The 142,632-nt window shown below is 43.9% G+C and overlaps 3 protein-coding genes across 5 annotated transcripts; 2 read left to right on the top strand and 1 right to left on the bottom strand.

Moving 5' to 3' along the window:
- Positions 1-28,731: 28,731 nt before the first annotated feature.
- OSTN (osteocrin) lies at positions 28,732-43,574 on the top strand. Its single transcript, XM_051782179.1, has 5 exons — positions 28,732-28,781; positions 35,821-35,919; positions 38,605-38,822; positions 42,345-42,441; positions 42,722-43,574. Exons 2-4 carry the CDS (start codon positions 35,821-35,823, stop codon positions 42,427-42,429), a joined length of 402 nt encoding a protein of 133 aa, XP_051638139.1. The 5' UTR covers positions 28,732-28,781; the 3' UTR covers positions 42,430-42,441; positions 42,722-43,574.
- Positions 43,575-45,841: 2,267 nt separating this feature from the next.
- Positions 45,842-63,385, bottom strand: UTS2B (urotensin 2B). 2 transcript variants are annotated; one of them, XM_051782181.1, is made up of 6 exons: positions 63,343-63,385; positions 54,821-55,038; positions 52,502-52,603; positions 49,457-49,494; positions 48,175-48,268; positions 45,842-46,437 (listed from the first exon to the last, which is right to left on the bottom strand). In XM_051782181.1, exons 2-6 carry the CDS (start codon positions 54,942-54,944, stop codon positions 46,412-46,414), a joined length of 384 nt encoding a protein of 127 aa, XP_051638141.1. In that variant the 5' UTR covers positions 54,945-55,038; positions 63,343-63,385; the 3' UTR covers positions 45,842-46,411. The 2 variants fall into 2 exon arrangements, with proteins under 2 accessions (XP_051638141.1, XP_051638140.1); XM_051782180.1 differs by lacking the exon at positions 63,343-63,385 and adding an exon at positions 56,718-56,823.
- Positions 63,386-66,852: 3,467 nt separating this feature from the next.
- On the top strand, positions 66,853-109,374 carry CCDC50 (coiled-coil domain containing 50). Of its 2 annotated transcripts, XM_051782163.1 has the most exons (12): positions 66,853-67,054; positions 85,025-85,087; positions 86,400-86,523; positions 90,891-90,981; positions 93,605-93,704; positions 96,920-97,624; positions 99,137-99,243; positions 99,816-99,860; positions 100,391-100,495; positions 101,369-101,448; positions 102,473-102,570; positions 103,637-109,374. In XM_051782163.1, exons 1-12 carry the CDS (start codon positions 67,006-67,008, stop codon positions 103,654-103,656), a joined length of 1,587 nt encoding a protein of 528 aa, XP_051638123.1. In that variant the 5' UTR covers positions 66,853-67,005; the 3' UTR covers positions 103,657-109,374. The 2 variants fall into 2 exon arrangements, with proteins under 2 accessions (XP_051638123.1, XP_051638124.1); XM_051782164.1 differs by lacking the exon at positions 96,920-97,624 and having other exon boundaries at positions 66,873-67,054.
- Positions 109,375-142,632: the final 33,258 nt, after the last annotated feature.

The raw sequence follows: 142,632 nt of genomic DNA on the forward strand, positions 1-142,632 counted from the left end.
GCATTTTCATGCCCCTGAGTGAGGAGATTATTATGCTTGTCAACATCTCTCAGCTTTTGTGTGACAAACATGAACCAAGGCCAGCCCTCTCCAGTGAGTGCTGTTAGTGCATGGGGAAAGTCCTGAGAGACTCATGACTTGCTCCCAGAGATCTGTTTTCATCTTGTGACATGAGATGAAAGGATGTCACAAGGAGAGGAGATGAGAGGAGAAAGAACAGCCATGTCTGAGGGGCCTGACCTGTGCTGCTGTGTAGCTTGAGACACAGTGTGGAGGTGAAGCAGTAGAGAATTCCAGCAGAATATCAGTGCCTTCAGGAGATATGGTGGTTTTTGGGGGATGAGAAGTCAGCCTTGTTATCTTTTTCCTTAGATTAAGACCTGGCATTGATATCTAAGATGATGTCTGCTCATTATGGGAAAGTTTTGTTCTTGTCAAAAAGCAGACCCTTTACTGCTCATCCCTAGGAGATTTATTTCTCGCTGCACTTGTACCAGTGGTGGTATGAGCTAAATCAGGATGCAGAGAACTGTCAAGGACTTCATGCCAAGTCTGTCAGGAGAAGATTAGAATCAGGCTCATTCCTTTTCTTTGTGCTGTGTTGGCTCTTTGTATTGTGTAGGTGTCTGGATCCTGGGTCCCAATGGCAATGGAATTGCCTTTACAGAATCATTTAGGTTGAAGAAGGCTCCTGAGATCATTAAGTCCAACCTTTGACCAAGCACCAGCATGTCAACTAGACCATGGCACTAAGTGCCACATCCAGTTGTTTCTTGAACACCTCCAGGAATGGTGACCTCCCTGGGCAGTCCATTCCAATGTTCAACAACTCTTTCCATGAAGAAATTCCACCTGCTTATACAACCATGGACACCAGATTTATCACAGCTGACCAGGGGCAGCTCTTCACTTCACAAGTGCCCATAAGTGAGATGGATCCAGGATCACATGTCTGTGATCTCATGTCCTTCACAGATGCTCAGATTAACTGGTATCACAAGCAGGAGGCCAGACCTGGAGCTGTTGAACTCATTGGAAAGAAATCCATATGTCTTCAGAAGCTTTGGATCCTCACCAGAGATAAAAGCAAATCTTCCAATGTACTTGTTCTGTGTAGAGACTGAGTGGGGCCTCTGGCCAACAGCTGAAAAACCAGGGCCTAAAATTAGACCCCTAAAATACCAAGAGCAGTGAGTGGTTCCAACTGATACCAAGTTAGGAAAAAGGGCCTGAAATAAACAGATTCCTCAGTAACCAAGATCCTGTTTTTGAGACAAGTGTTCATTCTCACAAATCAAAATAACAAGAACCCAAAAAGAAAAAAGAATGAAAACATCAAATCAAATCCCAGCAAACCAATGATATTATCAGCTAAAGCATGTCTTACTAGAATGTTTTCCAAAATTCCTCAGAGAGTACCAGTGAGCCATGAAGAGGATATTGCTCTTTTCTAAGTATTAAACTGGTATTTTTTTGGAACACACCACATTTATTCATGTGACAAATCTCTTCTTCTATTAGGTCCTGTATCTGCTGTATGATTCTTTTGTCCATTGTGAAGTTTCTTCCTTTTCCAGGCTTATGCTATAAGATAGATAGATAGATAGATAGATAGATTAGATAGATAGATAGGATTTAAAGCTTTTTTTCTTGTCATCTTTTTGACTTTGTGACGGACAGTATATTATTTGTCTTCCTTGGCAGGTGAAGTGAGGAAGCACTTAGCTGCAATAAATGCTTTGTCAAGACGATAACGTTGATGTCCAGGGACTATCTTGCTTTGATAGGTGTGTGTACACATTGTTCAGTGCAACCCTGTTCCCTGATTAAAACTGTTTGGAGTACTGATATATGAATGTCAGAAAATATTAATAGGAATGACATCGATCCTGAGATTACCTCCAATTTCTTTAGAAATAGTACTCAGATCTGGCTTTCAGCCCTCTTCTAAGCTTGTGGGTTTGTTCCTTTCTGCATATGATGAAAGTGGCCATGCATTTTATATTATTTTTATGTCTCAGTTAGGAATATCTACTTTATCACTTCAGGATGAATGGCTAAGCAGTAAGGTATAGGAAGCCTTACGAGATCATAAGCTTTTTTTGTTTGTTTGTTTAATTTTATACATAATTGTTCCAGCAGCTTAAGCATCTAGTATTTATTTATTGTTGTACTCAATTGCTGTATTGTCCCAGAATCCTACTGGTCGGTCAAGATCTCAAGTTGCACAACCCAAAGGCAGTTTCTGATGCAGGAGATGATGTACCTGTTTGACTCTACACAAAGTGAGGGAGGACTCTTACCAGCCTGAACTGTGCAGTTTCGCCAAAGTGAGGGCATGGAACAGTGCAGGCTGCTTTGGGCATCAACCAATTTTTTTGTATGTATCTGGAGAGAACTTAAGAGAGTGAATGTGATTTTTGGCTTAGTTGTCATGTTTTCAATGCAGTATAAATAAGTGAGATCTCTAAGAAGATGCACCTTGAAATCCACATGTGAGGAAGCAGGTTAAGGGCACCCTGAAATAAGCAGCAAAGAAAAAAGATGTGTCTCTGTGGCTGTTCAGTACCAGAAATACAAAGTCTTCTCAGTTCTGCACAATCTGATTCCTAACATTTTTTTTTCCCATTCTTTCTTCCAATTCTGACCATGTGAAGCTCCCATTGGGTACCACACCACCAGACTGCCCTGTCAGCTGCAGGTGGGGCAGATGAGACAGAGCAAAGGAAACAGGATTGAAGTACTCCCAGGGCAGGAGAACTTCTATACAAGGCCAAGAGAGAGTCTGATCGTCCTTATGAAATGCGGTAGGAGCTTCTGTTTCTGACAAGGCATCTGAACAAGGGCTGGGTTTTTCCTGACACTGCAGTCCCCTGATGTTGTGTATCCTTTCTCTGTAACTAGAGAATTCACTAGTTCCTGTAACTGGGGAAAGGAAAGAGGCTGAAGCTTCCAGGAGCCCCACTGGTAACTTGCTTTGTAGTCTAATTAAGAGGGAGGTGGTCAGAAACTAGAGACATTGGCACTGCTGCAAACCCTTGGATAGACCCTGACATAGAAAAAGGGCTTTTTGCAACACTCCACATAGTATTTTCCATTTGTAGTTCAAGTGCAGTCACAGAGGCAATAATGACTTGTTTTGTCCAGTGTCAGTTTATGACAGAACATAAATGTAGTTTTAAAAATATATATTAGGTTTAAATGCAGCTCAAAATGTCAGCGTATTACTCTGTGGTTTTGCAACAGCAATGTTCTAATAACATCACAGCCCTTCAGCTTCTGGAAGACAACACAGAGAATGATACTTCTCTGGTACTGAAAGTTATATTTTCCCTTCATAGCTCTGGCAGATTTCTTGAAAGTTCAGTGATATCCAGACAAAAAGAATTATTTTAAGCAAACCTGAACTCTGCCTAGAAATCCTGATGTTACCTATCTTTGGAGCTTCTTACCTCTAGTTCTAATGATGTTTTAGTGATTGAAGGTGTTTTTCTCTATGTGTGTGTGAGTAGCAGGAGGTGTTACATTCCTCTCCTCCATCTCCACTGAAGAAGCATTCTGTGGCTGTTTGACTAAGGAAATATTCCTGCTTCAAAGATCTGTATTAACCTGGGTACCTCTGCCCAGCCTTGAGACTCAGAAGTCTCCTCTTTCTCTGCTTCCTAATATCTTTGCAATTTCTACCATCTGCATCTTCTTCTCTCTCAGCTGGCAGCAGATCTTTCTCCAAACAAGATAGCAGCTGATCAAGTCTAGGGCAGTTTACACTCCCCCTCTGACTATATTAACTCTCTCCCTAAATGCTATGTGCTGTCTCCTGCACTTTTCCTCCCATCTGCTTAAAAACAGAGGGAGAATTTTTCACGGTGTGAATTTTTTACCTTCCTCTCTCCCATTCTCTGTTCATTCCCCTCTCCCTGAAAATGTTGCCCATCATCAGTGATGCATAATATGCACTCTTGTGTCCATCTGGATGAGCTGCCCTCAGAACCTGGACAAGCTTAGACTAGACAGCTTATGCTAATCAAGATGAAGGCTTTTCCATCCATGGGCCATCTGAAGTCATGGAGTCCATGACAAATCTTCTCTTGGGTGAGGCTCCTCATGGGGAAGGAAGGAAGGAACACTGAAAACCAGGAACTAAAACTTTGGTCTTCTGCTGCACGTTGATGGAAAATGAGCTCTTTCTTGCCATCTGGTTACAAAAAGGCAAATCTGCAAGTCACCTAAGTCACACACTTACTGACTGATGGGAGATTGGTATTGTAGCTGCACAAAGTAGATTTCTTATAATTTATTTGGTTCTTTAGCAAGAACAGTGCTGGATTACCTCTATTTATGTTTATGTATTCAAATGGATGCCTCTGCTTTAAGCTTAATGTAAGTTAACCGATGATGGCTCAGCAAAATATAAACATTTCTGATCAGCTTGAGGTCTTATGCTCTAGGAGTCTATTAAGTCTTCAGAAGTTTCTTTCCACCTTAAGTAACGTATGAACAGTTTTTTACTGACATCCAAGCAGACACAGTTGTGAGGTTTCTGTAGGCATAATTTGATGGGTTTATGTGTGTCCTTTCTTTGGGTGGTGTATGAAAATTAAATACACTAAGAACTGGGTTAAATTTCTGAAGTCTTAAAGCTGGTTAATGTGAAAATAAGTTTGTTTTCCCTGAGAAAGGTAGTGAATATTTTAAATCATTGTAGAAAACTTTTGAGAAAGTTATCAGAATTATTAAACTACAAAAAAATCCTGTGAGCTTTTTCAATGATAGGAATATTTGCCTGACACAGAAGATTCCAACTCTAAGCTCCAATTTACTTTTTCGCTTTAGTTGCTTTAAGCATTCCTTCATTCTTGAACTAATTCTCTCAGGCTTTACTTTTATATCAATCCTATTGTATACAAAGAGTGCAGCGTTTCTTCCTATAACATCAGTTAAACATTTTGGAGCTCATCACCAGGGGAGCACCATACTTGAAGGATTTGTGCCAACTAAGACATATAGTAACTCTCTTTAAAATAGTTTATTTAACTGTGTTCTAAACATAAAAAGATGTCTTTTTCTGCTGTTGGCATCATTATGTACTAAGTATCAGCTTTCTTCTCTGAAGGTAAGAGATCCTGTGTTGATGAATCAGGCTTCAGTAGCCCTATGCTGATTCCCACTGGCTGATGATCTGAGCAAACTCAAAGTTGCATGGCGTTCAGCAGGAACCTTAAATCACGTCTTTTCCATCTGTATTATAGCAAGAGAGTTGTCCATTGGAAGGCACATACGTTATTGTAAAAAGGTAAGTGCAGCTCAATTCTTCTGTCGAGTAGGTGCTGTAGTTCACAGAACGCTTTACTCAAATGCCATGCTGTGTCTTCTGGATCCAGATGAGTCATGCAGACTGACTGCTTCCATCCCTAAAAAAAGGGAATTCAGCATCTTCTTCCTTTCTTCAGAGGCCTTGTCTCCTTCAAAGACATGCTGTCTCTTTGCCAGGCAGAAAAGGCAAGTCATCACAGCAGCTTTTCAGCCTGGAACCAGTCCTGGAACGGGTGAGGCTCAGACTCTGGTAATCAAGGAGCCTAAGTCATGTCTTTGCTGCTCCTGAACAAGGTGGCAGTTAGCACACCACTTCCTGACACTTCTCTGGCTTTCTGCTTGCTTTCTGCCACATGGGCAATGTCTAATGTAGCACTCACATCCTGTATGTATTAGTGTCTGTCTGCATGCATAGGTACCCAGATGTGCATTTTCCTTCCAGAATTTCACATGTTCCTACATGCTGTCTGCCCAGAGCACTCCAAACCTGGGGCTGTGGGAATGTGACACAGCTCAGTTTAGTCTGTGACTGAGGAAGGTTAAACTGAATCAGGTTTTCCTGTTGTAAACTAAGAGCGCACAAACAATAAATGATGCAGTCAGCTTAATGTACAGTTAAGTTAACTTGACTATGCCCAAGTCCTTCAACTGTAAAGCTGTGGGACAGGGCAGGGTCTTTCTGCTCTGTTTATGCAGCTTCTTGACATGGTAGGGCTGGGACCTGTTTTGAGACCACAGTGAGTGAGCTTAGCTTCTCGTTGCTCTTCTACATCTATCGTGTAAGTAGTATTGGCTTGTCATCTCCAGCTTTCTGCACAAGAAGTAATACTTATGCTGCCCATTCAAGTCCTTGTCCTTTAGTAGAGGCAGAGGAACCTATTCTGCTCTGCAAGTAATATTCCTGTGAGGTACAGGAGCATGGGTGTGAAGTACTAGGGCATAAAGACCAGATTTGGATACTGACCCCACATGGTGGCCATGAGCTCGGGCTGAATACATGGCAAAGAGAGGACACAGTCAGAGCAATTCATTTCTTGCCTCGGGGTGGAATAGCAGACTTTCCCTGCTCACAGGTCTGCAGAGCCAACCCCATTTTGAAAAGCCAGTGTGCTCACGTTACACAGCGTTCAAAAGTCCTCAGTGTTCCCAGAATATTTCCTTAGCTTGTTTGTCCAGTGAGGGGCACAAGGGAAAGCAATTACTGCAGCGAAGGTGGAAAATAGAGGTAACGGTTCAGTATAATCACCTCCCCACCGTGGAGAAAGCTACATCCCTCCTAACCACAGAGTAGGTGTTTAGTGCTCCAGCTCAAGGCAAATATTTCCTCATCACTCAGCAGCATTTAGACAGGATGTGCCAAAGCCAGCCAGGTCTTGTGGCGTGAGGAAAATGAGCTGCATGGAACTGTCATCAACAGCAAGAGTCCTAGAGCTTAGACTCAACTCTTCTCATGGTGCTAAAACAGATGATATGCCACGTTACACAGATGCAGAATTAAACAGACCTGAGTGCAGAGCTAGTGGCTGGTCTTACATTTAACTCTTTGAAGATCACAAATGACACTTGCACCCTTCTTGCTAGAGTGTAGATGACACCAACCAGGAATCCCTTCCAGGGGCAAGTGTGGCTGGTGAAGACAATCCCTTTGCAGCACTGATGGATAAGGTTCCTCTACAGCTGTAGCTGCACTGAGCCGCTAAGTCAGTGCAAAGAGGGGTAGCCTCCCAATACCCATTTTCTCTTGGGATGAGTCCCTCTTCTGGTGGAATCAGGGACCAAGCTGGATTTTACACCTACCAAAGTCTTTGAGTCTATTTGACAGAAGGGAGATAAACCAGGCCAGTCTGATCTCATTCAGATCAGATTTACCTCAGTCAAAGTTCCTGTATTGATTCTCACAGTATTGTTCCCTGTTTGCACGTGTTTGCATGCTGGATTTATGTTATGAACAGGCACAGCAATTGTTTTCCTCCAAGTGCTTGCCTCTGTAAAGCATTACCAAATGGTAAGAGGAGTTTCTTAGGAGACATGCTGTAGCCTGAAAGTATTTTATCAAGATGAATATGTGGATGACTCCAATATGCCACAGTTTAACTATGATCAAATTCTTACCCAGATCCAATGGTGGGGATCTTGTGTATCATCAGAATTACATTGCTTCAACTAATGTAATTGAGCTGGTTTTGGCTAAGGTAGAGTTAATTTTCTTCTCTGTAGCTGGTATGGGGTTATGTTTTGGATCTGTGCTGGAAAATGTTGAAAATTCAGGGTTGTTTCAGTTATTGCTGAACAGCACTTACATGGAACCAAGGCCTTTTCTGCGTTTCATCCCATCCCAGCAGTGAGAAGGCTGGGAGTGCACAAAAAAGTGTGAGGGGACACAGCCAGGACAGCTGACCTGAGGGTGACCTGAGGGATATTCCACACCATACGACATCATGCTCAGCAATAAACAGTGGAGAAAGTGGGTTGGGGGCAGCTGCTCGAGGACTGGCTGGGCATCAGCCAGTTGATGGTAAGCAGTTGTTTTTCATCTGCATCACTTTTCTTTCCTGGGACTTATTTATCTCATTTTGTTATTTTCTTTTACATTAAAATTTAGTATTATTTAATTTCAATTATTAAACTGATCTTAGCTCACCAATTTTTTCACTTTTACACTTCCAACTCTCTTTCCCATCTCACTGGGGGCAGAGAGTAAGAGAGTGACTGTGTGGTATTTAGTTGCTGACTGGGTTAAACCGTAACAGGAACGAGAAAAGTGAAGGCACAGTGACAGCCTGGGTTCAGGCCTTGCAATAAAAATACAGACCTCCAGATGCTTTAAGCATTGTATAGATTTTGCCTTCGGAAATGTGGTCTAAAGGTTATGAAATCTTGCTTGCACTATTGTAGACTATTGAATCATTTCAGACTGGTGTCCTGAATGTTGAACTGCTTCTGCTGGCCAGCAGTAGTTAGGTTCTTTACTTTCTCTCTGGATCAAGTCCAAGAGGTGGTATTTTATTAATGAATAAATCGCAACTTAAGTCCAATTTATGACAGAATACTTGATGTAGAGAGTGCTGAAAGAAAAACATCCAAGTGAGCCTTCAAGAAACTTCAGTATAAAATATTGCTTCTCTGCAGATTGGTTTATAGATTTATGTACACTGATGCCAAACTACACTCACATACACTGACTTTTCATTGGGGATAGAGGCTATATACCAGATGTTGGTACCCCATATGCAATTTCCCAGAGATGTTTTAATTTTTAAGTCCCTAACAAGTTATTAAAAAGACCTCAATAATTACAAAGGAACTGTACAAAGACCAATTAAAAATGTCAGTTAGATATTTGCTGTATCAAATGTCAAGCCACATACTTGTGTTTAATGAAATCAGTTTCCAGTAGAGGTCATAACATCATTGATAACCTAAGCAGTGCACCTGACAGCTTGCCTGCCATCTCGAGCTGTAAATCTGGGTAACTAATGGTATATCGAAGAAGTAAAGGTCAATAAATGCAGAAATGTGGGGAGAATCGAATTTTCTCCTGGCACTTGTTATTCCTCCCTTTTCACTCTCCTTTCATTCTATAATCTGTCACATTAAACTAGTCATGCTTGGCATGACCTGATCAGGACAAGTTTCTGATAAAGCTGCATCTGTTCTTGGCACACAGCATTGGATGGACAAAGGCAATGAGTGTCTGCAGCCCTGGGAACACAACAGGGGAAAAGTCTCTTCTGGAAATGCAGCTTAAGAAGGAGTCATAAATACATGTAAATAAATTAAATTTGAGAAAGAGAAGGGAGAGACTACAGAAGTCACTTACCTCTTCATGAACAATTAAAAAATTTTTGTGGGTTTGTTTTTTTTTTTCAATAAAACTGCTACTGTAGAGAACAGAAATGTCTTAGGCTTCTGAGAAGTAGTCCAGGTACTGCCAGTACATTTTTTCCCTGTGCTGTGCTTAATACTTTGCCCAGTCCAGAAAGAAATGACTCAGACAAAAGGACTTCCTTCATGTCCCTTGGGTGATTATTCCACAGCCTGTTAGGTTTTCCCTGTTAGGAAATATTTCCAGCATCATTTTCCCTGCACTTACTTTTAAAGCATTGTTCTGTGACTATAAATTATCCTAAAACAGTGCTCTCCCATCATTAGTGTTTCCATTTCTTCTATACTAGTCTATGGTTATCATATACCCTCTAGCATTTCACTGGTGTTTAGTTGGGCTGCAGATGTTTAATGTATTTAACCTTTCTCTGTATGCCAAGCATAGGACTGGCACCAGGATATTTATACACCATTAGACAAGGGTGGTGCCTGCTAATGTAACACTGTCTTCTGATGTTTTCATGGTAGAGGTTGTGCTAGAGAACAAGGGCAGCTTCTATTCTAAACTACATGGAAAAGGTACAACTGCTAAAGAAGAATGATTTATAAACAGACTATATATAGTAATATATTAATTTAGTATCCAGCCTTGATTTAAGTCCACAGAGGAAGCAGTTGAATTTAATTGATGTCAGCCTCTCAAACAAAGATATTTCATGTATATGTGCACACAAGCAATTCCAACCAAACTGATGAATATAATCAGGTTTACTAGATTCTTTATTTTAACTGTAAAGAATATCTCTAAAACCACTAGAGTCTTTTAGACTCTGGGAAACATTGCAAATGTTACCACATTATGTCTGGATGCATAATATGTATGTATTTTCATATCTCAGCATATTTGAGTTTCTTTAAACTTTAAGATTAGCTCTGAATTTCTTGAGTACACAAAGCTCACTTCACGGGTAGTTACATAATCACCGTATTGTATATTACCCTAAATTACTGATATGTACTTTCTACTTCAACTTCAAATAATTTTTTTGAATTAAAGGCAGGGATGATAGTTCTGCTTCTTATTTAAGTTGTAAACATTTAGCACTTCCCTATTTTAGTTGCTTATGAATTTACTAAGCTTAAAGTCTTTGAGCTGAAATATTCTATGTCAACTCTATTGAAAAAAATATGGGGGGGGGTGGATGTAAATGATCATTTCAGTGATTTTTTTTTTTTGTTTTGTTTTGGTTTTTTTTTGTTTTGTTTTTCTGAGAACGAAGAAACAGGAAAATGAGATATAAAAGTGCAAGAACAGTCATACCAGGTCAGACCAAACGTCTGTCTAGCTCAGGATGCTCTCTCTGACAGTGGCCAGTACTGCAAACATATTTGACACTTCCTTCAAATATTCTCCCAGTCTCCAACAATTTGTGGCTAAGGGATTTTAGAAGCAGACACAATATTTTGTGCTTAATAGTCCTTGAGGGATTTTCCTTTGGTGACTTTGTTTTTGAATCTGTGTAAGCTTTTGGCATCTAGAATATAATTTGATGAGGAGTTCCACTGTTAAAATACACAGTGGCTGAAAAGAGGTCCTTTCTGTTTTTTGAGCCTATTTCCTGTCATTTTCAATTGAAAATCCCAAGCTGTTACATTGGAAGCAATCATTTTGAAAGCCAGCCTCTGCCAAACCCCCTCTTGGTCCTCATTTTGGAACAGAAACCGTCAACTTAAAGCCCTTTGCTATGCAGGCAAAGTAGCATTTAAGATTGTTTCTTTCTGTGTGGATCACTTCCCTTTTATTGACATTCAATGTCATCTACCCATTTTTTGGCAATCTTGTCACCTTCATCTGAAATTTTCCATAATCCTTTCTTCATACCTTGCAATACCTAATTATTGATAGCAAACTGTCTTCTAACTGCTGTCTGTCTTTTCTAGATCATTGCATAAATCTTACTTTTCTCAGCTTACAAATGTTAAGAGTTTTCTTTGAGCAGCTCTACCCACTTCATATGATAGGAAAGAGGAAGGTGCAAGTCAGGACTGTCAGGAACATGCATATTGCTGTGCCCATGAGCATTGTGAAAGGGAATGCTGCAGATTCTCGACAGCAATGATTAAAGAAACTGCAGATGTTCTGTTTCATTGAAAGATAAGTTTATTTAGGTAACTTCAAAGGGCTGGCTTGAGATACCAAGGATCAACAGATTTTGGCTAAAGAATTAAATAGCAGACCCAAAGCTGACTGACACTGAGAGTGAAACCTGCTTAGAAATCAGTAGCGTGTTGTATAAAATGTAAACATAATGTTCTTGAGTTAAGAATTAATAGGAACTAGCCCAGGAAAGCAATTAAATGAACCTGTAACTGTACATGCTTGAGTAAATATTTTCAGTGGGAATACATATTCTGAAATTGAAAACCATACCTAAAACCTTTGCTGGACCCTTTGAGGAGTTCTCAAGCTGTCTGTAAATATTGAATATACGTGAATTGTTTGAGATGTATGACCAAATTGAAAATAACCTCTTTATCAGTGGGCTTCTGACTATCAACCTTGACTGATCATCAGTTGTTTGCTTCTTTTTCATGCATCTCTCCCAGATTCTCTGTGAGCTGAAAACTTTGAGAGCCTTCTCGGGGGTCTGGTTTAGTCCCCCCCACTGACATTATTATGTGGCAAAGTTCACCAAAACAGTATCAATAGGACTTTTTTTTCTTTTTTTTTCCTTTCAAAATAAAGCTTCCTAATCTTATCCATTCTTTCCCCCTGTTCCTCTCCAGGAGATCCATTCCACACAGACCATGGAATTTTGGCTTCTCATTTGTATGTGGAAGAAAAACAAATTTCAGAATGTTGGAACTTCCCACAGATCAGAAATTCTTTTTTCCGGATAGTTCTTCATTAAAGTGTCGTAGTGGCTTCTGTGGCACTTGGCTTGTCTGTGTAGGGCTGTCAGGCAGATACAGAAATACCTGAATGGAGGAGAAGGGGCTGTATGGCCACACACCCAGCACCTTGCCATGAGGTGAAGCACCCTCTGCCCCAGTGATGAAACTGGGGACTCCCAAACCTCCGATCCATTGTTAAATCTGTTCCAGAATGATGACTCCTTTGCTGAGTCAGATTAACCTTTCCAGCTGTAAAGGTAGTGGATGACTTTGTTAAACATAGGATGCTCAGAAGTTCTGAAGAGGGCATCTGTCAGCTCTTAGCAGCTTTCACGGGTACTTTTTAATCCTATCTTGCCAGTAAGAGAGAATTTTGAAGGCATTGTTCCTTCACATGATAGTTTTTACCCGGCATAAAAGAAAATAAATAATGACAGAAGTAGAAGATTTCAGTTAGTAGAAAAGGGATGGAATTAGTCCTAATATCTCCCTTTACATGGTCCCTGATGCAATTCCAGTTTGATGCCTTCCAGTGTGTTAATTTTGCTGCCTGCTCTCCCAATTCCTCTGCTAAATTTCTTGGGGGAATAGAAGAAAGCCAAATTTCACTGAAGTGCAGTAGAAATAGGGATAAGGGAACAGGAAGCTCATTCCATGTGGGACAAAAAAGGTAAAATTTAAATTATCCAAGAAGAAATGTGTCTGGTGGCAAGGCACGAGCAGGAAGTGTGAGGGAGATCCTGAAGGAGTTCTGCTCCTCTGCTGCTGTGTCCTTTCCATAACAATTGTGACTCTGTACGTGTAGCATTTGAGTGTGAGTAGGACACAGATCTTCATTCTCCTGTAGTCATTTCAATAAGAATATGTAACAAGGTATGATTTCACTGTTTCTGGTTATTTTTTGTTTTCCACAGTAGAAGGCAGTTATGGCTTACACTTACACAGATGAGAAAGGCATCAGAACAAATTTTGAAGCACTTTCTTCCGTAAATGACAATGATTTGCCTTTTCTGTGCTGGAAAACAATATTTAAAGGAGGCCTAGCTGATTGGATTTGTTTACAACACCCTTAGTCCTATGACAAAGACCATCACAAAATGTTCTTACAGAAGTTGAGTAGTTAGGAAGGAATGATGAAATACTGAGTAATGGTCAAAAAAAGAAATAAAATTATGTCCAACATGTCTTGAGGGACAACAATAGATATCTCAAGGTTCCTTGGATTTTCTACCTTGTAGTTAGGGAACATAAAGGTCAGAAGACATTCATGAGCATCTCTGTCAAAGACTTATTAGCAATGGGTGAAGGATCTTGCATAGTTCTAGTAGGGAAAAGGAAATCAATCCTCCCCGGTAGCAATTTCCATGAGCATTAAGTCTAACTTTAAAAATGTTCAGGGAACAGAGATAAAGGCAAAAACTGAGGAAATGAGTCAGATTCCCGGAGAGAGGATGTCAGGGATGGTGGAATGAAAGTATGTGCCTTTCAGAGCCTCAGAGTAAAGACCAGAAGAGATTCTTTGGGCATGCCTTTCAGATCACTGCCTGGAAGTATAAACACTATCCATGACACCCCCAAACCCGGCTGGCTGCACTTGTAATGAAACTGCCTCAACACTCTCTCTGAGGAGATTTCACAGATAGAAAATGGTTGTTTCCCTCTAGTTTCCCTGAATTCTAATGTGGATTATCTGTGGAAAATACCACTGCTGTAAGGCCAAAGCTGCTTGATATGGCTCAGTTCAGGCTTCGGTCTGCTTTCAACCAGGACTAACTCCTCGAATTTCAGGTTTGGGTTTTTTTTTTTAAATTTTCTTTTCTAATTGACACCACTACAAAGACAAAAAATCAAGTGATAACAATCTCTTCCAGTAAGTGATCCTGGAGCTGTCTTTCCCATTAAAGTATCTCTTCACAGCAGGGTCTTAAGAAAGTTCAAGGAATGCACGTCTGTCAATTCAGGAACAGGCACAAAAAGTCTAAGCGCCTTCCTGAGCCACTGCCTTAAAATAACTCCACCAGTGGCCACTTGTGCAGTGACATTTTGGAAATGTGCACTGCTTTATTAGAAAACTGGACTGTGAATACCAGGCAATCTACTGCGGTTCCTGGGATGTCAGCCCAGAATCTCAGCAGCCTTCCCATCTCAGCATAGCTCAGAAAGGCAGTTTTTAAATTTATATCTTCATGTAAAATAATAGACATTGCGAGATGGGAAGCCTCATAAATTGAAAAAATCAGTTGATTTTGCAGAAGTTGCTTGCTAATTTTCACCTCATAAAGATTTCAGAAGGGATTCTAGCACTTTGTTACACTGCTGCAGTATTGGAGTCTCCCATGTTTATTTATCCACACCTAGTAAACTCCCTGAAGTAGCCAAAGGGCCTGGTTTCACCAGCACACAGCTGGGCTTTTCTGGTTTTCGTTGTGCTGGATTAATGTTCTCATAGATAAATGTGAGCAAAGCGTGTACATTAAGTGCAGGTGTTTGTTCCCTGAGGAAATGTGAGAGCCCACCACTAACCTCTCTAGTCCAGGTGCACTTGTCCAAAGAGGGATGATGGTTAAATACCCTACTTCATGTATCCTTTCCTTTGCAGCTGCAGCTAAACCTCTGTTTTGCGTTTGGAGCTATTTGCTTGATTTCAGCCTCTGTCCCCTCAGCAGCTCACCTGTCACATTCAGCACAGGTGGGTCTAGCACTGTGTTCAGGAATTTGTTGTAGGAGAGGATCCCAGCCTAACGTAAGTCTGCTCAGCTCTAGCCAGGCTTATTGTCCAAATTCTCAGCTGTTGGAAAGTTTAGTTGACTTAAACCCATTGTGAAAATCTGTGCAGCTCTGTACAGACATTTGTTTCCACTTTCAGGATATTTGTGCTGACTTGCTCCACTGGAAAAGCTGCTTAAGCTGGTGGAATAAAGTAGTGTTTTCCTGATTTCAGCTGATCTCAGAGTCCTCCAGTTCTCCTGAACCATATTTTCATTTCAGTTACACCAAAGCAAATGCTACTGAGGATGGAGAGGCCGTAACACCAAAATAGTACGGTGAGATACAAGAAACCTTTTGCCTATTTTGCTTGTTTATGCTTCACCCTGTGCTTATGTTCCTCGTGTGTCCTTCACCTTGTCCAGTGGGATCAGCCCCAGTGTTCCTGCCCCAAGCCTCCCCCTGGCAGTCAGCCCTCTGAGCCAGCAAGGGGGTTTGCTCTGGAGTCACTCGCAGGGGTACTCAGGGTACCCCTCTTGAACTTCCCCCCCACAAGTTTCTCAGGTAATATCAGTGATCAAACCTTCCCCCACTGAAAGTCAGCATGAGCCAACAAAGTCAGTGGTTTTGGGCCAGTGACAGCGAGATAAGTGTCCTGGGCTAAAGCTGCAGCACAAAAGGTTTTTGCATGGGTGTTAAGGGATGTGCTCCTGGCAGACACCAGGCTTGCTTAACCCATCTGGACAACATCTCCTGCATCTGTTGAGGTTTTCTGCTTCATTATTTCTGTTGAGCCATATACCTCCCTCATCTGGAATATCTCAGCTGATTTTAGTGAATTTCTCAGGATTTTCATCTGCACTAAAGAATGTTTAGTTCATTGCTGATAATAGTGACACTACCTCAGCCCTGCAATGACTGTGGCAGATGGGCCAAATGCGAAGTTGGGGTAGACAAGAATATCCTCTGTTGGAAATTTTGGGGACAGATTTTGCAATACTGTTTGTCTGTGCAATTTAGACCCAACCAGTGTGTAAGCTGGCCAGAAAAAGTGTCTAAACAAAGCTGGCATAAAGTGCATGTGCAAAATGAACAGCAATTCTATTTCACTGGGGCCAAGGAGAGGTATTTGAACAGAATGAAAGGAGAAGTATTATGCAGAGTCTGTGTGTGGAGACTTAGTTGCATGAAGAACAAGGAAAAATAAACCCTGCACAGAACTACGTTATCAGTGGATCTAGCTGCTGGTATTTTGGTGAATTGTTGTTGCTATCCCAGCCATCCGGAGCATGAAAAAGGGGTGAAGATTTTGATTTTTAAAAATAGCATTTAGGACAATTTTTTTAGTTCCCAGCTCTTTGGAGGGCAGTACCCAAAGCAGTGCTTGTCGTTCACTGTGGGAGGGGAAGAAGCAAATGACCTGCACCTGGTTTGCTGGGAACTCCACCCTACGTGTAAGGTTTGTTCTCCTCACATGCTCTCTACAAAGCTCCTGGGTGCCCTCACATGCTCTCCTGTGCCTACCTGGGTGCCAACACTCTGAGTGTTACAGTGGCTTTTCCCAGCAACGTGCATCCATCCTGCCAATCCTGAAATCCATCTTTACCACTCAGATTTAACATTTGTCCTTTTGCTGTGCTGAGGACCAACTGTATATTGCAGGTAAGAGCATTCTCCCTTCCCTCTGTAGGTGTGACTTCTTCTGCCCTGGTGGAGGGGAAGGGAATGTGTTAATGACTCTGTAACGAGAAGGGTGATTTTTCCTGACAGCACTTTCAGGTTTGCTTCCAAATTGTGTACAATTATCATTTATGCTCCTTTAAATTCTTTCTTTTTCTCAGAAGAGGTCAGTGCATAAAAAGAGAATTTGGATTGTTAGGTTGCTGGCACTGACTTACATTTTCCACTGCGTGTGCTTGGAATACAGTATAGTCTTATGCTTCTTCTCGTTTATTTTTTCCTGTCCACTCTTCCTTCTCCCCCCTCAATAAGCTGTTGGATTCCTCTTTTAGTGATAAATACTGTAAAATTGTTAAGTGAGCCATTAAGTCACTTCTTCAGTTTCTCTGGAAACATTAATCTTGCACATTTGATCTCCTGATGTTTGAAGAGCCCAGTGAAATGACTGAGGCATATTAGTGCTTGGGTCCTCAGTGCACTCAGAAGACACCAAATTTTGGTCCTTGCTACTGGAACAAGAGCTTTGAAAACATGGGATCTAATCCTTTATCGAGACATCTCATGGTTGTCAATCTAAGGAGGTCAGTTTGCAGATGGGGAAGTGCCCAGCATTTAGTGCTGTGTCGGTACAGGATGGGTAGCATCTCCCTCCTTTCTCTGTTACTGCCACCTCTAGTGTGCTACAAAATCCAGCCCTGAGTGTAGGAGTTGATGAGCAGTGAAAAGGTAAAAGGTGGAGCAAAGGGACCATGATAGTGGCTGAGCTGACCTTCCTTTGGATGTTTTTGTTCAGGATTCCTGCACCCTTCCAAACAGAATGTGGCTGAAGAGAACTGGGCAGGGACAGGACAGCTCTGGATCTATCTGTGTTCTGGTGCTTCACATAAAGATGCTTCTCAGCCCCTGTGAGCTTGAATATCAGTGCTCCTGACCTGGGTATATTAGTCAAGTATTGCAATTTGAAACTCTGCATTGTGGGTCCAAATCAAGCCCTAAGCTGTGGGGAAGAGCGGTGTTCACCGTTTCATGGTCAGCTGATGGGTTCTTGGAATATGAGAACTCCTGGTCCTATCATTTTGAACCATCATTAATGTTGTGATAAAGGTCACTTTGGTCTATGTGATTGATTGGAATCAATGTTTTTAGGGAGGTAATTTTATTTTAGAAAGGATAATTATTTTTCATTATGAAGATAATTGTAACTAGGAAGTCTCTGTGGTGCAATCCACTGCATGTTTGGCTGATAACTGAAAAGTTGAGATTTGAGCCCACCCATCATGGGTTCTCCCTTCTCTCTGCCCATGTCAGGAATGTTAGAGTTACGTGATCTTTAAGGTCCATTTTAACCCAAACCACTCCATGATATTAGGCTTTAGGGTTTTGGTCATGCAAGGCTGTCTGTTTTGAAGTGTGATATATATTCCTGATGGCAGTTCCTAGCACAAAGGAGAAAAGGAGTTGCTCCCTGTACCCCCACAGTGAGCCCAGTGCTTGGGACTGGGGAGGCTGTGGATGTACTTCCCTGTAAAATGAACAGGGATGCCTATGATCAAATGGTAATAAGTTTTGGTTCCCAGGAACCAGTCCTATTTCAGAGTATGCAGTGGAAATAATACTGCTTCTACTGCTGTTTTACTCTAAAGAAAATATTACTGTAAAAATAGAGCAATTTAGCAATAATTGTCAGCTAGCTGACAAAAGCAAAAGCCCCATAACAGAGCCAGTCCCTGAGCCAAGGTTATTTCTAACCCACTTCTAATTCGTGGAAAACAATTTGCAAAATTTTGGGTGGTTTGGGAATAAGAAAAGTCACTTTACAAATCATTGTCTGCTGCAGGAAAAGAAATTGTCATGGATCCAGAATGTAAAAACACAATATGAGATTTTTTTTTTAGTGTATCAAGTCATGTGACAAATGAGAAGGCTACCAAGGAACACAATTTCAACATAGTCAAACAGCTTCTGCTCTGCCTGTATGGTGAATATGTTCTCAGTTCACACAGATGTTTGCGCTCCTGTGGTGCTTTAATAACATCACTTTAAAACCCCGAAATCTGGGATATGTGAGGAGCAGCAAATGCAGCACCTGCAGTCAGTCGCTGTCAGCTCCAGGATGAGGTTTCTCCTTTCTAACCATGTGGCTTGTATGACTCAAATGGCTCTTTCTGACATGGGGTGTTTGCTACAGTGCCCAGAAAACAACCTGGGGAGTCTCTGATTGGTGTGCCCAGCTGCCTGAAGGCTCCAGAGCCTGGGCAGAGGGCCGGTGAAGGGGGAGGTTTTTGTTCATTAACCGTGGCTGCTCCCAGGGGTGATGCTTGCTGGTTACGTCGTGTGGCAGGAGGATGAGGGACCTGCTTGAGATGGAGGTGAGGGTGGGAAATCACTGGATAATAAAAGACAGCCTTTGCTTCAAGGAACTTGCAGGATCAGGTGGAAAAAAGGGATGGATTGAGGTACTTTGTGTAATGGCTGTGTGTGATAAATGCCTTGAAGAAAAAGGGTCTGACATTTCTCTCTGTTCAGTCTATGCAGCCAGGCTTTGTTCTTGTTTGTACTGATGTCAATCACAGATAGCTCTGCTGACCTCAGTGCGATTACAGCACTCTCTGCTATCAAAGTATTGACTTGACATTAGTTATTCCACTTATAACCTGGCTGAATAGCAGCCAGATGGGAAGAAACAGGAATGGCTGGTAGCTGGCTGTTTCTTTCTGGCTGTTGACTCTTTATTTGATCTAGTGAGAACCAAGTTAGTACCCATTTCATGGAGAGATTATCTGCTCCTGACAGCATTGGAGCCCTCTGAGCATTTTGAAGGAGCAGGACTTACACCAGTGGCATTGCTGTGTGCCCAGTAATGTCTGTGGGCAGACAGACAAGGCATGGCACCACCCAGGGCATGATTTCTGCCCCACTGGACGAGCAGAGATGAGTTATATATGGCAGTGTACTGGGTCTGTTCCTTTTTCAGCAGTAGCCTTAGTAACCCACCTCTTTTTTTTTTTGTGTGTTTAAAATGCTGATCATGTTATTTATCATACACTTCTATTAGTTGTATTTTTATTGTAGCATTTGTAAAAAAAGTCAGCCACTCCTTCTATGTTTACCTTAAGGACATCTGATGTGCAAGGCACCATAACCCTCACAATGCCATTTTTTCCCAAAGACAATCAGGCTTGCTGTGGCACAAGCAAGAGAGTGTAGGTGCGTCAGACCCCAGAAGGATCCTCTTATGATGCAACATCGCAGCTTCTGTGACCTGATACAGTTCAGTAGCCCAGTTCCACATCCTCTCTAACTGCTCACTGGAGTTGTGTGCTTGGTGGCAATGTGCTTGATTTGGGGCTGCGAGATAGGGCTTGGAGTGCTTAGTCAGTGTAATCTGTTCCGTTTCATTCCTCTGGCTGGTTGGTTTCAAATGTATTTTGGATGCCTAATAATTCCAATAAGAAATTTCTAGGAGAACATTAGAAAAGCCGTCCACAGTATTTAAATCACAGTGTTAATGTGACTGAGCTCATGCGGCTCAGAGATTGCAAATCACTTTCAGATGCCGTCAGCATCTTTTTTTTTTTCACTTGTCTATGTCCTTCCGTGACCATTGCTTGGAGAGCCATGTGCACGCTCGAAGGATTTGCTTTGAGGGGAGGGCTCAAATATCAAAGTGGAAGAAAAGCATTCAAACCTAAAAGCTGACCATAAAGCCCAGCACATCATTTTCAGAAGCAGAACATTATTGTTACTCTGCTGACAAACTCCTTTTGAGGGCAGCAGCACGGTCCAGCACCATTTTAGATTTGTCTCGAAGCCGCACGTAACCAAAATAAATATATGGTTACATAAGAAACTATATTATGTTCTTGCTCCATGGTTCCAAGTTTAATTGTAAAGTAAGCACAAATGCAGTATGTCTGCACTTATGGAGGTAGAGGGCCAGCCTCTTTCCACATGCGACCCCATTGATTCACACCTGGGGTAAATGGGCCGAGCAAGTGCAAAGAAGGTGGTTTTGTCCTTTCTTCTAAGGTCCTTATGTAAGATGTAGAGGCCCACAGTGGAGGTGAAGACAAGGGGACAGGTAGGGAGAGGTACTGAACAGGCTCCAGAGAGCAGCCACATTGCAGGGAGGGCAGTATGTGGCTTTTGGACATAGCCCAGCTTGTTGTGAGTAAATGCAGCCCAGAGGATTATATTGCTCACATGAATCAATGATGATTTATGCAGCTCATTATTGTGCCAACAGCAATGTCTATAGTTATAGTGACTTACTGCTGCATGGCACAAGCCTGCTTTCTGCTGCATGTGACCAGGGAAAAGAGTTATGGTGAGAAGTTGTGACAAACCTGCACTTCCAGAGCTAGACTTTGAAATTTGGCAGGGGATCATTGTGCTTCTTTGCCCCTGAAGGTGTTGTGAAAATATATGAATCACTGTTTATTTCCAAAGGGCTTGGACACTATAACTTCAAATGGGATAGAAAAACCCACGAAGAAATCCATTTTGCTTCAGAGCAGAGATCCTCATAAAAGACAGACCTCAGCCTGCAGAGGGGAAGGGTCTGGCCATGTGGCTGGCACGATGCGGAGACAGACAAGGAAACTCGCAGCAAGAACAAGCCGGCAGTGTTGGGACCTCGAGTTTTCTAAGTTGTCAGTTTCTCAGTTCTTATCAAGGACAAATTGTTCAGTTCCACGCAGAAGGGACTGGATAATGTTCACTGCCCTGTGTTCCCTGTGGGATCAAAACTGATTTTTGGCTAGGTTAGAATACAGCAGCCACTGAGGGGGAAAAAAAAAAACTAGTAAGATGAAAGGGCATTTTTCATGTCACAGAACTTTATAGCCCCTGGCCATAGGATATTATACAGTGCTCAGTATTCTGTCTCAGTCTCTAGACCTGTAGTGTAGTAGAATAATGTGTGTGTAAGCTCTTAAAGAAAGGATAAATTAAACCAAATCTGAGACACCTGGGCAGCATAAAAGCCCACACGGAAGTGAATATTGTAATATAAGCAGCCACATGGTGACAGGATAATATTTACCTATGAAGGACAAATGAAATGACACCTACCTCAAATAACCAAAGTTTGAAAGTGTTTTATAAGAGAGGTCAGTAGCATATAAACACCCGATGGGGGAGTGAAAGACAGAGCCAGAGTCTTTTCAGTGGTGTGCAGTGGAAGTATGAGAGGCAATGAGCACAAACTGAATACAGGGAATTACATTTAAACATCAGATTTTTTTTGATTTTTTTTTTTTTTTTTTTTAGCCATGGTAGTGACTGAAGAGTGAACAGGCTGCCTAGAGAGGTTGTGGAGTCTCCAACCTTGGAGGTATTCAAAGCCCTGACAAAGTTGCTTTAGTTGACCCTGCTTTGAGGAGGGGTGTTACACTAGTTAGTCTTCAGAGCTCCACCATGCTGTGATTCCGTAACAGAACACAGCTCTCCTGAATCCTAGAGTAATGTCTGAAACGAAATGGTTACCAGGATCCTGGGCATCTCCTCTATTTTGATTAAATTTTGCCAACAGAAGTATATGTTCAGGTATGGGGCTGCTCACGCACAGATGGTCTGTATGCATATGTATGGATACCTGGAGAATCCCTCCATATGCAGGCAAGCCACCACATCTAGCCAGCCTGCCAGAAGAAAATGTGAAAAATTGCTAAATTCAACCTAGACAGAATTTCCAGCTGGAAAAAAGAGGAAGGACGTGTCTGGGGAAACCTGGCCATGTGCTGTTCCTGCCTCCAGGATCTTGTGCTAAGTCTCTGTACAGAACAGTTTCTCCTTAAATAAATACCTGTTCAAACAAGGTCTTTGCACACCAGAAACAGTATATTCATCACTTGATTATGTGGCAGGTTACCTACTATTCATCACTCTTCATATTCTTCCCTTTAAAACTTCTTATCTGTTCCCATCAAGGGAAAGAAAAGAGAGTGTGTAGTTGCACATAAGGCTTGATGCTTTTCTCATACCAGCACATCCAGTTTGTGTGGTGACAATCAATTCATGCAGTTGTGCAACTGGTTTAGTTTATGCACATTGCTTGTGAAAAAAACAAGTTGTAACAAAAACAGTTTAGTCTGGGGGTTTTTCTACTGCTTTCTATTATAGCTGTGTCATACCATTATCTGTCACTCTGCATGTTCCACTCCTCTCTGCAGTATCACGGCTACAGACTGCATGAACCCAAAATGCTGCAAGATAGGTGACCTCCCAGGTAAGAGAGGAAAGGAACAGTGGTGGAGCTGGAAATCAGCTGTCAGTCCTTTGAACCTGTAACAGTACATGGATCCACTCGAACCAGCAAACACCTTCCTCCTGCTGCAAACAGAAGCACTCAGGCCGTCATGGCTCACTTGCAGCAAACCCAAATCAGCTCCACGCACAGTGTGGCCACCTCTAGAGGGCGATGATTGACTGATTAATGTTCGTGCTGTAATTCAGGATGATTACTGGATTATCTTGGATGAATCCAGCTGCGATGCTGCAGCTGTTTAGCAAATTGCAGCGTCACTGCAGAAAGGTGCAGAGTCTTGCAGAGACAGGTGTGTGTCCAGTTGAAGTGATAGAGGAGTTGAAGTGGACAAGTAATGTACCAGGATTTGGCTCAAGCATTAGGATGAATTTACAAACTGTTATGAGATCTTTAACTCTCAGAAAAAACAGAGACCTTCATTTCCATAACAGCTTTGGCTTCTGCTGTCCCTTGAAGGAACCGATCCAAAAGTACATTTAAACCAGAGCAAAACAGGGAAGCAAATCAAATCAGCCAGCACAAATTTCTCTGAAGTCCCAGGTTTACACTAACAGCTTGTTCTGTTTGGCTTCCAGCACAGAACGGTGCTGCTGTGCAAGCCACCATCCCAGGGATGACCTTACCAGGAATGAAGGAACAGAACCTTCCTGATTAACATAATTTGGTGCTGGATTTTTTTTCCAGGGAGAAACAGTTTCCCAGCCCCTCCTTTCTTGTGACTTCATCTTCCTTTACCTGCATGCCAGGTAAGAAACTGGCAGAGAGATTTCCTGCAGCATCCTGTGATGTTGTGAGTGGTGTGGCACTGCCCAGCTTCCATACCTCTTGATCTGACTGAAGAATATCACTCATTTCCCCCAGACTGTTATCATTTTGCTTACTACCTGCTTTCTTTAATTCTTCTGTATATTTTCTCCTGATGCAAATAAACCAAATTCTGCTGTACTTCTCAGCCCTGCACAGAAAATAGTGGACAGTTGTGTGGAAAAAAAGTGTGAGGTGAGGACAGAGTTTCAGGGCAGATGTGTTGTTTTCTTCTTGAGAGCATGTCTGGATTTGAGCTGCTGCTACACATTCAGTGCTGTGCTACATGGCCACATCTGTACTTGGCTCTGGAGCTGAATTGTGTGCTCTGCAGCCAAGGTGCCCACTCTGCTGCTCTGTGCTTTGTGTACTGTGCCACGAGGGTTCATGGGCCACAGAGAGTTTACTTCAGTGACAGGTGACATCGGCACGCACATCTTTGACAAGGGAGACAGCGTGAAAACATCAGCACCGCTCCCACTCTTCTTCCCTCTTAGCACAGAAATGTGGGGCTGGTTCCCAGTTTATCTTTGTATTTAACACTGATTCCAAGGAGCATAGCTAGAGGGGATGGAAACATAGTCTACTCATTTTCATTTCTGTGTTGCCAGTTGAGTTAGTGTCAGGCTGATATTGGCTCAGAATTATTACCATTTGCTTGGTACTTTGAGACATCTGTATATGTTTTTGTTACCTCTTGTCCATTAGCTCGTGGGCCATTGTGTCTGTAGCACAAAAGGTCCTGTAGCCTTTCTTCATTCTTCACGTCCATCTTGGGCTGGGAGCCAGTGGCATGGGCACCAGAGATAAACTGTCTTTTATTTCCAAACACATCCTTCTGCATCATAGCACGCCTGCTATGGGAAAAGCTTGCATTTCAACAGACTGTCCTTTTTGGGACTTTTGCTTCGTTTTGTGAGAGCTTTTCATGGATTCATATGTCATGACACAGCACCTATCACAAGCACATAATTCCAGCACAAAGGACTTTTAAAAAGTACATATATAGAAACTGTGATTTGGAAGCTTAACATTCCTGAAGAATGTTACTGTCTTCAGTGTTATATGCTACCTTCACTTTGTGGGTTTTGTTTCTCTGAATCTACCTAGCTGCAAGGAGTCATCTTAAATGGAAGTGACATAGCAAAACCTACTTTGATAGCTTGCAGATTTAAAAATAACTGTCTTAACATAGTTTTTCCTTCCAAGGTAGAATGTACCTTCTACTGACAAACATGCATGCAAATTGTTAATACAGGGTCTCTTTTCCATAGTTTGTCTTACAGTGAGTCATCTGCTGTCTCACTCTGTATATCTACATGCAAATAGGTGGGAATCATGGTTTCTGAATTTCTCTCTTCTGTGTTGACAGAAAATCTGCAGTGGTTATTTTAAAATGTTTCCCCTTCTCTAGACAAGGTATGCACGTAAATGGAACAAAAGTAATGTTGGCTGTTCTTCCTGTACCAGTGATGTGGCTATAAAATGCTGGATGTTGATTAATATGGTGGAATGATAGTCTCCTTTTACACTGGTGTCAGAATTGGGCAAATTTTATCTGAAGAGTTCATTGTCTCAAGAAACAAAAATAAATTGAAACCACCATAATTTGGAATATCTCAGTTGTTTATCTCAGAGCCATTTGAATCAGTATCAGCTGAGCACCTGACTTGTGGAGATCAGCTCTTTATTTTAAAAAGTATAGTTTTTTATTTGAAAATAAAAAAAAGCTCTTAGATTATTTCTTAGAATTTTGGGGAAAACCTTTCAAAACTGGAAGAAATGTCTACTTTTTCTAACTTCAATGTGGTGTTTATTTCCCATGCTAAAGCCAGAAATGGACTATTTCTGATGACACACTCACTGTTTAGTGCTCATATCCCAGCAATCAGAATGTCTCAAGTCATAAGTCTTTACTCCATGCCCGTTCAATCAAAAATTCCTAAGGACAGGTCTAGTGCTTTGGCCATAGCACCTGCTGGACCCTGCACAGTTCATGTTGATTTATAAGTGACAAATGAGTGATGTTGTGTGAAGAATCAGTGGTCAATGGAAAGGGTTACACAATTTGAAGAGGCTGGAAGGTCGAGTTCCCATGGCAAAAATTAGTGACACATCGAGGAAACTTCTGTGATTTAGACCACAGGGATGTAATGGAACTGCTACATGTTTCAGTGGGAGAAGGAAAAGATTGAAAGTGCAAAACTAGCAAGCATGTGTATTCATGTGCAATTCCTAAGACTTTAAAGGCAAGGTCTGACAACCTCAAATATAGTTTCCACAGACAAGGGGGATGAAGAACAAAATTGCTCAACACTTACACGAGTGAACCCTTCCTACCTCCTGCTCTCTGAATCAGAACTTGTCTTCTTAAGAAAAACACTGAGCCAGCTCAACTGATGTACAAACTAGTGTTGAAAGATTTACAGAAATTACCTGTGAGACCAGGAGGGTAGTAGGGAGGCAAGTTTATCCTTCTCCTGGATGGTAACAAATAGAGCTTCATGTCTTGTGTCCTTACCTTCTCCAATTTTCTTTCTTTTTTTTTTCATTGTTGAGAAAAATCAAATTATGTTTGTTTATTCATTCATGGTTAAGACAATAATTGTTTCTTCCAAATGTTTGGCTGCCCTAACTTAATTATTCTGTAACTATAATTAAACCACAGTAGTGTTGAGGATATCTGTTCCTTGGATGCTCTGCCAGCATAGTAACCACCATATACCTTTTTCATTGTCTGGGAGGCTTCCTTGGCAGTCTTCACTAGAAGCTGTCAAAAAGGTATCTGTAAGTTGTTGCTAACTCTAAGTCAATTTAGAGCAGGAAATTAAATGTTAATATTCTAACACACTATTCTTTTTTATTAGTAGTATTTCTTCTTTTGTTTTGTTTGCTGGTAACATATGTCCCAGTAGCAGCCCATGAAGATGACTAATTACCCAGATCAGAGTTTTCGTACCTGCAGTCAAAGCTGATGATAGTTGTGTGTATCAGCAACCACTTCTGAAATCTCTTAGATTTTGTAGGAATAATACAGTGACAAATTTTTGAAATAATGGTAGTAGTGGGTAATGCTTATCTAAAAGGAAGAACCTCAGCCTCACAGTAGGTCCAAAAGGTGGAACAAAGGTGGCTGGAGCTTTGCTATAGCATTGCTGATCAGAAGACAGCATAAAAGAAAATTTTAATGTCAGGTCTTAGACGTCCGCTTGGAGCCATGGGAGATGACAATATGGCTACATTTCTTCTCCTGCTTTTTCTGCAGCCCACTCTCCCACTCAGTCTTGTGAGGTGCTAAGTTCTAGATGGCTGAGACTCCAGACTTCACCTTGTATTGTGAAATACTGAAATGCCTCAGCTACCAGCACTCAGTTGTCTGTTGTCAGCTTACTCACAGTGGCACAGCCCGTGTCTCCTACCAGCCCCAAACATGGTGACAGAATGGAGTCCTACAGAGATCCTGCTTAAAGAGCTGAAGTTAGGACCTGTAAAAACTCCCAAGAGGAGTAAGTGCTGGTGAGTGCCACCATGTGTCTTTACAGCATTAAAAAACAAGAAGAAACAGTGCCTAGAACTGCAGTAACTGGTCATCAGCACCTCATGGGTATATGTAACTAAGGTACCCCATAAATCTAATAATACCTGGTGGTTAGATCCTGGTTCCCTTTTTCTTTTTTTTTCTTTTCTTTTGCCCTGAGATCCTGCTCACTTGTTTTATACACATCAGTCGAGTACTGTTGTGTCCTTGGACTTCCAGCCATAAGCACCATCTAAATGCAGGTACCACTATAAAACAGACCATGGTCCAGTTCTCTTCCTGCAGCACCGTTTTTAGCTGTGTTTCAGCAGCCTGGTGTTGTTTGGCTCTCTTCTTTTGATCCTGCTGCTGCTCTGGCATCCACAGAGCCAGTTTGGACTTCTGCAGCTGCCACTGGAAGTAACCACTGCTCTGTTACTCCCTGCAGTGGAAAAGTCTCAACCTGCTGGAGCTGCTTGCTCCAGCCTGACACTGGTGTGGGTGCTCATGTGGCAAAAACATTTCTGCAGCTCTACTCTAGGCCATATTCCCATATCTGCCTGTAATGAAACACAGAAGGCTTTGGGTTGGAAGGGACATTAAAGATCATCTCCTTCCAGCCCCCCTGCCATGGGTAGGGACACCTTCCATTAGACCAGGTTACCCAGAACCCCATCCAGCCTGGCCTTGGACACTTCCAGGGATGGAATGGAAGTACTTGCTTTGCCTCAATATGACTAAACTCTCATTTTTCTCTAATCACTGTGATCAAGACAGATGATGAAATCAAAGCTTTTGCTCCCTCGTTGGCATTTTTTTTCCCGCATATTCCAAAGCTGCATTTGAAATTTCCCTTTACTGTCCATTGCTTGTAGGAAGAGCTTTTGGCAAGTCAGAGTAAAAGCTATTTTGAAAGTACTATCTATTTGGGGAATAAAGGTACTATGAATTAACTCTTAATGAGTCTGCATATGTTAGAATTTTAAACCCCAAAACAGATCTCCAGGTGCTGCGTGAATCAATTAAAAACTCAGATTTTAAAAAGGGGAAAAAAAGAATACAGACTTACTCTAGTGAGGCAAACAGAGAAAAAAATATGTCCTCTTGTACTGCCTAGGAAAGATAGGCATCTTCATAGCTCACGCTTTACATTTCAATAACTGAAATGAAGCATCTGAAAGACTTAAGTCCTTGTAATTGTGTTTCCAAAACACACTCCTTTTCTAATGCTTACTTTACAATAGTATTGCTCTACTAAAAACACACTAATTTCTTCCTGAAGTTAATGCAGGCCCTCTGATGTCCTCAAGAAATAAAATTAAAAAGAAAAAGGCAAAAGAAAAAGTAATAGTCAGGACATCAGGCTTCTGTGCTGCAGTTTACAAAAGTGAGAGTTCAGAGGAATGGTGATGCTGCTAAAAATCTTTCTACTCCCGTGGCTATCTGAATCTTGAAATAAAAAAAAAAAAAAAGGAAAAAAATTCCAAAACAAAACACTAGACCTTTAATTATAATCTAATCATCTTGGTCACAGCAAAAAATATAACGAATGTGAGGCAAGTATGTGTGTGAGAGTACAGGACAGGGAAAGGTTTAGGGCAAGGATCAGTGGAAAATCTTTAGAAGTGATGTAAGAGAAAGCAAAGGCAGGGATTGGAGTTTGTAGACTACAGCAGAGACTATAAAAACTCTGAAAGAAAGCTGAACATTAGGGATAAGAGGGAAGAACATCGCAGGACCATTAAGGTTGGAATTGCTTGCATCCAATGCAAGGTAAGAGGAGTAAGGACAGAGATGTGTTTGGGATGTTTTTTGTCTTCTACTCTGTTTACAGAAGCTTTCTTCCCTTCTGTGCTTTCTTCCTCTTAATTTTTTTTTCACATTTTTTGTCTTAACAGACATGCACAAGGTACAAAGATGCCCATGCCTGGTGGGAAAAGCACAGCTACTTTTTCCAGTTTGGGATTAAGATAATAAGGTGCCTATCACCTAGTATTTCTTGTAATAAAACAGAACTAATAATATTCAGTGGGAACTTAGTTAATCAGCCAGTACTCAAACAGAATGTGTCAGTGCATCTTACAGCAGTGACTAGTTACTTTCATGCTCTTGCTTGCTTTACAGTAAACTGCTGTCTGTTTATTGTTATGGATTTTCCTTTGTATATGTTACTGTCAAATAAGATGAAGAGCTATGACAGAACAATCCTTTCACATTACTAAATATTGTATGTGGTTGACAAGTTTGCTGCATGTAATATATTGTAAAACAGGAGATAAATTATTCAGGAAAAGTCCTTAATTTATGAATCTGCTAAAGAGTTTTATTATATCCCATACTAGATAAACGTTGATCCAGATTCTGCTGCATTCCAACAAAAATAGTGTAACTGCAAAAACATTCCTACACTAACAGAGTAATTATCATTATCCAGTGATCTGACTATTTCAGCTTTCTACCACTGTAAATGAAGGCAGACTCTGCTTCTGTGATAGTCATTGTGATTTCTCCATTCTGAGTTCAAAACTATTACAGTGGGGTTTTTTTCCTCCCACGCTGAAGTTGCACAAGTAAATACATGCAAATACCAGTTGGTTTAGATGTCCAGAGGCTACAGTAAAGTTCAGAATACACTACTTTTTGAAGCACAAGCCTTTAGCTTTCCTTACTTGCTTTTTCAGTTTGAAATTATTGCCCTCTCACAGGGATTGCACTGAAAGCTGAGGAGCTGAGAGGACGTTTTGTGCCCCTGCCCACTGATTCACTCAGGAAGCCCACTATTGCATTTATCTGTCTCTGCTCACCTCTACTCAAAATGCAACTGAACTTACTTGCCTTGCAAAATACTTTGAACATCATGAGGAAAAACAGGCAAAAATTCTTAGCTCAAACCAAGCAGATCTATGGTGTAAATTATGGGAAAACTGCAAAATACATCTGGTTGGACCAAGTGTTCTTCAGCATTTATAAATACCTGCCACACTGATTTCAGCAGATGAGGGCTTTGTTTTCACTCGTTGAATGAATGAGAAATGTGTGTCTTCTGGCTTCTTACACAGCAAATTAAAAAAATTGAACAATACAACAGTTGTGAGAGCTCTATTGATATACCCTGGCAAAGTTTGCAAGTGATTGCAGCTATTCTTCTTAGTCAACTCAGAGAAACAGGTTACTCTCTAATTTTCATTTGTAATGCATATTCCCTGAGACTTTTTTCTTCAGATAGCACCCTTGATCAGAATTTGTTTGTCTAGTAAATCAGCGTGAGTGTTTTAATCTCATTAAGTGTTCCAGTGCCATACTTTTCTTTTAAGAGCTTATCTTGAAGGATATTTTTTTACCAGACATTAAATAGTCTGTTATTATATTGATAACATATTTTGCTAATACACTCTTTATATTAGGTGTGATGAACTTCTTCTTATCATTTCAATACTGTTAGGAAAGAAGATAATTTTTCTAATATAGGAAAACACTTTCTATTTCTTGATTTTTATTGATAGAAAGCTTTCTTATTTTTGCTTTAAATGCTGAAGATGGCACTCTAACAATGAATAGTTGTGGGTTCTTGTGCTAAAGATGAAGGAAGAAAGCTGAATGTCAAGTTAGAAATGTTAAGAAAAGCTGGCATGTATAAATAGCATAGGGTTGAAACTTTGTTGGCAATGAAGAATAGCCTAATTTGGTTTCCATTGTACATACCAGGAATACTGCAGCTCACTCAATTATCTTACTGAGGAAAGGTGCAAATAGGTTTTTCCCACTAAGAGGTATTTTCTTACTCTGCATAGCATCCTTCTTATTTAATAGTCCCTCAGCTTCTAGATGGGCTTTACCACTTCTGTTTGTGTCCTGTGTCATGGTCTCCTACTTTTATGGTATTTATGTGAATTTTGGGTTTTTAATTTCTAAAATCTGTTGCTAGAAATTGATTTACTGCACAGTGTACTCAGCTTAGAAAGATGTCCAGCTTGTGTCCTTTCTGCCCATTCTAAAGAGAAGTGTCCTCCTCCCTTCTTTATGGCCATTTGGTTTCATGCCCTTTATCCACAGGGAGACATGAGTACCATGACTGACGGGTCTTCCACAAGTGTTTGCCCACCTTTGTCAATTAAATTTTCCTGAATCCTGCCTGTGTCTGTTAAGCAAAGGTACCCTTACATGGCTCTATTCATTTAGACACTTCTTGAACTCCACATGGAAATTAGAGGGGCACCTCTCCATCCTTTCTCCACATGAGCCGTGTGATGCGTGTGCTGCTCCCACAAACATTGCATCTTGTGTGGGCAGGGTCAGTGCAGAGTCCAGTCAAGCCCTGCAGGGACTAAGCCATGACTGAATCTGTTTTATCAGAATACAAATGGTAGGAACAGCTGTGTGCTTGAGCATCCTCCGAGCAAAAGCACAGCTATCAAACAGGCAAAGGTGACTATAGTGGTGATATAAAAACATGTCAGAACCCAACACTAGAAATCATGTTACAGGGAATGCAGTTATTAAAATGAAGGCTATGAAAATCAATGAGTAATTTTGAGTGCCTTCTTGAGAAACCTTTAAGGAACTTCATTTTCAGAAAATGGAACATCCTTGGCCTTGAAATACTGTGTGACCAGAATTTTCATTTGGGACACAAAAATACCTAGGCCTTATCTCAAAATAACTAGTCATGCACCTCTTGCATAAGTTAATGAATTTTAAATTCTCTCTGGTTCCATCAGATGAAACCTACCTGCATCTATTTATCTACACAGTCAGGAAACTGAAATTGAAGGGAAATTACATTGTAACAGTGTCTTTGCCATATAGCTAATAAAATATATGGCATTGTTTAAAAATCTACACCTACCCCAGGAAACACATTATTAATAACATAAGGGCCTGACACTGGCAGCTTACATTTCATTTTGCCATGCAAGTCCCATGCTTCAATGTCTTGCTTCAGTATCTTTTAGAAAGAGGTATGTGAGGAGTGTTCCATATCTCATCTGTGGAATGACAACAAAACCACCACTCTAACCTAGTTTTGGGCTCCGCTTTTTTTTTTTTCCTGAGGATGGGATTTGTTTTGATTTTTCTGCCTTTTCCTTGACATTTACATGACTATGAAATTGCACCTGAGATACACAGGGGCCCTTAGCAGTTTCTGAAATCACTAGAACTGCTGATGTGGGCACATTTTTGGCTTTGTGATAATATATACGATCAGAGGATTTGCCCTACAACTTCCAAAAGTAATGCAAATTTGTTCCAGCACTAGTAGACTTATTCTTAGAGCTTCACACAAACCACATTTAAGTTGTTCTTTTGGTAAGATAATCATCCATCTTAATTTTTTTGGACAAGGCGTATTGCTGTCAGTATGCACGCTGAGGCTAATGAGGCTAATGTTAGTATTCAGTGGTACATTTGATTAAGATAGGTAGCAGCAGTCAATATTCTATTTTGTGGCACTAGAGCAGCAACAAAATACCCCAGTAACTGGCTTGGAGACACAGCTGTGATTCCCCCAGCTGGATGGAATCTACATTCACGACTAACAGCTGATAGAGGTTTACCAGTACTAGTCCAGTGTTCATATAACAGAAGGACTGGAGGCCTAAAAGGCATTGCCAGGAGCTTCCCAGTGCCTATGGGACAGTCATGCCTTGGCTTTGCATCAGATCAGTTTGGGAGCATCCAGGACCAAACCTCAAGGGATTCTCTGCTCAGCCACAAGGTGCTCATTGGAGGAGCAAAGTCCTGGTTTGTAGGTGAGCTCGGACACATCCTGTGTTGGTGCTGCAGCAACAAGCAGAGCACTGTCATCAATATAGTGGCAGCTGAAGTGAAAGATTACAGTGCAAGGCATGATGTCTTGCCTCGGTTCTCTTGCTAACAGGCCAGTAAGAAAAATAAGGCCCTTGTAATTTATGCTTGCAGAGTAATCTCCACAGTAATGTGAAATATGATAGTTCAAATGGGTAAGAACAATGATAGCTGTTTCCATTTTTGACAGGCAATGGGCTTGGAGCTTGGTGATGAATTGCATTCTGTCTGCAGTTTGTTCAGCCCACTTATCTTCAGGATGTCATTTTGGTTTTTGTTTTTTTCTTTAAAAGAAAAACATCTTTAAGTCCTTTGGTTGGATGTTGGAGACTTAATATAAGTTTCTGTTTGGTAAAGTGTTTTGCTTTCTTGTGATCTTTTCTTGGAAAATGGCTCTCTACAGATTCCTAAGTAAAAGTTTTGTATGTTTATCCTGCTTTGATAAGGTAGAATAATGTTCTCTCTTTTATCTTTAATTTTATTTTAATTGGACCTGCAACAAAGATACCTAATTATATGAGGAATTTTAGTTTTGACACATTTTAAGCTGAAGTATCACTAAGACACATAAATATGTCTGAATTTCAGACTTGCAATTACATTTAGAGAAGGGTAAACCATATTTTCAGTCAGATAACAACAGACCCTGAGATAATAAAGACATGGCATTATACCCCAATCCCCTGACCTAGCTCTGTGAAATTAGTGGTGAAGAATTTTCTGGAAGGATGGAAATTCAGTACATATAGTAAGGGGCATGTCTTGCAAAGGCTTGTCAGAGCTTTGCTTATTCTCAATCAGTAAGAAATACTGTAAATCCTCACTTAAGGTCTCTCTTGGAATGTATCAAGGTAAAATTGGAGGGGGTGAAGCAGTAGCCAGTGCAGGGCTGGGAAAGCCCCATTTCAGCAGGAGGGCTCTGCTTACCCCATTACAACAAATGAGCTCAAGGAGAAAAACTAACAACTGCTTTTAACAACTAAGGCCCTATGACATGGCTGAAGGTGGAAAGCTGAGTCCCAAACTGGCAGAAGAAAGTATGATTTTAATTATATTTACATAATCCTCATTGCACCATTAGTTTTGCAAATATTTTTCTGGAACTAAACTGCTCCCCTACAACAACCCTGCTTCCTTCTCCTGCCTTGGTCCCATTGCTGCATGAAAATCAGTAAAACAGGGTGTTGCTGGACTGAACTTTTGCTCCCTTTTCAGTCAGTGACACTGACTCTTATCTGCTCCTTCCCATGGGAACTAGAGCCAAGCTTTAAGTCCTTACAATTTCCCCTGCTTCTAATTTCACTGGCGGCAAGTTCTGACCAGTTAATCAAATGTCTTTTGTGTTGCAGGTGCCTTAGTGTTTATTTTGATTAGTGTAACAGTTGCTATTTTTAGCTCTTTGGTCTTTGGGTTGAATGAATACCAGCATAGATCTTAAATCATAATAAACATGTGTTTTTAACCTTGCCATTTATTTTTACGTCTCTGTATCCAAATAATCAGGATGTGGTTACCTGTGAAGGTAGTAGACTGCTACTTCAAATTTCAATGCACACCCACATACAAAAATATACATTGTAGAGGGTCACAGCTTTAGAAACACTCAGTCAGACCCTTGTGTTTATGTCAAGCAGTGGCTGTTGCTATCAGACTGAGAAACAGTGGTACTGCCTGATTTACTACTCCAACTTTATCCTTTGATTCCAGTGAACTAAGTCTGCCTCACCCCTACACAGTAATCATCAGCTTTCTTCCTAACTGCTGATCCCTCATGTACCACATTAAAAAAAATAAGTATATATATATATAGAAAATAGGGTAACCAAATAACAGAAGCACGTGTAAAATGTTTTGAAGAAGCTAAGTGAGAAACAGAGTTTTGAGTTTGCTGCAAGTGTTATATCTTTTTAAAAATGGACTCCAAATGCTTTTGAGGTTTTATTCTTTTGTAGTGTGGGGAAAAAGTAAAAACCAGTGTTTTACCATGTGTTTGCTGCCTGATCTAATGAGAAATTTTCTACACAAAGGATAAAACAACCATTATGTATTATATAAATGTATTTATACACCCTTTCCATTTCTGCTTTTGCCAAGTGGAGATTCAGCAAAGAATGGCAGAATCAGATTTGAGTTATACTCTGGGGCAGGACCTGGAGACAGAGAAATCAGGAAATTAACAGATGCTTTTGGCACTAGAGGCTCCAGCCTAGTTCTTATTAGCATCAGCTAAAATATTCCCACCTGAGTCAGCTGGAGGCACTTCAGGTTTTAAGAGCTAGATCCAAACAAGGGCTTAAACAACATAGGCTAAACCCATGGCCCAAGACAATCCTGGAGCAAGGAGCTTCACAATCCTGACCCTCACAAAACTCGTCCCTCCTTGGTAGGCATCTGCAGTTCTGCAGCTGTAGCACATGGTCAGAACACCACCAGTCTGAGCAATGTATTTGCATGCAAGCTTTTCCCAGGTGTGTCAACTGGACAGTTTTATTCCAGGATCCCCCTGGAAGTTGTGGCTACCCTTACGTCATGTTAGAGGACTAGTGAAATGTAGCCTTGCTTTCAAAATGCTGCTGGAGAGGTATGTGATTGCTGTCACAGCTTTAAGCACCTCTCCAGCATGTGGGGAGGTCAGGGTCAACCTGGTCAACCTACCAGCCAAAGTCTCCCTGCTTACAAATGAGCATCTAGTTCACCTGGTTCTAACACAAGTTTGCATTCATCACAGCTGCTGCTGCAAGGACTGCCCTACTGTGCAGAAAGGAATCAAAAGATTTGCAGGGCTGTAAAGGAGCAGAAGAGGGAGCTGATTCTTCATGGGAAGGTGAAGAGCATTCAGCTGACACTATCTGGTTGCTGGGGTTTATGCAGTGACTGTTGGTTAAAAAAAAAATTAACAGCCACAGGAAGAGAGTCTCCCTTTGTTTTTACTGCTTTAAGGCCTTTAGAGCAAGATTCCTGAGGGAACATAGCTGTGGAGTCATTAGCAGACTGTTCTCCTTTGCAGATGCTGCAGTTCCAGCTTGTGGTGGTGCATTTGGCCCTTGTGATTGCCCTGCTGTGGTGGCACTCTAGCTCGGTGCTCCTTGCCGAGGCAGCCCCAGAGGTAGGTGAATATTTCTGGTGGTTGTCATGTAACTGCTCTCCCTTGGGTGTTTTTGGCCACAGAGTGTGGAAGACACCAAAGTATCTAAATAGTGTTGGAGAATATTGACTCTGCAAGGGCAGAGGAGGAGCCCAGTGAAGAAAGATGCAAATTGCATGGCTCTGGAAGGACAGACAGAATGAAGTTCCATCCAAATTCTCACAGCCTCTCCTGAAACACCATGGGATCTCCTGTGTATTAAAACATTGTCCAGTGGATAGAGAACTTCCTGAAGAGGGGAAGGAGGTGATGGCAGGGGGGAATGTAAACTCCTCTAACACTGAAGGGGAAGTGTAATTCTTCTTAAAGACAAATAATAGCATGAGAAGGCTGCAGCTTCCAGAAGCCATAAGGAGATCCCTGAGAGGAGATCACCTGCACAAAAGTTACAAATTAAAGGAGACAGAATAGACCAGGAGGGGGAAGGAGCCAAGTCACTTGCCTGAACTTGAGAAGGAAAGCAGTAGATGAAATGGGAGAGTTGTCTCATGTTTCATCCAAGATGACATGCAGGGGTTGCACCTGAAAATACTTCTCCTGCATTCTCTATTTTTAGTCAACTTGACATATGCCAGATTTGGCAGGAAACATATTTATGTAATGCCATAAAAAAAAAAATCAAGTATCTAAAAGTTTAGTCAAAGTAGCACTGTTTGGCTGTAGGGTCTTTATATAGGTTTAAAATTAGATGCATACTGAAGAATACTGCTGGATCCTTCTACCTTGCTCTCTGTCTTCACATAAGCATGTCCTGACTACTGACTATACAAAAGCACTGCAGCAGCTGCTGTTCTGGTGCCACAGAGACCTGGTATTGTGTCTATATCAGTGGTAGATTTTTGTGAAAAGAATATAAGAACAGAACGTCTTTGGACGCTTCTTGATCTAGAGCCTTGCACTGGACCAGGGCATGTTTTAGCTGCTGATGGGCCAGAATTTGTCTTTGAAAGAGTTTAAAATCTCAGTATCTATGACGTCCTTTGGCAAAGCATTCCCCTTCATCTACAGGCTGTGTTTAAAAAGTAACTCCTTATATTTATTTTAAATCCACCATCTGGTGACTTCACTGGGTGGACTGAGGAGCTCTTCTTCTTGAGGAAAAAATTACCAGTCTTTATTCACCTCATTGATGTTCATAACTTTATAAATCCATTGTATCTCTGCACCCCACTCTCATCTCTGCTTATCTCTGAAGTTGTATTTGGTTCAGTGGTTCACCATAGGAAAACTCTTTTCTACTTCTGATGACTGCTTTAGCTATCTCCTTACTTCTTACAATTCTATTATATCTTTTTAAGACAAAGTAAGTGGGACTGCAAAGTAGTCAAGAGCAGAGGCTATTTTTGACCTTCTAGTTTCAAGTGTTATTCTAGATAGGTATCCCCACTAACCGAAAGGGAGAGTTGAGTCTTTTTTAAAGACATTATATTGTTGCAAGCTTATATAAAAGTTTTATAACCCTGAAAGAAAACAGAAAGTTTTGCTCTGTGTACTTGAGGCTCATAAAAAGTAGAGTCAGAGGACAATGTGAGATCCTTTACAAAAGTATCAACAGTGCTACATCAATTGTGTGATCATTGTGGACATGTACTCCTTCTCATATAAAGGTCACAGTTTTATACACTCCATCACTGCTTATGCCACCCATCAAGTGGTGGGAAACATCCCCACTCAACTATGGTGTGGACCACAGTAGACAGGCACATTGCATCACCCATGTGACATCTTCTTTACATTTGCACTAAAACCACTGTGTATGAATAAGAAAGATAGTGGTGTGCTTCTAATAGAATAAAACCTGTTTCAAGGCATAAGTTATAATTTTTTTTTTATCTAATTCTGTGAAGATCAAGTGGAGCAAGAAGGCAAACATTTCATCTGAAGAGAGAATGATTTGAGCTTGCTTTTGCAGACTAGCTGCTGCACTGTATTTTTCTGTTATATGTAAAGCAAATATTTAACTTTGGTTTGTTTAATTTCTCTCTTGATAGACCCCAATATTCTCAGCTATTCTGATAACAAAGTAGAGTTTGGTTTTGAAATGGTGTTAAGCCTAATGTTGTAACTAAGGTTCAAACTGTTGCGTCCACTCAACATACTGTTCTTTCCTTTCCTCCTCCCCATGTACTGTTACTGCATAAATTCTTAAAATGTCAGTGCTGAGCAAGTTTATTTTGGGATATGTTTTGCATAACTATTAATTAATTTGTCATATTTGGATGGAAAATTCTGTATAAGTTTTCATTACTACTTATTAGCATTCATTTAAAAAACAAAAATCAGGGTAGATGTTGGAGTTGGGTAATGGTGATTGCATTTTTTAGAAGTATTAAACCACTCAGCTCATGCTATAAGGATACTAATCACAGTGCTGAGATAAGGATAGTGGGATGACCTGCAAAAATAGGCTTTGTGAAGCAATAAATTTTGATATTTCTTGCAATAATGAAAGCAAGTCCAATTCTATAAAAAGAATTAATTTCCAGACTTTGAGGGTAAAATCCTTTCAGTGGAAAATGGCAACATTTCACAGAAGGTCCGAATTTCAGTGTCCCAGTGTATCTGCAGGACTGCTGCTGTGACACTGGTTGAGATGTTTTTTCTGGAACCTGAGCAGCCAGCACACTTTATTGCTTTCTTTTGCAGCCTTTGGAGCCTTCGGCTGCTCTGGGCATGGGAGCACCTCCCATTGCCAGTGAAGAGAAGTCAGCCACCAACCTGGCAGACAAACTGTTCCTTCTTGATGACTTGGTGTCTCTGGAGAATGAGGTGACTGAGACCAAGAAGAAAAGAAGCTTCCCAGGATTTGGCTCTCCAATTGACAGAATTTCTTCAACCTCTGTGGATGCTAAAAGCAAACAGAGGTAAATTCTTAGATGCTCTTACCAGTGATAAAGTTGGTAGAAGGCTCTATTAATAGGTGCTCTGGGTACTGATGGGTTGGCTTTAGCCACCAACAGGTTTGCTGGTCAGTTGTGAGGTGCCTCTGATCAGAAACCATTCTGGTTGCACTGTCCATAATCCTTCAGCTGTGCTGTATAACATGTGAACTAGTTCATTTATCCCTACAATACTGTACAGCTACGAGAGAACATTCACGAATGATTTTTCAGTACACTTCTTTCCACTGATATGAACTAAACTTCAGTTTAAAACTATGTTTTTGATTGTGAGATTATTTAAAACAAAAATATGCCTGAGGGGCAGGGCTAGGTGCTCCTGAGGCTGGGGTGGAAAGAAGGTATAGTGATGTGCATGTTTTAAATAGCAGCATGAAGAACACATCATGAAAATGGGCACAGATAGTAGAATAAGCTTCAAGACCACGATCAGCTTTGGATAAGTAAGGGTTTAATCAATACATCAACACCTTCATGGCATGTGTGTGAAGATAAGCATGTTTATAACAGGGCTAAGCAATGATGCTCAATACAGCTGGGGAGAGACAGTGACTTTGGGCCAAAGCTCAAAGGGCTCTTTGCTGTATCTGAAAGAGCTTAGCTGTCTTGTTCTGTTCTTCTGGTAACTATCTTCTTTTGGATGGAATCCCTAATGCCACAAAGTATTTAATAACATGCTTAAAGCTTAATCTGGAAGTGGAAAGTATTCATGAGAGCCAGTCAATATTATAAGTATTTTTTTCAAGTGAAGTTTTGCAATATTTTCTTGCTGTTTTTCCATTTATCCACCCTGTCTGCCACTAGGACTGTTTGACTGCAGCCAAAAGCGATGAAATACGAAATTTTTAAAACCTTGAGTAGAACTATTCTGTTCCGTATGTCTCTTCAAGAGGTCAAAATCAGCTCACTCTTTGTTTGCTTTTTAGCATATTTTCCCTTTTCAGGGGAAGAAATAGAAGGTCATTTTTGAAGCTGCTGTACTTTTTTGCAAAGTTACACGGTATTCCCAGTTTGTCTCATGCTTTTTGGATGGAAACCTTCTTTCATTCTACGTGCAATACAAGAGGAAAAAACCCAAACCAAACACACACAAAAAAGAGAAATTGTGGTGAAAATTGTCCGTGCTTTCTAGCAGCTTGTCTCTGAATAATGAGCTCATGCTCACTGCACAAAATTCCACCTTTTCCAGCATCAGTTTGCAGTTTTGCATTGGGATTATCACCTTGGGGAGCTGATTAGCTTTTAGGTTTGGGATTGAGTTACTTATTAGAACCATCTGAGCTGCCTTGATCACTGTACTGGTACTGCCATCAGCATGGAACAGAGATCAGGTGGGTGCTATGAAACAGTAGTAAGGCTCTGCCTTTTGATGGAAACAGGCAGAGGCTGCTGCACTTGGAGGAGTAAAACAGAGGACTGAGCACTCCGTCACCCAGAAGAGAACAGCTCATTTTTATATGAGCTGAGACAGTTACCTTTAGAGACCAGGAAATTAGTGAAAGCTGATAAATAGATTGAGCCCCCTGAATCAATAGAGTCAGTGCGTTTAGTGCCTGGCATACAAGAGAAACTTTTGGAAAAGAGCAGATCAAATATAAGTCCACTTAACAGATTGTTCTGGCACCCCCTGGTTACACCAGAGCCCAGATCCTGGTCTTGCACATCAACATCAACGTAATGCTTTAAAAGCATAGGAAAAGCATGCAGGAAGGTGGAAATCTTCAGGAGAGGTAAAAAGATCCAAAGGCAGAGGGAGAGAAAGAGGCTCTGGGAATCTTAGACAAGGCTGTTTTAAGGAGGAAACGTCACTTTGTCTCTAGTAAGTGATGAAAGAGGGCCAGCGTGGTTTGGAGGGTGGAGCGGTGGCTGTGCTGCTCTGACGCAGGGTGGCCACAAGAGGGGACGCTCCGCTGCGCTGCCTTTCTCGTAGGCATCACTTCACAATTTCCTTATCTAAGTACAGAGCATGACAATGTTACAGCTAATGGTGCAGAAACACCACCCTCTCCTCACCCCCGCAATCCAATTCCAATGTGGGGAGTTAATTCCCCTTTTATCCAGGCAGGCTCAGTATGGCTCTGGCAGCCCAAATCTCCCTCCTGCCCCCCCATAAGTTTGTGCCTACACCTGGGGGGAAAACAGTGTTATCCTTGAGGCAAGAGGCTGAGGATCAGCCCTTGGCTTCCCTTCCCTTTGCTTTTCATAGGGCTTAGTGTAACAATGCTGGATACTTTGGTGCCTGAGGAAGGGACAGGGAGGGCCATACAAATGGCTCCCCTTCATTTGCGATGTTCTGTAGCTGCTCCAGCATAACCAGTGTGGTGCTCCCTACATACGACATACACCAGCAATTCCCATTTTGTGACCCCATCTGAAAAGCAGCTAAAAAAGAGGCAGTGGGGCTGCAGATGCTGGAATGATGGGTCTGGGCTTCGGCCCATGCCCAAGAGGTATGAGGAAAGGAGCCTGCATGGACTACACAATTCTGGGTGGGGTGTGCAGAGCTTTGAAGCCCCAGTATGAGGGAGCATGGCAGTGCTGACACAGAGCTAGACTTCAGAGCACCAGAGCATGCTCTCCTGCTAGTTACTTTGCAGCTGGCAACTTACAGAACAAGTCCTTAAAAAGGACTGATAAAGAATTAATCTTCCAGGGCTTCTCTTGGACCTGCATTTCACTGGCAGTATTTCTAAAGAAAAAGCTGATATTATTCTCAGCTGCAGGAAATCTTGCCATTTCCACAGTTAATTAAAATAAAACTTCTGCTCGTGGAAAAAATGCTCCAAAAATGCTGAATTAAGATGGGAAAACTTATTGTATATGAAAAGAACCATGAAAAATATTTCTGCATAGAAATTCTTTCACACTTTCCTCATGCCCTCATTCATCAAATTGTCAGGAAACTTACCACATGGAAGAGAAAAACCCAACAAAACCTTCCCATTTTCAACCTCCTCAAAGGATTGCTAATATTCAATTTTGATGAACAGTACATAGCCAGAGACCCCATAAGAAAATCCTGCTAGGACTTTTTTAACTTGTCCCCTTTGTAACTGTGCAATACTTTCTATCTCCTTGCTTATCTTAGCCCCAGCTGGCCCTGGAGACTTTGAAGATCCAGTCTAATGGGTCACCTGCAGTGTATGAAACAATTCCCCTTTATAAAAGCAGCGTATTGCCTTTCATTTATGAACAGCAGTTAACTTGTGAAGTTATTTGTTTGCTGCTAAGTAAAAGCAGGGATAGTGCATCAAGCTCAGACAGTCTCTAAAACAGCTGCAACTCCTGCCTAGTATTTTGTAAGACAAGTGCAGCATCTTAATTTTAAACACATCTTTGGCTGCTTCTGCGTCACAGTTCTGTCTGAACAATAAGGTGTTAGTGGGATGAATGGAGGAATCAAACATGTAGTAACATTTTGATTATTCATGAGGTGTCTTTTCCCATTTCTTTTCCCTCCTTCTTTGCTCTTTTTTCCCCATGCAGGAAAGTGCTTGAGCTGCCCAAGAGACGGTTTGGAGTTCCTCTTGACCGGATTGGAGTGAACCGCCTCAGCAACACCAAGGGTTAGCAGCTCCTGCAAGTAAGCCAAAGTATTCCAGGTGTGGGCAGGCTCAGAGAACCCCCCCATTCTCATTTACATGGAGGTACTCAAGTCATACTAGTAGGCTCAGAAAGAGTGGCTTAGGAAATTATGGCTTCTTATAACAGGGAATGCCCTAATTTGCCACTGAGTACCTCTCTACAAGAAAACAAGTATTTCTAACATTTTCATCTCTTCTAGACCACCTTACAGTCTGTTTTTCCAAGCCTTGCATTTCTGACATTGGAAAATGTAATGTTTACTGCTTTTTTGCCTACAGGTACTTCTATTCTTTATGACTGATGCTGTATTGGAAACAGTACAGAGATACAGAAGATGCATCACAGCATGTCTTGTCCTTGACTAATGATACAACACTCAAGGAATTGACCTCCTGCAAAATCTGTTTCACATTGCATTTTACAAATGTTGCCTTTACAGTAATAACAAATTCAGTTCATCAGGTCAGAATGCTCTCACGGCTGTGCACAATGTCACTGATAGGAAGGAACAGAGAATATGTATATATTTTATTGCATGGCATTTATCTGTTAAACTAGCAGAAGTTTATTATCCTAACCAGGACTGATAAATTTTTTGGATTGAAAATAAAATTTCGAGAGATGCCAACAGCAGTCCATGAAAAGCAGACAGTTTACTTTGCACGTTTCTTTCAAAAGGGGAGTTGTTTGGTAGATGAAGGGAGGATTTAACAGTTATGGGACAAAGCTAGAATTTATTTGAATTGCTGTTTGAGAGAATGATGTCTTTTGCCTTTACTAGGAGTTAGTCTGAGTAAGAACTGTGACGATGCCTTAGTATTTGTCCTGATGTTTTGAGTAGTCTTTCTCTTATCTCTGCACCATATTTAGACATGTTTTCATCGTATAGCAGATCCTGAAATGTGGCGAGACTTTTAGTTTCCTCCTCTAAGCTGATGAATACATTTCACTCCTCCCTATGCATAACATAGGATAGCGTCCAAATATGAAGTCATCTACTTCCTAGACCATCTGCATCATATGCCTTATTTTAGCCTCTTGATGTGTGCACAGGGCGTAATCAGACATGTAACTCTAAAAGTTCAAGTATTTCTCACTCTGGTAAAATGTAAACATATCCTTTCCACTTCATTTCAGAGTAATACAGTTTATCTTAAATCCTGTTTCATGCTTTTCACTCCTTTCCAGATTATAAAATATAGCTGAGAAGAGCAGTTTGCTGATATCTCAATGCTCAGATTCCTAGCTAATGTTTTCTAAACATCACATTCTCCTTCTCGGACTTTGGTCCATGTCAGCTGAATTCCTCAGATTGCTATTCTTGGGTATAAACCATCTTTAGCATTGCAAAAGAAGATCCATTGAGAAAGAGATTATGCAGGATTAAGAAAAAAAGTTATTCTTGCCAAACACCCTGTGTAAGGCAGAGAATTAAGAGTTAATTTCCTAAATCTTATATGAGGCACAAGGCACCTGGCCATCAACCTGGTGCCTGGCCAACCAGTCACCCCAGCCATTCAGTCCATGCTAGAAAGAAATCTGCAAATGCAGTCCCAGGCAAGCCCAGAGCCTGTCCTCTGCAGTGCACTGCCACCACCCATCCTGAGCCTGCCCTGCGGTTTAGGGAACATTTATCTTCTTGCACTGAGCTCATCCAGACAGTCTGCAGATTATGTGCTTGCAAGGCAGCCATATGTAGGGGCATGGTCAGATTATGGAAGTGATGACCTGACCACCCAAACAGCTGTCAGTCAAAAGCAGCATGGACAGAGTCATTGCATGACATATTTTGGAACATTGAGAGCAGAGGAATCCAGTGCTAACACAGCAGGTTTTCAAAGACACTGGTGGGTCATAAAAGTATTAAACAGTTGGCAGGTATTAGCCTGGGCTTCCAAAAAAGGGGGAGTTTTAAACCCTGATAGCTGTGTGCAGAAATGCCCTTCATCTAAAGGGTAATGTGAAAGCAGAGCAGGACAGAGGTGTCTGCAGTGGTGTTGGTGGAAGCTTCAGTGCTGCTCCCACCTCACTGTGTGGATTACTTAGGAGAAAGCAACAGTCTTTCCATTCCTCTGCCCCATCTACCACAGAGCACCCTGAGACCTCCTGTGGCTCAAAAAGCATCTTTAAATACCCACAGACACTGTATTCCTTTTCCTGGCTTGCTGATGGGTTGTCACACTGGGTCAGGAAGGCATGGCTACAGCAAGCAGGTGACAGATGGAGCCTACTGCGCTGGCCTTTCATTGGACTGGGATTTCCTGCAAGCTGAAATCATCTGAGCTCAACTCCACCTTTGGGCACTCAGTACAGCTCTTGGAATACACCTCCCTTTCAGCTGGAGCACCAAACTCTTAAAGGAAGAGAGACCCTTCTCTTGTCGATAGGGTATAATTTTTTCCTGGGTTCGGTGCTGATGTGAGGGTATGTAAAAGTGTGCTCCCACGTACCTTTTCACTTGCACAAAGGTAACAGAAAATGGGAAATATGTTCTAAGTCACTACCAAGGAAATAACAAATAATTAATGGTAACAGGAAACTGTATTTTGCATGTCATTAAACTTCACTGATATAATGAAGCTGGTTTTATTCCACAGATGCTGGCTTTGGCCTGTAATAGGATGAATAGATCTCCTGTTAATGAAGTACATGCAAGGTACTGCTGTGGTAAGCATGTTCTTCTTGCCAGAGCCCAAGGCAACGAGTGTAGGATGGTAATTACAGCTTTGGGAGAGGTAACATTTTGAAGACTGTGTAGTATGCAAGCTACAGTTAAATCACATGGCTCAAAAGAGCTGGAGAGAAAGTTCAATGCTAGTCAAAATCATTCCACATATTCACAGTGTCTATCAGATCCTGCTCTCATTTATACTGTTACAAACCTCAAAGTTAACATCAGGATTTATTCTGAATTTACACCTTCGGGAACAAGGTCCTTTGTTTTTGCAAATAAATGTGGATACTGTGACTTAAGATTTATATATGTAGGAATCACTGATGGATTGTGATCTCTTCCTTTTGCTAGTCCCTGCACTGACCAGCCAGATGAGCCAAAAATCTCTTCTGAAAACATCTCTTTGGGGTGAGTAGGTAGAAACCAGTGGTTCTGGTCTAGTCCTATGAGGACAATATCCCACACATCTGTGAGGAAGACCCAGCTCTCATCCCTGATCCTGATCAAAAGGAAGGGTCTGTCTCTCAGGCACATTAAAACTCTAGGTGTTTAATGGGAGCCTTATTTCCATTGTAAACTTCACATGAACCATTAAGGTAACAAGAGCCTACATCAAAGGAAATGTGCTGCCTCTTGGGCCTCTGCAGGGGCTGAGAAAGCAAACACCACACGCTTCTGTGCAACAGAAAATCTTTATTGGAACGATATCCAACGGATCCAGATTTCTGTGCTTGCCCTCCCCTGTGCACAGTGACAGGACATGGTGAGGAGCAGCTCTGGCTCAGCAAGCTGAGGCAGGCAGCCTGAGCCCTTCACATCACACCCATCCTGCCTTCCTGTCCCAACAGCAGCCATTAGGTCATCACAGACCTGTTTGTAGGAGGCAACAGAAAACCCAGACACCACTGTGAGCAACATCTGCAGGTGTGGGCAGAGGCTCGAGGCCAGGGAAGCTGAGTTAGTGTTTGGTGCCTCAGGGGACCTGGTGAGAAGGGGGAGAGTGTACAATGGCAATAGCCTTAATGGCACACACAGGACAGCACAGAAAGTTGGGAAGCATCTTCCAAGTAGAAGACCATGGTAGGGTAGACCTGGAAGGAAGGAGCAGCAGAGAGTGGCAGTGGGCTACCAGCTCCTGTCACAGTCCCTGTTAGACTTGGCTGTGGTGTGGTCATGGAGGATGGCATCCAAATTAGCAGCACGATGAGAGAACAGAACAAATTCTTAACACATTAATACCCAGCAAGGCAGTTTGGGGAAGGGCTCATCTTCATCCTCCAGTCCTGATGAGCCTTCAGATGCAGTATTTCCAAAAGCAGGCTGGAAAGGGATGCAAGAGAAGGATGTTAGCATCCAAGGGACTTTTTCCAGCTTCCCACTCTGGAAGGGGGTTTCAAAAGACACATGTCTTGAGAGAATGGAGGTGTGAAGGCAGCAGTGTGGTTTCTGGGCACACCTCAATTATCAGCTTTGACTTCATATAACAGTTTTAGAAGGTGTTTTCTTTAGCTGCTCATGGTGTAAAGGGGGGATCTAAATGTTGTTTCCATACTGCTCGATTTAAAAAGGTTCCTTTTGCTCTACTTCAGCAATGTCAGGAACAAGCTTTTTATTTCTTGTCTACTGGCCAGCAGTTTTTCTGCCTCAGAGATGTGGGGGGGGGGTTTCACCTGTGGCTGACTGGAGGAGCAGGATACTGACTTGGAGAGGCTGCATCTGATCCTTACTTATTTTTTTTTAAAACCCAGTCATTACCACTCTGCTACTAACCATCTCCAAACAACACTGATCTCTGTGGGATCTTCTAAGAAGACTAGATTAAGGACGGATGCATATTTTGGTGTTGGAAAAAATAACTGTTTCACCAGAATGAATCCATGAATCCCATGCAGGTCTCCTATTATAAAGTATGAGAAGAGATTTCTACCTGGTTTTTGAAAACAGGATCTTGGAAGGAAACTTCTCCTGAATCAGCAGTGCTCATGCTGAGACACGAGCTCCTCCCAGACTGGAAGGAGTTTAGATGAAGACAAAGATTCTCTGTTTTAATTTCTGTCAGAATCTGATTTAAACCTGGCGAGGGGAAGTACTTTTATCTATCTTTAAAACTTCCAGGACTGGTGAGGGCATGAATTACATTAGCCAAATTAATGACAGCCTCCAGGGTTGCTTGTAAATTGCATATTGCCTAAGGATCACCTAAGCACTTAAGCAAGCCTTGCACAAAGGAATTTTCTCTTGGCTGTCTGGCAGGTTGTCAGCTTCCACATGCACAAGGCATGTGGGCTAAGGGCAGAACTAGCTCTTTTGTTTTCAGGCCAGATCTGTCATCAGTGACTTCTGGTTCACAGCTGCTGCTGCTGCTTTGTGGAGGAATCCACAGAAAGCCACTATGAACAGCATTGTCCCTGTGCTTGTCAGGGGCAGTCTAGCAGGAGCACTGGTACAACAGGCTGCTGAGCCACTGGTTATGGACTGGGCAGAGCTTGGAGACCAACTGAGAGACCTACCAGATCTTAGTTCCCTGCATTCTTGGTTGATTTCCACATCTTTTTAGCTGGTTTTCAGCAGCAGAAACAAGTGCTCCTTTTTTCTCTGTCGGGAGGCATTGACCTTGGCAGAGGGGAACGCGTGCAGTCCACATGTCTCATTATGCCTTCAGCACCAGCTTTGTGCCCAGAGCAAAGCGACGGGTGCACTGTGGGGACGTGTTCACACAGAATTCACCCCCTCCAGGGCAGGCACTCTTTGCTCACATAACCCCATGTTCCTCTGTGAAAAGTGGGATGTGACACTGACTGCCTCCATGAGGGCCTGGTGTGCAGACCCAGTTGTATCTGCCTCGATAGCAGACAGGGTTGGGTACACAGTCCTTCTCACCAGCTGCTAAACCAGCCAGCCATTAACAAGAGAGGGCCAGGACTGCTGGATAAGCTGCCAACCAGATGTTTTTCAGCACATTTGGGGCATGTTTACTGTCACTGCCTTTGCTGCAGGAAGGAAGGCCTAGAGATGAGAGTGGACAGAATGGCTGCAAGGCTCTAATGCAAAACCTACCGCGTTTTTTGGGCTGGGATGCTGAGAGACTTTCCAAGGCATAGGCCACCTCTGACCCTTCCTCAGTTGAGAGCTGATCTTTCAACTTCTCCAGCTGTTTAAACAGAAACACAGCAGTAAACAAAGGCCCCATTTTGAGGAGCTCCACAGAGTGCTGGCAAGTTCAGGGCAAAGGAGGTACATATAGACTGGCTGTAACCCCTGTGGAGAGGAGGCTGTGTAGGATATTGGATTAAGAGTCAAGACAGGGCTGAGGCAGGTCTCCAGGCATCCAGCCACTGCAGCAGAGAGCATCGCTCTTCCATTGCTCTGGGTTGTCCCTCCCTTCTCTCCCTCACAGTTCCTGCTGACTTTCCCTGGTTATAATGTGGGTAGTCTACCATATTTGTTCTTCATCCATATTTTCTAGTGGACTGTGAACTTCTACAGCCACCATCCTGACTTCTGCTCTGGCAGAGTTGCCCCCAAAAAGTCAGAGTTTAACATCCCTCAGCATTGAAGCAAGGGGCTAGCATAGAATCTGGCAGCCTCCCCTCTGGCATGATGCACTGTGATTTTTCAGTCTGAAGCGAAAAGTGCCATGTGGAACCTATCACAGCCTCCAGGATCCATGCAAACAGCTGATCTGAGAAGGGGAGAAAAAGCATTTCCACTGCTCATGGGGTTTGGGGAGTGGCAGCTGTGTCAAGGTTGCTGCAGACCTTTCCCTATTCCTGGGCACTGTGTGTAGATAGGGGATGCTCTGTGTGTGTGTGCACTTTGATCAGCTCAGCAGGGTTCTGACCTCGGGTAGGGCCACCTTTACTAGCAAAGAGTCCAGAAAAAAAATTCTGGTTTAGGTGGGCAGTGGCTATCCCTCCAACTTCAACTCATTATCTACTGCAGCCAGCTGATACAATGCCTAGGAAGGAAGCATGACTTCCTCTTCCCACTTGCTTTTCTTCCATGGAGATTTCCATTGGTGCTTAATTTTTTCCTGGCTTGGCCTTCACTGGCCTTTCACTGGTGACAAAGGCAGGAGCTGCCTCAGCTCTTATTGCACTCATCCATAGCCTTGCTCTCTTTCCACCTTTTCCAGCTTGTGCAGCTGTTTAGCCCAGGTTCTGCTTTTATAGCCCAGGTTCACCTTTCCTCTTTGTGCAATACATGCTTACATCATATCATCAGGATGAAGGGCAGCAGGATGCAAAGACGGAAGAATATGGCATAAAGACAGCTTAAACAATCATTTAACTATTCATACATGTATGCATCTATGTGTCTATGCATTTGCTTTTCTCACCTGTTCAAGCTCTTCAAATTTCTTTGCCAACTCCCAGTCTGCAAGAAGGGAAAGAGTCATGTCAGTATCTGCATTGCTTACTGAAGCTCAAATTAAAAACCATTTCCTCATTTGTCCTCCCCAGGGGTTAACAAGAAAAGACCTACTTATCATTTAATTCCTACTAGTGATCTCCAAATGAATGACAGCAGAAACTGACAGAAAAGTAGGTCTTCTCTGCTGAATCCTATTGGACTTCATCCTAATTCTCCATTATGAGGGAGGCTTCTTTGCTGTTCACCAAGCCATAGGGGAATTGGCCCAATAAGGTCACTTACTGTGTGACACCAACTCAGGTGAACCTCTTTGCTGCTTTTTAATTTTATCCTGCTAACAGTAAATCTCTAATTCAGGCTTTTCTGCCACTGGCCTTTATATGAAATTTCATTGCTTCCTTTAGGACTTGTTTATGCTCACATCACCCATGCAGGCAGAAGTCAGAACACACAAAGTTAGCCTAACAGAACTTACTGCTTTATAAGTCAGCAAAGATCTGGGCTAACAGAGTGGAGCAACAGGAAAAGTCACATAGCAGTGAGTGCACAGATTTCACACCTCTAACTGTTGGGGGAGCACAAGGACCTGGGGGCCAGCTTCATAGATCAGACTTAGAGATCTCAAGGCTAATCAGTACTGTACTACTGTCAAAAAACTATGCAGGTGGATGAACGAACTGCCCTGAGACATCCTGTTCAGAAGGAGGAGAGAATTAGGTTCCTGAAAACAGGATTTAAACCCTCCAGCTGAATTTGAAATGGCCTGGACTAACGATAGGGAAAGCTGCAGGAATAGGGGGTTTCAGTCTCACTGCTCTTGAGGACTGAGGTACCTTATTCCAGACTCAAACTGATGTCAAAACCACTTAATTTTTTAATAAGATACATGAGCTCAGTTAAAGCTGAGTGACTGGCTGCAGTAGTCCTCCTGGGAGGGGAACACAAAATGATCAGCCGGTTTTAAGCGCTAATTTAGTGCATTTGGGAAAAATGCACTAAAATAAGCAGAAGAGCCAGGAAAGAGCTAAAGAATATCTCTGCTAGGCCCCACAAGCAACCCAAAAAACAGCCCTGAAACTGCCTCTTTTGTCTGTTCCTAATGTGGCACCAGGCATTGGTCTGGATTGTCAAGGGGATTTAGGACATAATTCCCCTTGATTTCAGATTTCAGATAAGACTTCGACTCACAGACACATTGCCAGACTTGGTTTTTTTTGTTTTGTTTTTTTTTGTTTGTTTGTTTGGTTTTTTGTTTGTTTGGGTTTTTTTTGTTTGTTTTTTTGTTTTTTTTAATGTTTGAAACTGAGCAGGAGGGTTCCAAGAAAGTATTGACTACTTTTTCGGTTTTTCCTTCAAAAAGGAAACCATTCTGTTGAAAAATCCAGAATATTTTCTGACAGATATTTAACTGCAAGTAAAAGCAACAGTTTCTAAGCAAATCCATTACATCAGGACTCAGTTTGAGAGGTGTGATGGGGATGAGAGTCAGGAGGTGTGGGCTCTGTTCCTGGCACTGTCAGCAATGACCTCGGTCAGATTCCTCCTAAGTATGTCTTTACATATCTGTAAGGTAGAGAGACAGATCCTGGTATATCTATAAGTCAAAAGTGCCACTTAAGAGGTGTTGTTGTTATTATTATTACAGACATTTTTACCTCTTTCAGAGTTTCAAGTGCCTAAATAGGCACTTGAAACTCTGAAAGAGGTAAAATTTTGTCTTGACTTTCTGCAAACTGTAAGTTTGGCCAATGACTGCTATGAATAGAAAATGAACAGCGGTCGAAATTTGGAACAGATTATCTCAGGCAGGGAGAAGGAAGTTAATTTATGGATGAAGCCTTGAGAAACTGCCTGCTGTAAATCCTCTGTCTCTGCTCTGCTCAGAGATTCATTATATTCAATTGTCTGGCATAAAATGCAGCCTTTCCTCCAGGAGTAATAAGTGCAATAATCCATAAACCTATCATAAAAATGTTATTTCTTGAATGCATCCTCTTTGCAAGAAGATGCCTTTGTTAGTATAAGGACTTGATTTATTTGTGTTTATTTATTTGTCCCAGGTTTGTTTAACCACTGCCTTGCTGCATTAACAAGCATCTGGGGAAGAGCACTGAGTGAATTTGATGAATGGATTTTCATAACAAAATTTTTGCTGGGCCCTGCTCTCAGCTGTTTTCATAGGGAAGGGCAGCTTCCTGCTCTGAGACCACCACATACAGCTCCAACCCTCCCCTGGGTGCAGTGGCCGTGGGAATAGCTGACCCCTGTAATCCATTTGGTGCCCAATGTCAGGGAAAGCCCAAGTTTCTCTTCAGCAGGTTTGAGTTTAGCCACATGGTGGCTTTAAATTTGGTATCTGTTCACAGAGCACAAACAGGAAAACATCCCCATGGCCTGTCTTTGGTGTCTACACTGTGTGGGAAAAGCCTGTTGTCTCAACCGCCTCCAGCAGTAACAGGGGCTTAGGCCTGGGCAGGAGCTCCCACTGCCCTTGTCCCAGCCTACACTTGACCCCAAGGGATCTCACCTGCACAATCTCTGCAAAATTTTGGTGCCACCCCACTGCCCCATGTGCTCACAAGATGCTGCTGGTTTCAGCAAGATACGGAGCTGTCTCTCAAAAGCCCATGGGGCTGTGTGGGGTGTGGGTGGAGAGGTGACTCCCAAAGCTGGCCGGTAGCCCAGGCATTGAACACAATGTCTCGAGGATATCAGGTGCACAGGGACTCAGCAGAATCTCTTCTTGTTATTACTTATGTACACACACATGCTCCCTTGCCAGCACAATGTTGAGTGTCTGAGGATCTAGGGTACGTGCTTTTTGGCATTGCAAAATCAGGTCCAGGAGCCCCATGACGGAGAACATCTGACATTAATCACATGTAGGCACCATACCGGGTGCTTCTGCTTTCCGAGCAGCTGGTATTTCTGAGGAACCTGAGAATCAGGTTCCTTGCATTCATGCACACACAGATTCAAAAAGTGGAGATCTCCCATCCCCTTCGCTTACCAACATTTTCTGGCCTCCGCCATGCAAATTTCTTATTAAGAAGCAGATTCAGCAGTGTGTCCTCGTGATTTGTGTCTTCTCTCTCTGGAAGCACTCGGTTCTCTGCAGGACATAAAATACATCTTTCTCAATCTCATCAAATTAAGAATCAATTAATCAATTGATTCAATTAATTTCTTAATCACATTAAGAAGGCCAAGAAGTGGAAGGAAAATGTCTCCTGTCAGCACTCATGAGGGTAGAAGGAGCTCGGGGGAAAAGGAAGGTGTGTGAGCACGGAATAAAATGTCCAGGCAGTGAGGGCTGCGCAGTGAAAGGGTGTGGGATGGGGAGCCCTCCCTGCCAGCCCCGGGCTGCCGGCCAGTTTCTCTGCAGCCTCATCAGCATGGCTGGCTGCAGAGAGCTGGAGACATCACCTTCATTTAGACAGTCCCAACCTCTTCTGGAAGGCGGGTGTAGCGGATGCCTCTGCAAAGCCAGACAAACAACCCACAGGATCCTCTCTTCTCAAAACTGCAGGTGTTACCCCCACTCACACCATGCACCTTCCCAGGGCTGACAGAGGTAGGAACTCACTCCTCAGGAGGCTGATGTGTGGGTACCACAGCTGAAATGCCCTGAAGCCCCACAGCCCATTCTTGCGCTCACTCAGCCTGGGGGCTGCTCTCTCTGACTGCCAACAGTACTGCAGGATTCTTCCTGAACCAAGTGTGGAGGAGCTTGAAGCAAAACCAAGCAGAATTTTTCTGTTTTCCAGGAAAAGCTTCCCCAAGCTGCTGTTCTAAAGCAATTTGGACCTCTGTAGGAGGCCCCTTTAGGGAGCTTTCTCAGTGGTTTTACTTTAGTGGTTGTGGCTATGCCCTCAAATGAATGGTTGTGAAGGTCAAGGGTTTGGCAGAAACCAACAGACACAGGATGGGACTAATCAGTGCCCTGAAGAGACCCTCTCAGCTCTGCTCAACAGATTTCCAGAGTCTTATATGACTAGAATGTTGCACTCATTTTTGATAATAAGAGCCAGACTTTCTAGGCAGAGTAGCCATTCCACAAAATCTTTGGTCTGAACACCCCTGCTCCACACCCAGACCCTACAAAGCCTTGGAAGATGCCTACAGAATCCATGGAAAATACTAAGAAATTATACAGAAAGACTTATTTTCTCTCCTTCCAGGATCTTTAGGACTTCACCTCAATATCTTCAGGGAGGTAAGAAAGGAGAAAACAGTCTCAAATAGCCATCAGCCCTACAGAGCTCTGAGGGGATGAATGCAATTATTTTTGATAAACATGAGGCAAAACATTACACCAGGTGAGCCTGAAGGATGCTCAAGAGTATATGGGAATCAGCTCTGTTAGCTAAAGTCACATAAATCTGCAGAAGCAGAGGGCTGCTGGACAAAGCAATGCTCCAAGTATTTGGCCAGATTCAAACCTGCCTCATGCTGCAGCTGAAGCCTCTGGTCCTGATTGTGATCTCTAGAAATAAACCCAAGGGAGCAAGAAAAGCTACATGCTGTGTAAAACTTGCAATTAACATGGAGTGCTATAAACCTCGTTCCTAAGTCTGAAAGACAGTTATAATTTTAAAATACCTACTTTTACTTGCTCAGGGGATTTGCTACAGGAAAAAAAACACCCTATAAACACTCTAGTACAAGATAAACACAAGCAATATTTAGATAGCTTGGCCTTGGGAATATTTTGGTTGTCATTACAAAAATAAATAGGTGATATAAGATGAAAAAAACATTTGAAAAGCAACGTTATTTTCAAGGCTATATTTAGCTGCTCATTCTTTTTTCCACTGCCAAGTCTCTTTAAGAAAGAACATTAATGATTGACATTTCCTTGCAGTGTAAGTTCAAGCTAAGACTAATTTAAATTATGGGAGAAGAACATATAAAAAGAAGTTCTGTGAAGAAAAAAAAAGTTCAGCAGCACTCTACTACTGACATTTATGAGCTGTCAAATCTCATATGGTACATACTGGAATTGCTACTCTCTGATATTTTAATGTTTTTCTTTGGAGATTTTCTTATGAGAGCGAAAGAGCTACCCTTACCAGATTTTACCAGATCTGATATTTTCACTCATTAGCAGAATGTGTCATGCAACCAGCTGCAGATTAGAGGAACAGCTTTAGCTCATGCTGATATGAACAAGTCTCTCGGTAGCACCCATGTTAATTGATTGTTTAGTGTAGCCTGAGGTTCATTTTGTTTCCTTTCCCAGATAAGCGAGTGTTGCATTGGCCATGGCAAGCAGCAAAGCAAAAGCATAACTACCTACCTGTGTCACGTAGCCTGTATTCCAGCTTACCTTGTAGTAAAAAAGGTTCTCCATGTGTGGATGGGACACACACAGTCATGGTCAGGATGGTTAGCACTCCAAGACACAGCTGGACAGACCACATCTTCTCCACGTTCCCACTGCCCAGAAGCATTCTTCCTTCAGGCACAGTGGAGGACTTCAATGAAACCCAGCGCCAGATGAGCTCACTTTTAAGAGGCAGTGGATGTGCCGTGATTGCAAATGGCCTTTGGAGGAGGGGAGAAAAATATCTCTTGAGATATAATTCAACCTGTCAATATGATTCACTCCTTTGGGAGTGGACAGAACAACCCAGTAACATATGTCAGATGGAACCTGTTCAATATATCTCATATCAGACTGATCTAATGAATTCTGATGTTCCCACAGGCGTGCACTGTTCACGCACGTTGATATACATTCCATACATACGTACATTACAAATATTTTTTCAGGGCTGCTGCTTTAATGAAGTTCAGACATGAGGACTCCCACGTTAGCAGGGAAGATTTGTCTAACGTACAAGTTGCCGTATTTTCCCAGTTTGGACAGAATCAGGCTAATGGGGTTTTGTAATTTATCATCTCACTTCCTAGCTCCTATATTAATTAATGTGAGATATAATGAGTGCTGAAGTGGTGGGAAACAGAGGGATAGAGCTCTTTTCATTTAACTGATTGGAGGATGTCGAGTGTGTCTTGCTCACTGTGACTTATGGCTTTGTCAACGGGAAAGGCATCACACCCTATTTTGGGATTATTTTGAGTGGGGGAGTGCAGATTTGGCAGTGATATGGAATACGTCAAGGATGGGCAAGTGTCTTGAGTTTTTTCTTGGGGGAAAAAAAAAGAAGTGGAAGGTCAGATGCTGGTTCTGGCTACACAGCCTTATTTTATAATTTTAGAACAAAGTATAGAGGCACATTGTACGTATTCCAAGTCTTCTCAGGTCATGACTACATTTTAGTTTGACTTCCGTTTGTTGCTTATCCATCACTATTGATCAGGGACCTGCTACCACTTTTCTATAACCACCTTACCAAGAAAATGTTGTAATAGTAACAGTACTAAATTTTGTTCTTCACTTCTGCTTTTCATGCAGAACTGAATCATCTGTACTTGCCATGGTTTAACCCCAGCCAGCAACTAAGCACAACAGAGCTGCCTGCTCACTCCCCCCGTGGTGGGATGGGGGAGAGGATCAGGCCAAGCTCTGACTTGTACATACACTCCTAGTGACTCACTGTGTGTGCTTTTTTGACACCACATCATGCCAGATTACCCAACTTAGCTTCATCTTATGGTACCTGCACTTCATCTTAGTATCATTTCCATGTTTGGGCTTTTGGCTTCTGGTCCCCTGCTCTCCCTACAACTTGCTCTGTGCCTTGAATAGGTATTGAATGACTAGCCTTTTAATAACCCTTGTAATATTTTATTATCTGATATATTATCAATAAAAATATAGGGGGAGAGGCTTAGATTTTTTGCAAGACAAATGAATGTGATGTTTGTATTAATGAATACTTCTCTACTGAGAAAATATTCCAAAATTTTCCCTGCAGATATAATATGTACAAATAAACCAAACTTGTATTTTCCCTCAGACTTGTGTGAGACAGTGATCAGTTAGCTGAAGTACTTCTTTTCTTCACAAAGTTCTGTTTGGACTCAAGGACACCTATGTCCCACAAAGAGCACTTTTCCAGTCACCTCTGTCTCCCTAAGCTGCCATTTCAAAGTGGTCAGAGTTAAGTAGCCCCCACGAAGCAGAGGCCATAACTTAATGAGCACCACCTTGCACAGGAGTCCAGTGTGGACAATAGTAGCTGTGACTCAAAACTAAATTCTTAAGGGAAGATCAGGTCCGTTTGAACTTGGCGATAAGCGGCTTTCCAGGTCCTTACCAGCTTGTCTAGAGATGTGCTGTGAAATCGACTTTGCCTTGATACAGACAGTGGGTTTTTCCAGTTTATGCAGAATCCACAGATCTCTGACTGTTTTTTCCTACCCTTGGCTATAAGATCTCATAGGCTATTGGCAGGCTCTTTCAGGAAGATGAGTTATTCCTGGGATTTCCTCTTTCGCTGCAGAGAAACTTCAGTTCTGGATCACTGCAATGTTCAGCCCCAAAAGCAACTCACGTATAGAGTGTGCCAGACCTTTCAAATGAAGGCTCTGGTGAAGGTGAGGAACTGCCATGCTACATTAAAATATGAGAAGGAAGATTACTGGATGCTGTGAGGAGTGGATGCTCTCATCGGATGGGTTGGTGGATAGACGTCTGGCAGCTGCTGCCAAGCACTGGTGGAATTTTTGCATTTTTTGAAGTTATGAGATGGTTGATTTGCAGCGTTGGGCTTCTCTAAGATTTCTACCTGGAAAATTCTGCTGCACATTTGTCCAGGTTCTGGAAATACTATTACGTTTTGTTCTTATGTATTTTATTCTCAACAGGAAAACAACATAGTCTCCATATTCTTCCTATTACTTCACTCAGTGATAATGTCTTCTACATGCTTCACTGAGTACTTTTGTCTAGAGTTCAAGGACAATGAGAACATGAACATGTGAGCTCCATCTCTACCTCCCAAGGTCCTAGTCTGTTTTAGCCTCTTCATGTAGAAGTTTCTCTTTCAATAGAGCTATGCAGACAAAGCCAACCAGTTCAGATGGCAGGAATGGAGAAAGCTTGGCCCAATCAGAGGCCACCAAATTCAGCTGCACCAGCTCTGAGCATGAGAGAGATGAATAAGTTTGTCAGGGCCCAGAGGGTGTTATAGTCCTGAGCATCCTCAGCTGGGGCCTCACCACCCTCTCTGCCCATCAGCTCAGGAGGCCCATTTAAGCTCAGCCCTGGTCCACTTTGTTTTTCCCTGAGCTGTGCTGGAGAAATTCTGGTCTGGGGCTCAGCTGTCTTTGCCTGCACATGGTCCCTGCTGATCTGGACCCAGACCCTGCTTGACCTCAGATATGTCCCATCTCTGTGGACTGCCTGGTGTTCAGTGAACTGTGTTTGTCCCTGACTGCTGTTATCAGGCCTGATGCTGGCCAGTGTATCGACTTCCATCTTGACCCAGGATCTGGGTCATCACCATGGGCTTCCCTGACCCCTGGGGCTCTTGACTGAATCTGGCTGCAGTCTCTGATCCCACCCTGCTTGCCCCTTTTGGGATGGGTCCCTGTCCTGCTGTCAGCACCATTGCACTTGGCTCCCTGTTCCCTAGGGAACAGCTGGCCCTCTGACATCATCTTCCTCGAAATGTTCAGCTTCCCTCTGTGTACAGACTCCTCTGCCAGGTGGATCTTGGAGCGATGAAGGCTTTCAGGTATGTTACATAAAATCCCAGTTTCTCTGAAGTTACTCTGAGCTTTGCCACTAGCTCTAATGAAACTAGGGCTGTCTCTAGAAGAGATGCAGTCCCCAATTAACCTAACCTGAGTTTAACCCCACTGTTTCAGAGCAAGCCTCAGACAGGTGGAATTCAGTGTGGGTTTTGAGTGACTTGTAAGATGTAGGAGGCAGTGTTGAGCTGCTGAAAACAGAACATAAAAAGGCTATTTTGCAGAGCCAGCTTGGAGTGGCAGGTTTCCAGACCACTTTGTATGCTGTGCATTTGGGGTTTGGAGAGAGAGAGAGAATATTCTTTTCTTTTTCAGAGCCTCCTGAGGGCACATAAAAAACCTACATGCATCATGTATTCCAGGTGAGCCTCATCAGCATCCACAGGCTTTATCATTATCTTATGGTCTCTGCTTAACCACAGCTTGTTTTGTCCCAAAGCAAACAACCTGCTGAGGGAGGGCCTGTCAGGGAAACGTCTTTACTTAAAATTAGGAGAAAGCACATATGAACTGTTACTCAACCTTTGCACCGAAGATGGGACTTGGTTGTAACTAGGGTGGTAGAGACAGGGTTTCATACTGTGTGGTACATGTGGGGAGATTTCATGCATCACTGTTTTCTTGCCTAGAATGTTCCTAATAATAAGATGAGAGTGGGGAATTAGAAAGAGATTTGGAAATGGGGAGTGGACATGCCCTGTAGAGGGAAAGACCGAATGGGGGCTTGCAAGTGCCATCAAATCAGCAAGAAGTCGGTGAGCTTTTTAGCTGCCAAGAAAAGGGAGTGGCATGCACAGCAGGGGTGATCTTCCTACACAATGTCAGAAAGGCAGGAGTCATCTTGCTCCCTATCCTGGGTAGTGACTTCGTGTACCCTCCTGTCCCACCACATGCCTCTATCACCTCTATCTATTTACATATGCAACAAGCTGTTTCCATCTTCTGTAGTCAAGTCCTTTCTCTCTTTCATGTCTGCCTTCCTTGCTTGTATCACCATTGTAGACTTCTCCCCATTTGTCTCTTCTATCTGTATTTCTATTGCATCTATTGCTCCTCTGACCCTCCAATTGTGCTTCACCTGGTAGGAACCAGAGAAGAAGGTATTGAAATGCCTGTCCTCTTCAGCTTTCATCCCTTACATATTTAATGTCTGATTTCTCCTCTGCCTGAGTCACCTCTACCCTGGGGCAAACTTCAGAGAACAAAGCCCACTCCAGTCTGTTATTTAAAGCACCACTGGAAGGTGCTCAGATACTCTGCTGATGTGGGGTGAGAAGTCCCTGACAGGGCAACTTGACTGCAGAAAGGAATTAAAATATTGTGCTCATAAGCCAGGAAAGTAGTCCCCCTCACAGCTCCCTGAAAGGAGGGAGTGCATAACAGGGAGGGAGATGTTGTTATAAAATGAGATTCTCTGTTCCTTAGGGGACTGTTAAAACCAGTCAATATTTATGAAGCTTTTAGTCTGACTCATACGATTTGTTCCCCCTTCTACGTGCTTGTCTTTGGGACTCAGCTGCTGCTTGGCCTATTACTGACATAAAATTATATGCTGTGGTTTAACTGTGTCTTTGCTTAGAGAAAGAGAAGGGAAAGGTCCAAGGCAGAGTGTAGAGCAGCTCAAGCTGCCACCTCACTTCAGGCAAACAAGGACCACAAAAAGGGAAGCATCACCAGCTCCCATCAAATGGGCATTGTACCACAGAGAACCAGTTCCTCAAGGTTAAGGCAGTGGAGGATAAGAAGTGCAGCTGGGCTGCCTTGTCTGGCTTTCAAACCCACATTGAGGTCTGTCAGGAAACCATCCAACTTCTCAGAGAGCAAGTCAATTCCAAAATATCTTCCTGGAGAGAGAGACTGAAAGAGTAATTCAGGAACATAAAGGCGTTGGATGTGGGAAGAGGCAGCCTGTGGATAAAAAGTAGGGAGCAGAGGAAGTTATGGTACCATTCTCATCTCTGCCTCTTAATCCTGAGCTAAAGCACCTCCTCCAGATTCAGCATCCTGTCCCTACTGAGTGGGGTTACTTGGCTGAGGTTCCCGGTGAGGAGAGGAAGGCAATATTGAAACCTTTTCTGCTCTGAAATGTGCCATGACCTGCTGGTCTCAAACACATTTCCAGTGATGATCCTGAATGGTAAATATTGGTGTGGGTGTGTAAGGACTAACCTGACCCCCATGCCAGGACAGTGGCCTGAAGAGGTGTGATCTGGAATGACCTGGTTATACCATCAGATTTACCCTGAGCTCAACCCCCCTCTGTTCTGACTCACTTTCTGCAAGGCTTGAGTTCATCTGGGATGATGAATGCGGCTTGTGCTTGTATTACTTTGAGTAACATGGCCAAAAAGACAAGGCTGGGTAATTGCCTGCTAAAAATGCTGGTTGGGGCACTTTTAAGGTTGTAGATGTCAATTCTATCTGCTAATAGTGCCAACTTTCACACTGTTGTTCCCCTTTCTCACTCTTCCTGTTCTCAGTTACCATCTGTTTTTTTGGCTTATTGAGAAATGTTGCCCATTTTTTCTGGAAAACTATCACTACAGGGAGGCTTGGAGGATACACAGATCTGTTGTGTTTTGGTGAAACTTGTGCAGACAATCACAAATCTTACCTTTTGGAGAGCCTGTCTTTTTACCTAGATTTTTATTTGCACCCTGAGCTGCTGAGAAACCGTAAGACTTCTGCATGTGCAAAAGAATGCTTTGTTGAGTGAATGCCACTACTTTGAGCGCAGACTTGCATATACAAAATCATCACTTGAAACAAGGGCTCCAGCTGAGGCTGTAGAACATATCCATCCCTCACCTTTTGGCTTGCTTACCACCCTGCAGCTTGGGAAACAATGGTGAAACATGTGATAACACAGGAATTTTTTATTCCTTTTTTTTTTTTTTTTTATCTAGAAAAGGATGGGCAGGTGCAATCATACGAGGTGATTTGTTTAGGTAGAGCTAGAAATTTTTCCAAGTGGAATATAGCGAAGTCACTGCTAGGTAAAAACTACAGTCACTTCAGGCCTCATCAAACTCCCTCTTACAAAATCAGTGTGTTGTGGTTTCATCCAGCTGGTAGTGACTGACTAGCTGAGAATGGCCAAAGTGCTTCACCACTACCTGCCACATTTGTTAGGATTCTTGTGGGCCTGCAGGCAGCTCCCTGTGGAGCACCAAGTGACTAACATTATTCAGGTGGGTTCTGTTCTTCTGACATAAGAGTAAGGAGAGGATGAGGAAGAAAAAAGCAGCAAATGTACCACTTTTAGTCTTACCTCTCTCTAAAGGAGACTTTTGGAATGCATACCTGACTTCAGATTGCAGAGGTTTACTCTCCAACTTGACAGTCAGCAAAAGCCCTTGCTCTGTAAAGGCATGGCTTATGATTTTTTAGTGCCCCTCGTTATGTTACATGTAAGCACAAGCTGAATTTCCTCTTTGCTTATTCTTTGCAATCACCCCATTCACTACCCCTAGTGAGCTTTATAATACTTTAATCCTTGCAGGTTTCTGCTCCCCTTGTTCTTCAGAAAGCCTGGATTCCCACAGGCACCATTCAGCTACCTATGGAAATTACACACCTGCTTCTTGGTGCTCTTTGCCAATGCTGTAATGTTTGCTTCCTCTCATCCATCCCTTCTGGCACAGGACTTCAAACCTCTCTTGAAGTGTCTTACCTTAGAAATGCAGGGAGGTTAATGTCTGAAGTGTTATTCTTTTTCCCCTGTCTGGTTTTCCCCTGCATCCCTACATCACCTGCCTCCCTCCCTGGGAGGCCCTGCAGCATCCCTGCCCCAGGGTGAGGGCAATTCCTATTTGAGCCCCTAAACCTTGATTTTTATTTATCACAAGGGAGAATAATTTGCTTGCATCCTTTAGGCTTCCTGAAGATAGAATGGAGTCCTGTGCTGGGTTTTATACAAGGAATTTGATTTTGGAGAGAAAAACAAAAGCCCATATCCCCAGGAAGGTCAGTCACTGCTGATCCAGAGTTTTGGACATGGACTTTTGTGGCACCCAATGACAAGAGACACTTAGAACCATTTTTTCCCATCCTTTTGCACTGACCATTAATGGATGTACACGCTCCCGCCTGGGATTAATGGATGCACACGATCATTATCCTCTCTGTCTATTCCGACAGCAGCCTCATCAGCTGGAAGTCAGCTCTGCCATCATTAAGGAAATTTTAACAAAGACTGTTCTGTTGAAAGTGAACATCTTGATGAGGCTTAATTTATTTCACAGTTGTTGTTATCCTGTTGACCTAAGATGACAGCAGGAGACTTGGAGAGGTGCCCAGTTTATTTAAGAAGCAAGAACAAAACTGTCTCTCCCTGCCTGGAGAAAGTGCTTAGCAGCAGAAAGCACTCCTAGCTCCTAGTCCCAATGCTCTGCCTGGCAGCCCCTGCTCCTCAAAGCTCACTGTGGCTTTTCTGAGGGCCAATCCAGACTGTGTTGCTTTTGTCTGTTTTTAACAGTTCCAGCCTCTACTTTGCACATTCTTTCAGGAGTGTTTTCAGTGCTGTGAAAGCTGGGAAAGTGTGCTGTCATGCACCAGCATTACAATCTGGGTTTACTCCAGTTTGGGGGCAGAATCAGATGCCTGGATGCAGGTAGGGAAAGTGCCCAGTCCTGGAGTTCCCTGGTGTTTAACACCTGTGTGGTGGCACAGTCCCAGCTGCAGTGCCATCTCTGAGCCCCTGCCCACAGCTGTCTGGTGGAGCACACTCCTCACAGATCATGGTGTGCCTGGTATATGGGGTCTGTCATGGAGAATAGTTGCTGGAAAGCACAGAGCCAAACAAGGCACACAGTGCAAGGACAAGGGTCCACGGTCACAGGATGCAGCAAGGACAAGTCCATCTGGATACAAAGAGAAAAATTACAATGAGAGGTGGTGTGATTTCTAGCCTTGGAGATTTTCAAAACTCACCTGGGCAAGGCATTGAGTACCCTCATCAGATTTTGAAGCCAGTCATGCTTTGAATAGGGGGTTGGATTAGAGCCCTGAAAATTGTCTTCTAAGTGAAGTTACTTCATGAGAGAAGAGTTAAGGATGTGTGCTGTGCACTTCAGCTCAAACTCTGCATTTGTCATGGGAAATGATATGGACTTACCTTCTAACAGAAGCTCCTGTGAGAATTAATACCTGCTTTTATAAAAGATTGAAGGGTCATTGTCTTATTACCTTAAATAAAAGAAAGTGGATGGTCTTCCCAGCTTTATTGAGATTCATCTACCCACAGCAACATGTACCATTTGTCAAGCTGTACAATTTGCACAGGAAAAGTTGATGTCAATCCAGCAGAACAAACACCTTCCATGTTTTTTGCCTAGAAGCAGCAGCTTGTAGACACAATTGAGAGTTGGGAGGGTGATTTGAGATCAGCCACACTGAGGAGGCCTTTGGAAGCACAAGATGTGATGCTGCTGCAGTACTAGCATTACACCAATAACTTGTTCCCTGGTTTCTGTTTGATTCCATCTCATCCACATCCTGCTGTGGTCATTTTTGGATCTTCTATAATCCTCATGTGATTCATGCCTTCTTCCAGTCTCAGAGATTTCATCTGAGTACATCTCTCAAAAAACAAGCTAAGACGAGAGGGAAGTCTGATGTCAAGAAGGCAGAGAAAATACTTTGGTGTGTAGCACACTGCCTTAGGGAACAGTGTTGACAGTTGAACCTGTGTTACCCCTCCCCAGAAGCCTGTTCCATCCCTTCTATGCTCTGACAGCTAGAGATGTTTCCCTCATTTCCAGCACCAAGAACTTAATGTCACTTACATTGACTCCCTGTAGTTTCCTTAGGTCCTTGCAGAGCTCACTATCCAACAGCTACGAGTGAGCTTCAGCACATTGTGCAAGAACAAATACATTTGCATTACTAAGGGAACTATAGGAAGGTATGAGGAGCCCATAATTTGTGTAGTAAAAACCTGATCTCAGGAACTACTCTGCTGTGACTCTGTGCATCAGGTACCAGATCTTGCTTTAGTGTAGCTACACACAGCCAGGAAAACAGTGTGCCCCATAACAGCAGCTAAAGTCACATCAGTCCAACATGGCATTTCTTGAATGCAGTGCAAATTATAACTAATTCATGTTGCTGGTTTTGTCTCTAGACAGGCAACTTAATATGATACAAATTCATTACTGAAGACTAAAGCAAAGAGCTGTGTGTGTGGAGTAAAGTGCATGATCACTGGAATGGACAGCTCTAAAGCTTTGTTCATAAATGTAGGGTCATAAAGGTGGCTCTGTTGCATTAAAGCTGTTGTATAAATGTGAATGCTCATGGATTTCATCTTCTATTGGTCTGATTTGAACATTTTCAGAGAGACATATTCAGGAGAGAAAGGCAGGAGAAAACTATATTCCCAATTTGGAAAGCTGTGACTTGTGTCAGGTCAGTACATTCTGTGCCAATTCTCCTGTATATTCCTGGTTTCTTGGCCTTTTCTTATGTCCTTATTTTTGTCCAATAATAAATCTTATTCAGTGATCAAAAAGCTGTATTAGTAAAACATGAAGGATGTCCAGAGGAATACACTGAATTCAGAAAAACTCTAATTTAGGAAGCTAGAAATGGACTTTCAGACCTTTCCTTAGCACAGAGCTGGCTGTAACCACGAGGATTATTTGCAAGAAGTCCTTGTGTGAATAGCAGAGGGATTAGAGGGAGGAACAGGGCAGAGCTAGGACTGTGACAGGAGATAATCTGTGTGAGCTGCCCCTTGGAGGGGCAAGACCCTGAGACTAATCCCCATCTGTGTAGTGTGGGTCATCCCTGCACCATTCACCTCCCAGTAAGTGAGTACTGTGGCCTTCTAGGCAGAAGGCTCATCAGCTCTCAGTGTGTCAGCACACAGGAGAGGTGTGCTAGGTGTGTGTATGTGAGAAGGGACGCTTCATGAGAGGAAAGTCCTGCTTATCAAACCTGCTTTCCTTTTATGACAGGGTAACCCACCTAGTTGATCAAGGGAAGCCAGTTGATGTAATCTTTTTGGATTTTAGTAAAGCTTTTGATACTGTCTCTTATCATATCCTTCTGGACAAACTGTCCAGCACACAGCTGAATAAACACATCATGCGGTGGGTGAGACTCAGGGGAGACCTCATTGTAGTTACAACTTCCTCGTGAGGGGAAGAGGAGGGGCAGGCACTGATCTCTTCTCTCTGTTGACCAGTGACAGGACCCAAGGAAATGGCCTGAAGTTACATCAGGGGAGGTTTAGGTGGGATATTAGAAAAAGGTTCTTCACTCAGAGGGTGGTTGGGCCCTGGAACAGGCTCACCAGTGCCATGGTCACAGTACCAAGCCTGACAGAGTTCAAGAAGCGTCTGAATGATACTCTTGGGCACATGGTGTGACTCTTGGGGATTGTCCTGTGCAGGGCCAGGAGTTGGACTTGATGATCCTTGTGTGTCCCTTCCAACTCGGCATATTCTGTGATTCTATAGTTCAGTGACTCTCTCTCTGGAGAAGGCTGAGTGGTTGAAAGGAAGATAAAGGTAGTCAGATTAAAGACAGTCTATGCATACCTGATTTTGAAGCACCATTTGAAAGGAACAGAATTAAGGACAGACAGTTCCTGAGTTTCAGAAAACAGGACTGGAAAATTCTGGAGTAGCACAAGGCTAATCCTCCGGAAATATTTATTTTTTTTTTAAAGTCAGTTTCTTTAATGGTTATGCTTTTTAATAAAATTGAAATATTATTGCCTTTGATGTCTTTTTCTGAGATCTGACATCCCACTCTGTCTCACACTCAGCTCCTGTTGCAGTTGCCCAAGGTACAGTTTCCTGGAGCCTGCTGGAGAGGGGGAGCAGGAAATGGGATCAGCCCGTGTATCCCCCTATTCCCCAGTGGCACAGGGGCCATGGGCCATTAGAATAGGAGCTGGAGGCCACTCATTTCAAATGTGGCAATACTGATCATCTGCTTGCACAGTCCTCAACTACACAGTTATGATCAAAGCACTTAACAGTTGACATGAGTGACTGGTTTTGCTGAACACAGACCAGAAGCTCAGACATCCCTAAACCCCAAATCCTCTTCCTCTTATCTCCTCTCCTTTGTCAATGGGACATCATCTCATGCTGTTCCTCTGCTGCTGGTAAACAAAGGTGGGCTGCGGCTGTGAGTCCTCCCGTCTGTGCTGAAGGCTGGCACTAACCCGCACGTGCCAGAGCACTAGTGGGGTTTAAAGGCCTCTCAAGGTGCTCCTTGATGAGGAATCTGTCGCCTGCACTGCCCTGATCGAGAAGCGCCCGTCCCAATAGACAAACTGACCATCCCTCCCCCTGAGACACGAGGTGCAGGGGCCGTGACACCGCTGAGCAGTTTCCGCTGAGGCTCGACCGGGACACGCCTGGGTTTCCAATGACGGCGGGACAGCACCGAACAAGGGGGTGGGATGGCTTTGGGATGGGGATGATGGGTCAGAGGCAGCCAGATCCGGCACGGGGGACACGGGCTGTCCGAGCGGTCTGACAAGCCGCCCCGACACTAGGAGGGGATCTCCAGACGCCTCCTCAAAGCAGCAAAAAAGAAAAAAAAATAAAAGTGAACTATAAATAAACGCCCTCGCAGCCTCCCCGTCCCGCTGGGCTCCTCCTCGCGCCCCGCGGGCGGAGGGGAGGGGGAAGCCGCCCGGGACGCCCCCGCCCGCCTCCCCGGAAGGGGTCGAGGGGCGGCGAGGCGGCCCCGCTCCGCCCCGCCCGGCGCTTTCTGTCCGCTCTCCCGCGCCGTACGGCCCGGCCGCGCCGGCTCCATCCGCTCGCGACTTGGCGGTGCGGGGCGCGGGGGCACCGCCGCGGCGCTGCCCTCGCCGGGCGGGGCGAGGCCATGGCCGGCATCGGCATCGACCACTCCAAGCTGCCCGGAGTCAAGGAAGGTGCGGGTCACCCCGGGGGACATAGGGGCGCTAGACGGGACGGGGCTGTTTGGCGGACATCGGGGGGGGGGGGGGGGGGGAACTAAGGGAGAAATGCTTGGGTTTTGTCTTTTTTTTTTTTTATTTTTTTTTAATTTGTTTTTTTTTTCCCCCAATATTATTGTTTTACAATTTCCGAGCGCCGGGGCGGTGCCGAGGCGCCGGGTCAGCGGGAGGGGACGGGGGCGCTCCGGCCGCTGCGCGGGGCTCCCCGGGGCTTGCGGGAACGTCCCGGTGCCCCGTGCGGGATGTGCGGGGGTCCGGGCGGGTCGCGGGAGCGGAGGGAAGGCGGGGGGGCCGCCGGGGGAGCAGCAGCGCTCGCTGGACTGAAAGCCTGGCCCCGCTACCGACTCTCCCCTCCCGGCGTGAGCGGCGGGGGGCGGGTTGGAAGCGCCGCTTCCCCCCGGGAGCAGGCGAGGAGCGGCGCTGGGGGAGGGCGCAGCCCTTTGTCTGCGCCGGGGCCGAGGCCGCCGCCGGCGCCTCTGCCGCGCTGCCCCCGCCGCGCCCGGGCAGCCGGGCTGGGGGCACCGTGCAGCCGGGCTGGGGGCACCGTGCAGCCGGGCTGGGGGCACCGTGCAGCCGGGCTGGGGGCACCGGGCAGCCGGGCTGGGGGCACCGGGCAGCCGGGCTGGGGGCACCGGGCTGCCGGGCTGGGGGCACCGGGCTGCCGGGATGGGGGCACCGGGCTGCCGGGATGGGGGCACCGGGCTGCCGGGATGGGGCCACCGGGCTGCGCTCCCGCGGGCGGTGAGACAGCCGGGAGACCCCGCGGGGGATGGACGTGCCGACATGTCCCTCGCACTTATGGCTCGGCCGCGTGTGGAGGTTCCACTCGGGGCGTTGAAAAAATGGGAGCAGAACTGTGAATGTTCAACAATTTGAGGGGGACTGGTGATGTTGAGGTCCCGGTTAAAAATACTTAAGCCCAGTGGTTTTTATGAAGACTGCCCTGCATTGGGCTCTGGAGCTCCGCCCCGCCTTGCAGACCCCCCGTGCCTGCCGGAGCACAGGGCGGGGAGTGCCCCCCTCGCTTTCCAGGGTCCCGCTGGCTTGGCCTGTGCTCAGAGCACGGATTCACCTTCCTTTGGGCCAGGCTGGCTTTGGCTTCCCTGTTAGCTGAGTGTCTGCCTCACACGTGTGCTTTTGAGCTCAATTAAACGTGCCCTGGAGCTGCTTTGGGTTTAAAAAGCTTTGCACGAGATAGTTTGTTCTTTCTGACAGTGATTTGTGATATAAACCAGTAGAAGCACTGTTATAATCAAGTTAGTTTAGATTTACGCTCTGGTAATAGACAGCACTGTGTGCCTGCCTAAAACAACCAAAATTCCTTAAACTTTTTTCCCTTGCCATTGGTAATTTTTTTTGTTTTAAATTTTTTCAAATTTCAGTTCTTACAAAATAGCAAGTGTGAATTTGATGATTCAGCTGGTCAAGGGTAGAAAACATATGTCTGTGCAGGCAGCTGGGTGTTACTTTTGACCTCTTGTCATCCTTCAACGCTTCAGTCAGTGCTAGTGGAAAGAAACTTGAAGTTTTAGGGGTTAATGTTGTCCCTATTAAGTCATTTGCAAAGTTGTTATTGGTCATTTTAGTGTGGTCAAGATCTCATCTTAAGGGTCTGTCCACACATGGTTACTCAAGAAAATGAATCCAATTAACCTTTCCTGTGGGTTGATTAAAGTGAATTAAATCCCTGTGTAGATGCTCATATTCAGAATTTTGGTAGCCTTGATTTGTCTTTGTTCATTTCTGAAGTGAACTAAGTGGACCACGCTAATGTCGCTTAGACACTGAATGGAAGTATATTTACAGGGTTGCAATATAACTCAACCAGTCCGTGGTAAATTGGTACCTATGGTATAGCTTGGATTAAGCTTCAAGAGTGTCCTGTTACAACGATTTGTTGTTACATGATAGCAATGGGATTAAAGTAGAATCCCAGAGCAGCTCCTGCGTGCAAAGTAGATGAGGTTTGAGCCATGTTCTGCAAAGTCTCAGGCATGTGTCGGGCAGTTCAATGGCATCAGTTGTTTTTATTTTGGAAGTGTTGAAACTGAGCTATGCTTTGGATTAGGTCTTTTCATGCTGTGTGTTAATGCCAACCAAGGAAAGAAATGCATCACCTTCCACACCTAGGGAAATATTTATTGCTCCTGATAGAGAAATCACTGTTGATCCTTCTGGAAAAACATTCCCTTTCTTCATTTGGGGTAAAGGTCGGCTTAGTCATTCATTAATAATGAAGAACATAGTTTCAGTTTGAGTACTTTGTTCTTCACCAGCTCTCCTTCAGGAGTGGAGGTATTGTGTCCAAGTTCTCTCTGTCTACAGGTAGCTGGGACTGCTGTGAGACAGGGTCATCGTCCTCTTCTGGAGTGGTCTCAATAAACTCCTCTAAAAAGTGCATTTCAGTGCAACGATGGTAGTGAAAATCTGATAGCTGTAGCTAGGTGCTGCAGGAAGTCTTGCTTTGTGTGTTTACTTTCCTTTCTTATCTCTGAAAGCATTTATATCAGCTGAAGGCCTGATATAGATGGCATTTTGCAGGTGAAAACTGCTTCAGCTGCTTGAGTTTATTTTGTGGACAGGGGTTTATGGGTGCGGAATGCACTCTCAAAGTACACTTTTCCTACTATAAACTAGACCTTGCTGCTGCAGCCTGGAGTTACAGAACCATTTTTCCATGAGCGGTAAAGTAGATGTTCTGACCACTGTGGTCAGTAAACCTCTTGTAAGTTATTTGCTGAAGGTTTTGGTCTTAGTTGCAATCTGTGGCCTGAATTGCTCTGCCTGCGTTTTTGTTCACCTCCCAAATATCTGTGACATATTTGCTTTTCACAAAGTAGCCTTTGCTGTTTGCTCTTTTGACCTGCCTCAGGAGATTGCTCATCTTTATGTGAGTAGATCTTTTTTACCAGAGGTCTTATTTGTGAGCCTTTTGGTGATAAAAAAAAAATCCTAGAAACATTATTTTAATTACTTACTTCTAAAGCAAATACAATAAATTCTCTTGGACTCTGCTTGATCTCTGTCTCACATTTCTTGTGATCTGATACATTTACTAGCAGCTAAATTTGGGAAGGGCTACACCCTCTTCTTGGCTTGGCACCCACAATGCTTGTTGGAAATGGGCTCTTGGACCTGAGTGGCGTTTGTGGCTGCGTGCAGGCAAGCAGAACTGCACGGGAGGCGTTTCTGAGGAGGTCTTTTGGAGTTGTGCAAACCTTGCCCACCTTTGGAGGATGTACCTGTTGTCCCGTCTGCTGTTGTTGCCTTTCCAAAGGGCTGAAGAGTGTGGTAATGCCTTTGTGAAGGAGATGCCTGTCTGCTAGGACTGAGGCTTAGACCTTGATCCATTGCAATCTCCGAGAGCCATCAGTTGTTAGCAGCAGCAGGAAAAACCCAGGGTTGGGCATCCTTGCCGGTGGCTCCTAATCTTTCTGCCAGTTTGAATCCTTTGTGAGGAGAGAAAAGGGAGAGGTGGAGGGGAGGACCCTGAACTCCGTCTGCCCCAGCAGTGTGAAGCTCTGGAAAATTTGCTCTGGAAATTCGCAGTGGCTAAAGTGTTTTTATTGAATTTTTTTTTGAGTAGTGCTATAAAGACATAAAAGGCAATACATCTGTGCCAATCATTGGAACTGGCCCTACCACGCTGCTGTCTGGAGCTCCAGCCTTGACAAAGGCTGATTGTGGCACCTGTGCTTGGAGAGACACGGCAACAATGCTCGTACTGTGGCTTCTACTCTTTGTTTTAAGCATCTGATTTGACTTTTGGGAGCTCCTGAGCTGTACATTCAAATGCTGGTGGTTGTAGTCTGCTGCCCGAGAGGCCAGTTTCCCAAATGTGGTAGTAAAAGATACAGCTCTCACTGCAACCTTGGGGAAACAGGAAGGGCTGGAATATTTTGTGTCTTGGCAAGGCGTTCTCTGGGGCCGGCAGCCTGGCTGGCTGTCTTTTGCCTCAGCATAAATTGAATAAAAGTTTGCTGTTAGCATCAGTCTTCTCTTCTTCCCAACTACAGACCTTCCCGCTGACCTCTGCAGCTTAACATCATGACCTGTGCTGAGACTCCTGCAATAAAAACCTCCTGGCTGCTGACATTCCAAGTGACTGGGGAGGGGGATCAGCTCTCAAGTGCAATGTGGCAGCCTCTCATGGAACAGACTGAGCTTATTGACTTACGCTGGGGCCTTTGGTGTTTGTCTGTGCTCAGCAACACAGTGGAGAAGAGAAACTTGGTGTCTGTCAAAGGTGGAAGGGGGTTCAGGAAGTGTTGATGGCTGGCACGGTGTCTGATGAGGAGGGATTCTGCTTAAGGGTTTTTCAGGGAATGGTTTTGAGGGATGAGCTGTCAGCTGTATTCATGTGAAGGAAGCATTGGCCTTTAACTGGATTAGTATAATCAGGGCAACAATTTTGAGAGCAGCTGAGGGTCAGCCAGGTCACTGTGAAGCCACCTGCCCCATGCCCTTTGGCTCCAGCTGGGATTTTGCCTTGCAGTATCATGATTTTCTGCTTTTGTGACTTCCTTGTAGAAGGGCTCTGAAAAATTCAGGCAAGCTGGATGGCTTGAGGGCAATGGGGAGGCGGAGAGTGATGGAATATAGATGCAGGTCACTGGTTCATGTCCACTCTTCTGGGGAGTAGGAGATCTGTTTTTCCAGCATGCATGAATCCAGTAGCTGAGGCTGTGGTGCTCATTTCACTTCTGGTTAAGGCTGGGTGGAAATTTTATTATGCATTCAGTGGTTCTGGGTCTGCAGTGCTTGGCATAGATGGGCAGGATTAGCATATTTCATGCTCCTGGCTCTGAAAGGCAACTGAGCAAGCAGGTCTGCCTCCTCCCATCCCTAAACCCTTAGCACTTGTCCTCTGCAAGCTTCTGTGGAGGTTGTACTGAGGCAAAAAGATTGCTCAAAAAGCAGTCTTTGGCAGAGCAAAGCTTCCAGACTCTTGTTGATGCTTATTGCAAAGATGTTTCCTTAGCTCCTGACAAATTTTTAGACTGGGATAAGAAAAGGCACAGCCTGTTTTGCACCGATTCCTGGAGATACAGGGCTGTGATGGAGGGTTTTCTCTCATGTGTGATACTACTGAGGCATCATCCATCACCCACTGCTGGTCTCTGAGTAGTGATCCCAGCTGAGCAGTGTGTTTGTGGTGACTGTGGGCCTCTGTTTAATCTTTAATTTCCTGTGGCCATGGAAGGCCAGAGAGTGTGTACGTGCCAGGCAGGAGTTGGAGATGGCTGCTGCAAGGAGCAGGAGAGGCTAGTTGTGCTCACTTGGGCACAAGGAAACCCTGCTTGGAGAAACAATGGGATATGCCTTGGGGCTGTGTGAAACTTCTGCTTTGCTGAAATAAGCTTTCTTTTTCTTGCTCAGAGTCATCCAGTTCACATGAATGTGGTGATTTATAGGACAAAGCAACAAGTTCCCTGCCTGCTTCCTTGTCCCCCTTCCCAGAGTGTCCCCAGATGGCTGGCTTCCCACTTGCTTGCTGCTCTTCCTGCTTTGTGCTGGTTTGAAGGCTGAAGGACTGAGGAAGAAGGCTGGTCTTTTGGTAAAACTACCTTAAACCTTGAGAAGCTTTAGGTCCATTTTCTGGCATGGCAGTCACTGCTGGCTGGTCCTTTTGTTGTTCTCCAGAAAGGTGAAAAGATAATTGCCATTCTACTGCTGGTGGATTGCACTGCATGGAGTAAAGGGCATATTTGCTGGACATTTCCACTGGGAAAGCTGTTGTCTCCCTGGAGGCTCCTGTGTGTCAGGAACAGTCTCTGTTCACCTTTCAGTGCTGACTTTTCCATGGGACACATATAGGACTTTGTGGAAGTCCCTTGACACTTCATTTATAGTTCCTTTTCAAAAAGCAGAAAATGGAGCCTTCCTGCTGTTTTCTTTCTCAGTATTTAAAAAGATATCACACAGCTCGCTGAGTGTGTGCTGTGTGGCCATGGCTGGGAGACACTTCCAGCAGAGCTGGAAAGAGAGCAGGAGAGTGCAGCACCATTCTGTATGTATGAGATGCAAGGCAGGGCTATTGTGAACTTTGCCTTGAACAAAGGAGATCAGTTTAGGCCTGGGTGCTCATAAAATTTACCCTGTAACCCCAGGCATCCTGTGAGTTAAGCTTGCCAGAAGTGTTACTTTTCCTGGGGAGAAAGGTGTAGATGAAAGCCTGCACAGAGCCCACCGCAGCCCTTCTGCCCTTGTCCAAGGATTTTGTGTCAGGCTCCAGAAGCTCAACTGATGATTATTTTAATTGCTCACCATCCCACAGTGCCACTGCCACAATGCTCTGTCAGCCAAATAAAAATGGTGAGATCCTTTTGTCTCAGGCCTGGGTTGGTAGGGGTTTTGTCCGTCTGCTCTTGACAGCTCTGCCCTGCGGTAAGTGCTCTTCAGGATAGAAAGTCAAAGTGGGTTTGTAAGTGAGTCACTCTTCTTCACTTCTCTTTTCAAAGGAGGTGTAACAAGCTGTGTGCAGTAAAACGGAGTTCCTGTCTGCATTTTCGTTCACTCATTTCCGAGCCCTTTTGCTGAACCAGAACTTGGTGGCTGGAGGAATCAACTCTAAGAGGAAATGTTATATGGGCTAAATACGAGCTGTTCAGAAGTGATTACAAAGGGGAAAAGGTTGTAAATGAGCAAATATCTGAAAGCACTGAGACACAGACCATAAGGACACTGACAGGACTGACCTGAGAAGTAATGGGACATAAAGGAGGAAAGAAGTTTGTGCAAACAGGGATATTTCCTGGCAGTGGGGGTTTTAATTTCTTTCAGCAATAACCTCTCCAAAAGTTACGATATATGTAGTACTGGCTCTTTACATCCAGATGGGACCAGAGGCTGGAGTGTGCCCTAGCTGGGAACATTCTTTGCCCCTCACCTGAGACATGTGTCGGGGTAGTGCTGGACTGGCTCGGGGCAGCCTTCCCTGGTGTGGATGAAAAGCTTCCCTATCTCTGCACAGCAGAAAGGCTTTGCACTGCAAAAGCACCTGAGCTTATCATTTATGTCTGCTCCAGATATGGTAAACGTGACTTGTGGCGTCCTGGTGGAAAAAAGTGTCTTCTCCCTCTGTTCTGATGTTAGTGTTATTATTGGGGTGCCAGCTGGTGGGATGGGGAGGATTTATGTCCTAAATTCACCAGTGCTTCCTGGAGCCTTTGGTAGTGCTGCTGGGGGCTGGGGTGAAGTGTGGAGGACAGCAGGGAAAAGGCCTGAGAATTTTCCAAGCTGCCAGGGTGTGGGCTGTTTTTGTGGCTGGCAGAGAGCACTGCCGTTCGCAGGACTGTGCTCTCCTGCAGGCAGTCTGGTTGGCGCCAGGTTTCCGAAGGAAGTCGGTGTTGGGAAGAGGCTGGGCTCTCCTGGCCTTATTTGCAGTGCTGGAAGGACTGCGTCCTTGGCTAGGGCTGCACAGCTCTCCTTGGGTTCTGCACATCCCTGATACAAGGTGGAAAAAGCAGGTTTGTCTCCAGCTCAGTAGTACCTGGTTCTCCAGGCGGTGGGCACTGCCCACAGCGTCAGCTCTGGCCGTGTAACAGGTGAACTTGTTTTGTCCTGATTTTAATTGGGTTATTTATTATCATTTTTTTTCTCTTTTTAAGAAGCTGTGAATATGCAATATCACCTGAGGGTGATATAGTTCCCAAAGCAAAAAACTTTACTTTCACTGACCTGGGGCTCATTTTGTGCTCTTGGAGAGGAGAAAAGGCTACCAGCCTGCTTCTTCCTCACATTTTGCAGTGCATGTGAGCTGTGGGCTCAGATGCCACAAAGCAGTTTGCATTGGGAGCTCTGTCTCCCTGTCCATCTAGCCTCAGATGCCAGGGACTTATTCTTGCCTCATATTCCACTGTTTTAAATCTGCAGTTGCACTAATGGCAGTGTGCCAACACAAGGCTGTGACAGGAAAGTGGACTTGTATTGTTAGTGCTGAAGCTTTACCTATTTGTGAGTCTTTTGTACATGGATGTGGAACTCTGACTGATCTGGGGCCAGTTTTGGTACTTTGTGTTCCCCAGAGCTGACTAATAAACCTGGAGAACTTAAACACAGGAAGCAGTGGGAGAGAGGAGGGAGTTCCCTTGAGGAGCTGGTGGAGCAAAGAATAGGGGTTTTGAAACAACGTAGAGCGTCCTCAGTTGATTGGGTAGAGGAAGGTTGTTCTCTCAGAGTAGATTTGCAATGCTGACAGCAGCTGAACATGTGACAGACTGGAGTCCTTCCTTACATCCCAGCAGCCACCTTTCTAGGGAACAGAAAGCTGATTAGGAATCTCTGCAAGAATCGGAGCTGATTGCAAGATCAGTTCAGGTACCTTCAGCTTCCAATGTAGCAGCTGGCTGGGTTTCCAGCAAGGCTGGGAGGCTGCCCAGAGGCCCATCCTGCATGAGCTTTGCTTCTCTTGCTATCTCATCTGGATGAATAAAACCTGGCTTGTTCACTTGTGCACTGATACTGTGGTCTGTCCTTCCAGCTGCAGCTCTGGTTTAGCTACAAGCCTCGGAACAGTGTCAGGATTAGCTCTAGTCACCTAAAGGCTGAAAGTAAAGTGGTGTCTCTGGGGGAGTCTTTCTTCTGCTTGTTTTCTCCAGAGATTCTTGTTCCTCTGTACAAATGCAGGTTACTGTTGTGTAAAACCACACTGTAGGGTTTTGAGAGGAACTTGAACCTTTTTTGGCCCTCTCTGTGTTGGTGTGAGGTTTCCATCAGTCAACCTTTTGTAAGCAGTCACTAAACTGAGTCAGGGCATGAAGTTGTACCTGAGGGGCATTGAGAGCTCCTGTTCCGTATCTTGTCTCCCTTGTATTTTGCTATATTATCTTTTAGGATTAAGCTGGAAGAGAAGCCTGGGAGAGCTGACACTTTGCATTATCTTCGCTCCCATCTGCCTGCCTGCTTCTCTAGAGCTGCTGTGGTGTTATTCATCACAGCCCGAAACCAAGGGTTTAGAAATGCTGGTGGAAGATCTGTGACCCAGAGTGCCATGTCTCCTGAAAGCCACCCTGAACCACAAAGTGGACCTGCCAGCTCTTTGCAGAGAAACTACTGAACAAGGAGTTTAGGTGTGCATTTATCAGAGAATGGAAGTTTTGCCTATCTGGGAAATTCAGTGTGTCATTCTAAGAGTTATGTAGTGTAAAAATGCCTAAAATGCTGAAACAAAAGTTGAATTAAACAGGTTGAAGCAAAATACAGTAATCATTGTTGGAGATGGGTGTGGGGTAAGGGAGTGTATGTAGTGCACATCTTTTGAGATGTCAAGCTCCATGGCCGAGCAGTTTTCTGAGTGGGTGGCTGTTTTGAGTTGTGCATGAAAGAAAACTATTTTCCCCCCCCCCCCCCCGCCTTACACCAATTTAAAAATGAGTAGTGTTGGGCTTAAAGCTAAAACTGCCATGATGTCCTGTCATCCTACAAAAGAAACAAAAAGAAAACTTCCAGAAAAAGACAGTGTTGTACTATCCCTGGGGGACAGCTGAAGGCATGATTTACAGCTACAGTGGTGTTCATGGGGATGTCTGTGAGAGCCAGGGATTTTGACCTCTCTTGGTGAAGGCAACTCCTGCCCTGCTCTCCAGTGACATGTGTGGTAGTTTGGCTTTGGGCAAAGTGAGGATAAAACACAGCTGTTGGAGGCAAGTGTTGTTTGTTTTGCTGTGGTCTATGGTTGGGAGGCAGTGGTTAAAACTGACTTCTAGGAAAGCTTCTCCCTGTCTCTGTTGTTGGTTGATCATTTTGTACATGTGGTATTAGCTGAGTCAACTGAAGCTCTGTCAAATGCTGGAGAGAATGAACTACACAAGCAAGTTTAGTTCTCGTTGATGATTAACTTCTTCCATACACAGACCCAATTCATCTTGGATGTTGAGTGAAGTGTTTGACTGCCTGAGGTATGCTATTTGGCTGTGGTGTCAAACTAGCCAAACCATCCCTGACAAGTATATCTACCTTGAGGCTTTTGTACCTACCCGCCTAGGTGTTACTGGTGGGTCCACAGTGCAGTGGCTGAGCTCACTGGTGATCTTTTGGGTGTAGGTGGTCCTGTACAGGGTGATGGACACTGGGACACTCAAGAAATTTCTACAGAGATGAGTGTTCTGAGCTTGGCAGGTAATGACATGCAGACATTAACATATATTGTCTTACCTGTCTGCTCTTTGCTTTAAAGTGGCGAAGTACTGTACGTGTTGGGCCCCTGGAATAGAAAGCAGCAGCTGCAGGAGGAATGTTGGCTATAGGACTTAGCGGTATTGGAAAGTTCTTGTGACTCAAAGTACTCTGTATCTGGGAACCCAACAAGACATGGCTGAAAAGGACAAATTTTCAAAGCATGGGTGCTAGTACTCCTTAAAGCTCAATGCCATTTTCAGGTATGTCTGTATGTCCAAGCTTGAACAAAGTCTTGGGGCAGAGTGGCTGGAAACCCACCCAGCAGAAAAGGACCTGGGGGGGTGCTGGTTGGCAGCTAGCTAAATATGAGCCAATGGGTGCCCAGGTGGCCAAGAAGGCAAATGATATCCTGGCTTGTATCATTAGTAGTGTGGTCAGTGGGACCAGGGCAGTGACTGTCCCTCTGTACTCGGCACTGGTGAGGCCATACCTCGAGTACTGTGTTCAACTTTGGACCCCTCACCACAAGAAGGACAATTGAGGTGCTGGAGTGTCCAGAGAAGTGCAGCAAAGCTGGTGAGGGATCTGGAGCACAAGTTTTATGAGGGGGAGGTGGGTGTATTTAACCTGGAGAAGAGGAGGCTTATGGGGAACTTTATTACTCTCTACAACTACCTGAAAAGAGGTTGTAACCAGGTGGGCGTCAATCTCTTCTCCCAGGCAACCAGCAGTAGGACAAGAGGGTATGGTCTTAAACTATGCCAGGGAAGGTTTAGGTTGGATATTAGGAAGAAATTTTTCACAGAGAGAGTAATCAGGCATTGGAATGGGCTGCCCAGGGAGGTGGTGGATTCACTGTCCCTGGAGGTTTTTAAAATTAGACTGGATGTGGCACTTAGTACCATGGTCTAGTAACCATGACAGTGTTGGATCAAGGGTTGGACTTGATGATCTTGGAGGTCTTTTTCAACCTGATCGATTCTACGATTCTATGATTGTGTTTTAAGCTTTGAGAATAAGAAGAGTTGCTCTTATTTGGAAACATTGCAGATGAAAGTAGGTAGGGTGGAATTATCCAGTGATGAAAAGCATGTCAGCCTTCTCTGTAAAAGTGGAATGATAAATTTTATCAAATTTTGTGGCTGGGACAGGCTCTAGGATAACCTTTTGAGATGCCTTGTGGTATTTTTTCACTATCTTGAGTATTTCCACCTTCCTGTTATACTGTGCAATCACATCACCTTCTGTTTTGAGGTGTCCAGCAGATGCTCTCTGTTTGAGGACTGCTCTGTGGTACAGTGTGCAGAAGTGAGAATGCCAAATTAGCGGCCTCAGAGAAGGCATTTTGTGTATGCTGATGATTTCTGTTTCAAGGCAGGTTAACAAAAAGAATCAAATTCTGAGGGTTTGTTTCCAAAATGCATAGAGTCTTCCTTTTTGAAGCACTGTTGGGCAGGTGAGAGCTTATTGTTGGAGAGGAGTGTAGACAGAGCACAAAAATCTCATGGTCTTGACCTCAAAGCATTTAGCTTAGAGCAGAGAGGATAACCTCCTTCCCAAATCCCAAGCTGTTCTTAGTTTCCAGGCCAAGACTGCTAGTAAAAAAAACATGGTGGTTTGGTGATTTATTTTTTTTCTTTTGCGTGTTTACACATTTAAGAATTAGACCAAGACCCCTCAGTTTGGTTCCCTATGGGGTCATCCAGTCTCCTTGTACTGCCTCATAGCTCCCAGCTATGTGTGATGCTCTGGTGCTGTGACTGAGAAGCAGAAATTGTTCCCTTTCTCAGGCTGCCCAGACCTGCCCTCTGTCTGGGACCCACCTTCTCCCTGCGCGAGTTTTTCTGATGTCCTTGGCGCTGATGGGGCCTGGTGAATAAGGTCCTAGGAATGTCATCTGTGTAAATGCAGCAGAGGAGACGTGTCCTGGCCAGCCTCTGTCAGCACCCATATGTGGTAGCAGGAGCTCGAGTGTCTCCTGGTGCAATGGGAGAGGCAGGGCAGAAGTGGGAAACACTGAGGTCGGGCCGTGTATCTGACAGAGCAGCTTTGCTGATTCTGGGAAGGAAATGTCCCAGTTGCGTGTTTTATCTGGAACCTTCCTTCAGGGTAGCCCCTCACCTCCACCTGGGTGGCTGCTTGGTCACATTGGCTTCATTTCAAGGAAACAGTCTGCAGATTTTGGAGGCTACCTGGCTTGGAGTGGCCTGGCCAGTCCCTGCTGGTAAGTCTCTAGGAGGTCCCAGCTTACCTTCTAATCTGCAGAAATCTTCATAACTCAGCATCCTCCTGAGACTGCCGGCTTGCAAAAGGCTGCATTTGCTGCTTGCCACATACTTTATCAGCTCTGTAGGCCCTAAAAACTGATTTTTAGTGATGAAACTTTTTTCCTGTTACTTTTGTCTTTTCTCTCCCTCCTGACCTTCAGATCAGGATTCAAAAAATGCAGATGCTCTAAACTAAGCATGAGTCACACATTCTAGTTTATTTTGTGAATTATCTAGCACACGATGCTGACAGAAAAATGTTGGGAGTGGAGGGGGTGGGGAGCAAGAGGTGGTTTTTAAGACCCAAAAGGAAATGCTTGGAACATGCATCTGTGGTCCCTGGGTCATTGAACTGGCTGATGTCCCAGAGCATGTTTTATGGGCCACGTGAACCAAGGGGGCCCTTGGGCCTTGTAGTGGATGTCAAAACATGGTCTAAGACTTCAGGCAGAAGTGAGGGGGATGTTTTGCTGTGAGCCTTGCTTGAGAAGGCAGTGGGGTTTAACCTCTTGTCGAGACACTGCATGTTCCACACCACCCATTCCTGGGTGTTACCTACCTCTTTGTCACACACTTGAATATCACTAACAACATGTAAGGCTGCCTTTGCTCCTCTGTTGTGGTTACCTTACTCTGTTTGAAGCAGTTTGGTGTTTGAAATGCTGAGGTATGGAGCTGAGGTAATGCTGGAGAAAGCTAGTGAGGCAGGTGGCAGAATATAAAAAGGACAAGGTTATTTAATGTAATTTTGCCAAGTTCTGTACCTAGGGACTTCCTTATCTTTCTGATAAAGGCAGGGCTTGCAGCCAAGCTTGCAAGAGCCGCAGATGCACTCATGCATGGAAAGGTCTGTTTTCAGAGTGAACTACCATAGGAAAAGACCTTTACTTGGAGCTTGCAGAGAGGCTCTTGAGGATCCCTCAAGCAACTGAGCTCCCTCTTCCATGCCACTGCATGAATTTTGGACTCCACCACTGTTGCAAAGGATGATGCTTCTGCCCTCATCCTCCCCTGCTGGCACCTCTGCTGGCTGTAGCAGCAGCTGGGATTTCTGGGTTGGCATTTCTTTTATTGACAGCTGTGCCAGAAGCGGGTATTCCAGGTCTGCTCCCTGCTGCGCCAAGGCTGATTGGCTTAATCAGACTATGGTAAACCTGTTGTGAATGTTTCACGCTTCACTGGACTTGCCAATTGTAGCTGCTCTGATTGCACCCCTGCTGCTTGTTTGACTGCCTGATGGCTTCCAGCCAGGGCCTGGGGATGGGAAGTCAAGTTGATTTGCAGCAGTGAAGGTAACTTTAATCTTACCTTTCATTTTTTAGGCGTACAGTTAGGGAGTAATGAAATGGATTTCTTTTCCCTCAATACGCAGCCTCTTGGAGAGGACAGTTATGAGTCTCTGTTGTCATTGGGGCCATCCTATTTCTGAGCACAAACCCAGTGCACGTAATACCTAGTAATGAGTGTGCTGGAGCCACACTGAGACTGGGCAGGGGATGAGGACTAGTGCTGATGAAATTCATTTCAGAACATGCCTGGCTGGTCCACACTTCCAATTATTCACAGTTGCCTCCTTGTTGGATGTGCATCTTCAAGGACAGGAGGGTTGGTTTCCTTGGCCTCACTTGCAGCTGCTGTCATGCTTGACTTGGTGCCATGGGTGCTGGGTCTAGTCTTGAGGGAGTGCTCTGCTCTGCCACCACCCCCAGATTTGCTAGGAAGTTGCAGGTGTCCCCCATCTCTTGCCACTTGGCTGTTTGACAGTGCTTCGTTGTGTTCATAATAGGATGTTCTCATCTTCCTTTGCACATTGTTCTCAGGCTGATGGGACTTGGGAATAATGTGCTCAGATGAGCTGGAGTCAGCCAGCCCAGCCAAATTTCTGACAGTGACGAAAGGTCTTCTTGTGCTGTCTGCCCTGCCAGCAGCTACAGCAGCACAAAGAGAGGGCTGTGTGCTTGAGCCGTCTGTTTGGGTTTGTAAGAGTGGCTTAACGGGAATGTGTGTGCAGCCAAATGGCTTCTTCAGCAGTGCATAAATAAATGAAAATGTGTGAGCAAACCCAAGGCTTGCTGCTGCCCCACCAGTCTGCTCCTTGCTGTGTCCTCTGTGAAATGGGGTCACTGGGGAGCCCCGACACTTGGGACCTTCCATCATGCATATCACTGGTAACTGTCCAACTTCCCTCTCTCTCTGTACTGGATCTTGATGGGTTAATATCACTGTTTTAAGACCCAACCTCTGTGTTTTTGTCTAAGCCCTACAACTTGGGGGCTCATCCCAGGGTGTTGTCCCACTTGCTTTGACACTGTGTGGAGACAGGACAGGCGGTGGCTGGGCATGGACTCAGGTCTGGGTGCTGCGTGACTGTGTTGGCACTGCATCTGAGCTCGGTGGCTTTGGGTTAGGAGCTGGGAATTGCACCAGGGAAGGTGGTACCCAGGGCTGTGTGTGCTTCCTGGCCCAGGCACTGAGCTCCTAAACAGGAACCTTGGTCCCTGCTTTGTGTCTCTTAACATCCAGCAACTTTGAGCGGTAGTCTGTAAGAATTGGGGATCTGAGGAGTTTGTTTTGATTGTTTCTTTGGAGACCCATAGACTACTTCCAACAGATCTCTGGAGGAGCAGCTAGAAGAAGCAGGTCCATCTATGCAACACAACAGTATATAGACTTGGCCCTCTTATTTTGAGTCCATGCTTTCTTTAGGAAGTTTTTAGTGGCCCATCAATCCAAAAGGGTTAAACAGTCCTTGCTGTATTGTAGGAATAAACCTCACTGGAGGGGATCAGACTTTCCTGTGGTTGGAAGCAGCAGTGTCCTACCACAACCCTCCCACTTTCTCAACAAGCATGTTTCTGTCAACATGGTTTTTCCCAAACAAACAGTGTGTGTGTCTGGGTGTGGGTAGAGTGGAGTAAAAAACCAAACCCCTGAACTCCTCCTATGCACGTGTGCCTCTCTGGGGAGGATGGAGCAAAGGTCTGCAAGCACAATCAGCAGCATGAATGACAAGGCAGAGCTCTGGAGTACCACAGGGATCAGGGCAATGTGTGAGCCTGTGCAGAAAGGAGTTAAGAAGGGCTGGGATGCAGTCTTATAAGCATTTCTTACAGCAGTGATCTTTATGCAAAAGAAAATGTAGCTCTGAAATGTTCATCCTTGTTCCTGTGCTGCCTGCCTTGTCTTGCTAGTACAGCTGTTTGGGCAGCTGTGCAGTAGACTTGCTCAGAGACCTATTGCAGTTAAAAATAACACTGCCTTCCCCTTCTCTTTTGTTGTTTTCCTTTTTTTTTCCCTTTTTTTTTTTTTTTTAACAGTCAAGAGCAAGTGCTGCTTCCTGAATACATAATGGTAATAGCACAACCCTAGATTTGGGCAGACTGTGGCTCTGTGTTGAGGTGTCTGCTTAGCTCCAAACTGATAGTAGGGCTCAAACCTCCAAGTTGGATATCCCTTTCCAGCAGGCCAGATGATGCTTCTTGTAAGCAGTAGGTGGTTGTTCCACGATCATTCTAGGAAGCTGAAGTAGTATTAGGGACCCCAGAAATCAAGTCTCTGTGGCCAAGATTCCCCTACCCTATCCCATAAAAATATGTTTATGACTGCCAAGCACCCTGGGTTTGTCACCTGAATAGAGTTGCTGCCTGCAACCCATCTGTGGCTTTTCCAGATCTGTGGCTGAAGGCAATGTTTCTTTCTTTGTACACAAATGCCCACTTGGAAGCATTTCAGTGCTATTTAGTGTTTCATATAGTCTTTCTCTTTTTAAAAGAAGTTGCAATAAAAAAAGCTAGCAAAACCGAAACCTTAATTACACAATCCAGAATTGTACATGCTTAAAGTGAGCCACTTTGGGATCATATAACCATAATCTTTGTCCTCATCTCCACCCTGCTGCTTGTCACTATCCTTCCCTGGAGCACTGCTCTGGCTGTTAGGAGCTCTTGTCATCTCTAAAACACCCTTCAATAAAGAAAGACTCAACAAAAAATTCCATTGAATATGATAAAACATTTATCTGACCTCTTAGCGCACACAACTCGAAAGTCTTCATGATATTTTGTGAAGAAACCTGGGTGCAGAGGAATGTCTTGTTGCTTCCCTAGCAGAACTTGAATGTGAGAAGCGGGAAGGCTTGTGGCTCAGGAAAATGTGGCTACTTTCTCATTTCCTTGTTTTTTCCACCCTTTACAATGATGGAAATATTTTATCTTTTCCGTCTCTGAAACCTTTCTTAAGCAGAATCCTCGTAAATTCCCCTTGTACTTTTGGTACATTCTGGGGGTTTTGGGGTTATTTTCATTTTATCTTCTAGGCTGTGCCTGTGCTCTGCTAAAGAGAAACCTTGGTCTTCCCCAGAGGTTTGCCCATGGAGCACAGCAGCAGGGGTTTGTACTTCCCACAGTGGCTTCAGAAGCACCTCATAGTCTTCTGCTTTGTGACCTGTGTTTCAAGTGGGAGGTATTCCCCTCTTGGGTCCTGTTAAGCTTCTTAGCTTGTCATATTGAGGGGAAAAATAAGTAACAGACTTCTCCAGTATAAATTTTTCAATGCCACTTCCTTAAACTCCCCTTGAAGCAGGCAGAAACCCCATGAGAAATGGAGTCCCATCCTGCAGTTTAGGAGCACAGGTTGTCTTTGGTTCACAGAGGAGCTGATGTGTGCCTAGCACCAAAAGGCTGAACCAGATGCTGTGTGTCTGTCCCTGTCCCAGTAAGTATGTGACTTGAGTTTTGTTGGCCCACTGCATATCAAAAGTTAAAAAGACACACTGGTGTTTTTCTGCAGTGTGGGTAGAGCATTCCCTTTTGCAAGTTCAAGTGTGAAAGTGATAGGCATTGGCAAACATCTGCTACTTTCAGACTGGTGCCAAAGGGAGTTTGTCCTTTTCCTCTTTTGCTTGTCTCTAGGTCATTTTCAACATCTTTTTAAGAAGCTGTACTTATTATATGCAGCCCCTAACACTGTGTTTGATCCCATATCTGGGTCCTAGGTACAAATCCAGCATCTGTACTTAAAAAGTCAATGAAGCTTACAAGAAACATCTATAAAATGATGCCTGAACTGGTAGAAATGCCTTGCAGGGAGAACCATGGAGCTCAGTCTGCTCAGTTCCAGAGGGGTGGCAGTGTGCATGTACCCTTTGTGCCATGAAAATACTGTTCCCTGACTCTTTAATCTGGCAGAGAAAGTCACTGTAATCACAAATGCTTGCCCTTGTTTTCAGTTGAACACAGTCATCATGGGCAGGGTATGAATTTGAATGGAATACAGGTTTGTACACAAGATCTGATCCCAGGGTGGCATGGGCAGTTCTGTTCTTGAAGTGGAGGGGAGAGTGAAGAAGGCTTTTTATGCCAACAGGGACAAAGAAGTGCGTGCATGCAAAAATAGACATGAGCGAAGGAGGGGGAAAAACACAAGTCCAGAGAGCGTGTCAAAAGTCTGTATATTCCCCTGACTCCCACAGCTCTTCTGATGTGTTTTTGCATTTTTTTTTTTCTGATACTAATTCTCTTTACTTTGTTTCCCTGTTCAGTATGTCGAGACTTCGCTATTCTGGAAGATCATACCTTGGCCCATAACTTACAGGAACAAGAGAGTAAGTAGCAATAACGTTGAGAACAAACTGAAGCAAACTTGTCCCAACAGATAACCCAGCTTTATTTGATTTTGCTAAGAGAAATGCTTCCTGCATTTATTCAATTTTTATTCTTTTTAGTGGAATACAGTTTATTATTGCTGTCTTGACTGTCCTGTAACGCTACACTGCCTTCTGCTCCAGCTCACATTGTACCCTAGAGATAGTTGCATTTCATGTTTCAGTTTTGTGCTCTCCTTTAGAGTTGAGTTTGTTTATGCCGTTTGTGATAAAATTGTATGTAGGAGTGCACTTGAGGTTTTGTTGCTGTGCAAGGTTTTTAGAAATGACTAGCAATTTTGGAAGCTTCAAGTTTTATAGGCTGACCTGAAGTACCACCAGAAGAGGTCTGTTTGTTTACTTATTTCAGAATTGCCTGTGTCTGCCTTTCGAAAGGAGGCTTCCTTTTCAGATATTTTGAGGTAGGGCAGCTTTTAAACCCTAGAAGTGTTTAAAAAGGAGAAAAAAAAGTACAGCCAGGAACTTCAAAGTGACAGGTTCTTTTTTTTTTAAATGATTTTTTATATGCTTATCTGTTACTTTGGGAATGTTTACGTTGCAGTTTCAGGTGTGATGGCCTCTAATCAGCTTCTCACCAGTTTGGTGTTTGCCAGTACTAGGTGCTAATGCCATTCCAGCGGTTCCACCAAGGGTGCAGCTGGAACCTGAAACCACTGAATTAAAGATGACTCTCTGCTGCAGCTCACATAGCCATTTTTTCTTTCAGGCAATATCCATATATGGTAAAGGCATCACAGTAGTACTCAGTTGCTCTGTTGCTAAATATAAAGGTAGTGAGATTTTTGGAACCAATTATGCTGGGAGTGAGAGGAGTTTTCTTCTCTAGAGGTTCTTGAGAACAAATTAGGGAAGCATCCATCAGAAGTGCTTTAGGTTCAGCTCATCCTCACTGGCCTCTGGTGGTCCCTTCCAGACCCAATTCATTCCCTTAGGGTGATTTCCCATCGTCAGAAAATGAAATTCAAAGCCCTCAAAACATTCTCTATAAACCTGGATGTGTTAAGATATGCAGATCTTGTTTTGGTAACAGAGACACGTATACAGCCCCCGCAGTGCTAAAACAAGGCAATCTCAAACTGTTAGCGTAATTTCAGTTCAGGACTTTCCCACCTTTAATGATGCTGCCTGGTGTTCCCCTGCCAAGATCCATCTTCCTCTCTGGCCTGGAATCTCCCTCCCACTTGGTTTATCTTGTTCACGCAGTGAAGTTCTGCGCGCTGATTTGAGGGTTCTTGTCTGTGTTTGTTTCCAGTTGAGCATCACTTGGCTACAAATGTTCAGCGTAATCGTCTGGTGCAACATGACTTGCAGATGGCCAAGCAACTGCAAGAAGAGGAGGATAAGAAAGCACGTGCTCAAAAACACCAAAAAGACTTGTGAGTTTGTGATGGAGCTGTTGAAATGGGAGTGCTAGTTCCATTTGGTCAGAGCACTGAAATCAGCTGCTTTGATTTGACAGTACCTGGGGTTCAGGTTCTGCTTTTGTTTCCTTTTTTCTTTGGCTGTCCATTGCTATAAAAGTATTAATACTAGGCACAGAGTAATGAGAACAGGGTGGAAGTAGATGGTCCTGGGGCCCATGCTGGCTTATATTCTGTTGCCTGTCCATGAGGGGGAGTCTCCCCATTGTACTGCTCATTGGCAAAATGGAGTAACTTGGCCACTTATGTTGACCTTGTGCGGGCTGAAGTCTGAGAAAGAAGGAACCATGCCACATAAATATAGTGTTACAGTGAATTCTCTCTCTTGTGAAAATTGCAGATATTGATGTGTTTGTACTGGTGCCTGGTGAGTGCTTTTGAGGAGCTGGGTGTCCTGCTGCACTGAAAGCCCATGCTTGTGCTTGCAGATATTCAGTGTGAAGTGACCTGGAAGGGGAAACTGCTGCCCCAGGGTCACTTGGTGGGTATGGGTGTTGGGGACAGGCCTTCTTTTGCAGTCACTGACTTCTGTAGCAGCTGTGGGAGGGTGTTTAATGAGTGATCCAGTTTGCTCTGCAGGTTTGCTCAGTCCCCACACAGCACATCGAACCCTGTGGTTTGGCTTTCTGTGTGCCATAACTCTCAGCTGTGGAGCTAGTGTGGAAATGGAACGTGGCAGTGCAGGGCAAAACAAACTGTACTTTCCAATCCAGAGTGGACTTGTAATGCATGAGATGTAACAAATGATTTTTGTGACAGATCTCAGCCAGATCCTGCTGGTGAGAGATGGCAGGATGGGAGTCACTGCAAATGCAGGACCTGCGAGGCAGGATGCATCTCCCAGCAGTTGTGCTGCCTCCAGGCTTGTCTTGTGCTCTGGGATGCCACCCACCAGGTACAGCTGGTGGTGGATCACAAAACCTGGGTGGCTCATCTGGCAGGGACAGTGATGAAGCAGAAGAGCTCTGTGTTGCAGATGTGTGAGATACAGGACTGGCTTCAAAGCAGTGGCTCATAAAAGCTTTGAAGCTGGAGCATAACAGATCAGCCATTGTTTTCAATGTTCCCAGCACACTGAGGCAACTCTGGGTAGATACATATATATCTCTCAAGTCTGTGGTTTTTTTCCAATAACTTTGTCTTTATTACCAGTTAGAGTCGTGAGTGTGTAAATGACAACGTAAAAATTAATTTTGTATGGCAGAGGTGATTCCTCTTTGTTACTTGCTGGGAGCTGCAAATGATTTTCTTCTTGTAGGACTCTGTAAAATGGGATTTACAAACTTTGTGAGCCAAGGCACAGGCAGAACTGCTGATGCAAAATGTTGTGTCAGCAGCAGTTCTGCTCCTGGAAGCATGAGCTCTTCTGCAAGAGTAGTAAAAGAAGTTGGAGGCATCCTTTTGTAATTGGATCTTTTTCTTCCTCAATTCTTTGTATGTTCCCACTCCTCCTTGTCTAAAAGTAGCATATTCTGGCAACAAAATAATCCTCGCTGTTGATGCTTTCTGTATTGTGTAGGTCAGTTTGACACTGCAAGGTGATGGGAGAAGTAAGGAAGTAAAAGTAGGGGGTCTTTAGAAACAGGAAACATACAAAAGCTCTTCAAATTTGTGGGCTTTCTTCTGTCTTTCAAATCCTAAATTTTCTCAGAAAGACTTTGTGAAGATAAATGAGAGAATAGAAATAACTTTTTTCTTTTTAAGAATTCAGGGAAGCATCAAACCTTATTTTTATGCTTCTTTAAAAGCATCTCTCACATCTAGCTGAGCAGCCTGCACGCTGCTAAGTGTAGTAGCAAGATGACTAAAATAAAATAGTGTGAAAATATGTCCTTTCCCCATTTTGCTCCCAGTGCTGTAATGGTTCTGTTGTATTAATGTAAGCTAGTTCCTTTGAATAATTCCCTTAAACATTTCCTTTTTTTCCCTTATCTGGCAACAACTAGTAGCTACAATCAGTGTGTATGGTAGGGAGGTTTCTTATCACACAGATTTTTGGGTGTTTTCTCTTTTTTTTATAAACTGATGTAGAGTTTTCCCAACACTTTTAACACTGCTGCAGCTCAGGAAGGAAAAACACGTAGGTGGGATGTTCAGGAAGGGTGATGTTTATGTTGCTCTGGCTGATTTCTGGGGTCTGATGGGCACTTGAACTCACACTAAAGAAACTGAAGAATGAGAAGGGCTGTCAAAGTTCTTTAACCTCTTTTCTTATGCTCACTCAAGTTAACAGAGGGCTCTTGCCCTCTGCTCCTCGTGGCTTCAGAACATGGCTACCACTTCTACAAGCAAACTACAACAGATGATTAGCTGTTTCTGTGTCCTGTTTGTCTGTAATAAGATGTATTTTAAGTATTTAGCAAGTCAGTTTGTGCTGATGAACTTGGCACTTTATCTCTGCTCACAGGTGCCAGGGGAACTGGAGACGTGCAATGCCTTGATGTGTCTGACCTTTCTAACTTGCTTTCTACCTGAATTCACGTCCTCAGAGGCTGGGGTCATAAGGGATCCACTATCAGGCCTACTGGCAGCCTGCCCCCTAGGATTTGCTTATTCAGCTATTGTTTTGCTGGGGGCTGTGGTTCTTTGCTGGGTGCCAGGTTTGCCAAGGTCCCTTTATATAAGGCAGGTTCAAGAACTAGAGTTGCTGCTGTGTGAACTCTTGTGCCTTTGAACAGATCTCCCCCCCAGAGTAAAATGAAACACACACAGGCACATGCTAAAAATACCAGGTTTCATTACCTGGATGAAAGAAACTGATGTCCTGAGATGTTTGACCTATTAATAACTCTAGCCCGATTGCAGGTCTGCTTCCATGGAGCAGTTGATAGAAATAAAGAAGCTTCTTTTCCCTCCTGCTGCATGTACCTTTTTGTTCCTTAAGACAGATGAGTTGTTTCTTGGTGACATTAATCCTCTAAACCCTCTTGTTGCAATGTCCTTCTTCCACATATCCACCCCTTCTGCTTCTCTCATTCCTCACTTTTTGTAAAAGAAGGCTCTGTGGTGCCACTGACTGCTCCAGCCATGCCACGTTTCTTGATTTTGCAACCTAAAGTGTTTATCTGCACTTGAAACTATTTTGACTTCCTTTGCTCATGTCCTAGACTCTCCTGCAGTCCTTTATCTCCAAGTTCACTAGGTTGTTTCTGCCCAGATCCTTGCTCAAGCCTAGAACTAGTTGCTTCATCCCATGCAGCACAACTTTGACACAGCACAACCTGCTTCTCTCGAATTATTTGCTTGTCTTCCCTAATGTGCTCTTGGTAGCCTTCCCATCACCTATCTGATCATTGCCACTGTGTTCTTCAACACATTGTATTCTAATAAAACAGGCTCTGCCTGTTGCTGTTCCCATTTTTGTCTCCTCCTATGCCTTGCCTTTCAGTAGTTGCAATTGCAGGGATTGATTTTTCAGACCTGTTTAAAGCTAGTCTTTAGCTCAATTTAAACAGTGCTGAAAGAGACAATTTTAAATCTTTTTTCTCAAATCCCCCAGCCCTTTTCTGAGTTGCCCTAAGGAATCATAGGCCCTTCTTCCAGCCTGTTTGCTGGACATCGGAGCATGCTGCACTGTCCTTGCAGATGCTTTTGCTGTGATGCCCATGAAATACAGCCTTCTAGGTCTGTCTACACAGCCAGAACTCTCCTGTCTCAATTACTCTGGTATCTCTTTCCCCAGTTAATGCAATCTTGTGTTCCTGCGTCCGCACTGGCAGGGTGGAGATGGCTCCCTCCCCCCACCTTCTGACGCATGTTGCTCCCTCGCCTCTTGGCACTGGTTCTGCTTTTGTGTCTCATCCCACCTCAGCTGCATTTCTCATCATTACTGAACTGCCGCCTCCAGCCTCCACTTGGCCTATGTACTGCATTCCTGCACTTTCTTCTTCTTGGCTTTCACGTGAAAACCACTTACCAGGTATACCTGTGTTAACTGTACCCCTGAACCCCTCCTTTGATACCACACATACAGAAACTCAGCAGAATTAAACTGTTTGCAGACTCCTAAGTGCTACTTTGGCCTGCTCTATTTTGTGGTACCTACCTCCTTTCTTAGCAAACTGTAGATGAATCTGTTTTCTTTTGCTTTATAGTCTTTGAAGGTTTTGGGAAGTATTTTCTAAATTTGGTTAGCAGTAGGTACAGAGAGTCCCCGTCCCTGGTGAGAATTCATAGGCTCTGCAGTAACACTGAGTAATAATCCTTTTGTGTAAATCAGATGGATTTTTTTTTTTTTTTTTTTAGCTCTTTTATCCCTTTCTTCAGGCTGACTGATGCCTGAGGCTTCAGCTGCCTGTAATCCTTGTCTCCTTACCTTCTAGGGAACGACAGGACTGCGAGATCGCTCAGGAAATCCAAGTGAAGCTCACATTTGAAGCAGAGGAGCGCCGCAGGCAAGAGGAAAAAGACGAGGTAACCTTTAAAGCTGCAGGGATGGCAGGGCTATTTGTAACAGTCCTTTCAGGTCAGGCATTTCTTGGCCAGTAGCCACAGGAGTTGGCTTGCATGGTGGCAATCCTCATCCTTGCAGATCTCTGTATGCAGGGAGATTTTTAGGGAGTCCTGTTACAGGAATAAGATACAGTCATAGTCCTCACACTCAAGGGTCACAAGGATTGTTGGTGCCAGTGGCTTTGCTAATGAAGAAGGCAAGTAATAGGTAGGTCTTGTTGAGGTGTTCATTGCCCTGGCGTAGAAAGTTGTAATGGTTTATGCACTCTGAGACCTGCTTGCTTTCTCAAATGCAAGAAGATAGGTACCACTTTTGGGAGAATCTTGGATCGTGATTTCTTTGTCTTTGTTGCAAAGATTTCAGGAGGACTCTCCACCCAGCCATCCACTTCTGGCTTCTCAGTTCTTCAGTTTAGTCTTTCACAGCCTGAACACCCTGTTGTAGTTTCTTGCCAGCAAATTCCTTTTGTGATTTCAGAATGTTACTCTGCTGCTGCTGAGCAGTTGCGAGTGGGCAGTGTGGTTTGTCGATGGTGTTCAAAGGATTTGGCTTGTTGATCACCTTATTGGGTCAGCCTGTCAGATTGGGTTTTAAGAAACCCACAGAGTAGAGGAACACCTGTGTGAGCGTTGCATGTGTCCCCATTTTTGATTACAGATGGTTTCCTGAGAAGTCTGAGTAGTCTCAAGATGCTTAAGAGGCACTTGGTGGCATTTTCTGTATAGGAAGAGCTTGGAAACACAAAACTGCGTTTCCTGGAAGAGCCTGAAGTAAGAATCTGTCCTTACCTGACAGATGCATCAGTTTGCTTGTGCAAGGCTTAATTTTATTCTTGTACCACTAATTCCAAGCAAGTATCGAAAGGCTGTCCAGGCAGATGTGGAAGGGCTTGGCTTCCAAGGGGAACTTGTGGTAGTGGGGTGGGAGGAACACTTAGGTCAAAGAATTTGTGCTATAAAGGTGACAAATCTGTCTTATTTTTATCAGGAAGGTGAAGGAGATGCAAAACTAATGTTGGCTTGGGGAATTGCACCTTTCCCTCCTGCTTTATGTAGAGAGCTGCAGGGATGTCAGTGGTCTGACAACTGGTCCTTCCCACTTGTCAGCCTGCTGACCATCTTGTGCTCTTGGGAGCAGTCTTCAGATGACTGTGGATTAAAGCAATGAGAAGTCATAAATATTCCCTCTCTTCATCTTGGTACATGGGAAGTCCCCGAGTGTGGCTGAAATGTAGCTGTGGACTGAGGCAGATCTGGTCTGGACCGCAGGGTTTTCAGATGAAGCTCTAAGCCTGCCTGCTTATGAATCCCTTTTGTAAGGAGTGGTTTGTGTGGATTTGCAAGTCCTGAGCTGTCTCAGTCCTGGAGATAATGTGCTTAAGCATATATATTTATAGATTTACTGTACTTGCTAGAAGAGGTTAACCTTGTCAGGAGAAAGAGGTTTTGTTTTGGCTTTTTTTTTTTTTCCTGAAGAGTCTGTGGCATCCTCAGGTCCTCCACAAAGCTGGCTGTTGAGCAGATCTTATCTGAATCCTGAAATAATAATTTGTACTTGAACAGCCGTTCAATGTCTTCCAGTGCAGGCTTTGCTCTGGAGGGTGTTGACTCTCAGTTTGCATTTCAGTGATGCCTTTCCTGCCCGCAGTGTCCACTTTACATGCATGGCTCTGTAAAGGTTCTGAGGATTAGGAAGGCTTAAATGAATAGCATCCAAAGGGCTAGCATGCCATGCTGGTATCTGCCAGCTTTGCTTCCTGGCTTCAAACTGGCTCCACTGATTTGCAATCTTCTGGACCCCAGATGAGCAAACCCCAGGGAACTGTTTGTGGTTCCGAGGCCTTGTTGATCCATTAGTCATCTCGAAGGAAAACCAATTAGGAAAATGGAGTGCTTGTCTCTTTGGCGTATTTACCAAAACTGTGACAGAAGACAAATGGCTGCAGTCCCCACTGAGTTCTTGCCTTGTGCCTGGCTCGCTCTTCCTAATATCCCTTCGATTTTCTTTTCCTTCAGTCTCTGTCTGTCAAACTGATGCATTTCTCTGCCTGGCATCCTACAGTCCCTGCAAATTACAGCCAGTGTGAAGCGAGGTTGTGACTTACTGTGGGAACTCCTTCCAGTCAGAAGTGCCTTCAACTAGAGGCAGCCTTAGCCTCTGTTTTTCTTTCCCTGGCAGAGTGCAGGGGGCAGATCCAGCCCACTCCTGTAAGTGGGTGTGCACTTCTGTGACTTCTAAATCCTAGTTGAAATCCTGGGCTTGCACAGGTACTCCCTTTTGCCCTGCTTTGGCTGTTTGGGCCAAATGTGTGCAGGGGGAACAGGAACCTGTGAGTCTGCCATGGGGTTGGAATTTCCATGGTGGGCTTGGGTGAGGTTGAATACTGGTTGCTGAGATGGTCCCTTGTGTCATCCACTAGGTTGAAAGCCCTATCCCACCTACGGGTTGAATTTGAGTAATGTTGTTGCCATGTCTAAAAAATTAAACTATCGGGATTTTAATAATTGAATAAAGAATTTGAATAAAAGAATCTGGAGATAATTTCGGCGGTGATTTTATGTCTGTTTTCTCCCATCCCTGCAGGACATTGCCCGTCTCCTCCAACTGCAGGAAGAAAAGAAGCGCAAGAAGCACTACCCAGAGTCCCAGGGCTATGAGGAGAGCTATTATGCAGAAAATGGAGGTAGGTTTCTACTAGATAAAAGGTCATGGCAGGATAGGTGAACCTGGTGATCTGGCGACTCCATCTAGGAACTTTCCCTTATACTACAGTCCTGTATTGAGCACTTTAGCATTACATTAATTTCAAGGGTCAGAATCATTGTTTTCTCTAATTAGGAAATATTTAAATTAAAAAAAAAAAAAGACAGTTTTATAATTTTTGTTGTCCTAGAAAATGGCCTGGAGGACAGGGGTAGGGTGTGTGGTGTGTGTATGTACGAGTACAGCCATGCATTCATGTTTTAAAAGGGCTTGTGGAAAAAAACCAGTAGTTGATAATCCACAGTTACTGCTGTGTAACACCCAGTGTGTGGGGGAGGAATGTCGATGCAATTCCGTGCTTGCATTTGAAGAGAAACAGTTCTGTGTGCTCATTTGTGATGCTGGCACGGCTACATAAAGGAATAAATGCTGCTTCATGGAACTGTGTTTCAAAAATAGCTCCTTGCAGGTACGTATCCAAGCAGTAAAATTAGCACAACCACTTTGAATGACTTACTGAAGAACAAGGTCATCTCCACAGAGTGTCTCTGCTGTGATTATCATCTGGGACTGTACATTGTGGAAATTATATGATCCACAGCGCTGTATTGCTTTCTCTCGGTCAGCTTTTGTGATTGAATACAGACCTTCTTTAAACTGGGAGGAGAGAATCAGGGTGTGTTTAATTATGGAGCAATCTGGGGATGGCTTTGCTGTGCACTGGTGGTGGTTCCTGTGTTCTTCCTTCAAAAATGTGGTGGGAAAGATGGGTTGCTTTTGATTAACAGATTGTGAAGATGAAGATCAAACCTCTTATTTCTCATTTTAACATCAATGCCATTGACAGTTTTCAAGTCTTGCGTTTGAACTTACACAAGTTAGGTTCAATTTGGAAGATGTTCAAAGATAGACAAAGAAATACAAAGCAGTAAGTGCAAAGCAGTAACCAAGTGGAAACTTCATGACCACAAGTCATGCTACATGTACAGAGCTGGGAAAAAAAGCATCTTGGAGTTCTTATGGCCAACCCACACTTCAGGTTTTTAGAATTAAATGGGACAAGTCTCTGAAAAAATACAATGTAGGTAATACTGTTGCCATGCAGAGATGGTAGGACAGTATGGATTTTTATGACAAATCAGCTGACAAAAATTTATCTGCATCCAGGAGTCACATGGATCAGGACTGTTGCTCCAAAGCAGTCTGAACTCTTTAAAAGTGGAAAAATAAACATGAAAAAAAGCAGAGTTCCTCCCAGAAGTGTCTGTGCCATGAAAAACATTTTTGTATTCACTCAGTCACTTGCTGCTTGAGGGAGTAACACCAGGATCCAGAGAGTGTTTACACAGCCCCTTCAGAAGGTGCTTCAGGAACCAGCACCTGCTGATGAGTTAAACGCCCTGAGATACCCCAAAACCAAGTCTTTTGCTTGGGTTGTCTGGCATGGTTGTGTTACCTGCAGCAGTCCTTTCCCAGTGTAGCCATGCTTTGCTCTTTTGTGTTCTGCTCTCTGCTGCTGTATTTATTGAGCTTTCCTTAATGACAAAATTGAATTAATTCTTAGACCCTTGTTAGTGTTGTTCAAAAACTGGCTCTTGCTTTCAGGCTCTGGTCTCCGTTGTTCAGTAAGTCAGATTGTTTTATTGGATATTTGTTTTCTGTAAATCATATGAATGATCTAACACAGGAAAAAACCAACCAGTTAAAAACCAACCACAGCAGTTCCTGTTACGGTTCTTGGACTTCTAAAAATACACCTGTTTTGGATAAAAGTCATACAGATTTGTTTTCAAGGTGGATTTTCTGTAGGCTGTATTTTTGCTGGCTCTGGAAAAGTTTTTTCTGAGTAGAATGCCTTGAAGGGAACATTCAGTTTTGGTGTGGGGTTTGTTTGTTTTTTTTTTTCCCTGAAATCTAGATGGATTGTAAGGGAGGCAGAGCTATTTATTAAAACAGAATGTAGTTCATGTGCAGTGAAATCTATTTTAAATATATTTAGATACTATAAAAGAAACGTCTTGGCAGCTGAGGAGGAAAGTCTGCTGCTGCTGGGGTTTTTTTCCATTTTTTGGGTGGAGGTTTGTCTGTGTAGTTCTGTTTCAAATCAGACTCTGCTTTGAGGCCTCTTTTTTTGTTTTGAAAAGCTGCTGTAGAGAGATAATCATTCACTCAGTGCAGTGATTTTTCTTAGCAAATTGGTTGATTGGAAAATAAATCAATTAGTAGATTGTAAAGAGGCAGACTGTTGCATCCTCCTACCTGTTTCAAGTTTATTACTGAAATTAAGAGCAAAGAAAATCTCTACCTGTTTTCTGGAAAGCACAGAGGAAACAACCCCACCGAACTGCCAAGTAAGTGGCTTTTCTAGCTACATTGCTGAGGTCAGGAGCTTCTGTTTTGTGAATTCTTATTCTGCTCTTAAATTTCCATAACCCTCTCTTTATTCAGAGCTGAAACTTTTATTTAGGCAGTATAGAAGTACAGGACCTGAAACTTCTGGGTCTGCAAGAGATATATGACATCTGTGGTGGAAGATGTTTGGATGCTGCAGCTATCCATCATTCTATTCTTGCTTTTAAAGAAACAAAAATCCTATCTCTTGTCTCCTTTTCTGCTTTATGTGGGTCTTACCCCCATCAGTGAAACTAATGAAAAAACTTGTGCCTGAAGGCAGGGCAAGGCACCAATGTTTATAAACCAGGATCCAACCTTACCCTTCTGCTTGGTCCCTCCTGGCCTTACATCCCCTGTTGCCTCCCAACCTTACCTGCATCTTGTGCCTTTCTTTGCGAGCCTTTCTCAGGTGGTTTCAGGATCCTGCAGCAGTGATGTGTCATCAGGAGATGAGCTGCTCTCTTGGCTGTTTTTCAGCCCCAGTTGCATTGTTAAAAGTCATTTGTCTCTATATTGGCTTGTCCTTGTCTAGGAGGTCTCAGACACTTTCAGGCTGGACCTGTGCTTTCTGCTCCAGCCTTGTTGCCTCCTGTTCTACCCTGCTGCCATTTCACTCTACCCCCCGTTGTATCCTGCAAGCATTATCTGTCCCTGTTATTTTTTCTGACCCCATCATGCTTTACCTGCGTTTTCAACTTCTTGCATCAAGCACCCTCATTTGCCTGCTGCGAGTCTGGCCTCAGAACCACCATTAACCCCTGCACCACTAACCCACTCGTTGTTTGTCCCCCCGTTGCTCAGAGCACCCCTGGCGTGACCCCAGAGAGCAGTTTTCTGAGCCTCACAGGGCACACAGTCATGACAGGCGCAGGCACCACCAGAGAGAGCACAGAGGACCTCCCTCACCTTTGGCCGACGGTGCCTCCAAACACGGGCGTTCCACCTCGGAGGATCGTCGGAGGTCTCCTTACCTGAGAGAGACCAGCAGTGGCCATCAGCAGGAGTGGAAAACAGCCAGCCAGGAAAGGTCCTGGAGACATCCTAGCCTTGATCTGGAAAGAGAGGCTGAGCACGGTGCCTGTGATCACAGCCATAGCTGGGAGCTGCGGGAGAGGAGGACAGCTGCCCGGGAGAAGGGTAGGAGACCTCTCAGTCTTGACCTGGAGTCGAAGCATGGACTTGCAGATGAGGCACAGCACAGGAGAAAGCCCCCAAGGCAAGACAGAGAAAAGCACCTTCCCCTTCTTGAGTTGGAACTGGAGGCTGAGCAGGAAACCTGGCATCAGGGCGGCGGCCGGGTAGTGCGCCCTGAAAAACACAAATCTCGCCATCGGGGTCACTCATCACACAGGATGGCACATGATGAGAAGCTCCATGATGGTGAATTTAGAGATGATCGTAGAAGGAGTGAGGCAAGAGACTGCAGAAGGGCAGGACAGAGGACACGTTCCCCATCCCCACGTGCTGTGACCCAGGGGAAGGGTGGAGGCTGCCAGCGAGACTCAGGTAACCAAGTGATGGGGAAGGTGTATGTATGTGTGGGGATGGACCTTTGTGTGCCCCATACTGGTATCTGAAATATGTGTTGCTTCCTTTGAAGATGCTTGTCTCCACTATCTACCTGCAATGTGTACACAGTTAATCCTGTCCAGGTTTCTCCCCAATTTAGTGGGATTCTTCTTATCCATAAATGTTCTTGCTCTCTTTATGTCCTGATGTTCCATGGCATTGGAGAGGATGAGGAAGAAGGTATTGTTGGAAATGGTGCCCTTGCTATCCTGTGTTTTAAGAAAAAAGCCCTCCTCACTCCTCCCCAAAAAAACCCAACCCAACCAACCAACCAACAGCCAGCTTTTGTTTTCATGATACATTTTGTGCAGTGGTCTCGTTGCACAAGAGAAAAAAAACCTAACAAACCCCCAAATGTAAGGATTATGCTTATCTTTTGTTGAGATGCAGGACTGTAAGTGAAAACACTTTGCTAAAGCACTAAAAAAACCAGCAATTTTCATCCACTTCTTATTGAAAACCCTGCTGGCAACTTAATCAATTAATTTTGGGCAAAGTTCAGTAGTGGCACTCGGTGTCTAACTGGGCTCTGTTTGTAAGATGGGGTTCTAACCAAATTCTGTACAAGTGGAGTTTTCTGGGAAATGTGTACCTGTGTAGTTCTTGTTCAATAATACTTGGGGAATGGGGGCTTTAGAGATCCAGAAGCATCTTTCTGCTTTTAAAGCTACACTGGAAGTAGGGGGGATCTAGTGAAAGTAGGAGACTTGGATCTGTGTCTGTAACAACGTGAGGAAACTTATGCTTAAAACCATCTAACTAATATTCCCATGGGTAAGGTGAGGATGATAATGGGTGTCTGTCTCTGGAGATACTGGGGCAGTTATTCTTCCTCCTCATAATATGAAAGCCTTCCTTGGGGAAGTGGAAGGTGTTAATCAGGTTTATCTTTAAAATAACAAAACTCTTTACTCAAAGCCAGAACTGAATATCATATGAATTTTAAATATGCTTACTTGACTGTTTTCTCATTGAATTGTAAAATTCGTCGGTCATCCCAAGGAAGAAATAGTCTGAAATCTCATGTAAGCCTGTCCCAGGCAGCCTTTGCAGCCCATGCTACTCCAGCAGTGCGTTCAGAGTGCTGTGCTCATAACAGATGTTGGGCTGCTCTCTGCTGCCCAGTTTTGCCAGTGTATCTGTATCAAGGCATAGTGTGACAATTCTTTTGCTAGCATCACTGTCATCGAATACTTCAAGGGATGTGGTCTCTTCTGCCATATAATTGCATTTGTTGTAAGGCATGGTGTATCAGGTATTTCTGTGTGCACAGAGAAACCTTCCTAAGGTGTGTGCTGCACCTCAGCTAAAGAAGCTCTCAAACCAGCTGTGTGGCAGGTACAATGTCGTCGTGGTTCTCCTGAGGGGGAGCTGAAGAGAATGTGGGTGTCCTTACCAAAGCATGTGGAGAATGCTTGAGTTGATTGTTTTCCTCTCACAATTCTGTAGGCACTAATTTGAGGGGGATGAAACAAACCATGTATGATGCCCCCCGAATGGAACAGGAGTTGTCTGATGCGGAGATTGCTCGGAAGCTGCAGGAGGAAGAGCTCCTGGTAAGTTGAGGGGATGCATTAGTCATCTCGAAGGAACTCAGGTAGCCAGCAATGACAACTTTAATTTGTAAACCTTTTATCTATGAGAGTGACTTTAAGACATAAAGTGCTACTGTGCTTTCCAGTAATTATCTTTGTCTTCCATACACGCACATATGGAGTGACAGCTGGCATCCACCCAGTAAGGACCTATTTTTTTTAAATAAACACCCCAAAATTAAATTACTGAAGCAGAGTGATATTAAATTAATGTTTCCAGGCAGGTGAAGATGACCTGTAGTCAGTGTGGCCAGCCCAGAAGTGAGACAGACCAGTGCCCATCTTTGAGAAGAGAGGACAGCAGAGTTGGAAATCCATTGTGATGTGCCTTAGCAGATACATGAGGACAAATTTCAGCTGAAAAGCTGAAATGACAGTTTATTGTTGGGTTCTAAGTATATTTGGGGAGGATGGTTTTGTATTTGTATGGGCACCTACTTGCCCTGCCAGTAGGTTAATGAGTATGAATAATTCAGAGATGTTACTCTTTTGTCTCTGTTTTTTCTTCTACCATCTTTTTTTCTTTTCCCCAGGCTAATGAGGCAGATCAGAAGGCAGCTCAAGTAGCCCAGGATGAGGTGAGCAACAAGTAAAATATTTGTGGAATTCCTTTGCTTGTGGAAGCTGCCAAACACCACTTGTTCCCTCTTACCCTCTAGTTGTTCATTTCTCTCCTTGTAGGGGAAGCTTAGAGCTCTAATGGGGTTTGCTCCTACCTGAGTTTCATGTATATGCTCAGGCTGGCCAAGCAGACAGCTGCCTGTTGCAACCATGACAGAGGAAGGAAGTTCATGGTTCTGTGAGAGCATTTCTTTTCTGAGCCCCAGGGGAGACTATCCAAGATACTGTGAGATGAACCACCTCCTCCATTAAGGGAAAGGAATAGGGGGCAGAAAGTCTCTGCAAATGCAGTTCTGGCAAATCAGGGATCTGCTGGGCATGCTGCATGATGTCTGTCTTAATTTTGCCCTATCACTTGATTTCTGATCACAGATGGGTGAAGTCCTGGATTTGCACCCTTCCCATTAGCAACTGTCCATGGGAAAGTTATTCAAACTCACAAGAGCAGTAAAAGTATCTGAGGCACTGTCTGTGTTTTCCCTTCTAGGAAATTGCTCGACTGTTGATGGCTGAGGAGAAAAAGGCTTTAAGGAAAGAGAAAGAGAGAGAAAAGTCTTCCTTTGAAAAGAGGAGGCATGATCAAGATTGGAAGGTATGTCAAGCTTCAGGAGACACCACAGATAATGTTATTCTGATTTCCAGAGGGAGGTGTGCGTGTGTGGTGAAAGCAAAAGGTGGTGATGCTTCCAAAGGGTCTTGCTGTTTATTATTCAAGTACTTCCCAAGACTTTTGGAGCCACCTACTTAGTTAGATGCTTTTGGCATCTGGCCTGGGAGATTGGCACTAGATGTCACAGCACTTTGTGGCCTTCCTGAAGCGCTTTCAGTCCTCCTGGTGCAGGACCTTCCCTCTGCTGAAATCCTGACTGTAGCAATAAAAGCAGTAGTTGGATCTGTTTGTATAAGGGCACTGCAGATGCTTCAGATGTCACTCTGCCTCGTAATAAAATTGGCTGTGTAATGAAAGTACTGAGTCTATTTGCCTAGGTTTTTGCATGAGTGATAACAGAAAGGCTTGGCTAGCCAACATGGGAGAGGATAGGAAACAGATTTCATGGTCTGCACTGGTGAGGTGCTAAATGGGCCGTTGTGTCAATCTTGGGGCCCGATGGAGGTATCTTTGTTTTCAGCCTCCTTACTGTGTTTAAGTGGTTGCAGGAGCACAGCTGCGTGCAGCTGGTCCCTCAGCCCAACCATGTGCACAGTCATTACACACTATGTTTGACCCCAGCTTCAGGATGGTCCCCGAGAGCTGTCACATATTTAGCACAAAAATTGAGTTTGGCTCAGCAAGGCTGAGTTTTGTTTACTGGAAACTAGTCCTGGTACTGGCATTTGCACGTCTGGCTGTAGTTAATCATACAAACCAAGCACGAAAGGGCTGTGTGGAGCTGTGTCAGGCTCAGTGCACTGGTGGGTTTCTTGCAAGGCACACAGATGAACAGATTTCCCTCCTTCCCATCAGCCTGATGCAGGCGAGTCCACGCGCTCAAGGTCAAGAGAAGGGCCTGAGACTCAGCGACACAGAAGCGACAGGTCTTCAAGGTGAGCTTGAACTGGCTGGCAAAAATGGGGAAATGCAACTGGGAAGCTGCTGAGAAGCTGAATCCTGGGGAGGAGTTGTGGGATGACCAGCCTGACCCACCCAGGAGGGAATTGGTGGAGTGTGGAGATTTTAGCACTGAGAAGAGATGGAGGGTACAGAGCTCGTGAGGTGTTTGGTGACATGCGTCACTCACTGAGCTCATGGCATTTGTCCATATTGGTCTCCATGCCTTGTGCTGACAGAGATTGATGAGCTTGTGCAATGACATTTGTTAAATGGCAGAAAAACATTGAGAGGGTTAAAGAGCTTCTGGGGATGTGAAAACAAATGTCATATCTGGGCAGGAAGGAGTAATCACTATGCATTTGCACAGCTGCTCCCTTGTGTCTTTGCTCCCAGTTAAGCCCTGTACACAGCTCCCACTGCTGCATGTGGACACCCCCTGCAAGCAGGTGCACTGTGCTTTGGGGTCCCTCATCCCAAACTGGGAACATGCTGTAGCTCATTGTTGCTTCTGAATCTCTTGATACTCTGGCTCAAGGCCCCTCATGAGAGACTGGGCCCTGGAAGTGACCCCATTGCCTTTGATTTCCATTCCAGAAAGGAGCCTAGAAATTCTTGTTGAAATTGCAAAAGAAACAACAGATAAGGTGTGAGACTGAAGAGAGATCATATTAAAATACTCTGGGACTAAAGCTGGGCAAGCATTAAACACTTCAAAATGTTGCTCTTTTGAGTGAGGTTTGCATCAGTCTTCATGATGGAAATTCTTTATTTCCTGACAACTTGAAACCATTATTAAATGAAAGAGGTGCAGGAGAAGCAGTAAATGCTCTGCATTTCTTAATGCAGAAACAGTAATGGGCTGTGCTCAGAGGAGCTGCTCTGCAGGCGGGAAGTCTGGGCCAGGCACAGTTTGCATCAAACTGACAGCGACAGACCAGACAGCTGAGATGTTCCTGTTGACACACTGTTATGCCTTTGAGCTATTTCCCATCACTCCTTTTACCCTGTGCTTGGCAGGTCACAGCCTCTCCTCGATGACTTTGAACACTCTCGATATTACACAAGCCAGCCCAGCCCCTTGCGCCAGATCCCCAGACCTGAGCACTCTCCTAAAGGTAGGATCAATCAATCCCAGGGCTGCCCCAGCTCTTGGGTTGTTGTGAGCTGTTTTACTCAAACAAGCAGCCTGCAAGACAGAGTATTTAAAGGCAATGCTAATAGAAACAAGGAGTGCATATTATTACACCAGCAGCAGGTGATGCTGGTCAGTGTTTGGGGCTGTACTTGCTGAGCGTGTTGCAGGCTGAGAGACTAAAAAGCTGAATTGATTTGCCTGGAGTTTGTCAAACTGTTGTCTGCATGTCCTCCATGATCTCTTAATGATGAATGACTGTAAATCCAGGCAGCAAATGATGGAGAAATGACACTAAGACAATGACATGATGGATTTTAGGTGACTCACTAGTATCAAACAATCGAATCCAAGACAATCTTGCGTTATCACCTGGCTGGCGGGTAGATGGGATGATCAGACAGAAGTCTGTCCTGAGGACAGGCTTATTTTGTTCCTGTGGCATCTCAGCACTGCTTTGTTGACTTGTTTCCTGAAATCACTGGGCATAGAGCAGTGTGATTAAGGTCACTCTTGCAGATTTTTAACTCACACAGTTGGCATTCAGATTTTTCTGTGGAGTCTCTGGGGAAGGAAGAGGGCAGTCAGAGTTTAACTCAGTCTCTCAGGTTTTGTTGAGCTCCACTATTGTGACTTATATGTGGACACTTTTTCCTTTCTGAAATTTAAGTTTGGGAAACTTCTGTCTTCATCAAGTAATCTGCAAAGTTGATGGCACTTAGATATCTGATGGCACTTAGATATCTGAGTCTGCAAACCCAGTGTTCATTCAGTTTTCTTTAGTGAGACTGTGAAGTGAGGCTGCAGCACCATTCACTCCCTAAACAAAATGTGAATGTTTGCCTGTCTATCCTTCCTTTTGCTTGGGTAATGAAACATGATTCCCATTTTGGCCTTTGACTTTACCAGTCCCTGGGAAGTCAGACAGATGGACAGGATGGCAGGACAAGTAAAATAGAACGGCAGGACAAGTAAAATACAAATGCAGGTAGTAGTTTCTCCACCAGGATCTAGCCTCACTGGTTTTTTTTCTTTGTTTTGTTTTCCAGGTTCCCGTAGGAAGCAGTAAACTGTGCTAGCCTTTGCTTTGGTACTGACTCTTCTGTAGCAAATATTACTGGAATTGCCGGGCAACTTCCTTGATTCCTGACCCAATGGGAGGCCCACCCTCCACTCCCAGGATCATCTCTTCAAGTGTCATCATATTAAGGAAAATTATTTGTTTCAGTTTCTTACTCATATGTGATGACTGAAGCAGTGCAGTATAATCTAGCTGCCACTGAGCTGTGCAAATCAACCAGCTGGCTTAACAGCTCCTTCATACATCCTTTTGAGGCTTTCCTTCTGTTTTTATTTTTAATCTTTGGCTGGAGCTTTGACAAATAGGACAAATTGAGATGCATGTAAAATGGAGGAAAATTGAAGAAATGAGTTGTGTTATGGCAGTGCAGCGAAACATCAGAAGTACAAGTCCTTTCAGTATTAGGATGGCTTAGCACAAAGAGTTGTAAGAGGAAACATGTTTCTTCCTGTTTTGGATAAGACAACTGACCCAACCTGACAGTCATACTAGGAAGGAGACTGCATCTTCAAACGTACACCAGTAAAGGCCAGACCCTGGGACCGGTGACAAAGAAATTGCCTATGGAACAGAATTTAACTGCTGTATTTCTTTCTAGGGTTTCCAAAAATCTGGATAGAGTGTGTAACTAGACATTTAGCTCCAGATATAGGATAGAACAGTTAAAAGGAAGACAGTTTCAACTGAAATTAGACCTTGTGTGCATGCCAGGGAGTTCAAGAAGCTGTGAGTTGTGGTTTGGGAACTCACACGCGTCTGAATGGACCTCTGTGGTCACCTACTTTGAGCTTCAGTGTAGTAGAAGCCAAGGAATTTCACTGAAGCCAAGTAGGATCTCCTGTAACTCCTAGCTTGGTTGCTGATGCACTTGAGTACAGCAACTTGTATCTGAACCTGCATATGTCTTGGAAACGTGGGGCTGAAAGAGGGCCATTTGGGCGTTGAATTAAAAATCTACAGTTACAGGCCACTTGAACTAGACACAGAGGGCTGAATGGTCCACACCATGTCTGTGCTGACTGCCTTCCCTCTACAGTGCTCTGTCCAGCACCCCAGGCAGACTCCAGTCTGGAATAAAAAAAATCATTGCTCTCTAGGGCTTAGCAGCGTCCGCAGGTTTGTTGTCTGTATAGATTTGCCCATACATTGATTCCCCCCTTCCACTTTGATGGCTTTCTGCTCTTTGAAAATCATTTTTCTCTTGCACAGACAAGTAGCCTTTTCTTTTGGCCTCCACTCATTTTGATTCTTTTGTCTTTTTAATAATTTTTTTGCCATTATTTTCAGGTATATTTTTGAACTACAAAGCTGAACATTTGGACACTGGCTTGGAGTCTGTTCATCTGGTACAGGCAGGTTGTTCATGTGCCAGTCCAGTTCACAGCAGTGAGTTTGACTGCCTTGCCCCTACAGCCCAGCTTCCTTAGTGCCCAGCACTGAGTCTGTCCTGCCATGCTCTTCATTGTCTGCCAGCAGCTGCAGTTCTACCTGGCTTTGTGGAGGAGGGGAGACAGAGCTGTGACTATACTTGCCCTCACCACTGATCTGCCTGGGAAGGGAGCCTTGACAGCTCTCTGGACCTATAAGAAACTGGAAGAGAGCATGGCTGTCTGCTGTTTCTCTAGTGCACAATTCAAGTCCTAAGGCGGCTGTAAGGCTTTAACCTTGGCTGTTGTCCTTGGTAGGATAGTTACTGGGCCAAATCCCTGGGAAGACTAGGCAGGGTTTTTTTGTCATAAGTTGGAGGGGCAAGTTTAATGCCACAGCACAAACCCTTGTCTTGCCTTGACCAACAGCTCGAGAAACTTCCATCTCTTACCCCCACTGGCCTGTTGACAGCAGTTCAGTATCTATGAAGAACCACATGACCCCCAATAGACCAGGTATACACTATCCAAAAACCTTGTAATGTAGGACTTGGTGCATCAGCAGCATCCTGCTACCTGCATACCCTTGCTTCCAGACTGTGAGCTTACTCACCTGCATGAACCCTTAAGTGACTTGCAAGGTCTTGCTTGCTTGCTGCTGCTTCTCAGGAAATATCCCAGCCAGCAGCTAGATTTTACTGTCCTTGCCTTGTTTACTCTTCTCGTTCTGTCTCTGTCTATTCAGAAGTGTTAACATTGTTTAAAAGGATCCAGAAAAATAACAACATAGATCCTGTTTTTTCTTTTTTCTTGTTTATTTGATAACTTGGCCCAGTGTGGCAACCTCATCTACCGAGATTTTATTTTATAAAAATTTATTTTTGTATTTCATATAACAGTCAAAATTTCTGCTGCTGAAAATGCCATTTTTTTTTCCTATAGGCTTTTTCCCTCCACTGCCATCAGAGTAATTATTGTTGTGACATGAATGCCTGGTATGTTTTTATGAATTAACACTTCCTACATAACAGGCACTGCTGCTTGTATCACCTGGTGCACTTGTGAAAACTGGATGGGGAAAAGTCCTGCCAAATCAGGGAGTGGTTGAGCTTTGTACTTGCTGTGCTTGCGAAAAACTGGTGACCCGCTGCAAAAGGCAAAGGGAAATTGCCAACTAGGAATTCAGCCCGCTGTGGGTCTCTCTGTAGGGTGGCTATGATGGACTTTCTTGCACTGCAGTTGGCTGATGTAACTCTTGTCTTACCCTAATTAGAAAAGTCATGAAGACCATGAGCCCCCTGACATTTGAAAAACCTGTTAATTCAGAAGGGATGCTTGGTGGTATCCAAGATGTTGACTTCAATGGGAGTGAATAGAAATATGAGAGAAAACTCTGATTTAGTTTGGAAGCTGGGTAGAGTCTGAAGAACACCTCAGTACCTGCTCTGTGGAGCTCCAGGATCTTCTTAATGGCCTCCTTGGGCCAGTCAAGCTCTCCAGCCATGGCACCAAGAGACAGAGCCCAAGGGAAGGAGCATCTGCTGCTTCCTTGGGTGCCTTCAGGAAGTGCTGAATGCTTTATGGGCTGTTTTGCTCTGTATCCTCCCTTCATCCATATCTTTTTATTCTTACTGTCTGCCTTTATTCATTTGCTGTCCCTCTTAAGTGTTTCTCCTGTTTTATTTTTCTGTAGCCCTTGTGGAAAGGGGGGCCCTAAGGTTTTGTTAGAAGGGGCTGACACCTATTGAGAGAGAGAAATGCTAGGAATGGTAGCTGAGGAAAGCAGATAGCAAATGGGGTATAAGCAGAGTAATTGTTCATCTGATATACTTTGGGGTCCTGATGCAGTCAGATAGGTTAGAGACTTCCCAAGGCAAAGGTTGCAACTGGACTTGTGTGTTTAGTGACCACTTTTGGAAGGGAATTCCGTGATCCCACTGAAGTCAACAAGAGTTAAGATCATGGATGAACAAGGAGCCAATTCCTCTTGGGGCTCAGTGGCCACAGTTCTGCTGAGAGTAAGAAGGTGCAGTTGGTGTAGGCGAGATGCAAACTCAGCACCTTGTACATGTGTTCCTGGAAAGAAGCACAACAAAGCTGATCTTTTATAAAGAAACAGCAATATTTCCTTCTTATGGCAGAAAAGTGTTTCAGTATCTTTATTTTTCCCTTGTTTTCTCTTGCCAAGTTTTAGTAGCTTTGTCTATGGGTTTGCTCCAGATCTAGTAGGATATAGGAGTCCTTGCTGGGCCTGCCCGGGTTGTTCAGGTCTTGTATCCCTTTCTCAATCTGTGCATTAACAAGGCATCAGGCACCACGTGGAAAATTCATCTCCGTGAAATCCTGGTACTTCCTAATATTCATAGTTGGCACATCTCAGCCACAAGAGCTCTCACCACCTCCTTGCCTCCGTCCAAAGCACAATGTCTGCCGAAGAGAGGTTGGGTGAACCGGAGGGATCGTGCCTTACCCGCAGGGATACTCCATGTCTTCAGCAGGCTGATCTGAGTCGCCTTGCTATGAAACACTGTCTTAATCTGGACTGTACAGCTTCCTGCAGCAAGAAGCAGCTGTTGTCACGTGGATAGATCCAACAGGTTAACTTTATCTTTTTTTTTAAAGAACTTCATGGTTTTGAACTTGGTGGGGTGAGAAAATATCAGCTCTTAAGGGATAAATGAAGTCTCATCATTGAATTTCTCCTCTTGGGGAGGAAGCATAGAAGTTACAGATGCTGCAGTCTGCTTCACTCTCTAAAAGGGATCTTGTATGTACAGTATTTTTATATCTCTGCATTCCCACCTATCAGGATTTGAATCAGAATTGATTACATTCTCTACTTATGGAAAAAATGGATTGTTATTTTTACAGTGCTAGACCTTTTTGTGTTTATTTTGTGCCAAATTACACCCACTGTTACATTCTAGTGTTTTCATTCAGTTTATTGCTGTGGATCAATGTGTGTATTATATGTTTTTATTATCAAGGTTTTTATTTTAATTCATATTATCCTGTATACGAACTAACTGTGGATTGCTAATTTATATATAAGAAGGGGAGCACTTGGAGACAGTGTGAGGATTCCCCTACTTAGTTTACACTCTTGTAAGTTAGCACAGCCAGTCCATGAAACTCGTTTCTTCTTGCCCAGAACAGTCTCCTGGGTGTCTGTCCCCCTGAGCAGGTGGCTCCTTCTGTCCCTCACGGCAGCACTGTCACTGCAAGACTGTGTGAGATGCGATGGGAACCGAAGCACAGCTCATGGCATGGACTGAGGGGCAGCTGAGCTCAGTGCTATCCAGCTCCTGGCAGTGATGCCAGGGAGGGTGCTGCTTTGAGGTTAGCTCTGCTCTATATCCATCTCCAGCCAATGGACAGTTGGTTTTGCCCCACTCTCCCAAGATATTCAGGGCTTAGTTTTGCAGTTGCTTTGGGAGGTGGGTGTGGGACGCAGGGCTAAGGCACAGTGGTATCCCTCACATGAAGTATACCACAGGCAGCTTGTCTTATGTTTGTTGCAGAGGACAGGCATAAACCTACAGAGAACCCAGTTTACTCCTGGAATGTGCTGTAGCACGTTTGTGGTTGTGCAGCACTGCTGTGGAGGCACTGGCTGTGCTGCACACATGTGCCCCTTGGACTACTGTGCCCAGGACAGGCTGTGGGACGTGTTTCATGTTGAGAAAGCTGCCCTAACCTCAGCATCTGGGCTGGAGATACATTAGCTACCTCCTCCCCATCAGTAGCACAGGGCAAAGCTTAGCTGTGCAGTTTGGGCTCTTCCAGGAGAGTTCCAGAGAGGACAGTGGCACACACAAATGAGTATTTTCTACTTCGTGGTAAACAAGTTCCACTGTATCAGTGTTCACTCTAAGTAGACTCCATGGTCTGTCTCCAGCTGCATCTGTGCACTGCAATATAGTTAATTGCCTCAGAGAAATAGCTGCAGTTGTCTCATTTAGCTCTTCAGGGTAAACTTTCAGTCTGTAGAATCTAAATATTAGCCATGCGATGAGGTGGATTAGTCAGAAGGCTTAAATTCCTCAGAGCTGCAAGTGTACCCTGGGTTGTAACAGCTAATCCTTAAATATGAATTGCACACTGACAATAATCTGTCTATGCAAGCCTATTCTTGTTTTCATTTTTGACTGTTCACTCTATAATTTTACCAGGTTTGGCATAGAACTTCTGAATGACATTTAACCAAAGTATCATGTCTGTGTGTGTGCGTGTGTATAGCATGTTTTGCTTCATGCTCCTGAATTCTCATTGAATGTAAAGGGAACATTGCCTTGCCCCATTTTGTTCAATAAACCGCTGTATTTTGTTACCCACCACATCCTTCTGTCCCTCCGTGTGCTTTTTCTGGAAACACTGAAGTGGGTTTCACAAAAGCAGGAGAAAACAACACTTTGTTCCACGCTTTGTTCTGAAGCTCAGCTGCTTCTACCAATGATTACGTTCTTCTACTGTAATAAATGTAGCAAACAAACAAATTTGTACTTAATTTGATTATTTTGTGGACAGACAGATGGAAAAAAAGCTATCTAATATCTTGGAAAGGATCTGGACTGTTTCATTTCCTGAGACTGTGATACTGAAAAATAAAGCAGTATAATTATTTGTAAGGGTAGGATGCTTTTTCTTATTTAATTAACACAGCTTTTAAGTTTGCAAAAAGCCTGCTTGAAGATTCCCACAAACAACTTGTACCTACAGTGCTGGAATGAAGGCAAGAAGGAAACATGGCAAATGCCCTGTGACTGACTGCTGTCTTCAAAAGCATCAGCTGAGGATGCAGCCACAAGCAGCTCAAACATGATCTGAAGCCACTGTCATGTCACAAACTCAGTTTGTTACTGAACATGCTAAAATAAAGGGGAGGTTACAGAATATAAACTGGATCTTGGATCCAAACTGTAAACCTTTCCTAAATATTTAATTGCTCACTTCTCTCCGGTTGCCAAGTATGAGAATTGCAGAGGGGGCAGAGAGCCCTTTGGCACCCCAGCAGGGGCTGTGCCAGGCTGTTCCTCCATGGCCCAGAGGTTTGGGTGCAGGGGTGAGTGCTCTGACTCCAGCTGAGTTCAGTTTTGGTCTCAGTTGGGGTCTATGTCACAGCACTACCCCAGTGCTTTCAAATGTCTTCACATCATCTTTACCTCCCAGCAACTCCATCTCGGACTCCCTTAGGTCTTAGCAGTGAGTAGAAGTAGGAATCAGCAAAACAGACATGGCTGGCAATGCAGCAGCCGTGTTGTAAAAACAGGGCACTGAGGAGCGCCAAGAGCTCTGCCAACTTACAACCTATTGCAGCCTCTTGTCTGGAGTGACTGGGCTGGTCTGTTTTCTCTGAAAGGCTTCTTTCATGCCAGCCTTGGCACTTGTTGAAGCAGTAGGCTATGGTGGGAGGGGATCCAGCTGGAGCCCTGAGCAGCACTGTTCACCTGCTGCAGCGATGTGCACACAGGGAACTGGATGTGGGAGCCACAGAAAGAACACAGAGGAGCCCCTGGGGACTTTTTCTGTAGCAGAAGACCTTCCTGATCTCTGAGTTTCCAAGTTGCACGCTGCTCTCAGACTGTATGGGTGTGGGTGGCCATTGCAGGTGGGTCCACTGTGCCATTGGCAATGGATTAAGGTTTTCCAGGTATCTTCCATCTGTGAAAAAGATAAGCCAGTGGAGATGGCAAAAAGTCACCGTTGCTGAGTACCCATCACCCCGACTGCCCCCTTGGCTGCTTTGTCCTACACTTCAAGGTAGGAGTTGCAGGTGGCAGCTGCATTCTCCTGCCCATGTGCATGTTCAGATCCTCATCTTCCACGCAGGTCCATGCTGTGTAACCAGGGGCTCTTGCCCACAAAGACTTGCATGTTTCTCATGTTTTGGGAGGGTTGAACCTGAGCTACAGGCTGCCAGTGGAAGGAACTGCAGGGCTGGGGGTGCTCACACAGCAAACAACTTTTTGTGGACAGCCAGGGCCACACTGAGCTGTGGTTTGCTGGCTCATGCGTTGCTCTGGGGGCATTTCGTGAGTGACTTACCTGAAACTGTTGCTTCTCTTGTTCAGGAGGCAAATCATGGCTGCGGAGTGACCCAGAGCCTAAACCAGGTGAGGTATGTGAGGTACAAATTACTTGCTGTAGTACACATGGTATGTATGTACCATTCCCCATTCGTTTCCCAGAGGCGTGGGGGGTTAAGCAGACCTGAAGGTGAAGAACATCCCCTCTGCCATGTGAAACCCTGGTTTATTCCTGAAACTGTTCCTTCTCAGTTTCAGTATTGAGCAAAACTAGCCCCTGTATCTCAATTCTTCGCACTATCCTGCTCAGAAACAAGTGACAGCTCCTGGCACCGATCAGTTGTCTCAGGTCAGAGGTACATGTGTCCATCACCATGATTTGTTCTTGCAGAGACAGTAATCCTTGAACCCTGAGCCCATCAATTTTACCCTGACTCACCCTGGTCAGAATTCCTGACACAGTTGATGGCAAAAATTAGATTTAGTAAATGAGACCTGGGATCAGGCTGCAAAACAAGTTTAAAACAAGCACAGAACTTGAGTCTGGCAGCTGGCTATTTGTTGAATGTCCTTCCCTGACCCCAGAGAGCCCCAGACAAGCACCCAAGCAGCTCCTCCAAAACCTGCTCCTGTTTCATGTTATTGCTGGTGAGCAGTAGCTGAGTACTGACACCTCAATGTTCACAAAGTCTCCCTTCCCCTAGCACTGCTTTTGCCTTAGTAATAGCTCCCCTGTCCTGCCCTTGTCCCCCAAAATGGACATTCTAGCTCCACCTCCATGACTCACCTCCTGGCCTTTCGAGGCCAGGCTTCAAACACAGGCACAGCGAGCCCCTGGCTGGTGCTGGGGGATAGAAATCGTGCTACACATGATTTCTATTTATGTATAAACAGTGTAATGCCACGTCACAGGACAATTTTTTTCCTGGCTATTTTAGACTTGGATGGTGTCTCATTTTCAGATTTTACTGAAAACACGGTTGACATATGCAGCACTGAATTGTGAGCCAGAGGAACACGTGTGTCTCACTAGCGGGGTTTATGCCCAGGAGAGCAGTGCAGGAGTGCATGAGCGTCCCATTCCCTGGGATGAACATGGAGCTGGCACAGCTCTTACCCAAGAGTGCTCTACACTGCTGCCTTCCTCCGTTCTTCATCCTCCCCAGGTGCAGGCAGTGTCCAGAGAGTGATGCCATTGCATGTACACGACACCAGAGGTTACTTGTGGAATGTGAGCTTTGTCCCAGCAAAGCTGGAAAAGAGCTGATTTGTAGTTAACAGTTGCTGGTACAACAGTAGGAGGTTTACCATGGGAAGGTGGTGTTTGGGGAGAGGATGAAATGTCCAGCTACTCAGGGTTTATTCCCACCACTGGCACTGGCTGCCAGCTGCCACACTGCACGCTGTGCCAAAAAGTTCTGCTCAGCCTGTCAGGGCACACATAAACCCCACTTAAGCACTTCACTTGAGTATTTTTATTTACTTGTTAATTGCTCACAACTGATGAAACACTGAAGGCCAGCCTGAAGGTGCATGTTAATGTCCAGGAACATCCCTCCCATAGTGCGCAGGCAGGTCTGGAGGAAGGGATTGCTTGCAGTCCCCTCTCCAAAGAAAAAGGAACACATCAAGAACAACTGTTTCTCCATGAATTTTCTGGTCTGCTAGCAAACCCAGCCAGCTTGTCCTACTCAAAAAGTCCTCAGCCATAGGAAATGTGTCCTGTGCACAGACAGGACTGCCACTGTTGCAAAAAGGAACCTGTGAGAGTTGGTGCAGAGCATCTCACAGGAGAAGGGGGATGCACTGTTGCAGCACCTGGGGTAGAGAGGACCCACAGCTGCTTCAAGTTTGGCCATGACTGCAGATCTGCAGACCTGATTGCAGCTGTGTCTTGTTGACACCTTCAGGGCATAAGAGGGACCAGTAGCAGCAGCACAGGCAACTGAGGTGGGTAGGTCTCTGTTAGCTAGAGAACACTGTGCTGTTCCAACAGCAGTAGAAGACCGGGTTGCACTGGTGCTTGCTCCTCTGCAAACAAAAGGAGTTAAATCAGCTGTGCAAAGGTGTAAGATGGTGCCAGTTTACCTCATCCACAAGAACACTGAAACAGTTGATCTCTCCTGGTCTCCTGTTCTCTGTCTTCTACACCTAGCTGAGAAGAGACACTTGTGGGTCCCAGCTGACAGTGGTGGCCTCCATCAGAAGCAGGTAAGCCAAAAAAGGATGGCTTTTCTTCTCTGTGGGACAGACACTGGTAGCTGGTCTTGGGAAGATGTCTGCTTGAAGTCAGGATGTGTTGAAGTTTGTGTTAATTGCTCTGTGACCTTAAGGTGTATGAAACATTGCTCTGTGCAGATTTTGACTCGGTCTCAAAGTGGTTCAGCTGTGTGAGCACAGCTCAGGGCTGGAGCTTTCCCACTCAGTCTGTCAGCACGGCAAACATTCAAATATTGTGTGGCACTAAACTGCTTTTGCTTTCAGATAAAACTCATAGCTAACACTGATACATCTGCACCCCCATGGAAATGTCTTGATACCTCTATCCTATGCTTACTGAGTGTATTATCAGCTTTCTTCACGTTCCTCAAGTGAATGAAGTCGGTTTTAGTGCCAGCTATAGCGTGCAATCCAGTCCTTTCTGGTCACAATTTTTTTCTCCCAAGTATTCTTAGCAAGGGATGGGAGAAATACATGGAGGTTTACCTAAAAATCCATCTCTCCCTTGAGAAAGGAAGAGAAAATTAAAAACAAAAGCTTGAAAATTAACTTGGATTAATAAAGAAAATTTAGAATAACGTTGGGGATAAAGAAAGAAAAACTCAGGAAGGCGGAAAAATCCTTTCCTTTTAAGTGATTACTATTGCTCCCATGCTCGTTCGACTGCTGTGCCTGGGCCCAGGGTGCTCCAGCAGCACGTTCTATCCCAGGGCTCTCTCTAGTGGTTAGTTCGCAGAAGGGAAGGACTGTACAGCCGCTCACTGGTGGCGCTGCGTCTGCACCGAGGGGGCTGCATTTTTGGGTTCTGACACTCCGCAGCAGAGAGAGCAGAGCAGCTGTACGCTCCCCTCTCGCAGATGTGTCTCCTGCATGGACCAATCAGGCCTCAGGAGCACAGGCAAAAGCAGCCAAACTCCTACCTGTGAGGTGTACAGAGAGAGGAATCAAACCCGAGGCAGATGTATCAATGGTGCTTTAGTTCTGCCAAGTCTTCAGGGTAAAAAAAGTGCAAGTGGGCTGTATTGGATGAAGCCATTTGAAACCCTTCAAAAGTCGAAACACTCCATGGCTCAGCATCCCTTTACACAGCTGGATGGGGTCACTTATTCACTCTATAGCTGTATCAGACTGGTTACAAACAGATCTCAGTTTGAGAGCTCTGCCTTGCTCCTTTCAGCACGCTGCAGCTGGGGACTGGCAGCAGAGAGGATCCCTCTGCTGGACTGACCAGCAGTCTTTGGAGACCTGCATTTTAAAAAAAAAAATTATATATCACTGGGCAACGTGGTTGCTAATAGCCATTGTCACCTAAACTATTGATGGCTTGAAGGGTAGTATTTGGGCAATTTTATTATTTACAGTATTGCACATTTTATATTTATTTTATTATAGTAATTGTGTACCAAAAGCTTAGATTTTAATGATGTTAAATATGTGGCACTCAAAAACTTGGGAAATAGTAGAATTTAAATAATAGAGATAGTGTTAATTTAACCAGTTTGCCAGTACACAATGTAATCCAGGGAGGATTGGGACAGTATTTTTCCCTGGACTCTTGCCTCAGGCCGAGGACAAGCTCATTGCATGCTGAACTGTGACTAGTGCTGCCACAACCTCAGACTTGGGGAGAGCAGCCACAGGCATGCTATTCACTAGCAATCCAACACATCAGCTTCTAGGACATTAATTAAAAAAAAAAAAAAAACAAACAAAAAACAAACCAGACAAGTTCTAAAGCATTACATAAAGACATAAAGTAAAAACTCCCCAAAGAACAGGGAGTTCTGCTTGACAAATAACACAAGCACCCACACCAGCTCCAGCCGGGAGCCAGAGTCTCCACCACTTTCTCCTATAAGCTCTTAATGCCCCAAAGCAAGTGACTCCTCTCTTTTATCACCAGCCCTTCCCAGCTTGCTCTCCTGGGAAAAGGCCTTTTCACACTTTAGAAAGATGCTTGTTCCCATCTTTCTAATGGATTTAAACTTTTCTCTGCTTTTGTTGTGAGTGTTTTGGTTTACCCTTTAGAGGATTAAAAATTGACCTCCCCCACGCTTTTTGTAACTTTTGTGTGAAATACTTCAGCCTATGGTTCAAATGCAGTAAATGGTTTTCTCAGGTTTGCAGTGCTTTGAGTTTTGGAGAATATTGTCGTTCTGTGGTGTGAATCCCAGAGAAAACTGTGGCTGGTGGTTTGCAAAGAAACTTTCAGTGACTGTGTGTGTAGCACCTCTGCAAAACTGTGTCAAGCAACCTGTCTGAAAACTTGGCCTTGCAGCCTCTCTTTCAAAGGGGAGAGGTGTGAGTGGCTTCTGCAGTGCGGGAGGGTCTGGATGGGGTATGGGCTGATACAGAGCACTGCCCCAGGCCCTGCAGCCAAGCTGCTGCAGTAACTGCCTGGCAAGTATTTTAAATGTCTTACTGAGCCACCATAACCTGTGGAAGAGAGATGTTCTGTAGCAAAACTGCCACTTAGTGCTGTGAAAGACAAGAAAAAGCACTTAAGGAAACCTTCTTGCTAAATCATTCCATTTTTGCTGTGCATGAAGGCAGAAAAAGCATCACTACTGTGTAGAATATTAGAAAGTTCCCTTGCAGGAGTTACCTGCATCCCACTGCGTTGGTGCTGTACAATCCTTAAGCAATCCTTACCTCAAGTTGCTTCAGGTGCACATGCAAGGGAGAGGCAGCCTGGCTATAGAATAGCATCTTACTAACCCCAGCCTTTTCTGCTGAACTGATCTCATTTATTTTCTTTAAAGGCTTCAGAAGCACAGCTGTATTTATATGCCTGAATCCCATGGACCTAAGCACATCAGTATTTTTACGTCTAGATTTTTTTTTTCCCCCTTCAGTCTTTATCCTTTACAGCTTAATTGGGTTCTGTGTTACTGAAGGCTGCTTGCCACTTAAAGACATTGGAGAGTTGCATTGAAATATTTATGTCCAGTGCATTACTTCATTAAGGAAATGATCTAAAATGAATGGAGATTGAATTATGCCCAAAATGCCCTATAAAACTGGATGCTGACTGATTACTTAATGGTTCTCCTGATACGTGATGCATTAGAGGTCTCTGTTGCCTTTAATTTTTCATGGGCTGAACTCAGTCTTGCAGCAACCCCAGATTGTTGGTTAATGGGCTTTCCTTGTAACAAAGAGTATCATTCCTTTTTTTTTCTTGACATACATGGTATTTTCATGATATATGAGTTGAAGTGTCAAAGTATGTTTTGTGCTTGAGAACGTATTTGGGGTCACTAAAGGGATCACTCCCATTTCAGTGCTCATAAGCCAACCTGTTCCAAAAATACTCCTGCAGCTCCGGAGAGTCCTTGCAATGTGTTTTGCCTTTAGACACGTACAGGTAAGCTGTCTCACGAGTGCACTGGCTGTGTAAGAGAATGGTTCTGTAGTTAAAAATGAAAGAGCTGAATTTGGTGCTAACCACTCAACAGCGTATTTGGACAGCAGAGAGCTTTTGTCAAAGCTCAGTTTGGTCTTCAGTAACAGACAATGAATTCTCCCCACTGTGATCAGCTAAAGCAAATAGCAAAACAAACATTACAGGATGCAAAGGAACACTGTGATAGGTCTTTTAGACACTGATGTCCTCACTTCCAAGCATGACGTGCATATTCTTTTCTCTTCTCAAGTCTTCCTTCTATTTGTTTCATTGCTTAGGAAAAACCTCTCTGTGCCTCCATGATGGGGATTCTCCAGCCTGTGTGGGCTGGACAGGACTCAGAGTGAATCTGGGGACAGCAGAGTCTGCAATAGTGAGCTGGGACCTGGCAGGTCTACCTTGCTTGTAACAGTCCTGCAGCATCATTCCTACTTCTCATGGCTGGTCCTGCAGGCCTGGGCAAACCCAGCTTCTCAGGACCTGTGCAGTGCTAGTTTCAGTGCCTGGGAGGGATCTAATCACCCACAGGCAGTGTTGGCCTGGCCTTCTGCAGGGTGGAAGTTCTTCAAACCTTCATTTGTACAAAGGAAAATGTCCAGGATTTAACAGAAATACCTTTTTATAACAGAACTTCCAGCTGTATTTCCCTTTTGTCCTGTCCCTTAATCTCACTGTCTCATGCACTAGGAAAATCCAATCCTTGTGGAGTTAATTTTCTTAATTGATGCTTATTGGATTATCTTTAAAATCAAATGAGCTTTAGCTGGGTGAGCTGGAAATAAAGAGCATGCAGGGACTTAAGGGCAATTGAATTCATTAGTATTCCTTTGCTAGTAAAACACAGCTCCTGCAGAGCCCAATTTCCTGAAACCCTGGAGATCCCTCTATTGTGAGGGACAGTTGTAGCAGAAAATACAAGACTGGGGGTCTGGAGAGTTGGGGCCACCTTTCAGTTCAATGTAAGTGCAGTGTTGTTGCTGGGGTTGAGGGTACCAGCAGGAGTGCCTGGTGCTGAGCAAGGTATGTGAAATGCATTGCCAGCACCAGACCTCTCCTGGGGAAATCTGGGATTCCAGAAGTATGATTTAAAAGATCAGTATATTGACACACTTTGGGCTATTCACCAGGAAATGCAATGTGTGTGGGATATGCCTGGTTCAGGCTGACATCAACTTCCATGGCTCGAGGGGACCCAGACACTCTCCAGGCAGCATCCACTGCACTAGTGTAGCAATTTTCTGCATCCAAAGCATAGGTGGTTAGCAAGCTGAAAACCTGGGGTTTATTCTGTCTGCTCACTGAGATGCAAAGCCATATCTCCACTGTGCCAGGAGAGTGTGCTGGCTACACAAATTTGGTCTGATAAGACTGTGCTCTCCAGGCCCTGGTGCTCAAGCTGTGCTGCCTCTGATGAACTGAGCTCCCAGGACCAAGGGAAGTGATGCAAGGGGGAGCCTTAGGTGTCCCTCAGAAAGAGGGCAATCCTAGATCAGTCCTGCTGCTGCAGTAATTTAGGTGTTTGACAGCGTCATTAGATAAAATCCTGAAATATCCTCACTGTATGGAGCCAAGCTTGGCACTTGCAGGATGCATAGTCCTGGGGCAGCCTCACCTTGAGCATGTGGATAGAATTGGTGTTTCTGTGGCTTCCAGGGATCTTCTGGGAGCTGTGTCCCTCTGAATGATGGCAAACAGTGAGCCTGAGAACCAAATACAGCAGCTAGACAACAAACAACTGTGGGGATAAATAGTTGGAGGGAGATGTAGGGGAGTCAAGATTACTGTGGAGTGAGGCATGAAAGAAAAGGCCACAAATGCAAAGGAAGGGAAAATAGCATTTTGATTGTTTTTCTTCTAGAAGAAACTGGGGGTTTTGCTTTGCCTTCCTGGGGAAAAGAGAATATCTACTCCCTGTCTCACAATGCAATGAAAACCCAAAGCAAATCTTCTGACTCCTGAGAACTTGTGGTTTTTGACTCCCGACAGCTTGAGGTTTTTAACACAGTAAATAAAGCAACTCGTTTTCTCAAAGTCAAAAAAGGACCTGTGGTTTGTGACAAAAGTTATTAATAAAATGTCTTCTCTTGGGCAGTGAATTTGGAGGTTGCCTCATCAGACAGTAATTACCAGACCAGCACCACCATTCCTGAGACAATTGAAATTTAGCCTCCTGAAAAAAAATTGATTTTGAAGATTAATTGTCCCCTGTAGCACAGTTTTAGACTGATCTGAAATACAGAGAGGACAATTGTCCTTTGGGTTTAATAGAGCTGTCTCTTTGATATCCACAGAGCTAGAGCTATATGTGTTTTTGTCCTGGCTTACAGATGATGACAGTAGGAAGAAGGCATTTTCAGAGAGGTGCCACTGTCAGGAAGGGGAACACCTGTGGGGGATGTCTATCCTAGCTGCACTCCCAGTACCTGTGCTGGACCAAAGGTAATGACAGACTTTGTAGTTTAAAAGTGGAATTTCCTCATGTAGCTCTAACTGCAACAATACCAGTGCTGTATAAACTGCACAGCTTTTAAACCTGAGTTGGAAGGACAAAGTCAGCTGGAAATAAAGAGCATGTGATAACATCAATATCTTGATGTTATTTTTCAAACCTGTATGAAAGGGCACCGCTTAGAAACCTGGCTGGCTCTGATCTCCCCCGGGAGGACTTTTGAAATGCAGTAAAACAACCTTTGCTCTCTTTAACACAGTTATGGTTTATCTACTGTGGAGGTGTTGCTTTGAGCTGGGGAAACTTTTCTGTGTGGAAATTCTTTTGGGATATACCTTTCTCCTTGCCTGTCTTCCTGTGGTTTGAGCTGAAACTCCTCTAATCTTTGAACCTACAGGTGAGCTTTAGTGATATTGGCCAGAGGCATCCTTGGTATTGGTGTTAAACTAGAGAATTCACAGTTGTGGTTGCTGAAAGAAAATAGGCTTTGCATGTTCTGCTGCTCAGGAAGAAACCCACATTTGATTCTGCCCAGAATTCAGGCAGCTGAATTTGAGTTGGGTATTGAACCTCCACAGGCAGCAGTGGGATGCTGGGAGAAAGAAAAGAGAAGATGTGTCTCGAGGGGGAAATTTGTCATGATTTAATATTTCAGGACTGCAAGTGCTGCTGGTTCAAGTGGATGCCTGAACCTCAATGTGAAAACATTGGTCTCTTGGCAGAAGTAATACAGGTTTTCCTTAACAATCCCTTTCTGTATCCCATTGCACATGCTTCCTTTTAAAGTGGCAAATTCATAGCAGCAAGAAGACTGAGAACTGACCTAGCCATGTTCTTGGTGTCTCCTGGTGCACAGTTTCTCCTCTGCTCTGTGGCAAGATTTCTTCATGCCTTCAGCCTGGCCTCTCTATTCGAGTGTTTATAGTCTCTGTCCTGGGACTTTTCCTTCTCGTGCCTTCTAGGAAATTGAAAGAAAACTTGCAGAATTAGCTGTTCCAAGCAGGAGGGGCTGATCATGCATATAAATAAGATGATTCCTGGGGAAACTGCAGACCTAGAGGCATGAGAACATCCCCAGAGCATGCTCTCAGCTATTGTGCAGACTGTGATGGGAATTGCTTGGGAGTGGGAAAGAGAAGGTGCCTTTTGGAATAAGCACTGCAGGGAGCAGCGAGGTTTGGGACTGCTCCCTGCCATGGTGTTTAACAGTTGAAGCTCAGGAAACCTGTAAGACTGGCTTGCAAAAGCTATAACTGTCCTTCACCTCTTACATCTGCACATGACACTTATCCCATAATTCCTCACCCTCTTAGCCTCTGCTGTGAGAGAAACCCCTTCTGAATCAACTTACTTAATACAAGATATAGTAAGTTGATTCCCAAAAGGTACTGGCAGGCTCTTGACAGCATTATCAGCTGAGGATGGTACCTACCAGCACCTCTGGGGCTTCTGGGCTTGCTGCCGAGCTCCCAAGCCACAATCCCTCATTATCAGAGGGGAAGGTGTAGAAAGGAGTAACTGATGGCAGCTTTGGGCTAGGATTAGCTTTGAAATGTTTTTTTCAGCTCTCTGAAAGACATCTCCCCATGGTACTGACAATAGTAAATGATTTTCAGCTTTTCCAGGCTCTCTTCCATTCTACATTGTGTTGCTGATAACCTCACAGCAGGGATTCAGGGGTAAAAAAAGCAAAAGCCAAACAAAGAAAAAAAACCAACGTTAATTTACTTTATACTGGGAAAAGGAGAGAAAGGGCAAACTCTGGAAACTAAAACTTGCACAAACTTACTATGATGTCTTTCTTACCTAAGCACAGGCTCCAGTGCCAGGGTCTCCTTTGGGTCACGTTGATGGGCTTTGTCACACACTCTGCAGGGGCACTTTCAGTACAGGGTACATTCAGTCTTTCAGGGAACATCTGGTTTCTTTTCTGTTTGTTTTTTTTTGCATGTTTTTACTAGGCTTATAATCAAAAGAGGGAAAGGAAGAATAAAATGAAATTATGTTCAGTAAAGACATGGAGAGAAAACTTCTTGCTGGGCAGTGAACGGCCCAAATTTACTTAAGCTCAGATGCCCTACTCTCCTCCCAAACGTTTCTCAGCAAGCCTGTGGTCTCTGTGTATGTGCAACTAGATTCTTTGGCCACTTGATGTCCCTGTGGGTCGTGGAGAGCCATGGCTAAATAAATAGAGGTCATGCTGGAGCTGGATGGAAGCAGCAGCAGTGATAAACTTGCTCCTCGGAGATGAGCCTTTGCTAGAGCAGCGTGCCAGTTCCCCTTCTCTGCTTGTTTCTTTTAATGAGCTTCAAATTTTCAAACCAGTTGGAAAAAACAGGAAGATTTGGGTAGCCAGTTTCCGAAGGGAGTTGATGAGGATATGCACCCATCAGTGCTCTAGGTATGGAATATGTCATAGAAATTTGGGACAAGGGTCTTGGCCAGGCCCCAGCCCTGTCTGCTTCACTTCTAGTCAAAACCCAGTGGCAGAAGGGGGCTAAGATGCCAGACTGTTTTGGTGTCTCCATACAGGGGAAGATGAGGCTTAGTAAATATCTGGCCAAAATCCTCACCATTGCCTGGTGGGGTCTTGCATGGGAGAATTGCTGTGTGCTGCCATAAACACAAAACTCAGCTCTGTGTGGGGGTGGGTCATAAGGAAAGCCAGGGTATTCCTGTGGCTTTGCAGGTGTACCAGTCTGTTCCAAGAGTCTGATCACCCTGTGACACCTGGGCAGACTGAGGGTTCAGGTGGGACAGAGATGATCCTTCCAGTCTGACACCATCACAGTCCTAAAGACAGCATTTGCCACAAGTCTTTTTTTTATGCATTGTGAAAATCTAGATAAGCCTTTGCTGGAGCCAGACTGATATCTCCATGCCTTCGGTTGTGGAGAGATGGTCGTGCCCGAGATTGCTTTGGGCACTGTATAGATAAATTGAATGTGATTACAGCCACAGCTGCACATGGAAATGCCTCAGGAAAAGAAGTTTCCTGTAGTTACTTCTGCTGGTGGTGTTAATTTCATTGAGATAGCAGCTGGAAGGTCCAGCTCTCCTGCGTTAAATGTAGTGCTTGTGCACAGCTGGTTCTTCTTTCCAGTCCTTCTAGTCCTGAAGAATTTGAAGGTTTACTTCTGCAAAGACAGATCTGCCTACACACAGGCTTTTCCTCATCGTGATTCAGCAGGACTGTTGCTGTTCCCTAGGAATGTACAGAACCTTTTTAGGTACAATTAAAAGGAGTCAAATGACCTTTTTTTCCCAACTCAATAAAAAGTTCTGCAATGGTTTGTCTCAAACAAGAAGTTTTAGCTCACTGCATGGGTTTTCAGCTTGGGCCATTTATAAAGCTTCTGCCTGCAGTGTATCCCTCACTTTTCCCAGAGCCACTTCTGAGGGAGGAGAGCTTTGTGTTGGAAAGATGGTGACCAGGAAAGTGCTCATCTCCAGCAAAACAGCTTCTCTGAGCTGCTTCCCAGCCTCAGGGCACTTCAGCAAAATTGCACACAAGGCTCACGCTACAATTTGCTGTTACTTGTGTGGGAAGATAAACTTGAAACATCTCAATCTATTTGTTAAGTTGCAATTTATGAGCTACAAATGGCTGAATCTTAGAGGGGAATAACAGATTTGAACCAGAACTCTGCCATTCTGTCCCTGGAGGCAGAGACCAGTCAAAAAACTAACTGCTTTGAGTGGAGCATATGGATTTATAGAGGTGACAAGCAGCCCTCTTAGGAACTGGCAACAGTGCCATAGGCTCTGTGCTGCACATCAAAGCAGCTGGGGCTTAGAAGTGATGGGCTTAAAGTGAGTGGCAAGGACTTGAAGAGGAAATGGTCTGGGAAATACACAGAAATAGCAAAGGCTTCTGTGTTCACATACTCTGTTCCTGTACATTTCACAAGAGAGAAAAGGGAAATTTGTTTATTAAACAGCTTTTTGTGACTTATTAATTCCATTCATCTGAGGATAGAGCAGCTCCCTTCAGTGTGCTTGTTATTGCTTGCTGGGAAATCAGTCAGGGTCTGGCCATGAAATGATGTTCTGGTTGAAACTCCTTTTCAGTCAGTAATTTATGCAATTGCTAGGAGACTGCTCAGATGGCTAAATGACTTCTATTAACATAACTTTAATTCTGTACTTTTAACAGAAATAATTTATGCTTCCTTTTTCTTCAAGACCCTTTATTAGACTTCAAGTCCAAGTTCTGGGGACAGATCAAGACTTTGTCTTTTTACCAGTGATTGCTTCAAGTTATCTTTGAGGCTAGAAACTGCTTAAATTTTCTCAGAAGCCAGACAGGGAATATGGAACAGGTCTTGGCAGGTATCATTTCCTAAAGCCTCTTATCTCTCCCCAGGGAAGCATTTATTGGGACTTAGTTACACCAGCAATTATGGTCAGGTTGGCTTCCCCAAGAGAGTGCTGGTGCTTGTAAACTTAATCAATTCTTCTAGCAAGTGTTAGATGTTTTGCCTGCACTTATTTACTATACAATAAAAAAGTTTGACTGGTTTGGTGCAACCATCAGCAATAACAGTTGCTGTGGTCTCTCTTATTAAGTCTGATAGTTGTGATTTCTTGCAATAGCTGGCCCAGCTGGTGCTCTGCCATATCTCCATTTTTCCCCAGTTAGGAACTCAGCCAGTTGTCTATGGTAGATTGGGGCCTGCCAGCGAGATCTAGATAGGAAGGGAAAGTGCTTTGAGAATTTAGGACAGAAAGAACCATAGAGGAGATTAGCAAGAACTGTCTATTAATTATAAAGGGTGGTATAAATTCCTAATCTACAAACTGTTTTATTAATGGTGACCATCATTAATACAAAACAGCCCCTAAATGTTGCATAAGCTATGGAGCAACAGATGGGGGATCCAGTTCTTGCTTTGTGTTAAACAAAACCACATGACCACACAATTCCCAGTGTGGGGAAATTCCTGAAAACTTTGCTTCTTCCATGGTCTCAAAGGGGATATTTTTAATTGAAAATAGGCACCATAAATGGAAGAATCCACTTGGAGTCCTTCAGCTGGATTATTTTGTAATGCAAAAGGGGAAAAAGTCTATCTCCAATTATGACAATATATTTTGCCAGCCTGCACTGATGGAGTGTTGCCAGGGAAACTCTCTAATCATCAAAGAACATGTTAGTGTTAATGTGATTTTTGTAGGTCTCCTAAGAGAATGGCTTATGTCCTTCCAGGAGAAAGGCACTGCTGAATAAATCATCCAGCATTCCTTAACAACAAGGCTCTCCTAAGTATATTGAACAAATCAGGATTATTTTTCTGAAAGGAAATGTGCTTCTCCTCCAAGCAGCATATCAGGCATTGTTGGCAGCAGCTGCTTGGAGGCATGTAAGCAATGGGGTTTTTCTTGGAGGATGCTGCCCAGAAAGGCCTTCAAGCTGACAGTGTGGTTGGTGGGACAGCAGAAGCATCATGCAAGCAGGTCATTAGCCCATTTGGGGAGATAATGAAGTCCAGTGGCAGACACTTCTGGAAACTAAGCTATGGTGGTTTGTTCTCCATGCATCCTTGCATCTGGCTACTGGGCTTTCTTCTTTTTCGGCCTTCCTCTTTCTTGGTACTGCTGCAGAAGAGTATCCAGACAAGCTGCAGAACCTCCTAACCTGTGGGGAGCTGTGTCTGATGCAACAGCAAGGATCTGTTCCATGAAGGACTGCAGTAATCTGCCTTTCTCTGCAGCAGCCAGGTAGCAGCTATGGAAGTGAGGTTTAAGCACAAGTGATCTTCAGTCCCGGGGCTGCCATAAACTGAAATATATAACTAACCAAATACTTCCAGGGATGTGTTGCTTTGTATCTGGGCTTTCAAGGTACATTGCAGCTGCCCAGAGACTTTCGAATAGACTGTCCCATCTTGTGGGAGCTAGAGCTGGGTGGTTCCCCCTGACTTCAGGGTGTGTGACTTTGGGTGCTGGTTAGGGAGCTCACCTGCAAGGGGACACATGTAGGCTGCAGCCACTGGCTTCTAGGACAAATATCTGTGTCTGAGCTGCTGGCAGACTTGGAAACCCACTCATACCCAGCACTGGCTCTGTCACTGATAACCCTTCATCTGTCAGAAAACTGGCTGAAAATGGGGTGGATGATGGCTGCTCTAGTGCCTCAGAACACAGGCTATCAGGTGGGGTTTCAGTCACTTTCTGTCAAGGACTGGCACAGGCTGGCTGAGCAGGAGACAGGAGAGGAAAGGTTGGCAGAACCTGATGGGGTGTTGGGCTGCCTGGAGGCACTGCAGCACTTGTACCGCACAACACCAGCATGATGCCAGCATGGGTATCCTCCACCTATCAGTCTCTAGAGAACCCTCATGAAAGCTCCCTGAACATAGCTCTAAATGTTTTGTTGAATATGGTGCCTCCCCTCAGTCCTGGTTTTCAGCTGCAATTGCAGGAACAACAGTTCTTGAACAACTCTCTTTTAAGGGGAGAATTCTGGGTCTCAGATGAGACTAGGGTTCACTCAGTCATCTGTGTCCTTTCATTCAACCTTGGGGACAAGGGCAGCAGAGCCTGTTTTCATGAGAAAAATCTGAGCACTTCTCCAGACTTTGACCTGTCGATAGTCCCTTCATATCTCATTTTGCAGAGGCATGTTGTTACTCCTTGGTGATATTACTCACTAGAAGGTAATGAGGATGGGAGCATCCTAGCAGCTAGTACTGGGTCCTGAGGATATATGGCGGGATCAAGATACAGCTTGGAACATCCATAAAACCACCCATGGTACCAAAGTGCCACACTCAATGACAGGACCCCTCACACATACTGTGCTGGTTTTCCCCCTTATTCAATACCTCAAGTGAAGGTGGGAAGAAATTGGGGCTCCTGCACACTCAGTCCTTGGCTCTGCTGAGGACACAGCACAGCCAAGGTGGTGCACAGCCTGCCACAGGTAGGCTCACTTGCTTCATCATATTTTATTATGTTTTCAGGAGGTGAATGTGGAAGCATATTCCTTGTCTTGTTTTGGTTGAAAGACTCACCTTCAGGTCAGGCAGTCTGTCTTACTTTATGTTTGCAGAAAGCTAAGTTAATTTCTAGGGCTGTTTAACAGAAGCATAAGGTTTACCAGTGTGTTGTCCTGGAAAGCTCTGCTAATATACAACCTACATCAATTATACTGCCCTACATCAATTACACTGTCTAAAGAAGTCTTCCCTGGGTGACTTATTTTGTATTGCCCCTTCTCCAGCTTTGTATAAAGTAACTACCCTGGCAAAAGTCAAAGAAATGCACTGAAATCTTCCTGGTTGTCTGCCCACAAGTATTCCCTTGTTATCCTTTGAGTGTTGAGCAGGACTAGTGAAAGCACATGGGACAGCTTTGGCTGTGTCTGGCTTAAGGGTCCATCATTCCCCTGAGATGGTGCCCACAGAGCAGAGCTCTCAGCCATGGGATGTGTGGATGTGGGTTCCCAGGCTGCAGAGGCTGAGCTGTCACAGCAGCACTCCAGGGAGCAATGGAGGTAACACTGCCCAAGCTGGCTTCTCCTTGTCAGGGGCAGACTGTGCTAGAAACCTCTTAGTACTCTTTTTTCCTTCATTCATGCTGACCAGGCTGGTCTCCAAGTATACAGACAGTGTCCAAGAATCGAAATAATTAAGAGAAGGAAGGAGGAGAGGGAAGATGTTCTTATGGGTTGCAGCCAGAAGATTTGAGCATTGGTGATTTCTACCCTGAGGCTGGCAGTCCCAGTGCTGAGCTCAGAGAATTTTTGGATGCCACGGGAAGTGGGTGGGGTCATTAGAAAAGTTTGGGTTCTGTGTTTAGCTGGAGAACCACTGGGACTCAGCAGGCCAGCAATGGGTACTCTTCAAACACTGTTCCTCCCCTTGGGCCATGTCATCCCCTCTTGGTGCTTATCCATAACTCTGGATAACTTTTGCTAGTCATGTTACATGACAATGTCCCAGTAGAGACAGAACTGGAGAATTTGGCCCACTTATTTTTAACAGAAAATAACATTTGACAAACCAGATTTTGACTAATGTGTAGCTGTTTTCTTGTTGCAGTTAACACTAATGACAAACCATGCACGATATTAAACAGGTGTTCATTAGAGGTTACATATCATGTTCCATATCTCTTCATCTCCTCTGTCTCCTTCTTTCTCCCAAAGCAAAGTTCACATATGGATGTTTTTTTACATTTTTCAGAGCTCTCTGCAAACATTAACTAATTAATCCTCACATCTCACTATACATATGCTTTAATTAATGAGCACTCATTTACTTAACTCACACTGTTTCATTAAATATAAATTGAATATATGTTTGGGAACTTTGACTAGAAACATTACTGGGGATTTATACAAAGAATGAATGCAAAATATGTTAATAGTAGCTGGAGGCAGCAAAATTCAGATACTAAGGTATTTAGTGAAAAATATGTTGTGGTGTCAGTGAGCAGAGTCAGATAATTAGCTGTTCCTATAACATGCATATGTTGTCATGACCTTGAAGTCATCATTCACTCTGCACTGTTACCATAGTAATCCTGATAATTTGCTTCCCATAATGGCTGTCTATACACTTTCTTCTGTTAGTTTAGTTTTTCAGGCTTGCAGAAGCTGGGCTGGCAGCTTGCTGTGAGTTACTCAGAGCTGGAGTGTGCTGACATAGACATATAAATGGTAATGTTGAGACTTACTATGACACTGGGTAGCCTTCTGTTATCATCCCCCTGGCAAAGCAGCCATGAAACTGGTAACAGTGTTATGGTTGTCTCAGTAGCTTTGTCTGGAGGCTGTTGGTGGAAGGGGGAGTAAAATGGAATGTGTCTCAACTTCCCATTACCCACTGTCACTCTTGGTGAGGACAGGGCACTTACTGCTGCATGCTGACCAAACTCTCCCTGGATTAACTGCATTGTCACAACTCCCTGCAGTTATTTAGGGCCAAACTGCCATGGGTGTCAGTGAGAGTTAGAGCCAAAGTACTCCTGAGGATATGGGCTGTTTTGTCCAGGTATAATTCTCTTGACTGTGTCTCTTCTTGTTGCATCCTCAAGCACTGAGCAATTTAAATGCTGCCTGCCACTCAAAAGGCAATCACAGCTCAGTGATGACTGAAGTGTTCTCCTATGTATAAATATGTAAATCAGAAGAGGAAGAGTTGAGGGTTTTTACAGGGTTGTGAGAGTCATTTATGTTGCAGGAATGTGGCTAGAAATTAAGCATTATTTGGACACCTTAGATTTGGGTTAAGTCCTCCAAATCCCATTATATTTATAGAAAATTATTGTTGTTTGAAGTCTTGTGGATTACTTTACCTTTACTATCTTCCTATACCTTGGAGAAATAGTGGGCCAGAATCCTGACTTGTTGCCAAGAGGCATCTCCAAATGTAACTGAACCTTTCCTCAGTATGAAATTGAGAGATTTTTCTCCTAAGTTTTGTCACCAAAAGTCAGATGTGTTTTATTTCCCTTTGTTTTTTAATGTCTCATAAAGAACTCACTCTTGGTAAAAGACAGTGAGTAATTCCCCAGCGCTGAATGGTGAGGGATGGACTTCCCGCTTATCCTGCAGAGACCAGTTGTTGTAGAAACAGTAGCAGCAGGAGCACTTCAGTTTTGACAAGGTTTGTACATGCAAGTCTGAATGTATGTTCCTTTGATTGATGTGCTTTCAAATCAGTAAGAACTTCCACACACAAAGAAGCTCTTAGTGATGCCTGATCTTTTATCTAGAAATATGTTTCCATACTAGCTATGTGTTAGCTTGTTATCCCAAAGAGTTATCGGGGCTTTGGGAGCTCTTCTGGCTTTCCTCCTTCTTGTGACTTTTCTGTATCAAGGAAATTCTTGCAAGCTGAGTGCTAACTCCTCATGCAACCCCTGACACCTTCAGGAAGGTTTTCCTCTGGTACTTGACTGAGTCTTTGCCATCAGTGTTCCTGGTGACACACAGGAGAGGGCAAGGCTTTTCATTTTTTTAGGGCAAGCAGGAGTTGAGTGTTCTGTTGCTCAAGCCAGCACATTTCTTTGAGGACACACGTAGGTATCATATGGCACAGTAACACTTCAAAGCAAGCTTTGCTCAAAAGTATAATGAGAAGTACCTGGCATGACAACAAGATAACTACTGGAACAAGGAGCATGATTACATTTTGGGAAAAACATTGTAAGCACTGTTTGTGATTGAAGTTTCTGGAAAAGTGGTACTTCTTTCTCTTGCGTTTTTATCAGAACACTAAAAGCATTCAGTAACATTATTTCCTAACCTTGTTTTTCCTCTCAGCAATCTTTTGTCTTGCTCAAAAAAATCTTATAAGAATAAACAAGCTGGATCTAGGCTGGTGTCTCATTTACAGCAGCATACAGGCAAGCAGAGTGGTAGTTTTCCAGTCTTGCTTCCGGCAGTTTGTAGTTCAGGGTTTTCATAAACCAAAGGCAATGTCTGTCTTTGTACTTTTTTCTTTAGTGAAATGTTCCAATTTTTAGCCCATGTCAACTTCTGTCATCCACAACATTCCGAACAATGAGTTCCTTGGCTGCAACACACATTTATGAAGAACTACCTCCTTTAGATTGTTTTGAACCTGTTCTTATGGTTTTGTCTGATAGCCCTTAGTTCTGATTTGGAATATGCAGTCTGTACCTGTTCCCTTTCTCCATGTCACTCCTGATTTTATGGATATTTTTGTACTTCCCTTAGCTGTCTCTTTTCAGGATTGAAGAAACCTGATCTATTTAGACTGGAACCATTTTAACTATCTTTGATTGCTATCTCAAGATGAAGATATGAGTATATGGAGCTGCCATTCAAATAAATTCACTGGCTTGTCCTTACCTTGTGGGAACAGTTTTACTGAAATCAGTGCCAGTCTCAGAAAAAGAAGCTTTGGGTAAAAAGTAGTCAGACTATTCAGACAAGTCTGAGGACACATGAATATGGTGACTTTGAAGGATTGGGGTTTTTGGTGCTGTTTTTGTGATAGATGAGTATGGTGGGAAAGAGATAGAAGAGTTTCCTTATTTTAAGATCTTTCTGGTAGATTGCAAGTGTGCAAGAACACAACTATAAGTGAAGGAAAAGGCTACGTAGAACACTGAAAAGAATGTAGGAGGGGATTAATTATGCTGTCCTGTTCAGGATGATATTACGGTTTTGGAAGAGATGTGGCATGTGTTAGAATGTTAGTCAAGTCTCACTGATGCTTTTTAATTTTCATTTGGATAGCTAGGGATAATTTATTTTTCTCCAGCTGGGAACGTGTCTTGTGAAAAGGATAAAAAGTTGAATTAAAAATCTCTTGAGACAGTTGCAAAGAGAATAATCAGTGCCTGAGGGGATGCACGTTGTTTGCCAGCTGTAAGTCAGTTGCTGCCTGTCCCTTTCTCCTGTTATCCTAGAATCCTAGTATGATTTGAATTGGAAGGAACCTGAAAGAACACCTTGTTCCAACCCCTCTACCTATGGCAAGGACACCTTCCATTAGACCAGGTTGCTCCAAGGCCCGTCCAACCTGACCTTGAACCCTTCTAGGGATGGAGCATCCATAGTTTCTCTGGGCAACTGGTACCAGGACCTCACTACATCCACAGTGAAGAAAATCTTGGATATTGCATTTTGAACTCCTTCCTTGTGATTCATCAGTTCATTACAAAACCTACCCTATCAGACAGATTATTCAATTCTCTTGAATAAAGCTCCTGTAGTGCTGCCTTGGGGGCTCTTGTCTTTTTCTGCAGGATGTCATTTATCCTGGGCAGCTACAACAGCACAGAGTCCTGGAAAACCTGCAAAGGGATTACTTGGAGTCTTGGCTCTTAATAACTTATTTCTTACATGACAGCATTTTTTTTCCTGGGGCCTTTATTAGGAAACACTGAGGTGAAAAAAAGAGAAGTAATTAGTGTGCTCTGGTCCTTGGAGTTCTCCTGGGTCCTGCTCTCTGAGGCGCTGTGAGATCCTGACTGTTTGTAAGGCTGCATGTCCATTTGTCTATAAAGCACCCCTGTAGAGGCCTCTTTACTGCTTGTGCAAAAAACCTCTTGAAAGAGGGACTTGGTGAGCGAAGTGTGATGCAAATTCCTCAGGACTGTCTCAACAAAGGCAGGTTCTATTTTGTAATTGACTTCCCTGGTAGCTGGTACTGTTTTCAGGGTTTTGCCAAGCAATGAGAAGACAAGGTGAAGTGTGATAGTTTCACCAGTCATCCAAAACATGGGTGGGAGGAGAAAAATTTTACAGCCCAAGCCTCTGCCTAGCACAGAAAATAATGGGATTGATGACTGTGGGCTGTGCTTCATGTGAGTTTTCAGTATCCTCCAGACTCATGAACTTTGTTAGGAGCAGTTTAAAAGACAAAAGACAGCCAAACTTCCATGTGGTTTTGGTTCTCTAGTCCCACTCCTATTTTTTTTCCCTATTATAGTTCAGCTTGCCTCATTTAGTGCTTTTGGTTCTTGCCAGAATTCTCAAATCAATATTTGCAAAAGGGATTTTTGTGGAATCAGCTAGAAACAAATGCACAATGGTTTGTGTATATGTAAAAGTTTAAGATCATTCTTCTTGTCCAGCTGCAGAAAGGAGACATGAAGTCAATGTCTGCAAAGAGTTTACATGATTAGATTTCAGAATTAATTCCCACAGAGAAACCTCATCTCTTGGCTACCTTTAAGAAAATCTGGTCTCTAATATGAATTTGGCAACTTTCTTCTGGGAAAAAAGACATACAGTATTAAAACTCCTTGTTTATTGCAAACTGTAGTATAAATGTAAAATGTTTGAATAATCCATGTAAAGCTGCTATTCATGAGATTTTTCTGAAGCCAATTTTGTAACCTGCAGAAATACCTGAGCTGAATTTACCTGAGAAGGAAATTACTTTCTGCTTACCTAAATCCACCCCCACATTCACACCAGAGTTTCCACTGGTTACAGGAGTCTGCTATACTTCAAAGCCTTCTCGAATTTGCAGTGTTGCTCTGGGTTGTTAAGCACACAGAACTATGTCCTTCTCCAATGTTAGCATCATTGGTATCTTGATGAGTTCAGAGATAAACGCCTCCATGAAACCTGTCTGCTGCTTCTCCATTCATCTCTTTATCTTGCAGTGGAAAAAAGAACTTTTTTAGTTCTTTTCATTTCAATTAAAAAAAAAAAGCAATATTGCTTTTTTTAACAGATCTGCATTTCTTCCCCTCTGCAAAAAACCTCATGGGAAAATATGGTTAAGAAGGAATGACTTTACTGTTTTTCTGTTTTGTGGGAGATGTATGGGAGGTGAATGGAGAAGATTCCAATTAAAATGCCTTTTTTCTTTGCTCTGTCTTTGGTAAAGTATATTCGAGGAAGATGAGAAACTGTTCCATTTTAGCAAGGCAAGTGCTAACAATAGAAGTCACAGGAGTTAGAGAAAATTGGGTTGGAAAGGCCATAAGTCTGTGTCTTTCTTCTCGTTTAAAGGCAGGATTGACTCACCTTACTGTGCCTCTGAAAGATGCTTTTCTAAACTGTTCATGGAAGATTTTTATGGCTGGAGAATCCAGATCTCTCATGCACAAGTATTTCCAGTCCTTGTCCATTTCTGGGGGGCTAAATAATAAGAATATTTTTGGAATTTCCCCTGCTGCAGTCCAAGCCCATTCCTTCTTGCCCAGACCACCACAGAAAAACTGATAACTTTTCTGTAGTAACCTTTTATTTGTAGAGCATTGAGTGCTTCCCCTCCCCTTTTTCTAAGCCAAATAGTTCCTGTTTCACCCTCTTCTAGCTCACTGAATTCTCCTTCACATGTTCCTGAGCTATGATTCCAGGACTGGACACAACTCTGGTAGAGCTGGCTAAAGAATAAAACTTTCTAACAGTGTCTTCTGGGAAAGCACAGGGGTTTTGTGGCCCTGGAAAGTTTCTCTCTTTTGGCTTTACAGCAGATGTCTGCCCTCCCTATCTCGTGATCCTACCTGCCTCAGCCTGTGGCTCTCCAGTTTGCCTTGATGTCAGTGATTTATTCCAAATGAAATTCAGACACTGCTTGTTTGTCCTTTATTACACTGTTTCAATCTTTCCATGGTTTGTCACAATTGTCTTGAATTGTTTCTATCCCACAACATGCTCCTGGCTCTTCCCAGCTTAGCAGCATCTGCAGCTTCCTTGGCATGCTTGTCCCTTCTTTGTTCCCTTCAGTACTGGAAGTCTCCAGTGGTAGCAGACCAAAGCTGCCATCAGCAGATACTGCCTTTTGGTCTGTCAGCAAGCCATTGAAAATGACTCCTGGAGTCTGTTTTTCTCTGGCTCCTTCTGCCTCATCACAGCTTCACAAATTCTTGTTTCCATAGCTTGGCTGTGGCAACACCAACGGGATTGTGGAAAGTCAGGTTCATTGATATTTGTGCTTCTTTACCCACAAGACACTGTTAATCCTTTGAAAAGAAATTAAGATGCTTTTAAGTGATTTAGTTTTGACAAATTAGTCTAGAGTTGCCCATCTCTTATCGCTCTCTAATTTTTCAGTGGTCTGGTGAAAGCTGGCTGGTTTCTGACACCACAGCTCCAACTTGTCTTAAAAGACCCCTCATCCTCTGCTGATTCATTTGAGGGTATTTTCATGAGGGTGACTTTTACAGAAACTGGAAACAGATGAAAAAAACCATAAAATAAATAAGGAAAGGCTGAACCGTTCCAAACTCACTAAGACCTCTTTTTTCCTCTTGTATTTCTGCCACCCCCTGTCCCATCTCCCTGTCACCTTGCACAAAAAAGGAATAAATTTTTTTCCTTCTGACCTGCTCCAGGCTCAGGGGGAGCTCGGGCAGGAGTGATAAGGACTTGGCTGAGGGATTCAGGGAGGGCAGAAAAATAAGAAAAGTCAGCTTTTTCAGGGTGAAATTAGCACCTGGTGCACTGAGCTCTTCTTTATGGGCTGGTGTTGTTTAGTGCATTGAAAGCTGTTAACTGTGATCTGTGTTCCTCACTGTTGCATATCCTTGGGTGTGTTACATCATGTCTGTGCCTCAGTTTCTCTCTCTTTTCAAGTGAGATGCATGATCCTGAAGGCTTCTGTAGAGAATTTTGAAAGCTGGGGGTGAGGACAAACAGGGATTTAGCACCCCTGCCCTCAGTGGATGTTACAGACTGAGGACCAAGGATAATTTACCTGAATGGCCCAGTTCAGACTGTTGGGGTGATACTTGTGCTCAGAGATGTCTCTCGGGGACTGGCAGGTAGCTGCCTCTTGGGTTTGAGAGAAGGAATTAACTGGTTCATCTTTGACTGCTTGTTGCACAAATCAGCGGGTGTAACTTGGTCAGAATTAGTCCCAAAAAGGGGGTGGGATGTGCACCACTGTTCACACATGCAACTGTGTGAGTCCTCTTGTAGGTCAGAACAGTGACATACAGCCTAAGTGCTTTGGTTACCTAGAATATAAGGGGTTTATACCAGAATGACCTAATTTTGCTTGCTCTTAAAGGATGGCAGACTAACCTTACCAATCCATGGAAATCTTTCCTATTCCTTCACAACACTATACAGTTGACCTTTTTTCCTAGGCAGCTCTTCCTGTGCATATGTCAGAGGGATTTGTCCTGCTTGTTAGCTGAATTTATTTTCTTTCCAAAGTGAAAATGCAACTGATGTAAATGAACATCTATTTCTTTTGGGCTAGAACCATCTCAGAGCTGGGACTGAGCAGCTGCTGCTATGTCATGTAATAGAAATCACAACCCTGTTCTTGCAGCTACACAGATGAAATCTCTGGCAAATTAAATCAGCCACAAACTCTTTACACTGTTGCTACACAGCCAGGGGCCATTAGGTAATGAAATGGGGAGAATAATGGGCTTGGAAAGAAGTATCCCCCATCCCACCAAAATCCCACTGCTGAGACATGCTGGGGAATACAAGAGTGCAACTCTGCAGCTCTCCCCCCCACCACTGGGAGACACCTCTAAGCTACTCTCTGCCTGCTTGAAGGTGTTTCTGAAGGCAGCAGCAACTCCTTTGCTTCTCCTTTATCATCATTTTCCCCTGGTGTATCATGAGGATCATGCAGAGCTTCCTTGTGGTCTGTAGAGAGTAAAAGACTGGTCTGGACAAGTGCCTAAATCTGCATTGCCATCCTAAAGGTCTTGCCTCTCCCTGGAGGGTGGTGTAGCTGTCAGTGATGGTGGCAGTCACGTTCTGGCTGGGAGATGGACCTGAACAGGATTGATTGCTCTTAGGTGGATCCTTTAAAACCAAGTGGCGAATTAAACTGTTGTTTCAATCAATAACATAAATACACTGCTCGCTTGGCCCTGAGGAGGTGGGAACTGTGTGGAAGAATAGGCATTAAGGTTATTTATTGTCACATTACACAGAGGTAAAATATTGGGCTTCCCCAGCAGTTTGGAGGCTTAAAGCTCATTTAATCCCACTTCTGAAATCTAATTAAACTGGGACAAATATCTTTGAGCACCTGTGCTTTTCAGTTAAAAGGACTTGTGCTTTACCAAGGAATTTATACCCCTTTGTTTACCTTAATACAAAACCAAATTTGCTTTGTGATCAGGCACAGGTTATATTGCAAAACATAACATCTCATTTTTGCACTATATTATTGAGAAGCCCAGGGAAGAGAGGAATCCTGCAGCAGCAAGTGTGAGTGCAGTGAGATAACTGTGCAAAGACAGACTTTCCTCGATCACTGATCACACCCACTTGAAGAGGATTCTGTAATTTAAATCACAGCACATGAGGGTGGCAGCTTTAAATGGGGAAGCTCACACTTTAATTGCAGAAGTTGCAGAAAGAATGAATCCTGAGGTGCATTTGGATGAGCTTGGAGCACAGTACTTGTCACTTAACTCTCCGGTGGTCCTGCTTCTTCTCTCCTTGCCTTGTGCTGACCTAAAAGCTGGGCTGGAAAAGGGAATTTCCTCTGCTACTTAACTCTGTCTTTTTTTTCCCATTTTCCTGCAATGTCTCCATTTTTCTGGTGCTTACCCTTGCTTACCTTGCTCCACTCCTTTCTCTCGAGGCAGTCCCAAACATCTCGACTCCTTTTTAAGGTAGGAATTGCCTTCAAGAGTAAAAGCTTTGCAGGAAGGGAGGCAGTTTTACATTCCCTTGCTGCCTTATAAGGACTCAAGGGCTTTCTTTCCTTGACTGAGACTTGCTGCTGAAATATTTGGTAGTCCAGTTTGTTTATCTGGCTCCTGGTCTTTGAAGGATGTGCTGCCACAATTGTCATGAGAGCTGCTGGCTGGAGCAAATGAAAACAAATGAGAGGCGGAGAGATTATGGCCTGAGCAGCAGAGATCCTGCCAAAACCTGGCCCCGTGTCCAATAGATCTTAAACTGCCTAACAATTTAGACTAAAGGAGATGCTTCACAACAGGTACTGGCAAACAGCAGCTCTGCCTGATTCACCTTCCAAGGGCAACTCTACAAACTGTGCTTCCAAATTGCTGTAGGCTCTGAGCAATAAAGCAAAGCAAGCAGTGCACTGCTCCCGTCTTGTGGCACAGCATCACCTGCCTCCATGCCCAGGAGGAAGGTGTGTCACCGCTTGCAGGGGTCATGTAACAGGCAATGAGGGCTGGAGATGGGAGCAAGGGGAAGATGATGGCATCTGACAGCCCTCTTGTGTGGTGGTCCTGAGCAGGGGGGAGACCGGGGGTTCCTCAGCAGCTCTCAGTCAGTCTCTTGCTTCAGAGAGATCTTCAGGTGGAATTATGGCTTCCGTGAGTGTTGCTGTCTCTTTTTCTAAGCCCTTTCTGTGTGAGAGGGAGGGGGAAGGTAAAGCCTGGAGAGGAGGAAAGATGATGGTAGCAAAGCCTACAAGCAAGAGCAGGGATCAGATTCCCAAAGGCCAAAAAAAAGCTACAGACTCTGTGGAGAAGAATGTTTATGAAAGGTATTTCTGAAGGTATCAGAGGTTAATGGCAGCCTTTTCTATATATTTATTTTATAGGTATCTCATTGAGATGGAGAAATACAGTAATCTGGATTAAGCAAAGACAAGGTACAAAGAAGGGAATGGCTCATCATGGCATGGCAATGCCAAGAGAGAGTTTGATTCCCTACTAGTACCTTGAGTGACCAAGATGCTGTGGAGCTCTTCTTTTAGTCCATGGAAAGATTCATTTTACTAACTGTATTTCTGTCACAAGGAGTGGGACTGGCTGTGTGTCTTTGATGTCTTTCACATATTTTAAAATAAGAAAAAGTATTTATAACCCAACTATAAAACCAGAATTCCCTGAGTGAGGCAGGAAGCTCAGGCTTTTTAGAGGCTATTTCTCCAGAAAGTGGAACATAAAGTGAGTTGGCCCCAGAAAATAACTTTTTTTTTTTTTAAGTTATATTGTCTTTCAAATCCACCTCCCCTCCCAGTGAGAGGGGATCAAAGGGGCACAGTTAGCTGAGTGTCTGGAATGGATGAGATCAGGTAGGTTGAAAGTTTTTTAAAATGCCTCATTATTTCGGAATGAGCCCTCAAAGCAATCTCAAGGAAAGCAAGAGGAAACCTACATCAACCCTCAAAGCTTGATGAAAGCAAATATGGCAGATTACTAATTCTTTTCGTATAGACATAAAGGAAAACAAATTAGGTTGTTCCCAGAAGATTTGCCTCTCTGGTTAATAAGTCAAAATATCCTGCTTCCTATCTCTTCCTTAGTGTAGAGGTCACAGCTGTGTCATTGAACATGAGATGTCAGGGAAAGAAAGGATTGGGAACTGATAGGAAGGTGACAGTCTTTTCTCAGTATGACAGAGGGAGTCTAGAAAGAAAGAGGAAAAAGAGGAGGAATTACCAAACTGCTGTATCAGTGAACCAATACTTTTTATTTTCATGGTATGTACTGAAATTTTCCCATAGCACCCTTCCTCTTATTTAAGGAAAGAGAATATTAGAAAAAAACAGAATGAGGAGTTGTAATTTCTCAAGGTCATCTAACCTTAGACAAGTAAAGGTAATGAAATATCTAATGAAGAGCTCAGAAACCTGAGCAAGAACTGATGTCCAATAATCTTTCATTCCAGTATTTCTGAAAGGCAGATATATATTAGTCTTCCCCCACCCTGATTTACATTTTGGACATGCCAGTTCAGTCTCAAAGAATTTTGGGAAGGGTCAGGAAAAGGAAAGAAATGTGTATCATTTTGCTGATCAGTGATCACTTCTGTTGTCACCCTACAAATGAACCATCTCTTTAAAGGTGGATTTTGCTGTTGCTTAGAAACCAGTTTTCTAAAATCCCACATTTTTCAGTGTACTGGCAGACAAACATAAAGGTACCTGGTAAGTCTGTAAACACTTCTGGCAAAGAAAGGGTAGGTTGCATTAATGCATGATGATGTAGTTCCTGATGAGCCGAAATTTGGAGAGGGGAACTTGTTTGATGGGGGATATACAGATTCTAATAGCCTTGTTGCTTTTCAATATTTGAGTCTTCACTTTATGAATGAAGTTGATTTGCATGAGAAAAATGTGTAAATTAGAAATGCAGAAGCAATACAAACTTTTTGCTCTGCATCCCTAGATGTAGCAGAGCAGTGATGAAGCTGAGGTGACAGGTAACCCTCTGAAAGGCTGCATTGTGCCTGGGACATGAGGAGGATGGCTCTAGTGGCCAATGGATGGATGCCCTTGCCTAGATTTTCCAAATGGTTTGCCACATAGAAATAAATAAATAAATAAATAATTCAGGTTAGGACAGATGAGGTTCCTGATTTTCTCAAACGGCCAAAGTGCGTGTGAAAAATCTGTGTGTCATTTTAGCACCACAGAAGCACTAGAAAAGGCAATCTTTCTACATTCTGTCTGACTCCTATTGCCTTGGGGACGCTCGTTCTATACCTGCCAAGCAAACGATCTGATTAAGTATTAAACTTGAAAAAAAGTAAATAACCTATTTAAACATGTTAAGTACAACCTGTCACCTGCTTAAATGCTGTTTAAACATACTCTATTTAAATAGCCTTCACCTAAGTCTATGTGCATCTTGTTTCACACCAAATAGCTTGTAAATGAAATGCCTTATATAACAAAAATGAGGTGATAAAATACAAGAGCAATCGGCTTTGCTTAAAAAATACAATGAACAATCATGTGGTATTTCAAATACGTTGTACTGCCAGTCTGTGGGCATCCATTAATGTCTGAAGGAAAAGAAATTTGTTAACACTGCTCCACAGCTGGGACCTGTACTGCACCACCATCACTGCTCTTCATCAGAGACTTTAAAAACATTTGTACCTTCCCTTCATTTCACCAGGTGCCTGAATTTGTAATCTGTATTATGTACTGAGTTCAGAATGTATCTGAAAAAGGAAGCAGGGACCGGATATAGCTCATCTTTTATCACTTCCCAATTTCTTGCCCTGAGCTCCTGTAGAGCTTTGTGTAGACCAACAGGACAATCCTATTCAGCACCTTCTTGCAGAGGCAGGGACTATTCTGTCCCACCTCCATTCTCTCAGAGGTGTAAGTGCAGAAATGTTGATGAGCTTTGTGGTCCGGGAGGTGACAGTGTGTCCTGGGTTAGCCAGCAATGCAGCCAGTGGGGTGGTACAACTGTGTCCAGCTGTGGCATGACCTTACCTTGTGATCTCAGTCAACCGTTTGACTTGGGTTTTCCCACTCACACTTTGTTCATTTACACTGAGATTGTAAGTCCTTTACGTTCCTGTTAGGGTCTGCGAGAGCGTGTAGTGCAAAGACTTTGTCCAGAACAGTTACATGCTGGTATGCAGTTTCATAGCTAACAACACCACACAAAAGATTCCAACAGCATCTCCTCCAACATAGGAAAGAAAAAGGCTTGGACTGGGAGTTTTAGTAATGTTGTGGATTAAAAATTGATGTTTCTATGAAGAAGGTGATTTCTTTCCCTTATTGTATGGCTCCTCATGGGAGCCCAGACAGGCAGAGGGTCTTTGCTCTCTGTAACTGTATGAGAACACGAAGGGTGATTTATTGCCATTTCCATTAACTGCTCCTAATGCAAAGAGGAAATGTTAGTAGTCACTCCTCCCTAGAGGAGAGGTGATGCTTGACCTTTTCTTGAAGGAGGAAAGGAAGGAGGAAAAATGCTAAGAGAGGATGTTCTGCTGGGATGCTGTCATTGGTAATAGCAGTGACCTTTTCCCTGTGGTCAGCAGGTGGCATCATGAAGATAAATTACTTCAACTTGCAAGTTTAAAGATCTTTGTGAGGAGTAGAAAATTAAAAAAGCCCTCCAGAAGTCAAACAGTATTGAAACTTCAGTTCATGTTTTCTAATTACCTTATGAAAATAGTTGCTGTGCATGGAAATGCAAGGCACATATTGTAATTTGGCAGCTAAAACTGGCTGGTGATGGATGTATTGTAGAAGATTTTACTTGCAAGGTTACACCAAAAACCTCTGTCTTTTTAGTGAGAATAAGAGCTACTGGAAGGATCCAGGAACTCAGAACTCCTGTCCTCAGAGTTCACTTCCACTAAAAAAAAAGGAGGATTTGGTTTTTTTCCACATTGAATCTCAGAGTCTCTTTAGGAAGGGTAATCAGTGACAGCACATATGGTTCTACTTCATCCATACCCATTTTCACTTCTAGCACTATACACTCAGTAGTACCTTAAGGCCAATATAAAATAGAGTCTGCAGAATTGCCATGGTGATAGTTGCAATTCCTCCCTTGTGGTTCCAGGTGACCTGGGAGGGCAGCTCTGACAGGTAGTTTCTAGTCTACTACTCAGTCTCATTTTCTGCCTAGGGAGTTTATAGGGAAGGTCACTCGTCACATCTCATTTCCTTAACGTTGTCCTTATTCTCTTTATTGCAAAGCAAAAGTGGGAGTAAATGACTGGGCGATGTGAGAAGGGAAAGAAGAGCAAGCATTTTTGAGCAGCTATGGACCTTCTCCTGTTTTAGATATTGATATTCTGTGCCTGTTAGAAGATTTTTGCAGGAATGAGGACAAAGACACAGGAAGTAGGACATGTGCTGAAAGGATGTGCACATGGAGTACTCAACTCTATTGCAGACCAGAACAGTCCTTGCCATTAGCAGTTGGCTTTGAACTCTGCAGAACATTATGTCTTCTGGTAATGAAACTGTGTGTGTAGTCTCTCACTGGAGTGGGGCAGATCACAGTGGTGGGTCACCAGATCCATCCTACCTAAGATTGACTCTGCAGGTGCTCCCTGAAATGTGTCTACAGGAAGCTGAGTGCACTAAGCACAGACCTGCACCATTCTCCCTGCAAATGGGGCCAGCTGAGATATCAGGGTTCAGCTCTGGGCTGCTCTGTGATCACTGTGATGTGGCAGGAGGCTTCAAGAAAATTCTCAGTCTCTGGTGTTTCATACTGTGGGATCACAGTGTTGTAAATGCATCTCCAGGCTCAGACTTGCTCACTTTGCTCACTTCCTTTAAGTACTCCCTGTAGAAAGCATCCTGTTAACTTCACTGGTGTGAATCATGAGTACGAGCTACTGTTACCAGGCTGGCTAGGTTAGTTGACTGGGATGCAGATTTCAGATACTGTGATGTGTGTTGATCTGGGGTCTTGGAGGGAAGGGCTTGACCTCTCTTGGGAAGGAAAAGAATCAATTGTGCTTGGAACAACTTGCAAAAGAATTTAGGAGGGGATCCGTGCTAATTTCCTTACCTCTGTATCCTCCCACATCTTGCCTTAAACTGATAAATGCAAAAGTGTGTAAGGTTGATTAGAATCAGTTACCTTAAATTAAAATACTTTCCAGAGCTGAAGGAGTTAACTATTTACGCCCAGGACAGCACTCTCTTTTTTATTTTATTTTTTTATATTTTAAATGGCAGGGAATGCTCTGAGAGTCACAGGGTTGATATTTGGCTGGTCCTACGTATTGAGACTTAGAATGCCTCCAGTGCCGGGGGCAATCAGTGACATTGCAAGGGTTGCAGTGGAAGATGGATTTGGCTCTCAAGTTTGAGGTGAGACACAGGTAATTTGCATCCTAACAGCACAAAACACTTAGGAAAGAAACTAGTGATTTAAGGGCTTTTATATGAGGAGTAAGAGCCTCAACAGGACTGTCTAGCTGGCCTTGACGAGGACAATGTGCTCTCCAGATCAGGCAGTGGTCAGGAGTACTCACCATCTCTGTGCTCTGCAAGTGTGTCATTTAGGAAACATCCTGAAGTTGAAGTACAGACAAAGGTGGATTATATCAGTCTTCATTGCTGAGTTGTTTCCCTCAGCCCAGGGAATTATTTTTCTTATAGTATAAAAACTGATCGTTCCCAAATGCATCACTTGAAAGGTCTTTAGGCTGCATGCCAGGATATTGGAGCTCATAGGGGGCTCCAGGATGGGGATGAATGGAGTTGGTTCCAGCCTGGAGATATTTATGTGTTTGTATATGCATTATTTCAGAGAGGGCGAGAGCAGCATTCTTAGACTAAAATTGAGCACTGAAAGGCTCTAAATCCATTTTCAAACCAGCAACATCATTTAAAAGGCCTTGTGGTGCCTGGGATGACTCAAGGAAACTTCCTCCCT

Source organism: Manacus candei, unplaced genomic scaffold (assembly GCF_025592945.1).
Source record: "Manacus candei isolate 608988 ecotype Guabito, Panama unplaced genomic scaffold, ASM2559294v1 h1tg000015l, whole genome shotgun sequence".
Lineage (NCBI taxonomy): Eukaryota > Metazoa > Chordata > Aves > Passeriformes > Pipridae > Manacus > Manacus candei.

Excerpts from the sequence above, each read along its gene's own strand:
- OSTN (XM_051782179.1), top strand. The coding sequence starts at position 35,821 with ATGCTGCAGTTCCAGCTTGTGGTGGTGCATTTGGCCCTTGTGATTGCC. Across the intron at positions 35,920-38,604 it reads TTGCCGAGGCAGCCCCAGAG|CCTTTGGAGCCTTCGGCTGC; the intron begins GTAGGTGAATAT and ends TTTCTTTTGCAG. Across the intron at positions 38,823-42,344 it reads GATGCTAAAAGCAAACAGAG|GAAAGTGCTTGAGCTGCCCA; the intron begins GTAAATTCTTAG and ends TTCCCCATGCAG.
- UTS2B (XM_051782181.1), bottom strand. The coding sequence starts at position 54,944 with ATGCTTCTGGGCAGTGGGAACGTGGAGAAGATGTGGTCTGTCCAGCTG. Across the intron at positions 49,495-52,501 it reads GCGGAGGCCAGAAAATGTTG|ACTGGGAGTTGGCAAAGAAA; the intron begins GTAAGCGAAGGG and ends CCCTTCTTGCAG. Across the intron at positions 46,438-48,174 it reads ATCCCAGCCCAAAAAACGCG|CCTGCTTTTGGAAATACTGC; the intron begins GTAGGTTTTGCA and ends ATCCCTTTCCAG.
- CCDC50 (XM_051782163.1), top strand. The coding sequence starts at position 67,006 with ATGGCCGGCATCGGCATCGACCACTCCAAGCTGCCCGGAGTCAAGGAA. Across the intron at positions 67,055-85,024 it reads GCTGCCCGGAGTCAAGGAAG|TATGTCGAGACTTCGCTATT; the intron begins GTGCGGGTCACC and ends TTCCCTGTTCAG. Across the intron at positions 100,496-101,368 it reads GGCATGATCAAGATTGGAAG|CCTGATGCAGGCGAGTCCAC; the intron begins GTATGTCAAGCT and ends CCTTCCCATCAG.